Here is a 144,179-nt window from a genome sequence, read left to right on the forward strand (position 1 = left end):
CCCCCCCTTTCCCCTCCCCCCTTCCCCCCCCTTTCCCCTCCCCCTTTCCCCTCCCCCCTCCCCCCTCCCCCCCTTTCCCCTCCCCCCTCCCCCCCTTTCCCCTCCCCCCTTCCCCCCCCCCTTTCCCCTTCCCCCCCCCCTTTCCCCTTCCCCCCCCCCTTTCCCCTTCCCCCCCCCCTTTCCCCCCTTCCCCCCCTTCCCCTCCCCCCTTCCCCCCTTCCCCCCCCCTCCCCCCTCCCCCCTCCCCCTCCCCCCCCCCTTCCCCCCCTTTCCCCTCCCCCCCCTTTCCCCTCCCCCCTTCCCCCCCTTTCCCCTCCCCCCTTCCCCCCTTTCCCCCTCCCCCCTCCCCCCTTCCCCCCCTTTCCCCTCCCCCCTTCCCCCCCTTTCCCCTCCCCCCTCCCCCCTTCCCCCCCTTCCCCTCCCCCCTTCCCCCCCTTTCCCCTCCCCCCTTCCCCCCCTTTCCCCTCCCCCCCCCTTCCCCTCCCCCCCTTTCCCCTCCCCCCTTCCCCCCCTTTCCCCTCCCCCCTTCCCCCCCTTTCCCCTCCCCCCTTCCCCCTCCCCCCTTCCCCCTCCCCCCTTCCCCCCCTTCCCCCCCTTCCCCCCCTTTCCCCTTCTCCCCCCCTTTCCCCTTCTCCCCCCTTTCCCCCTCCCCTCCCCCTTTCCCCCTCCCCTCCCCCTTTCCCCTCCCCCTTTCCCCCTCCCCTCCCCCTTTCCCCCTCCCCTCCCCCTTTCCCCCTCCCCTCCCCCTTTCCCCCTCCCCCTTTCCCCTCCCCCTTTCCCCCTCCCCTCCCCCTTTCCCCCTCCCCTCCCCCTTTCCCCCTCCCCTCCCCCTTTCCCCCTCCCTCCCCCTTTCCCTTTCCCCCTCCCCTCCCCCTTTCCCTTTCCCCCTCCCCTCCCCCTTTCCCCCTCCCCTCCCCCTTTCCCCCTCCCCTCCCCCTTTCCCCCTCCCCTCCCCCTTTCCCTTTCCCCCTCCCCCTCCCCCTTTCCCCCTCCCCTCCCTCCCCTTTCCCTTTCCCCCTCCCCTCCCCCTTTCCCTTTCCCCCTCCCCTCCCCCTTTCCCTTTCCCCCTCCCCTCCCCCTTTCCCTTTCCCCTTCCCCCTCCCCTCCCCTCCCCCTTTCCCCCTCCCCTCCCCTCCCCTCCCCTCCCCCTTTCCCCCTTTCCCCCTTCCCCTCCCCTTTTTTACATCTTTATTTCCCTCTCCCTTCTGTGTGTCTCTGTGTGTGTAAGTGCAGGTTTGGAACTTGTCATCCAGGTGGATACACATGAAGTGCCCTCGCCCCGCCCCCTTGGTCGCCCAGCGGGAAATCTCGCGAGATGTGCGTGTGCGGGCCCAGAGTAGGAAGCCGCCATTTTCTGAATCCTCTCGCCAAGAGGGAGAAATGTTAGAGTTAGACCGGGCCTGGCCGCTCAAATACTCCTGACGTTTTCCACTTTGTGGTGGGAAAGGATTTTTTTTTAAAGTCTCAAATTCCTAACGCTCTTGGCGTGTTGTGCAAGTCTTTACTTTTTTAAAAAAAGATATATTTTTAAATATTGTTTGCAGGCCCCGGGTGTGTGTGTGGACACGTTGAGCGTCCGGAGCCCGCAGCTGCTGTTTGTAGATTTTTGTTTTCGGTGGTAGAGGGGGATCAAGAGCCTTTCGTTTCGATGTTCGGTCTCTGATTCCCCCAACCCCTTCTCCCTGCAAAGGGGGAAGACGAAACAACTCCAGCTCCTTTAACTCAGAGAGCCCCCTCCTTCCTCCCTCCCTCCTGATCTTTCTTAGCCACCTCCCCCGCCCCCCCCCAACAACAAATTGTTTAGTGTTTGACAAGAGCTGATCGGCCTCTGCTATTTCCCTCCCCCCCCCAATAAACCTTTTTCCTTTTCCTCTCCCATTGATCACAATGATGATAGAAAACCTCGATGCCCTCAAGTCGTGGCTCACCAAGACCCTGGAACCCATGTAAGTACAAGAGTTTGGACCAGCTCAGTGCATATCCGGGTAGTTCAAAGAAACAGATTCCACGGGGTTACTGCAGAGTATTGTAGTTCATTTGAGGAGGGGTGGGATGGTGGTGGTGAAGAGATGGAAATCGATGACCCTGAAAAGAGAACTCGCTCAGCTTCAGAGTTCAGAATCCCACCTGCTGTACTTCAAACTTGTTTTGGCTCCTTACCATTCTTGTCGATCATTTTCAAGTTTTCTTCTAAAGGTTGGTGCGTTATATTGCTACTTTTTAAGCAGTGCTGGCACATGGTGAGTTTTTCTTTTGGCGGATGTGTAATAAGCATCCATTCTTGGTTGCACAGTTTTGAATACACTTTACCAGATGCTCACAGATACTTGTACGGTACTTAGTTTTTTTTAAAGTTGCGTTTCTGCAGCGAACACCGAGGATTGGACGCCAAGGGAGGCTTGTCCTACGATGTAGTCCAGTTAAATAGTATCCATTCTTGCATGATCTTGAGCTTTACAAGGTCTTTATCTTAACTTGTGCGGCAAGTGATAAGTTTTGTCCTTAACAGTGTAATTGCATTTCTTAAGTTACTGCTCTAATTTGCACTTCATAACGTTTAAGGCCTATCCACTGGCCCTGTTGTTGATGCACCATGAATACCATTCCTTGTTATCTAAAATCTTGATCAAATATCCCCATTTGTTGCCATTAATCCAAGTTCTTCAAATTTATTTAAATTAACCTGTTAGGACATATTTGATACATATCGGGGACAGGTGGGACTTTTTTTTGAACCTACGTCTTTGGCTCAGAGTTAAGGACACGACCACTGTGCTACAAAAGGGGCCTCAATTTCTTCATACATCTGTCGCCCTGTAGTGACACTGCTTGAAAATAACTGGTAAATACCTAACAAGATCATTTGCATGATAATGCCTTCACCTTTCAATTCTTTCAACCTTAACAGTTATTTTAAGAAGTCGACAATGTGGTGCTGGAAAAGTGCAGCCAGTCAGGTAGCATCTGAGGAGAAGGAAAGTCGACATTCTTGATGAAGGGCTTATGCCCAAAACGTCGACTCTCCTGCTCCTTGGATGCTGCCTGACCTGCTGTGCTTTTCTAGTGCCACACTTTTGGATTATGATCTCCAGCATCTGTTTTGCATGATGTTCTACACATCTAGACAATCAACTGAAAATATGGATCTCTGTTTTTTTTGCTCATGTCAGTAGGACCTGGGTACTTCCAATGGACAGATCTTAACAATGGGAGCACAAAATTGTAAAACTAGAGGCTGAATACACTGGGGCTATTTTACCTGGAGCGTCGGAGGCTGAGGTTTATATAATCGTGAAGGACATGGATAGGCTAAATCAACAAGGTATTTTCACTGGGGTGGGGGGAGTCCAAATCTCAATGGAATAGGTTTAAAGTGAGAGAGGAAAAATTTAAAAGGGATCTAAGGGGCAACTTTTTCATACGGAGGATGGTGCTTGTCTGGAATGAACTGCCAGATGCAGTGGTGGAGGCAGGTACAGTTACAATATTTGAAAGACATCTGGATGGCTATATAAGTAGCAAGGGCTTAGAGGGTTTTAGGCTAAATGCTGACAAATGGTGTTAGTTTTATTTAGGACATTTGGTCAGCATAGACGTGTTGGACTGAAGGGGATGTTTCTGTGCTGGATATCTCCAAGATTCTTACTCTTTTTTGCTTTTAGTGGCCATGATGCACAAACAGTATCGAAAAGTGTGGTGCTAGAAAAGCACAGCAAGTCAGGCAGAATCTGAGAAGCAGGAGAGTTGAATGTCTGATGAAGAGCTTATGCCCAAAACATTGAGTCTCCTACTCCTCAGATGCTACCTGACCTGCTGTGCTTTTCCACCACCACACTTTTCGATCTGATTCTCCAGCATTTGCAGTCCTCAGTTTCTCTTATGATGCAGAAGCAGTCAATCCAGTGACCATCCACAGGACTTAAAAAAAACATGGGTCGCTGCTGCAGTAATGATCAGATTATTTATGTTTGTGAGTCGGCTGATATTGGCAGAACCAATTGTCAACTTAAATTCCTCAAATTAGGACGAAATCATATAGTCCTCCACAATTAGACAGCTTTTAAATGCATTTTCTCATGACAGATAACTAAAATTGACCTGCAAGTGCTTGCTTAAGTAAGACTGTTAATACCCATGGTTGATCTTCCATGGTATTGTATATGATAAATTATAGATTACAATCTCTTTATTATCCCTGCTAGCTTTGTTTGTTTTTCTATTTTGCCTTTTCTCTTTCTTATATGTCATCTTTCCTCCCCTTTTCTGCTTTCTTTCGAGGTAGAGAATAGGGCTTAAAACTTGCATTTTTTAGGTCCAAAATATTATTGTGGGTAGGTGAAAATGTGGGCTCTGTGGATATTTGTATATGCTGTCTTGGAGAAAGGTCTTGGTATTGGCACTGTGGGAGTTGTGGGAAAATATGGCTTCCGTTTGCTTCCCATTTCCCGCAAGACAACATTGATCGCTGATGAACTGTGATGTGTGCTGTAGCAGCTCATTATGGTTATTTTGACAGTACCTACTATCCTGTGATATCAATTATTAAGAAGCACAAAGGCAACAACGTTGTGCAAAGGTCATTGCCTCCCAAGTTCCTCTTCAAGCCACACACCATCCTGATGAGGATGTCGATTACTATTCCATGGTCATTGTCGGAATTCTGTACCAATGTGTGCTTTTCCAACTTCACGTCCATTGACTCTGGCTTCCAGCACCTGCAGTCATCACTTTCTGCAAGTCTCTACCAAAGTCCGTTGTTGAAGAACCATCACTATATGAACTAGAACTGATCAAGGAGAAGGCTGACCAGTACCTCTGCAGGCCAACTAGAAAAAGGGCAGTAAATTCACCTTGCCTATTTCATGTACACGCCAAGAACAAACTTGAAAGAAAGTACTTTTAAGCCAGCATTTCCTTCCATCACATGCCTCAAATTCATAATTTTCCTGAGATAATCATTACTTTATGCGATCCAATCGTCTCTTCCTTTGATCTAGCTGCTGAACACCTGTAACTTAGTCTACAGTTATCTGGTCATTCTCACTCACTTGCTCCTTCCTTAGGTGAGTGGAAATCAACAAGAGGATTGCTCACTTGACTGGTTTCCCTTGTGCTTGTCGTTTCTATTTGTTTTCCTGGGAAGCCTTTTATATTTTCTTATTTTTAGAGTGCAATTTGGAATTTTAATTGGATCACTTCAGATGCTATTGCTATATTAACTGCCATCGATTGCTAGAGCCATTTTCTTGAGATTAATGTCAACAGAATTAAAGTCATCTCTTGGTTATTGATAATTGAAATATTAGTTATTTTTTTCCTAGTCATCAGCATTTGGGATTTCTTTGTTCTGTAAGACCTTGATTACTTAATTACACTTATCCAATATCCATCTTTTAGAAAAGAAATATGATATTGAAAACTTGAGTGTACTTAGTCAAACGTGTAACTTTCTTGCTGCAGTCTTGAGATATTTTGCATGCTATTTTGTTCCTTTCTTTTGTAGCGTATAACATGAGATTATAATTTAAATGACACTTACAACTCAGCTCATAAATAATGCTAAAATTGAGCTTTTTCCTTTGCTTTTGAGGAGTAAGACTTTGTTTTATAATTGTTGGAGGCACTTAGTGTATCGTACAGTATGCATTTAATTTTACTCATAATTTATGCCTAGGAAATTAAAGTGCACTACTATGTTTAACTGATTTTACTTTCCCACTGATATTTATGTTTCTCTTGGCCTGCTATTGCTTCTGACTTTTTGTCCAAACCTTTACTTGCAACTTATTGCTGATACAGCTATCTTATTTGCTTCTCTGTTAAGTTTCTCCCATCTCCTCTTATCATTTTCTGTTCTTAAAGAAGTATTTATATTATTCATGTATGTTTGTCATTTTTGTTTCTGTTACTGACAAGTAGGGCAACTGCGCCAATTATTTTGGTAAAACAGTCTTTCATTTGACTGAGGGGCAAAGATTTTATCAGTTTGTCACATTCAATTTTATTAAACAATAGGAAAAGTGATGAAAGAATAAATTGGGACACTACATCTGCAGTTGGAATTAAACCTGGGATGCTTCCCTCTCTTGGCCTTGGGAGTATTGTCAAACAAAGAGATCTTGGGGTATAGGTTCATAATTCAGAACATAGGAGGCTGAGGGGTGAACTTAGAGAAGTTTAAAAAGCCATGAGCATGGATGGGATGAATAACCAAGGTCTTTTCTTCAGGGTAACGGATTCCAAAACTAGAGGACATAATTTTAAGGTGAGAATGGAAAGATTTTAAAAAAAGACTTGAGGGTATGTGAATGGAATGAGCTGCCAGAGGAAGTGGTGCAGGCTGATGAAATTATAACATTTAAAAGGCGTCTGGATAGGTACATGAATAGGAAGGTTTTAGGGGCATATGGGCCAAATATTAATAAATGGGACTAGATTAGTTTCGGATAACTGGTAGGCATGGACGAGTTGGATGAAAGGGTCAGTTTCCGTGCTGTACAATTCCATGACAATGTCTTTACTGAATTAAGTTGTTAACTCTTATTCCATTTGCTCTGCTTTGTGGATGCTCCTTACTATCCTAATTTGGCATGAGAAGGTTATCCCAATACCTTTTAGATCATGTGATTATGTAAAAACATTGGGTCACCTGTCATGGCCGCAGTAATCGTGAGTTGAATAATGATAGCAGTTATTTATTCAAAAATGAGTCACCATTCAGCAAGGGGTATCTGAGATTATATGCAAATATAGAGAGAACCTGGGTAGCGAATGAATTCCATTACTGAGAGCGTTCTCAAGTCCATCTGTACTCAATTCGGACGACTTTGCAGGACAATATAAAGCAGCCTACTGTATCTGAGTCTTACCATCTGAGTTGCATGCTTTGCTCTTGGCTTCACAGGAAGGGCATTTTGGTGTCTCCCTCAACAATTGTATGAGGTTGTAATATTTACAACCTATTTGGATATGTGATAACACTTTTGCGGCAGCTAGTACTTGAACCTGCATCTTCTAGCCCCGAGGTAGTGACACATTTGTATGACAAGACACTTTTAAACCCTACAGTTCCCAGGTGAACACTTGTCCAAATACTAACCAGATCAAAACAAGATGCAAATTGCTGTGGTTGTGAGCAATGTACTTGTAATCAATCTGTTCAGACATGACAGAATGTATCTCTTTTTATAAGCTGGGCTTTATCCTGTATCTTCTGGCTCAGAGGTATGGACTCTATCAATGTTCCTTACATGATGGATATGAACTAAACCTGTTACTGATGTTTAGGTCTGGTAATTACAAGTAAAAACTCTTAAGATGTGACATGTGATGACTACTACATAAAGGTGACTGAAAGTAATTGGAGTAAATGATTGTGTCTTGTTCAAACTGTTTTTAAGACTAAATATCTTCTCTTTTCAATTTTCTTCCTAAACCAATCTTTGCCTTCTTTGATTTTACAGTATTTATTCCATTTATCTTTTGATTTCAACAGCTTTAATTCACTTTCTCTTCAGGTGTTTTGCTGTTAAGGAAAATGTTCATTTGTACCTCTCTTTCCCTCACTGCAATATTACTCACTCGCGCTTTCAATAACTTAGTGGACAAATTGTTGTAAGCTCAAGTGTTCAGGGCTAAGTCTCTAACCAATGCAGCTGCACTGAATAACCTGCTACAGCAGTATGAAATCCAGTGTTGATTTTAGTTTCCTCTGTTGTCAGTAGAAACTGTCCATGATGTATATAAATATTACATACACCCTCACAAATTATTTAAATTTACATTATTTGTACTGTTGAATTTGAGCTTTGCCTTTTATTTTTATCTTTGGTCTAACATTTACTTCTAGAAGTCAAATAAATACCTACTTGCTTAATCATAGAAGATTTTAACAGGCCAAGAAATGGGTTTTAGTTTTAATAATCATCTGTTATTTCTCCATTTTGCAAAGAGCAACTTAAGGTGGTATCCTTACCACAAAATCTGACATCAGTTTCATGGACACCTGTGAAACGCTGTGTATAAATAGCTTTCATAGATCTGAAAAATTTAATATATCTAACTTTATTAGGTATTCCTTCATTTATGTTAATCAAAATTACATTTGAAACTTGTTTATTGTTATTTTTGTTCTTTTGTGTTTCATTTTTAATTTGCTTTATAATTTACAACCTTAATCACCAGGAAAAAGTGAGGACTGCAGATGTTGGAGATCAGAGTCAGGCAGCAAGCATGAGAGTCAACGTTTCGAGCATAAGCTCCTCTTAATCACCAGTTTGTTAGCTAACATTTTCTACGTGTTGAAATTCATTATGTTTTAGACCTCCATTCATTCTTCAGGATTCAATATTATAACTTCTCATTACCAAGATCCTCAAAGTCAGGGTAATGGATAGATGGATCAGAATTTTTGTCAAGCTTTACATTAGGCTGAACTTTTGGGAAAATGCTTGTGATGCAGCAGAGAATTTTACTGAAGCTGGTATTCACTAGTCATAGGCAAAATAATAAGAAAGCATATTTAACCATATAGTCCCAATGGATTTCTCTTGGTCTGGGGTACTCTCTACAATGGCTAACAAATCAGGTTGTTGAGTGAAAGACTAGCATATTGCAATAGCTTCACACCAGATGTTGTCCCATTTTCACTCTAATTAACTTTATATCCTGAAACAGAATCAACAGAGCTGATGCTTTCAGGTGCCCTTATTTGAGTAGTATTTGCAGATGGACAGCAAGCAACTGAAGACAATTCCTGCTGAACATTGCCATACTGGCTACTTCTGAGTAAACATTCATTGTCAGCTTTATCCATTACGGCCAACATCCTCGTGTGGTAGTGGATGCACCTTAATCAGTAGTGACAATCACTAAGGGCCTTATCACTGTACTTGCTCCCACCAAAGTCAAGTTAGCGCGTATGTGGTTTGATATCATTAAGCATCTATGAACCGACAGTGAGTCGAAGTTTGAGGTTCTGAGGCTATGTCTCCCTGTTCATTCAACAGCTATAAGTGGTTTTCAGACTGAATTTGAGCAGACATGTGGAACACTACCACATGCAAGTCTCCCTCCAAACCACTCGCCATTCTGACTTGTCATTCTGACATGTCATTCCTTTGCTGTCACTGGGTCGAAATCCTGAAAATCTGTCCCTAATAGCATTGTGGATCTAACCACAGCGTGTGGACTGCAGTGGTTCAAGCAGGCAGCTTGACCACCCTAGGCAGCTAGGGACCTGCAATAAGTGCTGTTCAGCCAGCAGTGCCCAAGTCCTATGAGAGAATTAAAATTGTGGAATCTACAGCACAGGAGTGGGCCATTTGTTCCAATTGGTGAATTGTATTTAAGGTATAAGGTACTTCCCATTTTGTGTTCCTTTCCTTCCATTTAATTTTCTGTGCATATACATTAAGGTTTCCTTGAAGTCAGTGTGTGCTACCTGCTTCAGTCACTCCACATGGTCACACTTCCCACATTTTTATCACTTTCTGTAAAAAGATTTCTCCAAAATGATTTGTTTGATCTTTGTTTCATTGGCTCTCCTACATTTATTTCTTCTGGTCTAGATTTGCATACAAGTTGAGGACATTTCACCATGTTTGCCCTTTACAAACTTTTTATAATGGCGAAGACCTCTACCAGTTTGCTTTAAGTTTATCTTTTGGATTGTTTCTGCTCTCATTTCTGTACTACTTCAAATTTTCAGTCTCATCTTGAATATTCCAGAAGTGTTTTGCCTAAATTTGTATGCATCCAGAATAAGGCTGGCACCCAAAGGTTAGTGTCTGTGATTGACTGTGCGCTTCTTAAGCGTGTCTTCTGATGAGGTCGTTTTTCCAGACATAAATAGAAATTGATCAAGTTAACAAAAATGTCCACATGTGCTATTAATCTCACAATAGAGGTCTCTTTAAAAATTAGACCTTGTTGAATGAGATTTAGCTGTCTTTGTCATGGCAAGCTAACTTCACAATTGGTGTTGAACATCATCACTGGCCCTGAAATCCTGTATTTCTGTTCGTTTTTATACTTGTCTTTGTTTGGCCACATCATAATCTTTAGCATCTCAGTGTTTAAAAAGAAACAGGAAAATTATTGAGTGCTTTTAATTTGCTGGCTTGTTCACTGTGAATAGTTCAATAAACTGCTTACCTGTTTGATCATATCGATACTGTTGAGCTCATGATGTTGGCACCAGATTTAAACTATCTTCAGGAAAAGTATAAACCTTACCACAGATGGGTGGCATGGTGGCACAGTGGTTAGCACTGCCACCTCACAGCGCCAGAGACCCAGGTTCAATTCCCATCTCAGGCAACTGTCTGTGTGGAGTTTGCACATTCTCCCCGTGTCTGCGTGGGTTTCCTCCAGGTGCTCCGGTTTCCTCACACAGTCCAAAAATGTGCAGGTTAGGTGAATTGGCCACGCTAAAAATTGCCCGTAGTGTTAGGTGAAGGGGTAAATGTTGGGGAATGGGTCTGGGTGGGTTGCTCTTCGGAGGGTTGGTGTGGACTTGTTGGGCCGAAGGGCCTGTTTCCACACTAAGTAATCTAATCTAGTCTTTGTGAGCAACCTTCCCTGAGGTCAGTTGTCTAAGAAATTAGTAGCTTCGTTGTCTGAACAAAGTACATCATTCCGCATTTCCCAATAATTGTACATCATTTGCCCTTTAACTGTCTACTCTGCAATCTGTCTGTTTTCTTGAATTCTGATGCATTCTTGTATTGTTAATAATATCCCTGCATTATGATATCATTTGCAAGTTTTGCCACTTCCCACCTACTGCTGATCTGAAGAATTTCCCTCTATTTTCTGCTCTGGAACCATCTATCAATACATTCCCCTGTCTGATCTTGACTCAATGTACACCAGAGTTTGTCAAGAGCAATTTTTTTCATAGTGCTATGAGGAAAAGATAGGGGAGAATTGAGCAGTGAACCAAATGGATATGATGGACTGTGCTCCTGTGGCCTTCTATAGTATTACTACTCTAGGATTCCATGTTTCTGCCAATTCATAATGTATCATGTCAACCAATATTGTGACACTGCATGTTGTACCTTCATATAGATATTTTTAATCAAAATGCTCAGACCAGTCATGATGCATGGCTGAGGCAGGTGGGACTTGAACACTGACTTTGTGGCTGTGAATGGAAGAGGGAAAGCTGGCAATCTGAGACTTTTGTGAAAGGTGATCATTTCAAAATTGGAAGTTTTGTAGTAATTTGTAAAGTGAGTCATTTCCAACCTCTTAAAGCAAAAATATACACAACAAATTTAAGCACATTTTTTTGTTAACAGCATAATGGAATTTAAATATTATAGCTTTAAGTATTTTTCTGTTTTTATTCTGTTGCAGATGTGATGCAGATCCATCCGCACTTGCTAAATATGTTGTTGCTTTGGTAAAAAAGGATAAAAGTGAGAAGGAGTTGAAGGCACTGTGTGTTGACCAATTAGATGTCTTCCTGCAGAAAGGTATAGTAAAAAAAAGTGTTAGTTTTCTATCTTTTGGTGCCGTGAATGATATCCAGAGATGTTTCATACTTTTGTGTCTGCATATTTAAAAATGTGTAAAAGCAAAATCATTGAGATGCAGAAAATCCAAAATATCAAGATATCGGGAATACGCTGGTCTGGTTGCATTGGTGTAAGTGTCAGAATGATGATCTTTCAGCAGAGCTAAAAGTGCTTTGAGATGTGCTTGTTTATTAGCAAGAATGGGAGAAGAAAGGATGGATCTGTGATGGGTTGAATGATAGGATGAATTAAATAACAAAAAAGAAGATGGTACAAGGCATAAGCAGTAGGCAATGGAAGAAGGGAAGAAACCAAAGATTAATGTCGTGGATGTATGAATGAAAATAACAAAGTAATATAGGTGGCACAATGGCTCAGTGATTAGCACTGCTGCCTCACAGTGCCAGGGACCTGGGTTTGATTCCAGGCTTGGGCAACTGTCTGTGTGAAGTTTGCACATTCTTCCCGTGTGTGCATGGGTTTCCTCCAGTTGTTCCGGTTTCGTCCCACAGTCCAAAGATGTGCAGGCTAGGTGAATTGACCATAGTGTTCAGGGATGTGTAGGTCCATTGTGGAGTGATAGGGATAGGTCTGGGTGGGATACTCTTCAGAGGGTCGGTGTGGACTTGTTGGGCCAAAAGGCCTGTTTCCATACTGTAGGAATTCTATGAATCAGCAAGAGCTGTTGGCCAAAAAAATGCAATCAGTGTGGGAATGAATTAAGATTTATTGTCAGCTAAGTTTTCATACAGTGCTTGATGGTTTGGTTTGTATTCATCCAGCTGCTTTATCCCATCAGTTCTGATGAAACAGTCTTCTGTATCAACACTTACTTTGTGCCTTTTGTGTTTCAACTTAGGATTTCCCTTCATTGTGGTTGAAAACCATGTCTATTCCCTCCTTTCTGTTCCACACACATGATTATAACTGTCCTTAGTGTTTGTTGCTCTGGCCTCCTTGTTTGATTTCCAGCCCAAATACATCTACTCCAGAGTTTATCCTTTTAGCATTCTTGAGTTTGCTGGGATGAGTTTCCCTCCATGACACTTGAGTGCAGTCTTATATCCTGACCAAGGCATCTTCCCATGCAAGTGGAGAAATAGGAGCCTCCCATTCACAAAATACCCTGAGGTCTTACTTGTTACTTCACTTGCACTTTCAGTGTAGTGTTTTGTATTGTCCACTTATGGTGAAATTTCTTCTACATCGGGGAGATCAAATACAAGTTAGCTGATGGTTTTGTTTTGTAAACGCCTTGTATTGTTTCACAAAAAATAGCCTTGACGTTAGCATCAGTTCTGGTTTCCTTTCTATTGGAAGGATGTTCTGGAACTTGAAAAGATTCAGAAAATATTTGAAGAATGTTGCCAGTGTTGGAGGATTTGAACTATAGGGAGAGGTTGAATAGGCTGGGGCTGTTTTCCTTGGAGCGTCGGAGGCTGAGGGGTGACCGTAGAGTTTTATAAAATCATGAGGGGCATGGATAGGATAAATAGACAAGGTCTTTTCCTTTGGGGTGGGGGAGTTCAGAATGAGAGGGCATAGGTTTGGGGTGAGAGGGGAAAGATATAAGGGACCGAAGGGGCAACCTTTTCATGCAGAGAGTGGTACATATATGGAATGAGCTGCCAGAGGAAGTGGTGGAGGCTAGTACAATTACAACATTTAAAAGACATCTGGAAGGGTATATGAATAGGAAAGGTTTGGAGGGTGATGGGCCGAGTGCTGGCAGGTGGGACTAGATTGTGTTGGAATATCTGGTCGGCATGGATGAGTTGGACTGAGGCAACTGTTTTGTGCTGTAAACTCTATGACTGTATGACTCTATCACTATGAAACAGACGGGGTAATTATGAAGTGTGCTTTAATTGCTGATGGAGGTTGGGAGAAGTATTAAATAGGCTGGAATTAGGGTGCAGCAGGGATTATTGCAAAGCTGGCCCGGGGGTATGAAATGTGCTGGGAATGCTGAAGTGAGAGAAGATAAAAATAAACTGTCATCATATGAAGATCATGAGTTGCTTGGCTAGTAGGTAGTTTAGCCTTGTTTCTTTTTCTATAAAGTCAGGAAGTTGGTCGAAGGAGCTTTAAATTAAAAGCTTTGTTTTGCTTTTTATTAAAAATAAGTTTATGGGCAACTTGATCCATTTCCAGTTAATAGACCAGAGGTATCAGTCTGGTCTGTCTGTTGAGTATTTGTGTGTACTTCAATTAAGGCAGTGTATTTTAGTGGAATAGAAGGAGTTTAATTCCAGTTTCTCTCTCGCTTTATCTAGAATGTTCTTGAGGTTGAGTGTCTAAAGCTATTTGAGTGCATTTATCTTAACCTTGTGCAATCATACATACTATAAAGGTTGCTACTCTACTCTTTTTTTTATGTAGTTACTTTAAATTCAGGTTTTGTTTTAATCATGATATCTGCAGTCTAGGTCCACTATATATATGCATCACCTAAATTGAGGTTGCTTTCTTTTCATTATGATGCTCCATTTACCTGTGCAGCTCTCCCAATAGACTTGTTCCTTATGATAATGACTTCAACGTATTTTCATATTCTGCGTATTATAGCTTCGCTGTTTTGCATTCAAGTTATGTGTGACCATAAAGGTGTAATTTCGCTGCTTCCCTACTTCGTTTCCTTCTCATCCATGTGGAGCTGCATCTTTTGTTTAAAATGTAATGCAAATGATCTTGTTCAGCTTTTCAAACTCCATTCCCAAGTGGATCTTAATTTCACTATTGAAGAGGCTTTTAAAATGATGGATATACATATATAGTCAGGTTTGTCGAAATTGAGATGAGGTGAACAGTTATACATACAGGATAAACAGGCAAAAAGTTATGAGGGATGTCTTGAAGTATTTTCTTCACTGTCAGTTGCCTTTTGAATTTGAACATAAAGTTGGTGGGAATTTTATGCAACACTTTGCAAAGAGGCTTGTCAGATTCCTGAGTGAATAGGATAGTAACTGTTACAGAAGGTGAAATTGGCAATTGTTAGATTTTGAGTGTTTATGTAGATTCAGTCTCCCGTAGCTTCTTTTAAAATTGCCTTGAGAACCGAGGAAGGAATTACCCAGTGACAGTTCTGAGTTTGCACGATTTTTGCTTTGGGTAATCCAGGTAATTTTACAGCTGGGTGGGGTTAGTTGTATTTTTACTGCCTGGGCAGTGGGCTTCAGGAACCTAATGGTCTTTTCTTGCACTTAGATAGATTCACAAGAGTAAATGAATCTGTCAGCAGCTTGTAATCTCTGGTCTTTGGTTGCTATGCAGGTACTAGCTACGACCAGGCAGATGCGTTAGACCTGACAGCAGGTGTGTGTTGATAAGCTAAGTAATTTGCTGCAACCTAACTTCTAATGTAAAAATAAGTTTAATGTGGTCGTTAGAATTGCTTGCATTATATTTTCAGATGATTTTTAATATTTTATACTGTTGCACCTCGTGGCTGTAGTAATATGTGAGGTGATGCATTTTACAACCGTTCGTCCAGCCTATAAAATGTTGACTTGATTTCTGCTTGAATCACAAACACTGGTATTACGTTCATGATTTGGAGGTACCAGTGTTGGACGGGTTGTACAAAGTTAAAAGTCACACAACACCAGATTATAGTCCAACAGGTTTATTGGGAAGCACTAGCTTTTTGACTGCTGCTCCATCATCCACAACCACCTTATGAAGGAGCAGTGCTCCAAAATCTAGTGCTGCCAAATAAACCTATTGGATGATAACCTGATGTTGAGCGATTTTTAACTTGGTATGATATTCTATGGCTTATGTGCAGATCCAGCTTTCTACTCAATTTGGGTAAATTGGCCAACCAGTTGGAAAGTTAAGATGTTTTAAACGCTTCAGCCAAAAAAAAGTTAATTTCAGGATTTTTGCAACTTTCATATGGTGGTTAAAAATTAATTTTCTCTAAACTGGGCTTTACCCATGACATTGGTCAGCAGTTGGTAATGCAAGTTTCTGCTGAAGTGCTGATAAGCAAAGGTTTGTGTGCTTTCTTTCTCTTTTTAATGTGTAGGGGTTGGTCAATTTTAAAAGCTTTTATTAAAAAAATCATTGAACAGTAAAAAGGGTAGCATTGAACTTGAGAAGAACGTAGGTTAGTGGAGTGGACAGATAAGTGAAATTTAGCATCCCAGAAATAAGTTTGAATCAGAAGTTTAAAAAGGAATGAGAAATTTATAATAATCACCAGATAAAGGATACTGACGAAATTATTAGAACTAAAATATGACGAATACCCTGGCCCTGATGGATTTCACCCTTGGATGTTAAAAGAAGTGGCTACTGAAATAGTAAATACTAGGATTGTAGTGTTTAAAATTCCTGAAGTTATGGCAAGGTCCAATCAGACTGGAAAACAGCAAATGTAATTCCTCTTGTCAGGAAAAGGAGACCTGCGAGCACAAAATTTGTCATAGAGAAAATGCTGTAATCAGTTATTAAAAAGGTAACAGTAGAGCATTTAGAAACCTTAGAAATAGGCACAATTGGCATGGTATTCTGCAAGGGAAACTGTTTGTCCATTTTGTTGGAGTTCTAGGAGGAAGTATTAACTACATAGATACAGGAAAACTAGCAGATGTACTGTATATGATTTCCAGAAGACATTTGACAGGTGCCGCATCAAAGTTTATGATCCACAGTAAGAGCTCATGTTGTTGAAATCTTATATTGCCACGGATAGAGGATTGCTTCACTAATACGAAGCAGAGGGTGAATTAACTGTACTGGTTCTGAGGATTCATCAAACCAAAAACGTTAGCTCCATTTTCTTTCCTACAGATGCTGCGAGACCTGCTGAGTTTTTTGAGCAATTTCTGTTTTTATCTTTTTTGGGTTGGCAATATGTGTCAAATGGTGCGCCACAGGAATCATTGCTGGCTGTCAATTATTTACAATTTGTCTCAGTGTTTTGAGTGAAAGGATCAAAGATATGGCTGCTAAATTTGCTTATGATGCCAAGATAAGAGGCAAGCATGTTGTACAGACTCCTTCTGTCCCCTCCACAGGGAATTACGTAGACATGACTGAGTGAGCAAACAATGTAGCAGATGGAGCATAGTGGAGAAAATTTGAACTTGTCCACTTTGATAAGAATAGGAAATCATAGAATCACTACAGTGTGGAATCAGACCGTTTGGCCAGTTGAGTCCACACTGACTCTCCAGACCCAGCCCCTATTCCTGTAACCCTGCATTTCCCATGGCCAATTCAATTAGCCTGCACATCTTTGGACTATGGGAGGAAACCAGAGCACCCAGTGGAAATACGGACAATGTGCAAACTCGGGTGACTGCTTGAGGGTGGAATTGAACCTGGGTCCCCAACGCTTTGAGGCAACAGTGCTAACTACTGGACTACTGAACAAAGTAATGTTTAAATGTAGAGAAGTGAAAGAACTGAGTTTTAGGGAATTATGTGTCCGAGAACATGCAAGTTAACTTTCAGGCACAAATGATTATGAAGGCAAATGAAATGTCATTTATTGTAAGTGGAATGGAATATAAAAATAAAGGCCTTGTGCTACAGTAGTATAGTGCTTTGGCAAGGCCATACATAGATGACTGCATAGTTCTGATATTTGAAAAAGAGTGTAAACGTTTTTGAGGCAGTTTGTAGAAGTTTCACTCAACTGATACTTAGGAATGAAGATAATGTTGTGAGGAAAGGTTGACAGGTTCAGCTTGTATCCATTAGAGGTTAGAAGAATGAGAGGTAATCATATGAAAACAAGATCTTGAGGGGACTGGATCAGGTGGATTATTTGAGGATATTTCCTCTTAAGTGGGAGAGACTTGAACCAGGTGTTTGTGTGGAATTCTCTTTCTTCGAAGGTAGTGGATGTTAAATCTTTATATTTATTCAAGGCTCGTTTAGATTTTAGTGATAAGGAAGTTAAGATTGAGGTGTAGATAGGAAGCAGGTGCTGAAACCACAAGCAGATCAGATCTTACTGAATGGTGGAACAGAATTGAATACTTAAATAATCTACTCCTGTTCCTGAATTCTGAGGTGTGCATGCTTTTGACTGACCCAAGCATTTGAGCTGTGTATCCGTTGATACTGTGTTTTATCCTTTCATGGTTTGGTAGATGAAGCAATTGAAATTGAAGATACTTTTACTTCGGTTTTGAAATTTTACACTTAGCTATGGATATGAAAACTATAGAAGGCATTCTAACACTTTAAGAATTTGAATAGAACCACTCTGGCTTCATGCATTTTGTCTGTTGTGCGAAATAATCAATTTAAAAATGAAAAATAAACTGTTACCTTCATCGTTTATTTATCCTGCATTTTAAATTGTGGTAAAATATTGTCAGATATGCAGAATTTTATGTCTTTGTAGTGCATTGCAGCATTGCTATTATTCCTTTCAGACACCCATACATTTGTAGAAAAGCTTTTTGAAGCTATAACTGCAAAGAGTTACCTACCTCAATCTGAGCAATTGCCATCCGTGAATGTAAAATCTGAGCCTGCACAACGGCAAGAAAGAGAAGATAGAAAAGAAGAGGTATGTTTAACAGGATTTTGATGATCTATTAAAATTGTCACATAATTTAAAAAAAATCTATTGCTCAGCTTCAATGTTGGTTCATTTCAATAGGGAAGCAAAGATGAAGATGATCGAGAAAAAAAATTTACAAGGAGGTTGAATCACAGCCCACTGCAGTCAGGATCACGACACAGAGAAAACCGGTAATTGCTGTTTTAAAGTTTGCAATTTTTAAAAAAAGTCCTTGGGAAGCTATTAGCAATTTTTTTTTAGTGTTGTCCTTGAAGACTACTTTTGTCAACAATTGGACTCAAAAGATTTATCCATTCAAATTTGATTTCCTCTTAAGATGCTGTTCTGCTCAAGGATTTTAAGTGACAGTATTTATTTTTTTACGTTAATCATTTTCCACTTACTCTGAGGGACTTATCCTTTTTAAACATTTTCACTATATGGTTACTCCTATTTGATCCAAAGCTTTAAGAGATCACTGCAAAGCCTGTCACTCCATTTCAAAATTGATCACTGTATGCATTTGACATAAACTTCGATATGAATGAAGTTCAGAAATTTGTTTGAGAAATAGCTAAGGTATGAATCAATTTGTTAAGGGAAGCAATGACATTGCTACAACTTGAAAAATGAAGCATGCCAAGAAATTCAGGCAAAGAAAAAACTGTGTATTTATCTTTGGTGTCAAGGTCTTAAAAACCCGCCACTTTATAGTGAATTGTTTTTGTGAAGATGATTTATTTGCTGTACACATTAGCTGGTATAATGGATTATATTGAACACCTGCAAGTCGATAGAAATTTTCCTTTCTTTGGCTAAGTGACGATTCTTCCCAATTGAAAGAGTAGTTTTTGAAAATCTTTTTTGTATTAAATATACAAATTGACAAAATGCTGTTTATGTAAGAATTTTTATTCAATATTCAAAATTTAGTTGGAAAATCAATTCAAGACTTGTTTCCTTTCTCAAGAGTAGTGGTGTCCTTCTTGTAATTAGAAGATATGCATAAGGATCTCAGCCATCTCTCTGGATAGCAAGGAGTAGATTTTCAATGATCTATAATTTGAAAGCTGCAAATATGGCCTGCTGGTGTGATATTTTCCTGCTATTTTTAGCTCAGAGAAACAATCCCATTTAATTTTTGTGCTACTGGTGTTTCATGATCTTGCTCAAGTATGTAGAAGTATAAGAAATGTAAGAAATAGAAGCAAGAGTAGGCCATGCAATCTGTGGATTCCACTCTGTCTTGCAGGTCCACTACATTCGGATTTATAACATCCCCATTTTCCAGCGTTATCCCTATATTCCATAATGCTTTCAACATGTAGAAGTTACCACTCTGTTTATACTCAACAGCCCTCTTAATCATAAAATCTTAGGATCTCTACAGTGTGGAAAGAGACCATTTGGCCTGTTGAGTTTGCATCCCACCCTGACCCAGCACCATGTAACACTATCCATGTAACACTGCACTTAACACAGCCTATCCACCTAGCCTGTACGTATTTGGACTGGAGGAAGAAACCGGAGCACCTGGCAGAAACCCATGCAGACACAGAGAATGTGCAAACTCCACACGGAGAAGCAACCAAGGCAAGAATGAACTCCAGGTCCCTGGCACTGTGAAGTCAGCAGTGCTTTAAGGGAATTCCAAGGATTTACCAACCTGTAAAGAAATTTCTCCTGTTTACTAAATCCTTATCCTGAGACTCTGCCCCTGGTCTAGACAACCCCTCAGGAGAAACATCCTTCCTGTAGCTACCCTGTTGATCGTGAAAAGCATTTTATATGTTTGAAAGAGATCACCTCTCATTTTTCTAAACCCTCAAGAATCAAGGTCCAGTCTATTATTTCCTGATAAGACAATCTCAGTTTTATGAATGAATTTGGTGAAGATTTATTACAATCCTCATTGCAAGTATATTTTCCTAGAAGTGTGGAGACCTGAATTGTGCTAAGTACTCCAGGTGTGATCCACCATGGCTCTATGTAATTGCAGTAAGATCTTTTTATTTCTGTACTCAAATCCTGATGTCATTGCTTTATGCTTGGATGTTAACTTTCAGTGACTTAAACAAGGGCACCCAAATCCCTCTGAAGTTTAACACTTCTTAGTCTCTTAACATTTACAAAACACTCTATTTCTGTTTTTCCAACCAAACTGAATTAAAACACATTTCTCGCAATTGTATTCCATGTACCAAATTTTTGTCCACTCATGTAGTCGTGCCAAATTCCCTTGAAGCATCTTTGTATCCACATTTCAACTCTATTTATACCTAGATTTGTGAATTCTGCAAATATAACATTTAGTCCACATGCTTCAACTCTGTGGTTCTTCATTGTATTTTGCTGTCATTTTTTTCAAATTTGGTTGCATTTGCCGATGTTCAATGTGCAGGCTACATTCGACTATATTTTTTGAAAGGTGACGACTAGTACTATCTCGGCAGCTACTTTTTTCCATCACTCGGATGTAGGTCATCAGGTCTAGAAGATTGGTCTATTAATCCCTGTTACTTTCTTTGGAACTTTGGAAAAAAAAGTAACTAATCAAATCTCTGCAAGTAATTGTCTCTGAATTCTTATTACTTTTGAGAGGTTTGTAGTATTTTCATCTATAAAGATACCGTAAAGTATGTTCTCTTTCTTTGTCATTTCCTTATTCCTAAAATATTGTACTCCGGTTTTATTTTTGTTGATCATTTTCTTTTTATGTGTGTAGTCTAAGTTCATTAATCACAAGTGCAATAATAATCCTTTGTTCAAAAGATAACTTGTTCCTTTGTCAGTACCCAACATCCACGTATGCCATATCAAAACTATGTGCTTATAATGGCAAGGACTTCAGAAAGGTTATGGCTGAGTTCATTTTCACTTAATTGAAATTTAGGACATTTTTATTTCTCAATTGCTAACTTATTAATCTGCTTTCTTCACCCCTTCCTGTAATGTACTGACTTATTGGAATCATTTCATGCGTCTCAATTGTGTTGCAAGCTCCTTGTTTCTAGACAGGATGTCTGTCCAAATTTGTTTTTTATGCAAATGAAATGCTTCAAATTGTATGAAGTGCTTAAATTATCTGAACTAATCTTTAAATATATATAAAAAAAGTTCTTGCCCAAGCCCAGGAATAGAACAGAAGGTATTGGAACTACACAGCAATGTGTCTCAACTCCAGATGACTGTACGTCTCGCTATTGTTCATGTACAAATTAAAGTGTCAAACCTAAACTAAACCTAAAATCCAAGAATAATGGCATCCATGGTACTATCCAAAGAAGTGAATCCCAAGTTGGGATAGGGCTCCCTGTCTTTTATTCCCAGTGTTATTCCCTTTTCCTCACCCATGCCTGCAAAAACCTAATCACATTTAGTCCAGTTATGGTGTTGCTACCTTGGCTAAACTTCCTGCTGCCTTTGACTCAGCACACATTGTACATTTACCTTAGAATTGAATTGGTCAATCTAACGGAAATTAAAATGTTACCATTCTATGAAATCTTGGATGCTGAAAATCAAGGATGATTAACTGTGAGAACACTATGTTTTATTGATTAGGTGTATCATATAATAAATTAACCTTGGAACAGCCTATCAGAGCATTGTTCTGAAACCTACATGAAGTTTCTATTCAGCAGGAAGAATGTCAGTCTAGCTGGATTAGAAAAGTGCATAATCGGCTAGATTTGAATAGTTGCCTAATGAGTGCATAGCTTTCAGTTGAGGCCAGGGGAGCAGTCAGATTATTATTCAGTAATGTTACAGTTTCTGTTAACTTTTAGAAACCGCGATGACAGAAAAAACGATCGTTCTCGTAAAAGGGAGTACGACCGATATCCATCAAGGAGAGATTCATACAGGGACAGATACAACAGAAGAAGAGGAAGAAGCCGAAGCTACAGTAGAAGTCGGAGTCGCAGTTGGAGTAAGGAAAGAAACAGGGACAGGAGCAGAAGCAGGAGTAGAAGCAGAGGTAGTTATATTCAGATGTAAATAAGTCTTGAGCTTTCTATTTAAAAATAACTTGGGTCAGTATTTTATGCTAACTTGTGGTCCTGAATACTGTGATTGATTAAGCTTGTGAACACTTAAAGGAATTCTGTAGGGTAGTCTTTGGCTTTTATGTATTCAATTGAAATGAAAACTAAATCTGATGAGATTTGGCATATTGAATAGGCATACTATGCTTTTAATTAGATAAGTATATTCTCTTTGGCTACATAGGGTCTCTTTTCAAAGAAAGTGAGAAGCCTCAATGGTCTGTTTGTAACATGAGTTGAGCAGCAAGAAGTAGGTTTCCATGCATATGTATACAAAACATTTTGCTTTTATTGAAACTTGCCCATAATTTGTAGCTTTCTTTTTGTGAAACTGTTTGCTTTCTTAGCTTGAAGCTTTTATTCAATAGCTTGGCTGCATTGTGCATTTATGGAAAGGTAGAATGTAAGATTGTTCTTTCTACCCTTAATAGTGTGTATTCCAGGTCAGTTGATGAGGTACTTATAGTGGAGAAAAATAAGCAAGCAAGCATGTTTCCAGCAAGGTTACTGCAGGCAGGCATTGCTGATAACCTGGAATGTTGAGAGTTCATTTTAGACTGCTATAATGTGCTGTTCTGGAAAAGTTATAATTCAAATTCATTTAATTACTTACTGTAGCAAGATCCAAAGTTTTAATTTAAACGTATTGCACAAAAGGTTTTATAGTTTTGAGTACCATTATCACGTCTTTATGATATTTTGATGTATGGTGCAAAATTATTCCACAAGCTGCTGAAATATCTTAGTGATTGTGTAATTTCTTCTCAATGTGTCATTATGTCAATGTGCTTTCAGTTTAGGAGGGACTTGTGGTGCACCATAAACTTGCACTTCAAAAAGCTGTTAAAATTAACCAACTGACATCAAATTTGATTCCACCTGTGCTCACTGACCTGCACTGGCCTCAGTTTCCCAGTTTTCATCCTTCTATTCAGATCCCTCCATTACCTTTCCCTATCTTATTCCTAATTGTCTCCAACCCAGCAAATCTCCAAGATCTCTACAATTTACTAATTGTTGTACATCCTTAAATTGTTGCTGCATCTTCGGTGACCATGCCTTTCAGCTACCAAGGTCTTAAGGTCTTCTGTTTCCTCTTGAGAACTCTGTTTAAAGCAAGCGTCTTTACCAAACATTTAGTCATGTGTTCTTATAGTTTGTTGTCACACTTTGTCCAGTAATGCTCTCTCTTGAGGTATCTTGCAAACTTTTTTCTAGTACATTGAAGATGCAATTTTACATGCAGAGGGTCCTAACTGTGTTGTGTACAGATTTGTTGCCATCCCACTGAATCTTCCACGGTGTATTTGTACAAATGCATAGAACTGCAGCTGGTGCATTTCTTCCTAACTTAACACATGCTCTCTTTTGCTATCTAAATTATTTTGTTGTACATGAATTGAAAATTACGTATTGAAAAGATGGCCTTTTGAGTTTACAAATTGACGTGTATCAAGGACTAATGTTTTCTGTTGTGACATTTACTTGATGTGAGTGCCTGATCTGGCAACAAATCTTAAGGTTAAAGGGATGTCGTTCCATGTAGATTCAAAGAATGGTAGAGCTCAGATGGAGACCTTGTGGTCATAATGCCTGTGTTGACTCTCTGAAAGATCTAATCACAGTCTTAACTGAACAATAAAGAGATGCATGACAGAACCGAGTTGAAGACCTTTAACCAGCTGAGAGAAACAAATTTTGAGAATTGTTTTCTATAAATTCTTTTACTAAAGAAGCTCGTAAAAAATTGTTTGGTTGCATGCTGTTTCATATTATAATGTTGAATAGAAAAAATTCAGTTCCTGTTTAATCTTGTTTTCTGTTCTTTATTTTAATTTATCAACTTGCTTTGTCTGACTGGCATTCAGTAGTTAATATTCAGCAATTAGTTCTGTAGATTGATTTTTCAAAAGAGGCATGTTGGTGAAGCCTTGCATCTTAGATTCATTAGAGCAAATGCAGGAATGCCAAATTTCAGAAGGTGACAAAAATTTATGCCAGAGGAAACAGTTTTCTGATTGGTTGGCAAGTGAGCTGCGTTCATTTGGAGGAATCCATTCTCTGCAAACAAAAGACTATGTTGAAGCCTTGCATGTTCTTTGAATTACTAGGAAGCGTCAGAAGTGCATATTTTATGTATATTTCTCTATGACGGCAACTTATCCGTAGAGTTAACTTGCCAATCAACTCCTTTTGTTTTGTGATTGTTTAAAATTTGACATCCTTGCATTTGTCCTGTAGAGTGCAAGGTGAAAAGTTTTGACAAATTTTTTTTTAATCAATATGCGAAGTCCTGCTGCCAAGTGACTTGTTACTATCCAACTCTGTTCACATTAGAACTTTTTTATTATTGCGTAATGAGTTTAATGTCCTTAGTGCGAATGGCACCTCACAGAAGTTCATTAAAACTGTCAAATTTATGAAAAATGCTTGCTTTTGTATATCATGTTGGATAAGGGCAGCACAGTGACTCAGTAGTTAGTACTGCTGCCTCGCAACACCAGGGACCCAGGCTGAATTCCACCCCTATGTGACTGTCTGTATGGAGTTTGCACATTCTTCTTGTGTTTGCGTGGGACACCTCTGGTTTCCTCCCACAGTCCAAAGATGTGCAGGTTAGGTGGATTGGCCATGCTAAATTGCCCATAGTGTCCAGGGATGTGTCAGCTCATTGGGTTAGCCATGGGAGGTTTATGTTTGCAGGGATAGCATGGAATGCTATTTAGACAGTTGGTGCGGGCCTGTTTCCACACTGTAGGGATTCTATGATTCTATAGTTAAATATTTTTATTTTTGAGAAACATAAATGTAACTATTTTTAGGTTTAAAATCTAATATATAAAGTCTCAATTATGAACATTTCTATTACTTTGGCTTTTAGTAATTTGTAAAAACAAACTATTGTGAAGGAGTTACAACTTTAATATTGAATCCCTTGTTCTTTCAGAGCGGGATTCAGGGAAGTCCAAGTATGACCTTGACCGGACAGAATCATCAGAAAGTGGCTACACTCCCAATACTGTGGCAAACTTGACATCTGGTCATTATCCCGTTCCCACTCTGAGTAGTGCCATTACAGTCATCGCACCAGCTCACCATGGTAACACTACTACAGAGAGTTGGTCAGAGTACCATGAAGACCAGATGGATCATAGCTCGTATGGAAGGGGGCCACTTCCAAAGAAACGCTGTCGAGACTATGATGGTAATGTAGAATCGTCACAGTGTTAGAAAGATTGTCGCTCCACTTAAATACCAAATTTAAATGCTGTACTTGTATTGCTTACTGAATTTGATGTCAGTGAGATTGAAGCAAGAATAAGTTTGTGGAGGAAATGGAAATTATAGCAGTCTTGAAATACAATATATACAAGTTAATGACGTTATCCAGTGAAATGCTGCATTTGACATAGCTATCAATTCATTCCCTCCACTTTGCTGTGTTTGCTTAACAAGAATGGCTGGATAAAGGAAATGTTTTGCTCACAACAGGGGTGTCCCGTTCAGAGGCTGCTACAGTATTGTGGTGTTAAAATAAATATGTATTCCAGATTAGTGTGGACATTTATTTTAATATGTTGGAAATCATTTTGACTATATGTGCTTTATGCTGCCTTACTTTGCATTTTTCAGAAAAGGGCTTCTGTATGAGAGGTGACATGTGTCCATTTGACCACGGAAGTGATCCAGTAGTGGTAGAGGATGTGAATCTTCCAGGCATGCTGCCTTTCCCCTCACAGTCTTCAGTTGTTGAGGGACCAAATCCTCCTCCCCTGCCTCCTCCACCACCCATTCTGGCTCCTCCACCCGTTAATCTAAGGCCTCCAGTCCCTCCACCTGGACCATTACCACCCAATCTGCCTCCTGTTGCAGGTAAGGTATGAGCTTTCTGTTCGTGCTTGTGCTTTGAGAAACAGAAAACTAAGTACAGAACACTTAATCAACATATATTGTATGTTATTAAGCTATTGTCCAACATGTGCTAGAGATGATCTTGTGTGCAAGAATAATCATATTGGCATATTTCAGCATGTACCAACCTTTTGAATCATTGAATGAACATCAGAAGATTACAGTTTCACAATTTTCAAACTATTTCCTTTCTATATTCAAATTTACTTGAGCTTCTTTATCCTATCTGTATCATGTTACTTGCAAATATTTTAGACATTAGCATTTCTTTTGAGGGACAATAATCTGACGCAGTTTACACCAAAATCAACCTCAGAATCCTTGAGGGTAGGAGCAGAAAAATAACCTAACAGTTCACATTAATTTCCTGTCCCATGATTACTTTTCTAACTGTACATGTAAATGACAGTTGAGACATTATCAGGCACAGTTTTAAAACACTTCTCATTTACTAACCCATTCAACATTTTGTCCACACTTCCAAAAAATAATGGCCACTTGGACACAGTAGAAGGAAATTACAGGCCTTCACCATCATCATGCATTAAAAGATTTTTGACTGTGGGAATGGGATTGTTAGAAAACAGAATACAAAAAATGAATTATTTCACAAGTTGCAATGGTTAAGAGTAGGAGTGTTATCTAGTGAAGAAAACAATTATGTCTCCCACTGAGATCACCGTCCTTTCACTTCTTTAAGAAAAGTGATCCTCAGTTGCTTCCATGCTTATAAGGCATGACCATATTCTCGGTAAAGGCATCACTCCTTTGGATGATTTGTGACTTCAGTTTATTTCCCTGTTTCAAAAAAGGACCCACATTAGGCCAAGAACTATTTGTTTGGTCTTGAAGATACTGAATTTCAACCAAAATTTGTTTTTTCAAGTCTTGAACCTGTATAACTGCTTAAGAGATACTACTGCTTCTGTATTTCAACCTTGACTCAGTGGTATCCCTATTGTAACTGAGTCTTAATGTTGTAAATTCAAGTCCCACTCCTGAACGAGAGCATAACCTTAACTAAAATACTGTGAGGGAATGCTTTCCTGTTGGCACTACCCATCAAGAGAGATGTTCAACTTGAGGCTTTTTTATTGCTTGCTCAAGCATGGATAAAAGATTTGTGAATTTTTCTGATGTCAAGTGTCATCAGTTACTATGAATAAATATCGCAAACAACAAATTATCTCGTTAATTCGATTAGGTAGTTCTTCAAATAGCAATGAGATTATGTTGTATGAAACTTGGTTGCTCTGTTTGCCTTCAACACTGATCACATCACTGGCCATGAAGCATTTGAGCAACAATATAAAATTGTAAGGGTGTTAAAATACAGGTTTGTTTTTCTTTTGAAATTTGATGAGAATTGGGTTTGATCTCGTTGTTTTGCAGTGTTTTGTTTTTAAAAACCTGCTTATTTACAATCTTGAAGAGCAGTTGGCATTTAAAATTTGTCACTTTGCTTTTAGTAGGTCCACCACCACCTTTACCACCACTTCAACCTCCTGGTTTGGATGCACCTCCAAGCTCAATTACAAGTTCAGTACCTCCTGTTGTCACATCTGTAATTCATCACCAGCCTCCTGCACCACAGCCTCCACCATATACAGCAGGTAGAGTAATTATCTGTCAAGTTTTTTTTAGGCCAATTAAGACATTCTGTTCCTTTCGTTTATTTTTCAAATTATGCATTTGAGGATGCTGACCTGGATTCAAGTTTGAGGAAGCTTATTTCAATTGCCTTGAGAACTCAAGAATATTCTATGACATATTGTATATACATGGACTAAAAATTAAGAAACTCCTTAATGTCCTAGTCATGGAGGTGGACTAGTGACTAGCCAAAGGGACAGCAATCTAAATGTAGGAGAGTAGCTATTGGTGATTGACCAGTGATCATAATTGGACCTCAGAAAATGCACCAGAAATTTGTGGGCATGAAGAGATATGTCGGCATATGCACTTGTAGTGCGTGATGTACAAAAATAGTTATGAGTAGAATGTGGAATTCTTATCAGATCACTCGATGCTCTCCAACTAGGAAGGTAATCAAGTTTGGGAAAATTACGCCATTGTTTGTTACCATCCAAATCCAATATGTGACATTTGGAATAGGGGATGGTTGAATATACTTTGTAAACGGCTCACTGCTGTGGCATAGGATGCAATTTTGTATTCTGTCTATGCAAGATATAAAAAAAGGAAGAAGGGCTATTACAATTACGTTGTTATTAGAATTCATTCTGCAAAATTGAATATTTTGCTTCTTGTTAGACTTATCACTATCACAAATGTGACCATAGCCTGTCAGATGACTTTGTTTTCTTGTATTTGGAAATTTGCAGTATCTCAATGCTATGATGATGGCTAGGATGATTAATGTCTTGTGATGTTTATTTGAACTGACTTGTGTTATACATAGATGTCATGCTTAAAACTTAGTCAATTGCATGTTGACTGTAAGCTTGACTTTTCAAGGCATATTAAGTTGAAATAAGATCTAACTGAAGGAGGCCAGTAATGCCAGAATTTTGTGACATTAGATCCTGAGAGTGCAACATTATTGTCCAATGTTAAAAATGAAAAACGAAGAAAGATATTAGAATATCTAAGGTGGCAAATCATCGCTGTATCGGTGTGTGCAGTTTGACGTGGCGGGAGGGGGATGGATGTTGCTGGTGTGCTGTTCCAAAGAAAAGTGCTGTATGTTTATTTATTTGGAAGCATTGATTGGTAAATCATGCAGAAAAGCAGTGGCTAATGCTATCCTTGCCTACAGGTTGCCAAAAGACTGTCTGGCCTTTATCCTGTTTAGTAGTACCTGTGGAAGAATTTGTACTTTTCCTAAAAATACACTTCTTCAAGAAAACATGAACGCCAACTTTAAATTTAGATATTTTACACCTACCTTACTAAAGTGTGTGCTCATTACATAAACATAAGCACACACTCTGTTAATACCATGTTTTTGCTTTGTGTCATCACATAATGTTAGAAGAATACAGTCATTCATCTGAGTCTCATTCAGGTGCATGCTGTGAGAGAGACTTACAACTGACATAAGTTTGGGTCTGACTTGAAGGTGTGCTGATTCATTGACACATACCTGCTATCAATAATTAGGATAATTTATAATGAGATTACTTTTGTGTCAAGTGTTCTTGCTAATTGTAACAGATTACCTTTCCCTTGTGAGCATCATATTCTGGTTTCTAGCTTGGTGTCTTGCCTCGTATCCGTACTTCTGTAATTTATAAGCTTAATTTCACTGTCATTTTAAATGTATCATCTTCAGAGTCTATTTCTGTATGTCTCAACCTCAGCATTTGTGCAATTAACTGCCCCAGCCTAATTTGGAACTTTTTCCTGTCCACTTATCGTTCCTTCTCACTTGTGTCTACGTATTTTTGATTATTTCTCCTAACATGCACACAGCTCAACACTCGTTTCTTATCTTAATTTATTCTTACATTTTTGTAAAACACATTACATAAATGAGTTTTGAGAAGATTTGTAGCTCTGGTTGAGTTTTTGGATATAGGTTTGCTCGCTGAGTAGCAAGGTTCATTTCCAGACGTTTCATTACCGTACTAGGTAACATCTTCAGTGGGCCTCAGGCGAAGCAATGCTGAAAATTTCTGCTTTCTATTTATATGTTTGGGTTGGTGATGTCATTTCCTGTGGTGATAGAAGAGGATGAAATGATGGTCTCCTTTGATGTAACAGCCCTGTTTACTTCAATCAACATTAACCCGGCCAAGGAAACACTGACTACACTATTAGAACACCCAAAGACACATACACTAAACACCACTAACTTCTTCAACAAGGAGAATATCAAGCTAGTGGGCCTATGCCTTACCACTCACTTTACCTTCAACAACAAAACCTACAGACAAACCAATGGAACACCCATGGAATCTCTGATATCAGGGTTCTTAGCAGAGGCAGTAATGCAGAGATTTGAGCAAACAGCTCTGCCAACCATCGAATGCAAACTCTGGGTCCGCTACATGGATGACACCTTTGTCATCACTAAACCTTCAAGACCATCAATAATATTCTTACTGGCATAAAACTCACTAAAGAGGAAGAAAACAATAACAAACTGCCATTCCTAGATGTCACAGTAGAGCGAACAGCTAATGGGGAACTTCACACCGCGTCTACAGAAAAATAACACATACAGACCAAATATTGAACTACAGAAGCAATCATCCTAATACCCACAAACAAAGCTGCATCAGAACATTATTTCAATGAGCCAACATCCATTGCAGCTCAGAGGAACTACGCAAAGCAGAGAAAAATCACCTATACCATGTATTCAAAAAGAATGGGTACCTAATGAGCGCAGTCTGCCGATTTCTCAGCAAGAAACCCAAACAAACAGACAAAGCATGTCCAGAAACCCTAGCCAGTCTCCTCTACATCAGAGGCATCTCTGAAATGACTGCCAGACTACTCTGACCCCTTGGCATCATGGAAGCCACCAACACACTAAAACAGCAGCTAATGAACTTGAAAGACCCTATACAGACAATGAGCAAAACTAACGTCATTTACAAAATACCATGGAAGGACTGTAACAAACACTACATTGGACAAACAGGCAGAAAACTAGCCACCAGGATACATGAACACCAACTAGCCACAAAAAGACATGACCCTCTCACTAGTATCCTCACATACGGTTGAGGAAGGACATCTCTTTGACTGGGCCAAAGGACATCCGTCCTAGGACAAGCCAAACAAAGACATGCATGAGAATTCCGAGAAGCATGGCATTCCAAACAGAACTCTGTCAACAAACGCATCGAGTTAGACCCCATCTATCACCCCCTGAGAAAAGGAACCGGAAGTGACTTCACCGCAGGAAATGGCATCACCACAGGAAATGACATCACTGACCCAAAGAAACCCAAACATATTAATAGAAAGCAGAAAGTTTCAGCATTGCTTCACCTGAGGCCCACTGAAGAAAGTCAAAACAACAGCAGTTTCAAAAGGGAGAAGAACAGACAGACAAAGGAAGCACATGGTGAGGTCATTGCAGGAAAGAGAGAGAGAACCTGCACAGTTACCACCTTTGCTGTTTGAATTCATGTATCGTTGGACATCGGAGTGCATCTGGGAAAAGTAACAAACAGTGAAATTCACAACTGATCTTGGAGGAACTGTTGGGCGAAGTTCATAGTACAGAATCAGTTAAGTTAATTGTTGTTTTAAGTGTGGCCTACAGAGAATCTGCAGTAGTGAGTAGAGTGGATTCTTTCTTAATTATAAGTTTTTTGAGATATACTTGACTAAACTTAAAATATAAGCCATAATTATTAATTTAACCTGGGGCAGTGGTTTGGAGAGGAACAAGATGGTGTTATTTTCTGGGTCTTTGGATTGTTAAGGAGCAAAAATGGCCTTTAATAGAGTGATATCTACTTTTTGTCAGGTGTGAGAGTTTAAACAGAGTTTGAGAGTTACTGCGGATTATATCTGTCATAAATACTGTAGCTGCAAATCTTAACAGATCAGTTGGAGAGACAGTTAGAAGCAATGAGGAATTTGCAACAGCAACAGTGTGTGACGGATGGCAGTTATAGGAAGGGGGAAAGTCTCAAATGCAGTCATATAGATGGGTTAACTCTAGGAAAGGTAAGAGAGGGAGGCAACTAGTGCAGAAGTCTTTTGTTGGTATATCCATTTCAAACAGGTATGCTGTTTTGGAAAATGTAGGGGGTGATGGATTCTCAGGGGAACGTAGCATGAACAGCCAAGTTTCTGGTATTGAGACTGGCTCTAATACAACGAGGGGTACATCTGGTTCCAAGAGATCAGTTGTGTTAGGGGATTCTGTAGTCCGAGGTACAGATAGCCGTTTCTGTGGCCAGCAGTGAAAAAGCAGAATGGTGTGTTGCTTCTCTGGTGCCAGGATCAAGGATGCCTCAGAGAGGGTGTAGAATGTTCTCACGGGGGAGAGGGGCCAGCAGGAGGTCATTGTCCACATTGGAACCAACGACATAGAAAGGGAAAATGTTGAGATTCTGAAGGGAGATTACAGAGAGTTAGGCAGAAATTTAAAAAGGAGGTCCTTGAGAGGAGTAATATCTGGATTACTCCCAGTGCTACGAGCTAGTGAGGGCAGGAATAGGATAAAGCAAATGAATGCATGGCTGAGGAGCTAGTGTATGCAGAAGAAATCACATTTTTGGATCGTTAGAATCTCTTTTGGGGTAGACGTGACCTGTACAAGAAGGACGGGTTGTACCTAGATTGGAAGGGAACTATATACTGGCAGGGAAATTTGCTAGAGCTGCTCTGGAGGATTCAAACTAGTAAGGTGGGGGGGAGGGGTGGGATGGGACACAGGGAGATAGTGAAGAAAGAGATCAATCCAAGACTCGTACAATTGAGAACAAAAGCGAGTCAAACAGTTAGGGCAAGCAGGGACAAGATAGGACTAACAAATTAAACTGCATTTATTTTATTTATTTCAACTGAGGAATAAGAAAGGGATGATAACCTTATTGGGATTGTATTATAGACCCCCTAATAGTCAGAGGGAAATTGAGAAACTAACTTGTAAGGAGATCTCAGCTATCTGTAAGAATAATAGGGTGGTTATGGAAGGGGATTTTAACTTTCCAAACATCGACTGGGACTGCCATAGTGTTAAGGGTTTAGATGGAGAGGAATTTGTTAAGTGTGTACAAGACAATCTTCTGATTCAGTGTGTGGATGTCCCTACTAGAGCAGGCGCAAAACCTGACCTACCCTTGGGAAATAAGGCAGGGTAGGTGACTGAGGTGTCAATGGGAGAGCACTTTGGGGCCGGCGACCATAATTCTATTAGATTTAAAATAATGAGGGAAAAGGATAGACCAGATCTAAAAGTTGAAGTTCTAAATTGGAGAAAGGCCAATTTTGATGAGATTAGGCACGAACTTTCGAAAGCTGATTTGGGGCAGATGTTCGCAGGTAAAGGGACGGCTGGAAAATGGGACGCCTTCAGAAATTAGGTAACAAGAAACCAGAGAAAGTATATTCCTGTTAGGGTGAAAGGAAAGGCTGGTAGGTATAGGGAATGCTGGGTGACTAAAAAAATTGAGGGCTTTGTTAAGATAAAGAAGGAAGCATATGTAAGGTATAGACAGGATAGATCGAGTGAATCCTTAGAGTGTAAAGGAAGTAGGAGTACACGAATGAGGGAAATCGTGAGGGCAAAACGGGAACATGAGATAGCTTTGGCAAATAGAATTAAGGAGAATCCAAAGGGTTTTTACAAATACATTAAGGACAAAAGGGTAACTAGGGGGAGAATAGGACCCCTCAAAGATCAGCAAGGTGGCCTTTGTGTGGAGCCGCAGAAAATGGGGGAGATACTAAATGAGTATTTTGCATCTGTATTTACTGTGGAAAAGGATATGGCAGATATAGACTGTTGGGAAATAGATGGTGACATCTTGCAAAATGTCCATATTACAGAGGAGGAAGTGCTGGATGTCTTGAAACAGGTAAAGGTGGATAAATCTCCAGGACCTAATCAGGTGTGCCCTCGAACTCTGTGGGAAGCTGGAGAAGCGATTGCTGGGCCTCTTGCCTCTTGCTGAGATATTTGTGTCATCGATAGTCATAGGTGAGGTGCCAGAAGACTAGAGGTTGGCAAGCGTGGTGCCACTGTTTTAGAAGGGTGGTAAGGGCAAGCCAGTTAACCTGACTCAGTGGTGGGCAAGTTGTTGGAGGGAATCCTGAGGGACAGAATGTACATTTATTTGGAAAGGCAAGGACTGATTAGGGATAAGGTAAAAACAATGACTGCAGATGCTGAAAACCAAATACTAGATTAGATGTGCTGGAAGAGCACAGCAGTTCAGGCAGCATCCAACGAGCAGCGATTAGGCATAGTCAACTTGACTTTGCCCTCATCAATTCCTTTGTTACTTCCCATGCACAGAGTGCTAGATGTGATCTATGTGGACTTCAGTAAGGTGTTCGACATGGTTCCCCATGGGAGACTGGTTAGCACGGTTAGATCTCATGGAATACAGGGAGAACTCGCCATTTGGATACAGAACTGGCTCAAAGGTAGAAGACACAGGGTGGTGGTGAAGGGTTGTTTTTCAGACTGGAAGCCTGTGACCAGTGGAGTGCCACAATGATTGGTGCTGAGTCCTCTACTTTTTGTTATTTGCATAAATGATTTGGATGTGAGCATGAGAGGTACAGTTAATAAGTTTGCAGGTGACACCAAAATTGGAGGTGTAGTGGACAGCGAAGAGGGTTACCTCAGATTACAATAGGATCTTGGCCAGATGGGCCAATGGGCTGAGAAGTGGCAGATAGAGTTTAATTAAGATAAATGCAAGGTGCTGCATTTTGGGAATGCAAATCTTAGCAGGACTTAGACACTTAATGGTAAGGTCCTAGGGAGTGTTGCTGAACAAAGAGACCTTGGAGTGCAGGTTCATAGCTCCTTGAAAGTGGAGTTGCAGCTAGATAGGATAGTGAAGAAGGCATTTGGTATGCTTTCCTTTATTGGTCAGAGTATTGAGTACAGGAGTTGGGAGGTTACGTTGCGGCTGTAAAGGACATTGGTTAGGCCATTGTTGGAATATTGCGTGCAATTCTGGTCTCCTTCCTATCGGAAAGATGTTATGAAACTTGAAAGGGTTCAGAAAAGGTTTACAAGGATGTTGCCAGGGTTGGAGGATTTGAGCTATAGAGAGAGGCTGAACAGGCTGGGGCTGTTTTCCATGGAGCGTCGGAGGCTAAGGAGTGACCTTACAGAAGTTTCCAAAACTATGAGGAGCATGGATAGGGTAAATATGCAAAGTCTTTTCCCTGGAGTGGGGCAGTGCAGAACTAGAGGGCAAGGGGGGAAAGATATAAAAGGGACCTACAGGGCAACTTTTTCACGCAGAGAATGGTACGTGTATGGAATGAGCTGACCGAGAAAGTGGTAGAGGCTGGTACAATTACAATATTTAATAGGCATTTGGATGGGTATATGAATAGGAAGGGTTTGGAGGGATATGGGCCGGGTGCTGGCAGGTGGAATTAGATTGGGTTGGGATATCTGGTCGGCATGGACGTGTTGGACTGAAGGGTCTGTTTCCATGCTGTACATTTCTATGACTCTAGTAAGGTAACGAAACGTCTGGAAATGAACCTAGCTGCTTAGCGAACAAACCTACATCCACATTACATCAACGTAGTTTTGCTTGCAACTGAATATCACTAGTGATAATGAGGATTGGTCTCCAGTTCACTCTTGTTTGTTTTTGACTGTAGAAACCTATGAAACTGATGGATATAATCCTGAAGCACCAAGTATAACCAGTACTTCAAGACCTGTTTACAGACACAGGGTACACAGCCAAAGACCTAACTTAATTGGACTTACATCTGGGGATATGGATCTACCACCACGAGGTAATGTAGAAGTTAGTTCTAAAAATCTGCTCTCTTTAGGTAGAATCATAGAAATCATATCCTCCTACAAAACTTGTATTTTAGCTCACTTAACCGAATGTATTTTAGTAGTTTGACCTTGTATGTGGTAACAACCATCCTGTCTGGTTACATGTACTACCTGTTCTTCTCGAGCTTCTACAGTGTGGTTTGATCAATATCAAATTATACCTTATTGTCTTTCTTCTATTTCTTTGGTATTTTCTCCTCCTCCTGTACCTTGCCTTGTTCCATGCACCAGCTTGACTCTGATTTAAAATCATTGTTCTATACTAAACTCCCTTACCCAGAACCAGAGTTTCTCACTGTATTATGATTGCTCCCTCTCTCCTTTGTTGTCTCAGCCTCTGCATAAAACAAATCATTTTCTTTTTGTGATGGCATCAAATCTGCCTTTACCCCACCATTTCTGGCTTTGGTCCCAGTTTTGGAGATTTATTTTTAAGCTTCTCCATTCTATTATCTCTCTCCTTTTTAAGTTGCTTATGACAGCCTACTTTTCCGATCCTTCCTCACTCCTCCTTCAGTTCAGTGTCTGTACCTGATTAGGTTCTTTTCACCCCCTGTACTTAAAGATGATATGTAAACATAAGTTACCAGATTGTAAGTTTGCTCGCTGAGCTGGCAGGTTTATTCTTAGACATTATCAGTGAGCCTCTGGTGAAACGCTGGTGTTCTGAACTGCTTTTTATTTATGTCTTGGTCTGTTAAGGTACGTGATATCATTTCCGGTTCTCTTTCTCAGAGGTTGGTAGATGGGGTCCAAATCGATGTGTTACTGGTGGAGTTCAGTTTGAATGCCAGGCCTCAAAAGAACTGCTGTGCATGTCTCTGTTTAGCCTGTCCTCGGATAGATATGTTGTCCCAATTGAAGTGGTGTCCTCCTTTGTGTGTAAGGATACCAGTGATACTTGGTCATGTCTTTTGGTGGCTCGTTGGTGCTCGTGTATCCTAGTGATGAGTTTTCTGCCCGTGTGTCCATTGTAGTGTGTGTAGTCCTTGCAGAATGTTTTGTGTATGACATTTGTTTTGCTGGCTGTTGGTATCGGATCCTTGAGGTTCCCCAGTAGCTGTTTGTGCATTGGTAGGTTTGTGGGCTACCATGATGCCAAAGGGTTGGAGTAGTCTGGTCGTTATCTCCAAGATGTCTTTGATATATGGCAGTGTGGCTAGAGTCTCTGGGCGTGTTGTGACTTGTTTGTCTAGCGGACTGTGTTTATCAGGTACCTGTTGTTCTTGAATCTGTTGTGTAGGTATTTTTTTTCTGCTGCTTGTATTTCCTGTGTGCTGCAGTGTGTTGTGGCCCATTTAAGTAATGTCCTGATGCAGCTTCATTTGTGGGTGTTGGGATGATTACTCCTGCAGTTGAGAATCTGGTGTGTGTGTGTGTGTGTGTGTGTGTGTGTGTTGCTTTCCTGTAGATGCTGGTCTCCAAAACGAATGTCATACACAAAATACCCTGCAAGAACTACAACAAAAAGTACATCAAACAGGCAGGCAGGAAACTAGCCACCAGGATACACAAGCACCAACTAGCTACCAAAGGACATGACCAATTATCACTGGTATCCTTACATACTGACGAAGAAGGACACCACTTTGACTGGGACAGCGCATCCATCCTAGGACAGGCTAAACAAAGATGCGCTCGGGAATTCCTAGAAGCCTCGTATTCAAACCATAAACACATTGATTTGGACCCCATTTAGAGAAAAAGAAAAAGAACCGGAAATGATATCATACCCCCCCCCCCCCCCCCCACCTTAATAGACCAAGACACTCAAATAGAACGCAGGACAGAACACCAGCGTTTCACTGGTGATGTTACCTAGCATGGTGACAAAACGTTTAAGAACAAGCCTACTAGCTCAGCGAGCAAACTTACAACCTGAACCTGAGCTACAAATCTTCTCAAAAATCACAAAGAAGTTACATCTTTAATTACTGCTTCCCATGCACCTAAAATATTTCTATCTAAATCATGAAAAAGACTTGATGGCAGGGTAAGATATCAGTGAAGTATGTTCTGGTCTTGAAACTTACTTCTACCTGTTCACATTCTAGCTGTAAATATTACTGTGAAAACAGAAAAACCTGTTAATAACAACAACAACATGAGAATAGTGGTGGATTCTGAGTCCAGGAAACGTACAATTGGGGCTTCTGCTGAAGGAGTCCCTGTGAAGAAATCCTGGTTTGACAAGTAAAGTTTGATTTTCAATTTTTCTTGCATATTGTTACTTTAAACAGTTTTCTTGGTATTACAAATGCACATTGTAAACTTACTGTTACTGACCTTTTCAAAAAGTTGGGGTAACGAGGTGTAAACTTTTCATGGGCTTCCCCTAGTGAAATGCGTGGTTGTGCATTTAAAATTTAACACTGTATCATATCCATTTTACTTTATGTAATAAACTTACTTTGAGCCTCACTCTAAGTTATTACCTTAAATTATTGAGAACAGTTCACATCTTTAGGTACAGCATGTTTTAAAAGAAGGTGTAGAAGTCATTAACCTGTTTGTACATTTCAGTTGTAACATCTCATTTACTGTTGATTCCAATGTTGTGTTTTGCATAAACTTAGATGTCATGACAATTTTCCATCATATTCTTGAATTTCAGTTACACAGCTGAGATTTCTTTTCACTTCAAAAATAAAAGGAAATTCGCCTATTTTCTCCTGATTGTCTAGCCATTTCACGCAACACGGCACGGTGACACAGTGGTTAGCACTACTGCCTCACAGCGCCAGAGACCCGGGTTCAATTCCCGCCTCAGGCGACTGACTGTGTGGAGTTTGCACGTTCTCCCCGTGTATGCGTGGGTTTCCTACGGGTGCTCCGGTTTCCTCCCACAGTCCAAAGATGTGCAGGTCAGGTGAATTGGCCATGCTAAATTGCCCCGTAGTGTTAGGTAAGGGGTAAATGTAGGGGTATGGGTGGGTTACGCTTCGGTGGGTCGGTGTGGACTTGTTGGGCCGAAGGGCCTGTTTCCACACTGTAATGTAATCTAATCTAATCTAATCTAACTTAAGCCACATGGATCTACAACTCCTATGTTTAGTCTTTGATTTCATTTGAATTAGTTAGTCAGATTCAATTATACTGTGTGGTATATTGATGTTGTAGTTCTTCAACCGTCATGATATGTGGTGGGGAAATATTAGCAAAGATAATAGAATTACGCATTGCCCGCTGACCATTCCCTGCTGGAAATGTGCAAATGGGGATTGAGCACCATGGCTTGATTTCCCCATCCAAAAGCAATAACCTGAAGTGTTGGGTTATCTGGTTGGCATGGATGAGTTGTTTCCGTGCTGTACCCCTCTATGACTGGAGAATTTGCAGGCTAAACTAAAACAACACTGTTCCTTCTTTCCTTTTCAGCCATCTTTTTCTATCATTTGAAAGAGTAAATTTTCCTACATTAAATGAAGATATTACAGGGTTTTATAATCCTACAAGAGGGAGGATAAAGTGAACTTGTAACTGTAGATTCTGTAACGTACCAAAAGTTGTCTCTCTGTGTCTTAACTATAGTCAATGGTGGAACATCCCGCATTGTTCTGGGATAGAAAATTCCAAAGATTCAAGACCCTTTTGAGCTAAGAAACTTCTCATCTCAGTCTTAAATAATTATCCATTATACTAAGATTATAATACAGATCTCTAAGTTTCCCGCCAAGCAGAAGGAACCCTGCTAAGCCCTTGTTAAATCAGTGTGAAGAGACATGTGGTATCATATGGTCAGTAAAGCATTGAGATACAAAGATAAATTAAGTTGGGACATTGGTACCCACAGATTTTAAAATCCTTTTATTTATAGAAATAAAAGGAAATTAAGAGCATGGTTTTTTCAGTTTTGAGATTTGCCAAAAACTATTTGGGACCCATTATTCAATGAGTCTTCACTTCTTCACCATGTTGACTTCAGTTTTGGACTAACAGAAACTCTCAAGAGTATAAACACCAAATGTACCAATGTGTTACTTATTCCACGTTTAGTATGGTTTCAGTGAAACTCCCATAACCTGCAATCAGTCATTTATCATCAGACTTGTTTAATAAAATGTGGTCCTTAGAAACACCAGTGAATTTACATTGGGAGTAGTAATTGTCTAAATCATTTGATGGAATATTGTGGTTGGTCTTATTTCTTTAGATTTTCAGTTCTTTCCAAGGCATAATGTGTTTTCCAGTGAAATCTTGTGCGGTGTGATTCTTGCTTTTGTAAGGTTTATGACAATCTGTAAAATACATCAATAAGTTAAAAGAATTTTCAATCCATTATGAGCTGAGACTGATTATCAAATTGAAGGCTTTATTGAATTGATTTCCTTATTGTGTGTTATCAGTGGAATTCCTTTCAACAATTTTTCAGAATTAATTATTTATAAGTTAAAATCAGGCCACTACTGCTGTACAAAAGGAATGCTCTATCGATACAGCTGTTTTGAAGAATCAGTTTGAATATGGTAGACCTAGTAATTCACTACTTTCAATGGGTTTGGAGATCTTAGCAAGCAAAATACCTAGCTGCCAAAAATATTTGAGCCTTAAACAAATTTTAACACATATTTTGACTGAGTCATGATGTGTATTTTGCAGTTAATTTTTAATAAAGATTTAGGTTAACATGATCTGCCTATTTGTATCAACAGGTCGAATTTCAACAAGGCCAACAACCAAGGATTTCAAAAGAAACCACAATATGGGGTTGAAAACACCAAGCTTGAACTTCGGAGGGTTCCACAGGAGTTAAATAACATCAGCAAACTTAATGAACACTTCAGCAAATTTGGCACAATTGTAAATTTACAGGTGGGAATGCAAAGAAAATTCTAAAGGGCTTCATTGCCTGTCTAGTCCTGCTTTCACCCTCTGTCTCTGTACACTTTGTTCCGAGCCATATGGCCTCCTTAAAACAAGGAATACTAAATCCAAATGAATCGTCAGTTGCTGATCTGCTGAGATTTCCTAACTCAGCAAATTCCTAGAGTGAACTCTGAGACCTCATTGATCTGTATAGATTATTAATTTTCTCAGCATTTGATGAAGTTCTTGAAATGATGCCAGTTTTAGAAAGTGTTCTTTTCATTGAGTTGCACCTGTAGATGGTGCTATGAGTATATTTATGATATGATAACTGTGATTCTGTATTTGATGTTGCCATGCATTTTGAGATCAATCCCAAACTGAGAATTTAATCCTTGTGTATCTCTTTCTTTGCATAAATCTATTTGCAGTTGTGGTTGCCTTTAAATTTGAAAATCTGAACTTATCAGTGAGGGACATTGGTACCCACAGTTAAAATTAAATATTAACCGTAACCTTTTCCCATTTTTCTCGAACCAATTTTAAACTTGATTTGCCAACCTGTCCCCCATTTCTAAATACATATTTTTCTCTGGCAATCTCTTGTGTTGTATTTTTCCAGGAGACTTCCCTAAAGTCCATTTACAATATATCCATTGCAATTTTTCCATTGTTCCTGAAAGAAACCTGAAATTTATTGTAACACCATTGCCCATTTTGAAATAAATGCTGGCTATTTATCTATTATCTTTTTGTCTCCACACATTTGTAAGTTTTTGTTAAAGATCCTTGAATTCTTTCCTACCATAGATATGTATGATAACCGGGCTGAAATTACTTGGATTATCTCTCTTCATAAACAGCAGTAGTATATTAGTTTTACAATACTAATTTTGTTAGTCACCTTGCTGCTAGCAATGAATTGTCCAACCCTGTTAAACAATCCTTGTGTCCTAGCTTATGAAAGAATTCATGTGGACTGAGATTTTCTGCAAACATTCTTGATTTTGTACTTTTTAGTATCAGTTTATAATATCCTTAATGAATTTAGTGTTAAAAATTTGGAGCCATATGACTTAAATGCTCTGTGCATTGACCAAGTCAAATGGGTCGATATAACAAAGGTATTTGGGGTCATTACAACTTCTTTCAGGAAAGGAATCCAAAGCTTTTGCATGGCACGTCAAGTTTTATGAGTTTAATGTCTTGGCATAGCTGTTTATTCACTCTTTTCTCATTCAGAATGAAATTTGCTTTTTCTATTTATGCATTATTTATCATGATAAAGTTAGCTTTTTGAAAAAGAGCTCTCTATCAGTATTGTCATTCAATTTATAACAGGGTCCTGCCCAAAGTTTTATCTCTAACAACGACTGCTTATTGCAAAAATCTACACAGACCAGAATGCAGCCTCTCAAGTGTTTTCTGGTAACATCAGGGTACGGTGGCTTAGTGGTTAGCACTACTGCCTCTCAGCTCCAAAGACCCAATGTCCATCCCAGCTCGGGCGACTGTGTCAAGTCTGCACACTCTCCCTGTGCCTATGTAGGCTTCCGCTGGGTGTTCTGGTGACTTTGTAGAAAATATGTTTCTTTCCTTTCATTGAATGTGGAAAATAAGGTATGTCTGTTGAAGCTGTTTGTGATGAGAATGCATTTTACATCACAATATTGTTCAAAGAATATTTTATGTTTTGTCATCATTTACATGGAAATAACTTTTAAAGTTGCTTTCCTCAAAAAAAAATTGATTCAAAATAAGTTGTATAGAGCAAAACAGAGGTGGAGTGAAAAAATGTTTCAAAAATCTTTTAAAAGAGTCCAAAGTATTTTGCATAGTACTTCTCGCATATATGAAATTGTGCATGCGTTGCATGTTAAATGAACCATTTGGATGAATGAGTCATTTAATGCTGCCAGAAGGTGCTACTATAACATTGTATTGTCATTGTTACTAAAGGCAGTCTCCTCCATGTGCCAACTTTTAATATAGCATACAGTATTCAACAAATTAGCTTATATAGTAGATTATTTGTGATAACTAATGAGATGTTTGAGGTTTGTATATTTGATACTTTAATCATTAAAAATGTTTTTTTTGTTAAACTGGGGAAAACCATTTGTTCAAGTGCCAGAAGGAGGAGCATTGCAATAACCAACTCAACAGTAGTTCAGCACCCTATTTTAGAGTTGTTTTAGTGATATTTAGTGACTTTCCATCCAGGTTATGATAGTTGGAACAATTATGCCCATCTTAAAAAGAGAACACTTGCACTAATGAATCTCTCAAAATAATGAAGATTGTTGGTCTGTAGGGATATTATAATAGAATCTTAAACATTAATAAGGAATTACCATTCAGTTAGTTTTTGGTGGCATTAATTATAAGTCAATTAGCCAGGTCTGTGACCTTTTAATACCTGTTTCAATTGGCAAAGTTGGCTGTGGCTTACCATGTTAGTTCCATCTTGCAAGTCTCCCAGTCTTTTATTTTGCTCTCCTTCAATCTCTTTTTAGACTCCTTTTGAAATGGGAAAGCATAGCAGCATAGACAGCCTGCTAATTGTGACAAAATCAAGAATCTTTGCAAACAGGAGCAGTGGAAAAGGAAGGGACTTATCCATTAAGAGGGCAGCATCCAAATCTAGCATTCTAATCAGAAAAGGGATTAATGGATGCACCCTAGGTAGTCAAGTAGCATACTTTAGTGCTTAAATTAAGCAAGGTTCTGCTGATTTTTGAATACTGGAAAAACTGACTTCTGATCACTATAGTGTGATTTGTAAGGAAGCAAATTAATTTTACATGTATTGATTGACTTGTTTAAGGTTGCTTATCAAGGTGATCTCGAGGGTGCCCTTATTCAGTTTGCTGTTCATGAAGAAGCAAAGAGGGCAATCTCAAGTACAGAAGCAGTACTTAACAACCGATTCATCAAGGTATACTGGCATCGAGATTGCAATTCTCAGCAAAAGACGACTGTAAATCAAAAGGTACAGACTATGTTTTTCTCTCCTATTTAGTTTAGTTGTAGTATTAGAATATCAATGCAAATCTAATGTTAGACTTGAAATTTTTGTAATGTGTCCTGTTGCTCACTTCAGCTCCAACCCCACACGTGATTCTGACCTGTCTTATTGGTTTTGATGATAATCCTTTGACCTAAAATAAGAGAGAGTCTTCCATATCGGACATTGATGGTTTCTGCTTTGGCCTTCAGACTTTTACTATCATCTACTGTGTTTCAGAGGCCCTACTCTGGCATGGCCGTCTCTCCTGAACTTGCTGGACATGAAGACAGTGGCTGAGAATATGTGGACTTGGTCAACCAGCCAACTTTTCTGATTCTCCCTTTTCCTTCTGATGCCCTTTTAAAAAACTCTGCTTCCAGCAATTCTTGCCTTCACTGACAGTCTGCCATTTGTCTGTATCAGTGCTCACCATATTTTGCTTGATGATCTCCTCGTGGCAGTTATGGACATCCAGCAGGCTATGACCTGTAGCCTGTGATAACACTCTTTCCCTCTCTTTATAACACTAAAATGAAAAAAATTTGAATTGATTAATCCAATAACATAATAACTAGAACCCAGAGTAGGAAATTCTCCACTGTTCAGCCACTGTCCTTCCATTTAGTCTTTCTGCTCAGTCCACTTTGAGTCAAATCTGTTCTCATCCCTAAGTAATTTGCCTGCTCCCCAGTTGGTTCCCCGTATTGCTGCAAGAAAGAAAATCTCTCGTACACTTAGGAACTCTCCCTCAAGGTCACCCTTGCCAGTTTGATTAATCCAGTTGACATACAATGTAAAATCACTCGAGTTTATTGTGTACCCATGTTACAAGCTCCCAGTTTGTCCTGGTTTATACTCTGTCCTACTATGGATCTAATGTTGAGGTTCTGTTGATTGCGCTCAGCACGTCTTACGTCTTGATCTCCAGTGCCAAAATCATTTCTCAGTACTGGATTAATTTCACCCTTTACTAATAAAGCTGCAACACCATCACAGTTTTTCCTTTCTGTTTATCCTTTCGAAACACTGGAGTAGGACGGTTAGATGTTCAATTCCCAATAACCATGTCTCAGTAACTGGCACTTAATAATATCCATTTGTCTCTATTTGTGCTGTTAACTCATTAATTCCTTTGCTACGCGCATTCAGATACAAAGCCTTTAAGCTTATCCTGTTATCAATATTCTGTACTCTTGTTTAATTCCTTGGAGCAGCGCAGTGTTTACATGCTCTGTCTCTTCCTTTCATTATCTGGAAACAATCAGCTTCATCATTAACCTGCTGTCCTACATTCTCCTCAGAGTTGGTTTTGCAACTGAATCCTCTACCCAGTTTTTAATTTAAAGTCCTGTTTATAGCCTTAGTTATGCGATTTGCCAGGAATCTAGTTTCAACATAAATGAAGTCAGTCTGTCCTGGTGTAACAGCTCCCTTTCCCTCCAGTATTGGTGCCAGTGTCCCATGAATCTGAACCTGTCTCTTCTGTGCCAATGTTTAAGTCATGGGGTTACCTTGTTAACCTTCATGATCTTGTGCCGATGAGCTTGAGGCTAAGTAGTAAGCCTTTTTTTTAAACCTTTGTCTCTACATTTTAATTTAATTCCTAGCTGCTTGAATTCCCTCAGTAGAATCTCTTTCCTCATTCTCCCGATATGGTTGGTACCTGTTGTACATGGACCAAGACAACTGATTCTCTCCACTCCCACTCTAAGTTGTTATGCAGGACAAATGAGAGATCTTTACCCCTAGCAACAGCAGGATGTAGGATGTGGCTACAGAGATCAGTGTCTACTCCTGTAGCTGTAATATCCCTGATTATAAGTGCGTTTCATCTTTGCCACTGCCGATTTAATTTTTGGTGCTGTGATGCTCATCAGTTTGCTCATCCTACCTACAGTCTGTTTTCTTGTCCCCACAAGTGCAAACCTTCGATGTGTGGACAAGGACAATGGCTGAGGCTTCTGCAGTGCTCCTTCCTGGATCCCCTCCCCAACCTCAGTCATAATCACATCCTCATGGTCTGTCCAATGACTAATTTCCAGGTGGTTAATCTAAGGAGAATGACTGACTATGTGCTGAAATGTTATGTCAAAGTAATTCTTCCATTCCCTGATGTATTACAGTTTCTGAAGCTAACGTTCTAGCCCAAGTTGCTTGAGCAAAGGACACTTGCTGCAGATGTGAACACTATGAATCTCAGTGGGGATCCTGCAGTTCTTAACACATTGCCTGACTTAGCATCTGTTTTATTTTATTAGATTTTCAATTTGCTTTTTTAGTTTACTGCTGATCTTTCAGTTTTCTGTCTGTAAATATTTCTCTTAGCTTTTAATTTGTGAACAAGGTAGAAGAGAAAAATACTCATTTCTCAATCACTTATTGGTGATATCACACTGGCATATCTTCCACATCTCACGCATTGGTCTGCTCCTGTCCATACTGATTTGAGGACACAGTTTGGAAAGCGAAACCCAGCAACACCTCCCTACTTCACTGATCTCCCACCTTCACAAAGCTCCCACATTCCACTCTATGCAGCTTGCATACTTATGATTGCTTCTTATGCTGTTAACTTAAAATGATTCTTTGGAAAGAAATCTGCAACCTTTTGGAGAAATGAGGCAGTGTTGGGTGCATTTGGCTTTATAAATTGTCCTTTAAATCCAGGCATTTTGACCCCATTGCGTTTTTAGTAACCTGTTGGTTTGTCCTGTTTATGATTTGAACAGTGCTGATTTTATTGCTTTGTTGTCAAATTTCGAAAGTAATTTCAAAATCATAACATCAGATTGAATCATTAAGCAGGGAAACAGACCCTTTGAGTAGCTTACGCAGTATGAAAATGCTTTTAAAATTTATATCAGCCCTTGAGGAATTATAATTTGCAATGTGAAAAGACCATGTTAACAAGGCTACTGGAAATTTTAGCTGAAGGAAATAGTAGTTGTTTCTGTCCTCTCCTCTTTGGCAGAATAGCAACATTGTTCACATACCGTCGTCCAAATATGTATTTCAGTCATTGACACCTTTCTCAAGGAAAGTACTCCGTCTGCTTGCTAATGACCAACATTGTGATTTTGTGATCAAGACAAAGACATGGATGTTAAAAAAAAATCTGAAATGTTGCATTTGTAATATTTCAGTCTGTGCATCGAGTATTCTTGAGGTCAGGTTCTGTACATTCGGCTGCAGAGTGAAACTCCCTGTTATGTCCTTGAGCAAGTTTTCAAATAGCTGATAATGTCATTTGATGGTGACCTTAAATGCTGGACCAGCATCCACTAGGAGCCAAGTTATGGTTATCTAACATAGCAAGACCCTAACATGTAGCAGATCAATTGATTTTTCTGTCCATTAGGATTTAGATACAGAATCTTATTGGAGAATCTGACCTCTCGTGGCTTTTCACTTTGTTTTCTAAAGTATCCTTTTTGCACAATTTTATTTTCCATCTCTGATTACTTTCTTAAATCCCATAGCATCAACATCCCCTTTCACGCCACAACCTTACCTTCTCCTGTATATATCCATAGCAAAAGCTTTCCCCAATTTATTTACTGTATACACTAACTCCAGTTAACTTGTCTTTGGCCCTCCATTCAATATATCATTTTTGCTGCTCTTGATTTACTGAACCATGTCCTCAACCTTGACCTCTGATGTCTGGGTACTCAGAAAAACAACAGCGCTCTTAACTTATCCATTCCCTTGGTAAAGGTTTCATCCCTATTCACTTAAGTCCAAGGGAAGTAGATTTGAAAGGTTGTGGCACACAACCATCATTTAAGTCTGGCTGGACCACCTAAAATGCTCTTGTGTCCTATTGTAGTTTACTAAAACTGCTCATTATTCTAATATCTTTCAGGATTGCAATGATAACACCCTGGTTTTCTTCATGGCAAATCATCTTCTTAAACCCTTATGCCTGTCACCGCTTCCAACAAGTAGAAGGGACTTCAGGAGTTTTCACTAAAATTGAGAAAATCCAATCACTTTCCTCTTTGCTTCTGTCCTTTCCAAAGCCTGCCTTGCTGAACTTTGTCAAATGAATCTCCCTGCCCTAGTCTTGAACGATTTCTCAGGTTTTTTTTCCAACTCCTTCATGACCTTTTTGACCTCATCTTGCATTAAAAGTGTGAATGTATTTACAGATTTGAATTTGCAGATGCATTTTGTTTTGTTCAAAAAACGCACAGTTAAAAGGCAGTCAGTCCATATGACATTTTATCAATTCCTACTTTGGAAGTAGGACCAGTCTGACCCAAGGTTGGGATACAGACAGACTCCTACCTCTCACCTATCATGCACTGTCTGAGTTGAGATGTCATCTTTTTTTATAAAACCTTAAGTTATCTCGAGAATGTGACGAAAGAAGTTCTGTAGTTTCCATATTAATGAATCAAAACCTGCAACCTCATTCTAAGTGATTAAAGATTGAACAGCAATCTAGGTTTGTTCAAAACTTTGCATCAGTTGTATGACACTTTCACCTTATGTTATAAATTCTGTGTCCTATGATCATGCCCACTAGCTCCGAAAGCTTGTACTTCCAAATAAACCTGTTGGACTGCTAACTGATGCTGTCATTTCTAACTTTGTCTACCCCAGTCCAACACTGGCACCTCCACATCAAAGCTAGAAGAAGACTCTGAAAGTTCTAACATAACTTTATTGAACACTTTATCTTAGTCTTGAAATAATCTCTCCAACTCGATTAATTGCTTTTCAGGACTTTCAATTATTCAGTGTCAGCAAATATTTCTATATTAAAACAATCAGTCTATGTTAGATAATGATTATGGAATGTAATATTTAAATGTGCGTCATTTGGAGTTATGTGTAGAAGGATGTTTGTTTTCTTGACATTTTTTCACTTACCCTTTTTTTCTTAAGATGGCTTGTGGATTACAGTAAATCTTCTTTCAGTCTTAAATATGTCCTAGCTATCTACTTCTATTACTTTTTTTTGACAATTCCCTACACCCTTTCCGCAGGCCTATACCACTGTATTTGAATTGTTTATCTGAAAAGACTGATGATATCAATTCAGTCAGGCTGGGACAGGCTGTACCTTGTCTTTGACAGTTGGCTGATGTTTCAGGATCTCCAGGTGTCAATTTTGGGCTTTTCCTTTTGGCTCAGGCTGATTTTGCTTTTCAGGTCGTCTCACCAAGGCGCTCTCTTAGGAGATGCTGTTGAAAAAAGTGCAAAAAGCAGAGAAATGGGGCTCCCTTTTATTCCTTTTTTTTATTATTCCTTTCTTTGCGCCCTTCTCCTACTGGGTTGGGTGCCACCTAATCTGTGTTGTCTTCTTCTGACAAAGCAGGTTGTTATGACCAGATCAACCCACTCAAAATATATTGAGAAGATGGTATATACCCGAATGTTTTTCTTATTTTAAAGATAAATGTAAGGTGTTGCAAACCAGGCACAATTTGACTGATCGAACTACCAGATTTGAAGTAAATCACACTTTCTTCATACACTAAAGTTGAAATACAACAAAGGAAGAAAGTAATTGCAATAACATTACTCTATTAGGAAAATTTAACAGCATAGTAGATTATTTAACTACTAAACAGTAACTATTCCAATATAGTGACATAAACACACACTTAACAAAGGCAAATTCAGAAAAAAACAGATTCTCACATGCAGTTCTAGCAGCAGGAAGAGAACCGCAGCTTTCAGCTGGAACAGAGAGAGGAATAAAAGCTTCCACATCAGCTTTGAGATCCCAGCAGCTACTGAAAGCTGAAACTAAAACTTCTAGTTCAATAGGAAATTGACCATAACCATTTAAACTGCTTCTGTTGTTCTAATTTTGAAAAAGAACCCCAAGGCCCCTCAAGCTGTTCATGAGTTTTCAATAGACAGCTCTACCTCTGCCATTAAACCTCTCTTCAAAATCAGAAAAGACCAACTTCATCTCTTAATCTTGTAGTATCGTCACATGGTTCACTGGAGGTGTAAACAATGGTTTGTTCTCAAACAATGACCATTAGCACTTGAACAGGCAATTCCAGGTTTGTCTAGTTTTGACAGGAAGTTGATTGTCCTGGCTGCAATAACATTCTGTTTCAGCTCTGTACTGAAAAGCCCAGCTAGGTTTAAACCTGGCTTCCACATTTGGTGTTTATAATTCAGTGCTTATGTGAAAACTATTCATATCTTTAACAGTCCTGGAGGTCACAGGTCACCTGACCAGCATTCTTTGCATTGGGGAGAACTTGCCAAAGGAAAGGGAACATTTATTAATTACCAATTTATTGCAACCCAGCTATGCAGCTGCAGTTGTTGACTGGAACCTGATAATCTGGCATAAGGTTAATTAACAGACTTGTTAACTTTCAATTATTCAATGTCAGCAATATTTCTATGTTAAAACAATTAGTTTATGTTAGATAATAATTATGGGATGTAATATTTAAACGTGAGTCATTTGGAGTTAATGTATAGAAGGATCTTTATTTTCTCAGCATTTTTTCACTTACCCTTTTTTTTAAGGTGGCTTGTGGACTACAGCAGCCAGTTACACAATCTTCCTTCACAGCTGTCAAACAGTCTGTGAAAGATAGACTGGGGCCCCTACCACAGGGAAATGTCGAACCCACGCAAACTCAGGCCGGTCCTGTAACCAACATTCAGGTACGTACACAAAAATCCATGACCAACCTTTTCCTAATTCATTTTGCAAGTATTTTTTCTCATCGAGTTGACTAGTTCTGATGTATAGTCTTCATTCAGTCCCCGTAGACCATATAGTATTATCCATATTTCTCTCTGAATCAATGGTTATCTCAATTTTGAAATTATGTTTTGGTCACCACTCCATTAATTGTAATTATCACACAATGAGGCATGCCTTTGTTTATTTCTTCGCATGAGGATATGCTCTCAGCTACTGTCTTCATTGAGAATACTTTTGCCAACTAGTTATTCAGTCAGAAGTTGCGACACAACTTGGACTTGTTTCTTTCTCGCTCCCACAAATGTCTTCATACTTTGAAGTTACATGTTCCTTTTTTATTTTGTCACTAAAAGTCCAATTTAATCTGACATGGTGGTAACATGTTGACATCGCGTTAGTGTTGACTGTTCCAACTGAATTCTGTCTGTTTTCTCAGTTTCTACCAACTCCTGGCTCCTGATCAAGCAACAATTTGATTTTTAAGATTTTCAAACCTTTCAAATCCCTTAATCATGTGGATCCTCTCCATCTCTCTCTGCTTCTCCAATTTCCTAAACTTATGACGCATATGCGGTCACATGGTTCTGACCTTCTGAAGTATCCCCAATTTTAGTTGTTGCACCGTTACTGACCTTTCCCAGTAGCCGAGGTAAGACTGAATTTCTAAATTCCTTCGAGAATTTCACTTCCTTGGCTCTTTACTTTGGTTAATTTAAAACACTCCTTAAAACGTATCTCTGACTTTTGATAATCTGATCTGGTATCTCCTGAAGGACGACATGAAAAGAAGTTGCCATGCTAATAATCTTTATTCGAACAATAATTTTTGTCTAAGTGATTTGTTCAAGAAATGAATGATGGTGTTCAAGCAGCCTGAAGACTGATGATCTGTAGTGAAATTAAAGAATGTGTGTTGGTTAAGGTACAATAATAATTGATGATAGTAATTGCCATTACAAAATGCTGTAAGCATTCAGAAGGTTGGGCAACTTCTGTGGAAAGAAACAGAGTTACCATGTGATGCAAATTATACTTCTTTTCTGATGCCAATTTTCCACTGACCCTTTGTTTGCCCAACTCTTCTTTTCCGTAGTACATTTCTATGAACTTAACTAAATTAGCCCTGTTAATACAGTAATGGGAATTTCTGCAGCATGTAACTTGCCTCCTGACTCCCCAGAGCCTGTCCACTGTCTGCAGGCACAAATCAGAAATGTAATAGAGTATTCCCTGCTTGCAAGGATAGGTGTTGCTGCAACAACAATTCAGAAGCTGACACCATCTAGGACAAAAGAACCTACATGATTTTTGCAACCCATCCATCTACTTCAATTTTCACTTCCTTTGCCACCAGTGTACCGCAGTGTGTGCCATCTCCAAGGTACACTGCAACAAGTCAATGTAGTCCCTTCAATGTCACCCTGCAAATGTGAAACTCTACCACCCAGAAAAACAAGGTAGGCAAGTGATTGGAACCACCACCACAAATTCCCCTAGAAGGCACGCACACTTTTGCTGGGTCAAAATCCTGGATTTCTCCTCATCAGCAGCACTGTGTGGGTGTCTTCACAAGACATGGACTACAGTGGTTCAAGAAGGTGTCTCACTCCCACCTTCTTCTGAAGTTCAGATAGGAATGAGCAACAATTGTTGCCTTAGTCAGTAATACCACATTCTGTGAAGGAATAAATATTTAAAAGAGAAGAATGAGCATTATCTGGTATTTTAACCAAATATCTATAATGCATTTCTGTTTGAAGAAGTTTGGGGACCAAAATCATGGTCGAATTCAGTCCTCTTTAAACACATGGTCCATCTTTGTGAATCCATTTGATGAGTCATCAGAAGAATCAGTGTTAGTAGATTATCCAAAGAAGTGCATATGACAAGCAAACTAAATGATGGTTGAGCATCTTTTGAAAATGTCCTTGGTAATGTTTAATTTTCTTTACCCATCAGAATTCGAGTAAATTGTCAGTTAGAGATCGACTTGGCTTTGTGACTAAGCGCACAGAACCTGTTCCAACTGAAAAGGTAGAGTTTAATTTATAGTACTTGTGAAACCATTTGCATCCATAAAATAACACATTTTCATTCTTTTTGAACATTGTGCTAATGTGATGCATGATTAGTTCCCACTGTTATTTCTTGTTCTTTTTGCAAGAACAAAATTGATGTCCATTGCCAATTTTAACCAATTTATGAAAGTATAGTTGCAAATATCATGGAGTAGTTGTCCTGATAGTTAACTTTCTAAAATATTTGTCAGTAGAGTGTCACTTTATATGATCTTGGCTACAATAATTTGCTGTACTTGTAAAACGACATTTTAATTTTCACCCTGTTTCCTTTTTTTGGTGGAAAATCATTATATTTGTGCTGCAGGTGTTATCAACTACAACAGGCCTTACAAAAACAGTCTACAATCCAGCTGCGCTAAAGGCAGCGCAAAAGACATTAGGTTCTGTTTCATCAGATTCTACAGAGGCACCCAAAAAAAAACAGGTATGTTGGGATTGTGACATTTGCATGCTTTAAATTTATTGACATACTATCGAGCAAGTTTGTAACAATATGACTAGTCAGTGTTTCAGGATAGGAAATTGATATTATTGCCAAAAATGAAGAAGAATTTGCATTTTTGAATAGCCAGCAGCTCCTCATGTAAATTTTTTGCATAAAATCGACATAATTTGAAGCCCATTCATTTATTACCAATATCCTATTCTTTAACAGTTTAACCAGTTGCAGGTCAGCAAATTAAATACTGTAGATTGTGGTGTACAAGTCAAACTGTGAAGCTTCCAAAAATGAGGCATCGTCATTTAACAGCTGAGTATAAACGTGGACCACTAATTGGGATGTGGGTGGGCGCCATTCTGAAATGTGGAGGGAAGTGTTCTGGTGTTTTGATCATTTCTGTTCCACAGTTTAGCTGCTGTTGGCTGTATCGACATGCATCGACAGAATTTCGTCCATGTTGCCAGTGTGACTCAATGGATAGTCATGATTTTGGCATCGTAAAGAATAGTTGGAAACATGTGATTTTAGCATTGAAGTCTTGTGGTAGTCTGAATAATCTTGGTCTTCTGCGACCACACTCAACTGTTTGGTTCCTTCAAGCAACGACACCAATCAGCTGGTGAAATCTCTGGGAGACTGAGTTGGCCCACTTAAGTATATATACGATCATTGGTGATGACATCACATTCTGTTCACTTTTCATGCATGCTTCTCAAGATCAGACCAGTAGCTGGGTCAAGTTCTTATTTCGCATTTGGTCTAAGACATTTTCTTCAGCGTTGACTCCCCCTCCTTCCAGCAGTAACTTTTCAGTATCACAAATTTCCTCTGAGCACAATTAGTTGATAAATTAATGAATATTGCAGTTTTCAACTTGAAATACCACTTTGTACTTCATTCCTTTCATTGGCAGCCCCATTTATGTGTGTGTGTGGGTGTGTTCCTCATACCACAGCTCACTTTGTGATCCGTGCACCAACCTACTTTGGAAGATGAATTAAAAAAATCAATTTCTGAGATGCAAATTTGAAATATGACTGTTTGTGTTTTTTTTTTAGCTGAAAAGGGGATTTGACTTGTACTCAAGTAAATGCAAAACTATCACTTTTGTCATTGGAAACATAGGGTTGCCTTGTGTATCATGTTGACTCATATACCATGATCTATGGTATCCTATCCCTTATTATTCTCTATGTTGAACAATGTGAATTGAAGTGTTTCCAAGGGAATCATTTGTATTTTTGGCTGATGCCAGTGTGATATTTGACAAGTGAGTGCTGATGTTTAGATATGATTTCCATTCTAGTGGCTCAGAAAGTAGATGTTTCCTTTGGAAAGGGAACACATTGAGAAATGGCATAGTCTGCTTTACACTTCGATCTTGTTGGTACATTACCAACTTGAACAGTTGAGTATTATTTCTTATGATGACTTAGACTACTGAGTAATGTTATAAAACTAAGTAGAACCTGAGGCCCACATTTTACCTAATAACCTACTTCTAAAGAGAACTTAGTAAATGCTTAAAAGCTTCTTGTAAAATAGTGTTCACTCTCTGTCTCTTGCACTATCCCCCTCCACCCCACCCACAAAAAAAAGGCTCCACCTTATTCTTATTTAACTCAGTTTGGAGTTTTGTTTTTGTCCATGCTTGTGTTTCAGTCCTTTACAGTTTTAAACCTAGTATATCATTTTACAGGATACACTTCGACTTCAGCAGGATGTGAGGAAAAAGAAACGAGAAATTTTAGAAAAGCACATTGAGACACAAAAGGTATCTAGTCTTGCATTTATTTTTAGTTTTCTGAGATCAATCTGTTGAAATACTGCTCTCTGATGTGCAGCTGATCATACTTTTAAACACTGAGATACTTTGGTTTATACAATAGGACAAACTTTCACAAGGGAATATAATTTGTGAACTACATGCAGTCCCTTTCACCTCTACATCAAAAAATTTGCACAATGTGTTTTCATTGATTTATGTCTACTTCCTGACATCAGTGTCCTGGTGAACTGGCTGCTGAGTAAATAGTGGCATATTAAGCATTTGCAACCTGGCTGTGATGGGCCAGTCAGCGTATGCAAAGTAGTAGGCTTTCAGGACAAATGAATTCCCATATAGGTACATAATTTGCTGAAGTTGCGTGGATGTATAAAAATGCTGGATGGATGAGACCAATTGGTCCATGGTGCAATATGCTTCATATCAACACAATCCCTCCATGCTTACAGGAAATACACTCGTGTATAAAAGGGATGGAAACCCAAATCAAAAATTACAGTGCTCTGTGTGGTTGTGTTAAGGTAGCTAGGGTGTATGGAAAGTCTCTGTCCTATCCCTCCTGCAAATCAAAATTAGTCTAGCATAGCACATTAACCTCATTTCTTCTTACTTTTGGACCTCATGTTTGACGCATTCTTTGCATTGTGCAGGAAATTCTTGACACCCTAAATTATATAGTGACACAGTCCTATTTCCCAAGCTAATAATGTGTTCCAACGCTTACTAATCGCCAGGAAAAAATAACTACTTTAAGGGATCTAAGGGGCAACTTTTTTACACAAAGGGTGGTGCATGTATGAAACGAGCTGCCAGAGGCAGTGCTGGAGACTGGTACATTACAACATTTGAAAGGCATCTGGATAGGTACATGAAGAGGAAGGGTTTCAAGGGATGTGGGCCAAATTCTGGGAAATCAGACTAGATTTATTTAGGATATCTGGTTGGCATGGACGAGTTGGACCAAAGGGTCTGTTTTAATCCTGTATATCTCTGTGACGCTAAGTCAACTGTTTCTTAAGCATTCATTTACATTCAACATTCTAGACCTTCCACAAACTAATTGTGTTTAGGTTAAATAAATATAATCAAGTTAGTCTCTTCACATTTTAACGGACCATAATCAAATTGCTTGAGTCTGTGTGTTTCTGAAGTATTTAGACTGTGCCCTTTAATCCTATCTGGACAATAAAAGGAATCAGAATTGCAAATGATGTTAAATCTCAGTCATTTTGAAAGGACCATTTTATTTTGTACTGTAAGAAGTACCCAATTTCTTTACCTAGAAATTGATTGTAAATCTAATCCCATGATTTTTTTTTAAATTAGCCATGTTCTTCAGCATACAATAATGTGTAATATCAGTCCTGCTGACAAGGATAACATTGCTAAAAATCACACAACACCAGGTTGTAGTCCAACAGATTTATTTGCAAGCACTAACTTTCAGAGCGCTGCTCCTTCATCAGTTGGTTGTGGAGAATAAGACAAAATTGCATACAAGGTTTAAATGTACATAATGGGGCCCAGGACCTTCAAAGCTCTGTAAAGGATTTGAATTACCAGACTGCATTTCTCCAAGATGATGTAATTAAGTCAGTATTTAGGTGACAGTCAAACCTAAATGATGTTGAAGTGATGTATCTCAACAGTAGTTAGATATAGTGGTTACATTAGCTGAATAGTTTGTGTGGTGCAGTGGTAATGTCTCTGCCTTTGAACCAGGAAGACTCTCTTTGCAGAGATGTTCCAAAATTGCATCTTATTCTCCACAACCACTGATGAAGGAGCAGTGCTCAGAAAGCTAGTGCTTCCAAATAAACCAGTTGGACTATAACCTGGTGTTGTGATTTTTAACTTTGTACACCCCAGTCCAACACTGCCGTCTCCAAATCAAGAATAACATTGCACTCTTAGAACATAAATTCCGTTACCAAATCTTTACACCATCTCCCAGCATACCATGATTTGCTTCCAGTTATTTGGTTTCTTCTGCTGTCATTAGATGGACAAAAGTCATTATATCAACTTGAACTAGGAAATCATCTGCATCCAGACCATTAACATATATAGTAAAGAACGAAATCCTGAATAACGTTTGGCGACTCTACTAGTCACTCATGTTTTAAATAGGTCACAGGCTTTATATGACAGCTTTGTCATTGCGAAGCTTCTTGCTTTGCCATTACAATAATTTCTCGAGGTGGTTAGAGATTCTAGTGAGGTGAGGTTCTGTGTTGACCAATCTGTGGGAAAGCTACTATGTCAGGCAGGCCCAACTGAGATACATAGGGTTTTTATAATGTCCAGTAAAATAAAATTTTACTTTGACTGACTTTCTGGCACCCAAAGTTCAGACATAAAAGCTATTGTGTAAGTAGCAAGAGTGAATTCTAAGATATACCAGGATAATGTAAATTCCATTTCCTCCAAGGGCATCAGGCGCAAGAGGAAAACAGGTTGAAATTCAATTGAAGACTTTGTTGTTTAAGTATCTTTGATTTCTTGTACTACTATGTGAATCAGATTGGGATAAGAATCCATTGTTGATTTTTAAAAATAAATCTGAAGACTTGCTTCCTTTGCCCTGTTAGAACAATACAATGTTTAAATACATGAGCATTTCACTCCAGTTGAGTGCAATTTTGTCAAAACTGATCACTTCTGTCGGTAATTGTGAGGTCCCTTCTCACCTGTTTTGTTCGTTCTGCTAATACAACCTGATAAGAAATGTTATCGAACGTCTCTGGAAAGATAGCCTCCTGGTTCACAGGCAAGACATTACCACTGCACCATACAAACCATTCAGCTAACGTATATCTAACCACTGTTGAGTTGCATCACCTAAACGTCATTTTGGTTTGATTCTCTCCACAATACTGACTTAATTACATCATCTTGGAAAAATGCAGTCTGGGCCCCATTTACTTACTTTTAAACCTTCCAATTTTAGGAGTAACTCAAGATGCAGAATCTAATGAGCAGATTCATCTAAGTTACAGATCCAATCCTTTATTTTCTCAACCTTGGTTCACCAAACTCTGATGTAAAGATACGATAATGAAATTAATCCCATCCAAACTGCTTACTCAATGTACTACTCCATTATTGCCAACTAAGTAAAATTATACAGTGGCTTCTTAAAATTTCAAGTAAGCAGAATATGCAGACATCTGCTCAATCAGGAAACCATGATTAATCTAATCAATTGAAGTCCACAGGCAGCCTCTGCCTTTCGCATGGGTTCCATTCTCGAAACTATTAGCAAGTTGATTTGTACCGAAGTCAAAACACAATGCAGGACAATATAACATAGGCATTTATAAGTACAGGGAACATTTGTACATCAGATCTTTAAAATTACAACCTGTATAGGATCGTATTCCATGAATTGAGAAGGTATAGGAGCAGAACTAGGTCATTCTGCCCATAGAGTCTGCTCCACCATTCAATCAGGATCGATTAATTTCTCAACCCCATTCTCTTGCCTTTTACTCGTAACTCTTGATACCCTTACTGATCAAGAACCTATCTATCTCTGTCTTAAATATACTCAATGACCCAGTCTTCATAGCCCTCTGTGGTAATGAGTTTCACAGATAACCACCTTCTGGCAGAAGTAATACGTCCTCATTTCAGTTCTAAAGGGGCGTCCCTTCATTCTGAGGCTGTGCCCCGTGTCCTAGATTCACCTACTAGTGGAAATACCTTCTCTACGTCTGTTCCATTCCGGCCTCTCTGAGTTGTGTAAGTTTAAATGACATCTCTTCTCATTCTTTTAATTCACATCTAAACTTCTAAACTCCAGAGTCCTCAACTGCTTCTCAAATGATAAGCTCTTCATCCCCAGGGTCATTCTTATAAACCACCTCCGGATCCATCCATCACCACATTCTTCCTTAAGTATGGGGCCCAAAACTGCTTGCAATATGCTGAATGCAGTATGACCAGAGCCGTACACATCCTCAGCAGTACGTCCTTGCTTTTAATATCTAGCCCTCTTGAAATGAGTGCTAACATTGCATTTGCCTTCTTAACTTCCAACTGAACTTGCACATTAATCTGAAGAGATCCTGAAGCAGGACTCCCAAGGCCCTTTTTGCTTCAGATTTCTGAAGGTGTTGCCCATTTAGAAGAGGCCTTTGCCTCTATTCTTCCAACCAAAGTGCATAACCTCTCACACTGCCTCACATTGTATTCCATCTGCCACTTCTTTGCTCTGTCTCCTAGCCTGTTCAAGTCTTTCTGCAGCCGCCGCCTCCTTCCCCCAACACTGCCTGTCCCTCCAATTATCTTTGTTTCATCTGCAAACTTGGCAACAGTGCCCTCTATTCCTTCGTCTAGATCATGAATGCAGTACTTGAATCGTTGTGGTCCCAGTATGAAACCTTGCGGAACTCCACTCATCACTGGCTGCCATCCTGAAAAAGGCCTATTTAATCCTTATTCTGTCTTCTGCTGGTCAGCCAGTTCTCTATCCATGCCAGTACCTTGCTCCATGGGCATCTTTTGCAGCCTCCTCTGCTGTATCTTGTCAGAGGTAGTTTCTGGAAATCCAAATAGATCATGTCCATTGGTCTAAAAGCAGAAAGAACTGTGAATGTTGTAAATCAGAAACAAAGACAGACATTGCTGGAAAAGTTCAAGTCTGGCAGCATCTGTGAAGAGAAATCAAAGCTAACGTTTTGGGTCCAGTGATCCTTCCTCAATTCCAGACCTGAAATGTTAACGTCCATTGATTTCCTTTGTCTAACTTAGTTATTATTTCCTCAAATAACTCCAACAGCTTTGTCAGGCGTTACCTCCCCGTGATGAAACTGTGCTGACTCTGCCTGTTTTACTCTGCAATCTCATCCTAAATAACAGACTCTAAAATTTGACCAATGACCAAGATTAGTCTAACTGGCCTAGTTTCTAGTCTTGTACCTTCATCGCTTATTAAATGGGTGGTACATTAGCCATTTTCGAGTCTTCTGGGATCTTCCTTACTCCAATGATTCCTGGAAGATGATCACCACTGCCTCCACAGTCTTCTCAGCTATCTCCTTCCGAACCCGTTGTGTAGTTCAACTGGTCCATGTGATTTATCTACCTTGGCCCTTTCAACTGTCCTCGCACCTTCTCCTTCGTGATGGTCACTACACTGACCGCTACCTCCTGATTCTCTTGAAGTGCTATAATGCTGCTAGTGTCTTCCACTTCCACAAAATTGATGCAAGGGGCTGATACCCAATTTCTTCATCCCCCAATATTATGTCTCCAGGCTCAGTTTCCAGTAGTCCAATGCCCGTTCTTGGCTCTCTCTCACCTTTTTAGATATCTAAAAACAAAACTCTTGCATTCTTCTGTCATATTACCAACTAGCTTATTCTAATATTTCATCTTCTCCCTATTATTGCTTTTTGAAAGATTTGAAGATTCCAGTATTGGACTCGGCTGGACAAAGTCAAAAATCACACCACACCATGTTATAGTCCATCAGGTTATTTGAAACCACAAGCTTTTAGAGCCCCTGCTCCTTCCTCAGGCAGCTACTTCCTGAATGGTCCTGAATACCATTCATAAATAGAATGTGTATTCTTAGATATTTATATCCCAGCTATGATCACCTTGTATCTGTGATGTCCCCAATATCTGCACTGTGAACGAACTTACCATGTTTAATGCATTTAATACAACACCCTCAGCCTTGCATTCACCGCCCCTCTTCTCAAAGTTGTTCCTTATCTGCTGTGCCTGAAGTGAGGTTCCTGACCCTTTCCATACTCTTTGTCCTGTTACTTGATCTGGAAACTTTAATAACCTCTGCTGAGCCCTCCTGTTTAACTAGTTCTATAATTTTCCATGCAATTAAACCTACCTCCAACAGCTTGAGTTACGCAATTTGACAGGATGTGATTCACGTGGAGTCTATTCATTAGAGTGATCATAACTCTGGAAACTTCTGCAGCTTTGTTTCGAAAAAGTGTTTTGTTTGAGAAAGTTGGATCCAGGGTATTTGGTGGTCATAACTATTTGATCAATATTTAGATTTTGATATCAAAGCTGGAGAAAAACAAAAAGATGAAATCGGAAGACAAAACGGAAATTATGAAAACACTGCAAGCCTTAACCAAGAGTATAACCAAACTACAAGATGAACTTAAAATAAGTGGAACGGGCTCTCCAGCTCCAAAAACTGTGAAAACCAAAGCACAGGTATTGTGTTTAATTTATGGCTTTCTTAATGTCCTGTCTTTAGATAGCAAATTTTGATTTCCAAAAATGAAATATCAACAGTTTACAAAGTTTAATGAGCTCTTTCTGATGTGTAAGGAGTTTAAAATTTTATTTAAAGTATAACAGTGTAATTGCAGGAGTGGGCCATTTGGCCTTTCCAGCCTACTGTTAGATTCAATAGAGTGAAGGCTGATCTCTGTGATGTCAGCTCCCTTTTCCTGTCTGCAGATCATAACCCTTGATTCTCTTGTCAATTAAAAAATATTTAACTCTGCCTTGAGTACATTTTATTTAGCCTTTGCTATTTTCTGGGCAAGAGATTTTTTTTAAGGTAATTCTGAAGGAAAAAAAAACCTCATCTGAGTGTTAAGAAGGAGATGTCCTATTGATTAAATATGTTTTCTGGTTTAGTCTCCCCACAGGGGAAATATATTCCTGGTATCCACCCTACCCAGCCCCCTCAAGATCTTGTATGTTTCAAGAAGATTATCTCTCATTCTTCTGAACTCAATGGATACAGACTTAATCTGTGAACTTATGTCACATAGTGAGTTGAATGAACTGTTTCAAGAGCTGTTGCATCCTTTCTTTAATATGGGGGTCAAAACTGTGACAAAGCATTCCAGGTCTGGTTTCACAAGCCCTGTACAAATGCAGTCAAACTTCCCTACCTTTATACCTATTTTCCTGACAGGAAATGACAGCATTACATTTGTCTTATTAATTATTTTTTCTACCTATGTACTAACTTTGTGTTTTATGCACCACCAATGGCCATCTTGCTTCATTTAAATAATATATTGATTTTCCACCCTTTCTGCCGCAACGTGCAGGTTCACATTTGCTCACAATTAAAACAGAAGAAAAAGGTGAAACAAGGACTGAAGTTTTGTTTTTACTATACTTTGGTTATTTTATTTGTAGGCATTTTGGTGAGAAAAGATGGTTCAGTATTGGGCAGAACTACACAATGTTTTCTAGTGCCAACTGCATCTGCCAACAATCTGCTCAATCATTTAACCTGTCTATATCTGTTTGTGCATTGTTTTGCAATTTATCGTCAACTTAATTTCCTGTCTATCTTGGTGTTGTTGGTAAATTTAGTTGCTGTATATTCTTACCTCAGCCTCCTGTCCCCACAATCCAAACAATGACGACTCAATATTCACTCCTTGTACACTTTCTCAGAAACCTGTAGAAAACACACTAGAAAACATTGTGTAGTTCTGTCCAATACTGAACCATCTTTTCTCACCAAAATGCCTACAAATAAAATAACCAAAGTATAGTAAAAACAAAACTTCAGTCCTTGTTTCACCTTTTTCTTCTGTTTTAATTCATTTGATACTTTATTTTGAATTCTGCATGCATTAACAAGTGAGTTATAGTTTTGCAGTTATATAGTTACTTGGATTGAAGCAAATTCTGAATATTACTGCTACTAGATGCAAAGGGAACTACTTGACACAGAGTTGGACTTGTATAAGAAAGTACAGGCTGGAGAAGATATCACTGGACTTCGGAAAAAGTACAATGAGCTTCAGCTAGAGGTAAAAATAAAAATAATAATTCAAAGGTATTAAGAAATTGCATGCATTTCTGTTCATGTACAGTATGTTCCCAACCAATTATACAGTTCAGAAACTTTATTAATTTGGATTGGAGTTGGAATTTCTCAGTCTGATTGTGATTCTTAAAAAATTAACCTTTAGGTTTTCTTTGAATAACCCAATCATGCTTCCAGGTCGAGCTCATTTGCTTACTATTGATTGACATTTTGGGTAAATGTTCTTATGTATTTGGCAAAATGTCTGGTCAAAGGAATACTGTGAAAATTTACGTAGTTCTATATACACTTAATATTTTTATTACATGAAATAAGTATATGAAAGTTACAAGCCTCTGAAGCCAAGTTAAGTTAGCTAAGATGAGGCTTCACAATGTTGTGCTTAACATTTATCTACAAGCTCTGCTTGCTTTGCTTGTACAAAGTTGTTTGTTGCTGATGTCCCTATCACCGTCTCAGCACTATGAATCTGTATAAAAGTAAAAACTGAGGAAACTTGTGGCAATAACAGACATTTACAGGAGATGGCAGCATTGTCTGCCAGTTTGAAATGATCATTAGAAAACCTTGAAATACTTGATTTCTTTTTTCCTCTCTGGACTTGCTACAACGTGTAAACAGATGTAGTATGATTATGCCAAACTGATCGTGTTCTGAAATTTAATATCTGAACAGAATTTGGAAGTGTATGTGTCTCATTAGTGATGCATAGACACAATCGAACTGCCTCCTTTAACTGTCCAAATCTATTATTTGGAATTGATGTAGGTTGGACTGTTAATACAGCATTTAATTTTGCTACAAGTAATCTGAACAAATTGCTTTCTTCTGATTTGTCTATTTGTGCATGACTGTTGATAAACATTTCATTGAAATGTCAGGAAAGTGTCTTCCTCCCACAAAATGGTTGGCAAGATATTTTTTCTAATTACCCACTTTGTGCAAAACTTGAGGCAACATGGATATTAAATTATGTTGCAAAACATGGGATCTTGATCAGTTGGGCCAATGGGCTGAGAAGTGGCAGATGGAGTTTAATTTAGATAAGCATGAGGTGCTGCATTTTGGGAAACCAAATCTTAGTAGGGCTTGTACACTTAATGGTAAGGTCCTAGGGAGTGTGGCTGAACCGAGAGATCTTGGAGTGCAGGTTCATAGCTTCCTGAAAGTGGAGTCACAGGTAGATAGGATTGTGAAGAAGGTGTTAGGGATGCATTCCTTTATTGGTCAAAGTTTTGAGAACCGGAGTTGAGAAGTCATGTTGCAGCTGTGCTGGACATTGGTTAGGCCATTTTTGGAATATTACGTGCAGTTCTGATCTCCTTCCTATCTGAAGGATGTTGTGAATGTTGAAAGGGTTCAGAAAAGATTTACAAGGATGTTGCCAGGGTTGGAGGATTTGAGCTAGAGGGCAGGGTTGAATAGGCAGGGGCTGTTTTCCCGAGAGCGTCGGAGACTGAGGGGTGACCTTATAGAGGTTTATTAAATCATGAAGAGCATGGATAGGATAAATAGACAAAGTCTTTTCCCTGGGGTGGGGAAGTCCAGGACTAGAGGGCATAGGTTTAGGGTGAAAGGAGGAAGATATAAAAGAGACCTGCGGGGCAACTTTTTCACGCAGAGGGTGGAATGAGCTGCCAGAAGAAGTGGTGGAGGTTAGTATAATTGCAACATTTAAAAAGCATCTGGATGAGTATATGAATAGGAAGAGTTTGGAGGGTTATGGGCCAGGTGCTGGCAGATGGAACTAGATTGTTTTGGGATATCTGGTCAGCATGGACAGGTTGGACTGAAGGGTCTGCTTCTGTGCTGTACGTCTCTCTGACTCTACGTCAAATTTTGTGCATGCACCACTAAGTTCAGAGAAATAATGTAAGGACAACGTTTCATTTTGTTGATATGAAAGATGAATGTTTTTCTGACACACTAGCTCAATAAATAGTAAGATTTTCTTGCAGCTCCAGGAAACCCCAGTTCTGAAGCAAGAAATAAAATTGCAGGTGAAACTCCAGTTCTGTTGAATCACCAAACTTGAAACATTAACTCTCCCTTCTCCCCAAAGATGCTTCAGGACTGGCTGAGTTTCACCAGCAATTTGTGTTTTGGTTTCAGATTTCCAGCATCTGCAGTTCTTTGTTTAATTTTACCCTGTGTTCTGTTGAACTCTTAATAGTTCTGACGTCTTTGAAGAGGTCTCTTGTTTACAAAACAGGATCTGAGTTTTTCCTACTGCACTTTGGTTTTCATAAACAACATTAAACTTGTTACATCTGTCTTATTGTGTTATGTGTTCACATTCTGTTGCAGGCTGCCAAACGTGGGATCCTTTCCACAGTTCGTGGAAGAGGCCACCACTCCAGAGGACGAGGTGGACATCGAGGTCGCGGCAGAGGACATCGTGGACGAGGCCGCGGTGTACCTTTTCATTCAGTAGTGGACCATCGTCCAAAATCGTTGAATATATCTGGATTTTCAGAAAGTGACCAGGATGAAGTTCTGCCACATTTTGCAGTATGTACTTTTGGCATATCTGAAATTGGGCATGCAAAGTTCTTTGAGTCTCAGCAGTTGATTTTTTTTCTAGCAACTCACTTGAAAAGTGAAGTGTAACGCAGTTAAAATGACAAGTGGCGTTTAGCCTTTTGGCCTTAATTGCAAGGGGTTTCGAGGACAGGAATAGAGCAACAGTCTTGCTACAGTTATAGAGAGCTATGGTGAGACTGCACCTGGAATATTGTGTGTAGTTCTGATCTCTCAATATTTGAGGAATGATATACTTAGATTGGAGTTGGTAGAGCAAAGGTTCACTAAATTGATCACTGGGATCAGGGAGGCTGTCCCATGTTGAGAGACCGAGTAAGTACGGGCGGCACGGTGGCACAGTGGTTAGCACTGCTGCCTCACAGTGCCAGAGATCCGGGTTCAATTCCCGCCTCAGGCGACTAACTGTGTGGAGTTTGCACGTTCTCCCCGTGTCTGCGTGGGATTCCTCCGGGTGCTCCGGTTTCCTCCCACAGTGCAAAGATGTGCAGGTCAGGTGAATTGGCCATGCTAAATTGCCCGTAGTGTTAGGTAAGGGGTAAATGTAGGGGTATGGGTGGGTTGCGCTTCAGTGGGACGGTGTGGACTTGTTGGGCCGAAGGGCCTGTTTCCACACTGTAAGTAACCTAATCTAATCTAAAGTAATCTAATCTAATCTACTCTAGTTTAGAAAAATCCAAGATTCTGATGGGCTTGGTAGGATAGACACTGAGAGATTTGTTTCTGCTAGTTAGGAAATCTAAAAAATGGGTGCAGTGCCAGGGTAAGGGGTCGATCATTTTGGACTGTGGTTGGGAAACTACTCAGATGTCAATCTTTTGGAATTCTCCACCCTGGATGCTTCATTATTGAATACATTTAATGCTGGGTTAATGCATTTTTTGTGCTTGAGTGAATCAAGGGATGTGTCGGAATTGGTGGGGAAATTGAGTTGAAACTCAAGATACCCATGATTTCGTTGAATGACATCAAGCTTGTGGGTTGTAGGGTTTATTCATGCTCTTGCCACTCAGGGTAGTGCCTTAGATTTATGCCTGCCATCGGGTGTTGTCTCACGAGATGTTAATGTTGTATTAATGCCTTCTTCTACTCCCTTGGAGTAAAAAAATGCATCTGGTGTATTCAAATCTCTTTGCTAGTTTGAAAACAACTATTCGTATCAAGTACCAGGAAACATGTTAAAATAGATAGGTTGCTAAAGCTGTATGTTTTTTTTCAAACAACTCTTCTGAAAGGATCAAGACCTAAAGGGCATAGATTTAAAGTGATTTGGAAAATAAGCAAATGCAATGGAGAAAGTATTTTCTTTGAGTAGTTAGGTTCTGGAATATGCCGCCTGGATATTTGACGGAGGCAAGTTCAGTCAATGTATTCAACAAGGCATTTGATTTTTGTGAATTGCAATGAAAAGACAGGAGAATGGCACCAAGTTGGTATTCATTCAGACTACCAATGTGGTCACAATGAATGGAATGGCCTCTTCCTCACTTGAACAATTCTGGTTCAAGAAGGTAGCTCACCACCACCTTAAGGGCAGCTAGGGGTTGGCAATGACTGCTGTTCCAGCCACCGGCACCCTCATCCCATTAAATTTTGCAAAAAGAATGTGGGTCCCAGAGGAGTACATCTGACTTTCCCCCATGTTTGATTCACAGGATGCCTAATTTTCATCTCCAATTGCGAGATCAATAAATGAAGCCACAATGCTCTTTTGGGCAGTCTCTTTAGTTGATATTAGTGCTGTCGCACATAGTAAAAGTCACGGAGTGAGAGATCAGACAAACCTGTAAAGCAGAAGAAGCTGCATCGTCATAAAGATGGAAGAGAAAAATGGAATTGATTTTTATTTTGATCGAGTGGAGGGAGTTGATATGATAGATGAGTGGCCTGCAATGCATTAAATTTGTTGGGTCCGATTGAAAGCAGTCAAAAGGAACCCTTCCTTGTGTGATTTTGCTCTCAGTTGCCTGGCCCCATGTTCTAGAATTCATTTCTTCAATCTCATAGTTTTTTTTTCCTGGCCTTGCTTTAAACCTGTCCTTTAAAATCTACCACTTGGACTAAGATTTTATTCCATCTGTCCTAACATATCCTTCTGTGATTCACTGTCAAATTTTGCTTGATATTGCTCTTTTGAAGTACCTTGGAGCTTTAGACTATTTTCAAGTGCTATATAAATTTATCTGTCATCGTGGGAGCCTTCTGTGTCACTTTGACAATTTAAACATTTATGAGAAGCTGCTGTCTGTTAAGATTTTCTTTTCAGAATTTCTACTGAATTTTGCATCCTCCAGTCAACTGCATTGCTGCCCCCCCCCCCTTTCTGGTGGGTGATTTCTGTAGTCTAGAAGCCAGTGCTTACCAAAAAGTCCAGTGTAGAGAAATTTGTGTGTGTCTCTTATATATGTCTGCACTGAAACATGTCACTATTGCATAGTGTGTACTAATTAGAGTTATGTTTCCTTTTTTTAAAAGTTGTTACTTTAAAATCTTATTCAAGTGCAATATTAAACTGCATGTTGGTATTATTTCTCAGCGAATATGTTTTCTTATTTTGTTACCTTGAAAAAACAGGCTGAAAATGTGACTATAAAATCCAGTGTTTTAATTTTTAATAGTTAAAAGACTTTATTTTATTCCTCTTTTAAGCAATTTGGTGAAATTGAGGATTGTCAGATTGATGACTGCACTCGCCATGCAGTTATTACTTACAAGACAAGGGCAGAAGCAGAAGCTGTAAGTAAATGATATTTCATAACGTAAATATAAGATTACTTAGAGTATGGAAGTGAACTCCAAAATTTTAAATGGATCACTCATTATGAATGAGATCTCAGACAGTGAAGGCACTTCCATGACAATTTAGTGAACTTATTCAGTTTCAGTGTTACTTAACCTCCCGAGCATTGTGTAGTTTATCATTTGTGATCGTTTATAGCCATGAAACTTGTGTACAGTAGTAAAGTATCATTTTAGTTTAGAAAAGATGGTGGAAGTTATCAATTTGATGTGTTCACTGAGGTTCTTCAGAATCTATTGAATGGCTGATGTGTGTATATGTGAACATTTTTATCAGTAAGGTATGAATGTTTCTCTGGTATAGCGGAGAGTGACTTTTTATTTTTGGCATAACTCAGATTAGTATATGGGTGATTTCTTGAGTTTTTGCATATCAATCATTTACTACTCCATATGTAGGGCTTTATTGTTCAGTTGTGTTGTGATAGAGATATGCCAGCTTTGCTGAACAAAGTTCATTTATAATCTACTCTGTGTGATCTGAAGAATGCACAGCTGGACCTCATCAAATTTATTCCAAACTTAAATTTGAAAATTCAAAATTTGTACCTGGGGAGTGTGATATTGCACCATGTCATGTAAAAATGTCATTAAAGATGTACATGTTTCTACATTTCTCACATTAGTCTTTATTGCATGATAAATCATGTGACTATACTAGCAGTGCTGTATGCTGCTAATGTGTTAACACTTGTTTGTTTTGCTTTTGTTTTAACTTAAGGTTTTGTTTTTCACTCTAGTTCAAATTAATATTTTTACTCAAAATTTTTAACGTTTATTTATAGCTCTTTTCTAGTTGCAGTAAAATACCTCAAAAATATAGTTTCAGGGTTATGTGAACTGATCTTGTAAATGTAGTCAGTATTCAGCTTCCTTATTGGATGAAGGAAGCACCAGTTTATTTTACAAGATGCAAGCATAACTCAGGTGGCATTCAACTTATTCACTAAATTTTGTGCATTAGCTTAATTTGATATGTGGTCTTTTGCAAATTGGTTAAGTTTTTATTCTGATGTATCAATCTGCGAGGAGAGTGGAGGGCTAGCTTTTTAAAAATTCCTCTGTTTGATTAATTCAGTTTGTTCTCCATATTAGTGTCACTTATTCAGAAAATGTGTTCATAACAGACACTCACCTGCATTTAAAAAAAGTAATGTAATTTTTCAGTGAATTAAACCACATTTCTGGTACCATCTTCAATGGCTTTAAAATTTTCTCCAGCTGGAAACTGGGAAAATTGAAAGCGTTATTTCCAGCTCTTGCTGTGAAGTAAATTTATGACTGAATCCATTGATCCATCCGCCCACACACTGATTACATTGGACTGTGCAGAGCCTTGGCAACCTGTATGCATATAGCTGATTCTCCGTTTTGTACACTATACTCTACAAAGCTGAACTGTACTAGTGATATTAATGCTGTGGCTACAAGAGCAGACGGACACTCTGAAGGCTGTAGTAAGTAACTCCTTTGCTCGCCCCAAAGCCTGTCCGCTATCTACAAGGCACAATCAAGTGTATGATGGAATACTCCCCACTTGTCTGGACTCGCAACTCCAACAACACGCAAGAAGTTTGATACCATCCTGGACAAAGCTGTCAACTTGATTGGCACCACATTGTCCAATATTCGGTCCTACCACTGCTGATGTTCAGTCGCAGCAGTATATGGCACCTACAAGTAAATGTTTAGTTCAGAAGGCTGTGAAATATTGACTGCAAAGAAAAAAGGCATTCATGTTATCAGTAAGGTTACAACATCAGCCTTACCAGCACAAAAATATTTCATCCCCACTTCTGAAGCAGGACATCTAATCTGTTTGCTTCCTATTTAGTTACCCTGGTGAAATTTCATGAAACATATGTGCTTGTAACCTTCAAGAAGAGAATGAAATCATTTTTTTTTAAGGAGTGGACACGTTCTTTTCAAAAGCTTTCCCAAAATTAAGCCTGTTTTAATTCTGTTTTAATTTAATTTTAAAACTGCTGAAAAAATCTAATAAAACTATTAATTAAATTATTCTATTCACATGTTTCAACCATTTTAATTTTTTTGTGTTGAATCCATTTTTACCAGAATTAAATCTTCAGCAGTTCACACTCAAATGTGTCAAGAAAAATATTCTGCCATAAAATGCATAATGAAAATGTTAGCAGAATATACTAGTTCATGGAAGATTTTACTTTTTTGGTGAAATGCAAATTAAATCTAACTGGTACAGCAAACTTTTGTTTTAATTGGCACTCTTGATAAACTAGCAAAAATTATATACCTGAAATACCGGAAACTTATTCCTGTCTCTATGATGTCCGAGTAATCAGTTGAGGATGCAAAGGCTCTCTGCTAAGTTTTATTTAAGGCCAAGTTGCATTATTATTGAAACGATTTATGCTGTAAATAAACAGTGATGTGCATATCCCCTGCATTACTTAGTGTATGTTTTAAATTGATTATGAGGACGACTTGATCAACCAGAATATTTGATCAACTGGAACACTCCTTTCCCAGAGGTGCCAGTTAATAAAAAGCTTGCTTTGCGTGCACAAATGCATTAAATTCACGATAAAAGCTTAAATTTGTACCCGAACAAGTGTTTGCATCTGATGTGAAAACTCTACCCTGAAGTATCCATCTTTGAACTTGTGCTAAGCTGCGACTGCAGTGGACAAATGACCAAGAGGTTGAAGTGGGGCAAATGCTTATAACAATTGACTGGAACATTATCCTAAACTCAAGAACAGCACTTCACCTTGCTAAAAGACACTTAATGTTCATGTTTATCAACTTCAGACATTGGTCACACTTCCCATTTTGTTTCAGACAGCCGGTATTGGTAATATAGGATGAGTGCACTACTGTTTTCAGCATTTGAGGGAAGATTGGTATAGGATTTTCCCCTGATACAGTTGTGGGTAGGGTTTTCTTCTTAGTGGATTTTCATGCCTTGGATTATCTTTTCAATTCTCCCTCCCCCCTGCTTCAGAAGATAATTCTTTTCCTGGCTGCACGACTTGTTTTGTATTGTAACTACTTGCACATCCTCTGCATCTTGAATAATAATTTAGTACTCTAATTTCTCTTTTATCAGGCCATTATCACTTCTGCCATTAATCATCTCCTGTTCTGTACTTAATCACAGACTGTTTTTTTCCTCCTACTTCTTTTTCCCAGTATCTATTCCTCCTTGCAAGTTATTCATCAGTAACATTTTGCAGATCAAAGGAGCAATCTCTGTCCTGAAACAATAAAATTACCTTTCTTCCTCCATAATGGTTGCATTTTGCATTTTTTCCTCTTCTTTTTCTCTGCTCGCCTTACAAATTTTGATTTGTACTTAGATACCCTTACAAGTTTTAGTCTTCAAATAGCAAGCAAGAATAAAGTCATGATTTTAAAGAAATATTTTACCTATCTGTATATTGTTTTACCACATCAATAAATTGTTAAGTATGATTTCTTGAACTGGTTCCTTTGTACTAGTTTTAAAGTATAGTTTTACTTCCAGCAGGTGTAGATATTTTTTCGTAAATCTATTCAGGGATGTTATTACACATCTCTAAAACAGATCAGAGTTGAACCTGGGTCTCCCACCTCAGAGGTAGGGACATTACCACAGTGTCACAAGAGCCCTCAATATCCAATATATTTGACTTTAATTTGTATATGTTCGTATTTGAGTCCAGGTAGAGAGAACACGCAAGGCTAAGAAAATAACTTCTGGAATCTGAAGAACTCTCAGCATCACGATACTGAGTTATGTTTAGATAAACTTTTCGAATTTCCTGCGTGCCGGTCTCCTCTAGTTGAATTAATGCATGGATCTCAGTCTCTGCTCAGAACTAGTTTCTTATCCCTGATGAATACACACAATGTTCCCTGTTTGGTTTTGACACTATAGGGCAAGTAGGGATGGTAATAAATGCTTGTTCAGCCGGTGACACCATATCCCATGAGTGAATTTTAAAAAACAAAAAATTTTACAGCTACATAATACTAGCTGTTGACTAACAAATGTGCGATCGCTTTTTAATTCTGAATGGTTTTGTTGCTGTTCTACCTGGGACATTCTTTAAAATTCATTCTTGGGATGTGGGTATCGTTGGCTAGGCTTGCATTTGCCGCTCATCACTAATTGCCCAGAGACAAGTTAAGAGCCAATCATATTGCTGTGGGTCTGGAGTCACATCTAGGCGAGATGAGATAAGGATGGCAGTTTCCTCCCTGAAAGGACATTAGCAAAAACATGGGTTTTTCAACAATCAACAACTACTTTCGTGGTAATCATTCAGTTCTTCATTCCAGATGTTTATTGATTTCAATTCGAATCAACTGCGGTAGCAGGATTTGAACCCTGGTCCCTGTAATGTTACTTGGGTCTCTACATGAACAGTTTAGCAATAATACCACTGGACCATTGCACCCTCCCCCCAAAAATATAAGTGGATAAACTACAACTTCTAGCCAAATATTACTGAACAGAATTGCAAATTTACCAGAATTAAATATGTTGATTACCATAAAGATAGGATGTTTCCAACTTTTGGATAATCTTTCTGCTTTCTGTTATAAACACTTCAATATTTTTGTTTCCTTCAGTGGATCCCTCTCTGTATCTGCGTAACTCACTGGATGAAGGAAGTGCACTTTTTGTCTGTCCGAAATTTCTCATTCATGTAAAACGCTTTGGTTAAAAAAAACCTAGATGTCCTTTGTAAATGTTAAAGTGAGTTTCCAAAAAACCAAATAGAATGTCTTTGCGTGCTTCGTATAGCATTTAACTTGTCAACTGCTTTGTCTGAGAACCTTTTGTCAGCATGGAGTTTTAGTGGCAAGCTAATTATACTTGCATCCTAATACTCCAGATGGTTTGAGTTTTAAACAATTTATTATAATTTTGTATTATATAGTATGCTTTACATACCATTTAGTAAGGCTGAAAAGTAAGAGGCTGGAAAAACATAGCAAGCCAGACAGCATCAGGAGGTGGAGAAGTCAATGTTTTGGGTGTAACCTTTCTTTAGGACTGGGGGTGAGTGTAAGGGGAGCTGCAGATAAGTTGGGTGGTGGGGAGGAGGCGTAGTGGAGAGGTACAGCCTGGTTGGTCAGTGGGAGGATTGAATCCAGTTGGTAGATGGAAGGAAGAGTCGATCAGAGGAGGAGGAGGGGCTCAGAAGTGAGCAGGGGGATGAGAAGTGAGGTTATTTGAAATTGGAGAACTCTTTGTTGAATCTGTAAGCTGCCCAGGCAGAAGATATGAGGTGTTGTTCCTTCAATTTGTGGTCTGATTCTCTGTGGCAATGGAGGGGGCTGAGGATGGATATGTCAGGAAGGGGCATCGCCTGGAAAACTCGACGTTGAGTTCTGCAGTCTCAAATAATCTCCCTTCCTATCCCCCAATTCCCCCCTCCCACATTTCTGCAGCTCCCCTTACACCCACCTCCAGTCCTGAATAAGGGTTACATCTGAAACGCTGACATCTCCACCTCCTGATGCTGCCTGGCTTGCTGTGTTCTTCCAGCCTCTTGCTTGCCTACTTTGGATTCCAGCATCTGCATTTTTTTTCTCTCTAATTTAGTAAGGCTGTCCTCATTTTTGATATTTTGGAGACCCTGATTAATTGATTATTCCATGAATTTGTTATGTGAGTTGTGTAATTGAAATTATTCATCTTGTTTTGTTAAGTAAGTAGTTTTTGTTGAGGGTATCATTTTTCTCTGTTCAATGTGGATTTTAGGCTGCTTTACATGGAATTCGCTTCAAAGGGCAGGACCTTCAACTTGCTTGGTTTAAGCCTGGAGCTGCCACTGCAACTGCTGAACCTGAGGATGCGGAGGCAGAGGAAGAGGAGGTACATCTTGTATTAGAATAATTCACATTTGGAGACAATGTTATGAATTTGCTGTTGATTACCTTTAGTGAGGATCAACTGCAAATAGAATTCTGGATAGCTCCAAATGACAGTCTTTCCACATCAGCCCATTTTTACAAAAGAAGCGAGTTCTTCATTTCTGAGGGGAGATTCTGCTTAGAGCCATATTCCATTCTGATGGTTCATTCATAGCGCATTGGACCTGATCCTTGGAAGTGAAGTAGGCTAAGTGGATCAAGTGTCATTGGGGAAACATTTAGAAGACAGTGATCATTGTATCACAAAGGTCAGGGTGGAATTGGGAAATTTACATGAAGAGTACTCCAGTCTATTTTGGTGTAATTGACGTCCCTCGTTATAACTACTCTATGATGTTGGCATTTCAATTTAATTTTCCTGCAAATTTGTCCTTCTGCATCCTTTCCACTGATAGGTAATCTATAGTCTACATGGAGAAATGTATTTGCACCCTTTTTATTCCAAATTGATTGTGTCCTTAAGCCTCTGAGACATTTTACTTGGGCTGAAAATGGCAAGTAAAATTTGTGTCTCACAAATAACCATCACCGCTAAGACACAATCTAACCACTACCCCATGGCATTCAGTGACATTAGCATCATTGAATCTGCCACTGTGAACGTCCTGGGTGGGGTTAGCATTGACCAGAAACCAAACTGCACTTGCCATCTGACTGCAGTGGCTGTATGAGCAGGTCAGAGGCTAAGAATGCTGCAATGAGTAACTGAAGGAGCAGCGCTTTGAAAGCTAGTGCTTTCAAATAAACCTGTCTGACTATAACTTGATGTTGTGATTTTGAACTTTGTCCACCCCCAGCCAACACTGGCTCCTCCACATCATAAATGCTTTGTGACAGCCATCATCTTGGTATAAGGCCTAGGTGCAGAAGTGGATCTTTTAAGCCCATTGAGTCTGCTTCACCACTCAGTTAAATCATGGCTGATTTCCAAGTTCTGAAATCCACTTTACTCCAAGATTCCTTTACTGGTTAAAAACCTGTCTCTCTCAGCCTTGAATATATTTAATGATCTAACGTGAACAACCTTCTCGAGTTCTAAAACAAATTTCCACAAAGTCCCCCTTCACTGAATATCTCTACATCCACTAGAACTTAAACTTCATGTTATTTTTCAATATGTCACCACTTGCGTTCTGTCTTCCTTAAGTAATGATCTCAATGCTCAGGTTTTACATCTGCATCCTTCAACGTTTTATTCATTTTGTCCTCTAATCTGTCAAGCTTTCAGTCATCTTTCCCAAGGCATCGTCACAGTTCAATGTCTGCTATTTGTTTTCCCTCTCTGCCACTACATCAGGATTTTGTTTTTACCTGCTTCACTATTCAAGTATTTACCATGTGCTGGCACAACTGTTTTGTTTAATTTTTTCCACCCCTCCCACCTTTTGTCGCATATGTGCATGACCCTTTGCTGTCATCTGCTGATGAGTGAATAAGGGGCAAGACAGGTTGAAAGACAATCACGGTAGGGAAATACAGTCTACGGAGAAACTTGGCAAAAGAGTGACAAACAAGAGCTCAGCAGTTGCTTTCATTTATACTGGCCCTTTCAAATGCAGCAAATCTCTAGCACAGTAAAATTTATAAGCATGTTTGAACAGGACTACTATCAATAAAAAAAAATTGCCTTTCAGAAGGAGATATTAGAGCAGCCAAACAAACGTTTGATTGGAGAGCCAGGAGTTAAAGAGCACCATAACCAAGGACAGAAGGCATAGATATGAAAGGTTCAAAATATTCGAAGCATTCGAAAGGCGGATAAAAGGGAAGACAGAAGTCTAGTGAGGCAGGCAAAGGACCAATTTGAGATTGCATTTGTATTTTGGACTGAGTGTTGCAATTCCTGGCTGCCCTGCAGAGTGACGTCAGCATTGTGGGTTTAATTTCCATGCAGGCTGAGGTTACCATGAAGGGCTCTCCTTCTCAACCACTTTCCTTGCATGAGGCATGAAGAGCCTCCGGTTAAGCCGCTACCAGTCCTCTCTCTTTAATAAGAGGGCATTGCTGTGGTCCAGGCGGACTTTGGTGACTTTTATTATTTGTCCATGAGTTTTCTACAGCCTTTAATGTATTTGGCTATGTCACATCTTGTAGTGTTTGTACTCCATTTTCTGTCTCAGTGGAGCTACCCTCACTTGGTTCCACTCTTAACTTGTCTGACAATCTGCAGACTGTCGAGATCAATTTTATTTTTCTACTGTCATTATTGGAAGGTTCATGCTTGCCACCTCGCTATTCCCCGTCGCACATTGTCCCTAGGCAGTATCATCTATAGATGTGGAATCAATTTCCACATGCCTCAATGACATTCACTTGTGTTCTCCTTCATTTCTCAATCAGTACATTGTTGTGAAACTGTTGTCATGTTTGACTCTGACCTCGAGGGAGTTTTCCTTTTGAATCACCAATTAGCTCAGGTTTTGCTAGTGTCATGTGGCATTGATTGTTACCTTTATGCTGCTAGCTGTTGTCAGTTTAACAATATGCCACCTTTTAGATTGTGTCCTCTTGTTTTAATTCATACGGCTCATAAGGATCCAAGAATGCAATTCATGTATTTTCATTAACTAACATTTAACATTAAATCAAATTAGCTAAAAACCTTTTTCCACCAAAAATGGGGTTTTGTCATTTAACAATTTTAATTTCAGGAAGAACAAAAGCAATTTTTAGAGACGGTTTTGCTGATAGCTTTTAAATTAAATTAGCAATCACATTATGATCTTTGCAAAGAAAATCTATTGCATCAAGTAGACTGAGCAGGTTTCAGACTTCCAACAAATTCTATATTAACAAACCACTTGTTTTTTGCAGGATCTAATTGAAATGTCAACCATCTGTCAGATGGTTCAATATTTGGCCATATTCCTTTTAAATGAAGCGAGCATAACCTTTGCAAAACACAGTACTGTTGCACAAGATAATGAATTATTTAAAAAATCTTTGAATCAGAGTGCAGACAATTACTTCAATTTCGTATGAGCTTGTGTGTTTAATGTAGTTGTGTGCCTGGCATAAGAACTGTTCGACATTTTCCTAATTCACTCACAGAATGTGGTCATCTCTGGGTAGGCCAGCACTTGTTACCCATCCCTAATTAGCCAGAGGGCAATTAAGAGTCAACCACATTTGCATTGTTTTGTGAACCATAACTCCTGTTCGGTAATAAAGGCAACAAGTTGGCAAACTGTGGTATTTGATTTTCATGTGCAGGTCGGTTTTCATTGCCTTTGTTGCTTTGAAAATGAAATGCCACCAATATCTCATTTGGTGAAGCACCAATGCCTCAAAGATTTTTTTAGTTATCAGGTGGGAATTCATACACTTGTGGAGTTCAAGATTTTGACCCAGGAGCAACTACTTGTATCAAGTCAGCATGGTTTGATATTTTGAGGGAAACTTTGAAGAGATTATAAATAAAAGATTCTCTGCATACTCGTGGCATGTGTTCCTCGTTGGAGAACTGAACAAAGTCATAATGTAAATGAATTATATCACACATTTCAGTTATTGTCAAAGTTCATTGGTATGTACTGCTTCTAAGTGAGTTCACTTTATTTTAATGGAAGAATTTCTGCTTAGTTTCAGGAAGACTCTTTGATTGATGACTTATTGCTCCAAGATGATGATGACGAAGAGGATGACAATGAACCACGTTCATGGCGAAGATGATCAAAGAACGACCAATGTTTACTTACAAAAAGCTATGCTGTCTGCATTCTAAATCATAATGTGATTTTTTAAAGAAGAAAAACTAATGTACTAAAGATTGTAGTGAATTACCTGTAATAGTTCAGAAGCACTGTATGGAGTAGAGCGTTAGCAACTCATTACAGAGCTACTGTACCCATTTGGAAGAAGTGAAATGAAATTACAGCTTTAGTTGCAGCAGAAAGCATGTATGTAATTCATTTTTAAAATTCATTTTGTGAAACTTGGTATACAAACGTTCATTGAACTTGGCCTAACAGAGATACCAAGACTTTAAGTGTAATTTACTGATTTGGTCATATGATCTGACCAAACTAAGAACATTTCAATGTAACTATTATAATTGGTTCCATGTTGTTATGGAATGAAAGTTGACATTGAATCTCTACGGATGTTTTGAAAAACTGAGACATTCAAAGCTTTGTGATAAAGCAGAGAATTTGGGAAGTACTGAAAAGTGCTCTTGTTTGTTAAAAGTTATGTATACCTTTATTTTGCATAGTTTGTTTTAGGCTTTACTATGTATTAGCCTTGGTTTTCTTCTGTTGGATTTGTGTATGTATTTTACTTGAGGGTTGATTTTAAACATTCATTGTACAACAGCTCTGTCAAAAGTCATTTTGACTTCTGACACATGTTTAAAAAAAAAATAAAGAAGTGGAATGGTCTAATATATATAAAAAAGAAAAAAAAGTATGTAATATAAAAGAGAATTGGTTACATGTAAAAACACAGGCAGACCATTCCAAATCCCCACCAAAATCAGTCACAAAAGAGCTTTAACCAAGTCTGCATTTCCATTAACTTAAAAGTTTCCTTTGCAGCAAAGGGGCAATGGTAAGTACAATTCTACTCCACTATGCACATTGTTTTTGATGTTTTGTGGAGCTTTTAAGTGTTACAGGATTTGGCTAACTTTGCTATTCAGTCAGCGGCTGAATTTTTGACGTTTATGCCACTTGAGTAGCAATGAGTGTCAATTATTCAGGTTAATAAACCTAATGGGAGAGTCCTGCTGTAATATCTCAATAAAATTATCACCTTTTTTTAATATTGGGGCAACTTTTGGATTTCTTAATTGCAATTTATAAGTTGTTTCACTAGGTTTACTGTGTAGCTACCTGCTACAGTGAATGGGTTTTCACTTAGTGTGATGGCACTCATGTCTTGTCTCTGTAAATATTTCCAAGAAAGAGAATCATTGAATCTCTACAATACGCAAAGAGGCCATTTGACCCATTGAGTTTGCACTGAACCTCTAAAGAGCATCCCAACCCCCTGTTCCTATCCCCATTAACCCCGCATGGGATTTTTACCATTGCTAAACTGCACATCCATGGACAATTTTTAAGCATGGCTGATCCACCTAACTTGTATGCATTTGGACTATGGGAGGAAACTGGAGCATCTGGTGGAAACGGAGCATGTGCAAACTCCACACAGTCGCCTAGGGCTGGAATTGAACCCAGGTCCCTGGCATTGTGAGGCTGTAGTGCTTACCACTGTGCCACAGACATTAAGCTTGCATTTTTAAAGTTCCTATTTAAGAGATGCTGATCTAGGAAGCAAATACACAGAAGTATAAAATATTGAAAATACCCAGCAGATTTTGACAGATACTGGTTTTTAAAAGTATTATATCAGGCCTGTTCAAGGGGAAGAATGCTGTCTACTGGTCATCCTGCCATAAATATGGATAGAAACACAAAAAAAGTATCATTAGTTATTTTGTATATTATTGTAGTCTTGTCACTGTTACTGTTTAGGAGACCCTGATTATGTATGCACTTTGTGACGAAAGGATGCATCCAATTGGCTAGCTTGGGGAAATTATAACCTATTTCCAATAACCATGCTTTATTTCATTGACTTCCCACTCTGCGTGTTTTATTGATGACTGCTTTGTTCTGCCGCTCGAACTTCACAACCATTATTTGTCTATATCCATTGGATAATTCTTGTCTATATCCAGAAGTGTTGGGACCTACTTCTTACTGAGGACCCTTTATACTTAGGTATTTGTTACATTTGACCACAATGAGCTGCATTCAAAATCAAGTGTTACATGAAGAGGTTATCTGCACCTTGAAATAACCGATTTACTGTACATGGACAGTAATTGCAATAGATCTTTAAATGGATTTTGAGACAGTAAACTGTCTCAGTTGTTACTTGGTATATTGCATTGGTCTGACTTTTCCAATCTGCAAAAATTGTTTTGCTGATCTAACCAGTGTAGCTGAGCAAAGATTAAAAAAGTCATACAGTTGTGATCAAAAAAAGTGGATGCTTGAAACCACAAATGATTATACTTGCTACTAACTTGCAGTCAATTGCATGGTGGCCTACAAACATTTTTGAGTAAATGAAAGGTGCTCAGGAACTAGGGAAGAGCAACAACTAATTTCTCAGAATGTGAACATTGCAAGCAAGGCCTCAATTTTATTGCTGATCCATAGTTGCATTTGAGCAGGTGCTGGTGAACTTCTTTGGATAACTGACCTTTCAAAGAGTAGTTAAGAGTGAATCATGTCAATATGCTTCTGGTGTTGCATGTAGGCTAGAGTAGGTAAGGGCAGCAGGAGCAAGGACAGCTTTCATTCTGATGCTGTCTGTGCGGTTTCTCTTTGCCGTTTATGTTTCATTATAAGAGTACTAAAATTGTCTGCTCTTGGGTATTTTCTTATTTGAAAATAGTTGAATAAAGATGTGTGAAGCTATACAACTACAGGAGGAAACCTTTTGCTATATTTTTATTAAGCGCAGTGGGAAACTGAGAATAGAAAGAGTTGTTATGGTTTAAACTGACTTGGCCATTTTTAGAGGGTGAAGCATCATAAAGGTTTGGAAAGCGGCAAGTGGTGACATGAATTTATTCAATGCACAGTTGATAGCCATGAACCAACAATATTCTAATATAGGTCTACAGTCTGTGCTGCAGAGTTGAGTTTTGTAAGTTCTATCACTTTTCTTGAGAGAAAAAAATCAGTTTGACATTTCAGTTCTTAGTATCCAGTGATTGCTGTCAGAAATGGTGAGAAAATGTTTGTGAATTTCAGGGAAGTAATTGGAGTTAAAACATTGGTCTGTCCTGGCATATAGATACTTATGCGATGATGCTTGATCCAATGAGGACTTGTGTAAAATAATGTTATTTTGGTCTCTGTGCAATGAGTTGTGTATTGTTTCAGCAATGAGTCCAAGATTTAGTGTACTGTAAAGTTGCTAGAAATTAAGGAAAGTGACCAGTTAGCATAAGTAGGCTGCCACTGGATATTAGAAGAGATCACTTTTCCCTTTTTGTGCCCATTCTATTGTTTGTTGTTTATCTCAGACTCTTTTTGATTTTGTTACTAAGAATCTTCTGTCTTTTCTTAATTTAGGCATCAATTCTTGTCCTTCCCCTCTGCTACTTCCCTCCAATCCTGAATCCAAACGCGCCTCCAATAATTCCACAGCAGTCAGTTTGAAGATACTCGTATTTCTTTTGCACAAGGAGAACTAAGGTAGTTTTTCTTTTACAGAATGTGTCAACTATTGATTCTTTTTTGTGCCTTGTCCCCATTCAGAAGAGTATGTACAAACATGAGTTGTGTCTGTTTTTCTTTATTTTTGCAGATATATTTCATGCTTCAAGAAATTTAGATGTAGTGTTCAGATGGTGACAGAAACCTGAAACTGAACACCAAGGCTAACTTCTCTCAAGGATAGGTAAGATTTACATGTACTAAAATTAATAAAATTATTTGGTTTTCTTCGTGAGTTAGTATGATTGAAACAGTTTCTCCTCCATGGATGTTTATTCTTTGTTCTAATTGGAATTAGTTTAATACTTAATGCACAATAGCATTGTCCAAATTTATGATGATAGAGTTCTTTAAGAACTTGACTAATATGGATGATGTCAAGGTTGCTTTCGAATTTTGATCTCAGTTAAGTCACTATCATCGGACCCCTACATGCACTTAGCCTTCGCCTGAGTTTTCTGCATTGTGGTCTTGCTTGTCTTCAAAGATAGGTATAGTATCCCCAATCCTCATATATATATTTTTGTCCTTTAGAAATGTGGAATACAAAGTGGTATATAATTGATGTAGTTGAAGTAGGGTTGAAAAGTGTAGTGCTGGAAAAGCATTAAGTCAGGCAGCATCCAAGGAGCAGGAGAGTTGATTTTTTGGCCATAAACTCTTCTTCATTCCTGATAAAGGACTTGTGCCCGAAATGTCGACTCTCCTGCTCCTTGGATGCTGTCTGACCTGGTGTATTTGTCCAGCATCACACTTTTTGACTTTGACTCTCCAACATCTGCAGTCCTCACTTTCTCATAGTTGAAGTAGGGTCATGTACCTACAAATGTGTTCTGTCAACTAATTCTCATAAACTGATGCTCAAGCTTTGCCATTTTGCAATTCTATGGCACAGTATTTAAGAATGTTAAACTTTTTGTCTCTTTGGTCAGCCCAAGTTTAAAAACAGAACAAACATCTCAAGTGATTGTTTTGCTAAATGCTATTTGTATTCCCTCTGAAAATTAGAATTTATCAGACTTAGTTACTTCTCAAGGCAGTCTGTTCCACACAAACCTGCTAAACCTAATTTGTCCTTACCCTTAGGTTTGAACTTGATCCCATATCATCTCAGTTTCTTTGGCTAATTATTTATCTATTGAAGCACTGGGAGAGCTGTTTGTTGAAATAAGGTGATCTCTCCAGGCACCAGTACCCATGTATGATCAAACTCTGCTCAGCTATCTGCTGCTAGATATCAGAAAGATACAGCACCTCAAGGTGGTGGAGCAGAGGATAAAAATGAAGGAATAAAATGAGAGTAAGAATGATGAACTTGTCGAAATTGAGAGCTGGCATGTATGAAGTGCAATCAGAACCACTTTGTGAGAAAGAAGAGGCACTAATTATTCTTGACTAATATATTTGTTGATTTTAAAAAGCATAGCCTGACCTCCTTTACAAATTGCATTGGTAGTTCAGACTCTCCATTCCCACCCGTAAAATTTGATGGGGTACTTGTCACTCAAATCTAGACCAGATTGTAGCTTCTCCTTTTGTTAACGCATTCTCTATCAAACCATGTGGCGTCAGGCCTAGTCTGCACCTGAAGTGTACAGAGGCCTAAATGAACAAAAATTAAGATGCTAAAAAGAATTCCGATACTTGGTACAGTTGCCTTCCTTTTGTAAATTTGCTGATCAGTTGAGTCAAATGCCATGTCAGTTCGATGTAATTCTAAAGCTTTGCTTCTGTGGAACAGTTTCCTCAATTTCAAAAGCAGGCATCAAGGAAAAGCCACAGAAACCAGGCAGTCTGAATCAACAAAACTCACTCAAAGGCAAATATGCTTTCTTGGTACAAGCATTGCAGAGTATGAGCATTATACAAAATTACTTTGGAAAAACATCAATGAACAGATTTTCCCAGCATCTAGTTTAAAATCACACAAGCAAAGGGTTTATGATTTTATGAATGGTATAATACATTTTGTGCATCTATAAAAGATACTGGACAAATTTAGATGTACAAAGGAGAAGGAATCAGAGTGGGAACATAAAAACGGGAGAATATTTTGTGGAGAGTGTATGTATCAGCATAAATTAAGTTTTCTCTTTCCATGCATTTTATGTAAATTTATGACTATGTACAATTCCTGTTAGTTAGATGTTGGTCATGCTCTAATAGTGCCACTTCCAGACAATGTTTTCTTGTTGTGGGACACATACTGGCCCAGTCAGCATTCCCACAACGTCTAAAAACCGCGACAGCTAAAGATAATTCATACCTTTGTGCTGTTCTTCTTTCAATCGGAGTGGTCAGTTTAGATCATAAATGGTAGATAGTTTCTACAGCTGTCACTGATATGTTGTCTCATACATTTGAATTTGAATTTGACTTGCCCTTGCATAAGTGCTATTTGTTGTAGTGTTGTCATATCATATTCTTGTTTTTTTTTCTCCCTCCCTCAAATGATTGATCACAAAGTTACAAAGTCATATAGCACATTAACAGGCCCTTCGGTCCAACTTGTCTATGCTGGTCAGGTTTCCTAAACTGAATTAGCCCCATTTTCCTGTGTTTGGCCCATATTTCTATAAACTTTTGCTATCCATATACCTGTCCAAATGTCTTAAATGTTGTCATTGTATCCACCTCTTACGCTGAATTACTCTGGTGTACTTGCATTTGGAGACTTTATTTTTCTCAAGTGAAGGCTACAATGTTTCACAAAAGCCCATTGCAGTCCATGTTTAATACAACCTCATTACTTTTTATTCAGTTCTATACTTAGTTTGCAGTGTCTTTTACTTTATATTCCATAGGGAGTAAATTTAGAAACTCCTACCTCGTGATAATTTTCAGTTTGTATGTTAATGCCAGATCCTCCAGGTATTTCGACAATGACTAAGTGTCACTTTTCCACTGTTTAGAGTTAGCTTTGATAGAGGTAATGTTAATTGGATTGTTGCACTCCTCCCTTGGATTTTTGGAAATCTCTTTATGAGCTCTTCACCATTGCTCAAGTCATTTATCCATCAGTATTCACTCCATTTAATCCGTGACTCTGGCTGCAAGACTGCAGCCCCTGTTGTGTACGATATGTTTGGTTGAGTGCTCCCAGCATCTCCTGTCACATCACATTTGCATAAAAGAGGACAGATAACCACATTTGAGCAAAGAAATGAAAATGCTCAGCACCAAACCTGTCAGCTTTGTTCGTAAGTTAATTGTAAAAAATTTGATTTGCTTTGTTTTCATTCTTTATTATGACAATCCCGTTTTACATTTGCTTCGGTTTGTGCTCTCTTGCATGTAGCTTTTGAAGAGAAGACAGCTATTTTACCCCAATACCCACTCCAGGGATTGCTTACTTCACTCTAACTAATCTTTAGTCCTAGTTCATCTCTAGCTAAATTGGGTATAGTTGGTAGACTCATTCACAATTAAAATTTGCAAAAATTGGCACAGTTGCACTCCAATGTTTGGGTTACTCATTGCTTAGGATGCTATATATATTAATCAAAGCATTTAGTGGTTAATAATCACAATCTTTTAATTGGTTTTGTAAAACAGTCATTTGAAAATAGCGGGACTGTGCTTGACAGTTAGGAACATGAGTAGTATTTACATGACTGAAATAGACTTCTCACATTGGAGTGTCAACTGTAAATTTATAAGGAGCAAATGTTAATTTCTTTGTTTTGACACATTCTATGCAGTTCCGCATTCAGTTTTAATGGCAGTCATTTATTAGTAAAATTGGATTAAATGATCTGCAGTTAAATTCATAGATCAAGATATTTAAGATATTTTTGTTATTTCTGATTGAACTATAAATATCATTGTTCATTTAATTGCAGATAGGTGAATTATAACTTTTAACTTTGACATGAATTCACAAGCAGTAAAAGGAAAATGCATATGTGAAAATTTGCAAGATTTATAATTGCAACAAAATGTTGCAATATGCTACATATCCATTTCCGTTTTCTTTTACTTGCTGTCCAGTATTATTCTGCACTTTGTGTAACATTTGTTGCATTAACTTGGTTAGCAATAGTAAGCAGATTATAGAAGGTGGTTTTCATAGGGTCACTGGGTTATAAGTGTTGGACTTGGGCCTCCAGCCTCTTGAAAATATGAATACTTCTCTTGCTTTCAGTTACTCATACAGGAATGTATAAACATTTTCACAAATTTTGAGATTATCTGGCTAGAGTTTTGCCCTGGTAGGTAGTGATAGGTGGTGTATAATCAACTTTTATTATTTAATGTAGCAAACCTGCTTTAAATCATGGTAATCATCTAATTACTTATGGACCAGAGATTTGGAGGGCAGAAATTTGTTTGTCTTCAAATTGCTTTCTTCAGAAGTGTCTCTTTCTCCCACTTGCGTGTGTGATGGTTAGTGGTTGCCATGATAATATGATAGGTGAGCGTCAGCAATGTGATCCTCTAACATTTTATGACTAAAATTGTGATTTTGTCATATACTTTGATTACTGACACAAAATACTGGATTAATGCTTAGGTTTCTGGGAGCCCATACCTAAGAAAACCCACAAAGCGAGGGAAATTGGCAAAACTCTTCTCAACATAAAAGTTGCACATATTCAATTTGTTCAGGACTACCTTCTATCTTCTATGTTCTGAAAAGGGGCTGTTTTCACTCATTTGCAAGGATCTTACTAATACTCAAATAAATGAGTGTAGTTTCATTGTGGTCATGTTACTGGATCACAATCCAGAGCTGAATCAATCCCATATGATAGGATTGGAATTTAAATTCTGTTAACTTAAATAAAAATGGCATTTAAAAACCCTGTGTCCATAATGGAAACCATGATACTACCATAAAATGCAGAAGTAGTTCAGTCATATCCTTTATGGAAGAAAAGCTGTCATCTTTCCTGCTCTGGCCCACGTGTGGCTTCCAAGCAATAGCATAGTTGTTTTTTAAATTATTTTCAAATCGGCCGGGCAAGTCACTTTGTTTTTTATTCACACAGTTCTGAGGATGGTAATCCATGTAGATTGTGGCAGTTGAACATGATGGCTCCCTATCACATTACTCAGAGCAGTTGGAGATGTGCTTTAAATATTGACATGTATCTTGCAGTCCATGATTCTGACATTTTCTGACATAAATCAGGGTTGTGGCTATTCGTGACACCCTAATTACAATAGTGGTGAAATTACTTTAGCATTGTCATCTCTAATCTCGTGCAGTAAAGCAGTAAATCTTGGACGGAAGGGGGAGAACACTGGCTGTTTCCAACCAGCTGAATTGGTCAAAAACTCAATTTGGATCCAAATGTTGGAATTTATGCTATTGGGCCAATCATATTAATGTAAGATCTGCTATTGTGACAGTGACTTACTGGGAAGAGTTAGCTGGGTTAGTTTGATCAATATTTTGCACTTTTATACTTCTGCAGAATTCCTTCCAACTCATGATGGTAAGATCTTAGATTCATGAGTTCTTCAAATTTGGATTCACTGAATAAGTTTTTCAATCCAAACCTTGAGTTGGATCATTGTTTCGAAGCTCCCGAAGGACAAATTCAGACCAGCAGAAATCCTGCCAAGACAGGTAGCTTGAGAAAAGAAATTGCAGCATAGTAAGAACGAAGAGCAGGAGTAGGCTGTTTGACTAATTGTCCTGTCTCTCATCACTCTCTTGCCCATCAAAAAGTTCATTCCCCACCTCTATCTGCATTCCGTAAAGACCATTTCTTCCATGACTCTCTTGTCAGGTCCACGCCCATCCTCCCCTCCTGGCACCTTCCCCTGCCACCACAATAATGGCAAAACCTACGCCCACACCTCCCCCCCCCCCCCCCCCCCCCCCCCCTCACCTCCATCCAAGGCCCCAGGGCAGCCTTTCACATCTGTCAGAGATTTACCTGCACTTCCACACACATCATTTACTGCATCCTAATGTCGAGGAGACCACATTGGGGAGACAGGAAGCCTACTTGTGAATCGCTTCAGAGAACATCTGGTCAGGCAGCATCTGAGGAGCAGGTGAATCGACATTTCAGGCATACGCCTCATTCTTGATGAAAGGCTTGTGGGCCAAGGGGGCTGAGAGATAAACATGAGGGGTTGGGGTTGGGGGTTTGGACAAGGTAGCTGAGAGTGTGATAGGTAGATGAAGGTGGGGGTGAAGGTGATGTATTGGAGAGGAGGGTGGAGTGGGCAGGTGGGAAGGAAGCTGGACAGGTAGGACAGGTCAAGATGGCGGTACCTAGTTGGACGGTTGGATCTGGGATAAAGTAGGGGGAAGGGAAATGAAGAAACTAGTGAAATCCCTATTGTGGATTATTTTCAAAACAAAAGCACTGGTTGTGCTTTTCTCGCATCATACTCTTGACTCTGATCTCCAGCATCTGCAGTCCTCACTTTCTCCATCAAAAATCTGTCTAACTCAACCTTGACTGTTTGACTCGACTTCACCAGTTGCCAGGGGAATAACTGAAGAAGAGGAAAATTCTCCTCATCTGTCTTAAATGGATAACCCCTTATTTTCAAACTCTGTTCACAGTTCTAGATATCTCCATGAGGAAAAATCTTCCTCAGAATTTTGTATATTTCAATAAGATCTCCTGTCTTTCGTCTAAACATTAGTAAGCATGGATTCAAACTCTTTCTTCATAAGACTACCTCTTCATCCCAGGACTCAGTCCAGCGAACCATTTCTGAACTGCTTCCTTCATGAATCACAAGACCAAATCTTTACACAGTACTCCAGGTCCAGTGACTCCAAAACCCAATTCAACTGTGGCAAAACCTCCTTACTTTTATACTCAGGCCAATAATCTATTTGCCTTCCTAATTTATGTACTTGCATGCTAACTTTTTGTGATTCATGTTACTGATGGATTGAAATAGTACAATTTTTTTGCCTTTATCCTTCTGCCTCTATTGTTAGCAACAAGGTGCATGTTTTTAAACCCATTTTGGGTGCTGTGTTTTCTCTTGTAATCAGAGAATCAAAATAGGCTTTCTAGTAAATTTAAATCAGAAGTAAAGAGAAATGTTTGCTTACGGTACACCCTGAAATATGGAACGCGACCGTAGAATATCCCTGTGAACTGTTTAAGTTAATAATAAAAAGGAGGTATTCTGTTATGTTGTTTGAAGTATAAGTTGCCTACAAAGATGTTGTTCAGCCAATTATGCATTTCCACTATTGATATAGTTAACAGCTTAATGCATGAAATCTTGATATGTCACTCTTTCAACTTTTAACTGAAAGTGCAAATCTATGAGATGATAACACATCCTTCCCCGTAAGGAGCGACTTTATTTTAGCTTCTCTTTTACTTTCTATAAGCTTGTGCAAACTTCAGTTTTCACTTCTCTTGCAAGTTCTCTCTCATACTCCATTTTTTATTTTAGTCATTCTTTGATTGGGAAAACTTTAGAAATCACCTTGGCTACCTGTCATTTTTGCAGCATTATAAATGGTGAAGAATTGTTGAAGTCAAAACAAAAGTAAAACAAGGAATTTGAGTAATAATTGGTCATTTGGACCAATGCCAAAAAAGAACATTCTTACTGTAAATTATGGACATGGCCATACATATTTGGGAGAAGACAAGGAGGAGTGATTTCACAAACGTCAGTTGCAAATTAGCCGCACTTGCTTTGCTTTTTTAAAAAAAACTATGCAGTGAAGTTTACTTTTGTTTAAAAATACAGTATTTTGTGCCTTGGCCCTTTTAGGTAATTGGTGCATGTTTAAATTTCTCTTTAAATGTTAAGTCTCAATGGAGACCATAACAGATGGAACATTCAAAGAAATTATGCTGCCATATTTTTAATATTGAGTATAAGCATAATGACAAATATTGAGTGTGGGACTATTTCTTTGTGGTTGAACATAAATTGTTTGGCATTTAATAGGATGGATTCATTCCACAGTTTAGTTCCTGCATTGACTTAAAGCACTTTTCCCCAAAGACAACATTTAAAAAGAAATGTGATTAGTTCACTTTCATCAATAACATGAAACAAGAAAGCACACACAGACAAGAGCAACTCTGTGGAGAGCACAGCGCAGTGTGCAGTAAAAATATATGACCTAATAAGTTTATGTTTAGAGGCTCATTTGTTAAAACTCTTGAATTGCTAATTTGTGTCTGCAAGATGAATGGATAAGATATCTGTAATGTGTGAGATTAATATTGATGGATGAGGAGTTTTTTTTGTTTACACCAATGTTTGTGGCTCTAAACCTTTGGAAGAAAGACACCCATCATGGGGGAGCATTGCGTTTTGAATGTATATAAGATATGCACCCCTCCTCTATTAAGTAATGCTAAGTAATGCATTGCTTATTGTTAGATTTGTTAATGTTTAACTTAGTCCATTCAAGTACTTTAGTTTAATGTGTTATTTTACAACAATTTGGAATGTTAGATGGACAGTAATTGTGAAAACTGTTTTTCAATGGATATAATAAAGGAATTGTTCGATTTCTCTGAAATATAATTGTGGGAACTTGAGCCCAGTGTGTATCTTTAATGGCTCCATGATCTGCATGAAACACCAAAACCAGTAACAAATGAGTGACATGGTATTGCACTGTTTTGGCATAGATTTTGTTTCAAAGATTGTAAGCTTTTAACGCACATTAACGCCCCCTCTTACCTAACCAGCTTGCTCCTATAAAGTTCTATCAGATATGATGATAAAATTGAGATACTCAGCGGTTTTAGTGGCAAGTGTGTGTAAGATTTAAGGCCGAGCAGTTCATTTCAATCCAGTGCATACATACTGTTTCTGTACAGAATACATTATCTTGTTTTCTCCATTAGTTCTTCTCTGTTTTAGTTGCTATAAATGTGACTATAGTAGTTATTGAGCAATTCCATTTTGTTGCTCTGATTTGGAGAATGCTAACTGATCTGTTATTTCCACTTTTCCTCCACCTTTCTCTTGCTTTCCTTGTCTCCTCCCATCTAATTTATACACCTAAAATCTGTGCTGACTTGATTACTCTAAATGTTGCATTTTTGGAGCTGTTAATCTACTACGTGGTGTTTCTGAGTTTTTCTTTGAAGTTGATGGCCAGCTTCTTTTATAAATAGGAGAAAAACACAATGGGGAACATTAAGTACCCCTGCTCTCTCCTTAGTTTGTCAACCTATTAAAGAGCAAATTAAAATGCAAAAATCGAAATAGATCGACAAAATTGAAATTAAATTTAATCAGATAATTGTTTATCTTTGCTTTGCTTTCATTTTTAAAGGTACTTTGAGGAGAAGTGAATGTCGCTGGGAAGGCCAACATTTAGTACTCATCCCTAATTGCCCTTAAGCAATGCCAAGCAATGAGTGATTTGTAAGTCATTTCAGTGAGTATTTAAATGTCAGTCACATTGCTGTGGATCTGAGTTTACATGTAGGCCAGATCAGACAAATATGACCAATTTCTTTCTCTGAACGATATCAGTGAATCAGAAGATTTTTCATGCCAATGAATAATAGTTTCTGTTTCAGTTTTGATGAATTGCAGTTATTAATTGACTTCAAATTCTAATATGTGCCATGGGTAGTTTTCAGAGTCTTGTCTTTGGGGGCATTAACCTTACCTCTGGATTGCTAGTCCAGTGTTGTTGCCACGACGCCATCAAGTTTGACTATCTTATTATAGTGAATCGAAAGCAAAATATTGTGCATGATGGATTCTGAACTAAAAGCACAAAATGCTGAAAACACATGTCAGGTCAAAGCGTTGGTGAAAGAAATTAAGTGTATGTTTCAGGTCAATGAAGGTCATGATGGAAGGCCATCCACCTCACTTATCATAGTTTTTATTTACTCCTGATCTATGCTTCAGACAGTATTTTGTAACAAAAAATAACGCACAAAGCTAATTAAAGTCATCATCTAAATCAAAGATCGATGGTCATACAAAACTCAAGTATTACTAATAAAAGATCTATTTTTCTGAAGCTTTTTTTCTTACACTCATCAGAATATTTGCAAGAATGCTAAGGTGAAGAATAATTTTTTCATACTGTGTGATTGGTGGTGGAGTTGCCATGACAATGCACCTTGGTCTGAAGAGCACAAATTTCTTTTGGTGCATTCTCCATGACAGCACTGCTACCAATCAGAATTACTTTGAATCATAAAAAGAAATTATTTCAGCGATTAATTTATTAAAAAGAACTTACATAACCATGAGGATTTCATCCTGCATTCTTTGAAGTTAGTTACCTTTCCCAAACACACAATAGTGACAGCAATAATCCCACCTTTTGCTGGCAAGTTGGCCTGGTAGATATTAATATGTATGTAGTGGTGCAGTATAGATGGATAGGTTTGACAGTGGTCACTTTGAGAGTAGCCAATTGTGTAGAAGTTTGTGGTCGTGATGATTCTCACAAGTAGTTTGAGTTCTGGATAAAGTTTGCAGTCGGACTGCAGAAGCCTGCAATGTTCTAGGACAACCTTCCTGAATCAAAATAAGTAGTGAAGGTAACACTTCTCAAAATCTTTCAACTAACTTTGGCATGGTTTGAGGTACAGACCTCTTGTATATTCTTGTCAAAAGTATCAACCTCCAACTCTGAGAAATTTCCCCCAAAATACTGAGTAGGATCTATAGCTTGTTTATGACTGGCTTTTCACACCAAGATGTATTATATCAGATGGTGATCTTTCCTAATATGGTTTCTAACTTGATAATTTTACAATTGAGTATGAAAAATTATTCCATTTTTGCCAGTATTATGCAACGATTTTTAAGCTGTGTTCAATATTTTGTTTTCTTCATTTGGAAAAACAAACCTTCATGGAAAAATGTAAGCTTGTAGATTGAGGTTATATCAATAAAGGATGGAGTGAAGTCAAAAGTAATATTCTTATTTCTGTCATCACGTGAGTAGTCTGGAGGTGATTGCAAGTCTTTAACGGTATTTATTTAAATATTGTTGCAGATGCTTAAAATACTGTACTATTGCTACTCTTGTATCGTGGAAACTTCATCTGTGAAAAAGACATAGATTTGTTTGACTGAGCTGGTCAATTTGCTTATTTAAATTAGACATTCAGAAGAAAAACACATTTACCTTGTATTGTTTTGAGAATGCAAGAAATAATATCATTGCAAATCAAACCTGGTTTACTCAAAGTAAATGATCCAATGTTGGGCTGACTATATTTTATCGATCTATAATTTCTTACCTATATATTGAACAGATTGGAGAATTAATTCTGATATAACAGTATCAGATTTATATTAATAACTTTTTCATTTTCAATCTTAAACTTTCCCAGCAACTTGCAGAAATGATTGTTTTCAATTTGTTTGGTTTGACAAAATAATTTTGCTACACAGTATTAATTCTGTTTTATTTGTGTAATTTGTTGATATTTTTGTCAATTTTACAGCTGTCAATATAGCCTGTGAAATGCAGTGGCTATAAACTGCATCATTAAAATTAATCAGTTTTACTTAATGTATAGTAAATGATTCAAGGTAATTCAAAATGTTTAGCATAATGCACCCAATATAGTCAGCTGCTGCTTTTAAAATTCATTCACATGATGTAAGTATAATTAATTGGGCCAATATTTATTGCCTGTCCCTAGTTGCCCTTGAGAAGATGTTGGTGAGCTGTTTTCTTGAACCTCTGAAATCCATGTGCTGTAAGCCGACCTATAATGTCACTTGGGAGACATTTTCTGGATTTTGACTCTCCAAATCTGAAGGAATGGTGATGTATTTCCAAATTGGTTAGCGCTGCTGCCTCACAGCACCAGGTACCTGGGTTTGATCCCATCCTCGAGTGACTATCTGTGTGGAGTTTGCACATTCTCCCCGTGTCTGTGTGGGTTTCCTCCCACAATCCAAAGATGTGCAGTTCAGGTGAATTGGCCATGTTAAATTGCCCACAGTGTTAGGTGCATTAGTCAGAGGGAAATGGGTCTGGGTGGGTTACTCTTCGGAGGGTCAGTGTGGTCTTGTTGGGTCAAAGGACCTGTTTCCACACTGTAGGGAATCTAATCTTTTTAAAAAGAACATCAGGATGATCTGTGTCTTGGAGGGAACGTGCAAGTGGTGATGTTCCCATATATCTGCTGCCCTTGTCCTTCTATCTGATAATGGTCATGTTTTTGGAAAGTGGCATCAAAGGAGCTTTGGTGAATTTCTGCAGGGCATCTTGAAATTGTAGACACTGCTGCTACTGAGCAGGCGGTGAATGTTTGTGGATGTGATGCTAATTAGGCACACCCCTTTGTCCTGACACTGCCAAGCTATTTGAGTAGTGTTAAACTACACTCATCTGAGCACGTGGGAATATCTGTTCGAAAGAAGGGTCAATGGATTCAAAACATTAACTCTGCTTTCTGTCCACAGATACTGCCAGACCTGATGAGATTTTCCAGCAGTTTCTGTTTTTGTTGCCGATTTCCAGAACTGCAGTTTTTTTGTGTGGAACGTTTTAATACATTCCTGACTTGCATTTTGTAGATGGTGGACAGGCTTTGGGAAGTCAAAGCACAACTTACTCACTGCAGGATTCCGAAGTTGTGATAAACACATTACAGGCATTGGCAACTGCATTAGCAAAGTTAGGTTATTTCAAACCTTTTATCATCTGTGCTCTTTTACAGTTTTTGTATTAAATATTCAATTCCGTGTGATTTTGATTTAAAAAATTTTTTTTTATCTAATCTTGTTGAATTATTTACGTAATTGTATTGTCGAATTCAGTCAAGAATAGAGAACCAGTACAAAACAGTCGACTCTAACCTTGAAAATTAACATGTTGACCCACAATATGCCTTGAATATAAGCATATGTTATATGAGAACTTATGAGAGGTTATCTGGTTGCCAAAATGCATATCTTTAAAATATTTTCTTCTCAGCATTTTAAAACAGAGTAATAGAATGAAAGCATTAAATATTTGAAGCAGTAGTCCAGTTGGGATTTTCTGTTTGGTGACACAAGTGATATTGACGTAAGCTAAGTTCTCTACTCAGTCTCTGTTACTTAACTTTTCACCTGCAAAACATTTGGCTGCCAGTGATTTTCCAGTCTTTGAGGTCACAGTAAGAGAAAATGCTATTGATCTTGAAAATAATTACACCAAGCAGGAATTATAATCACTTTTTAAAAAAAAATTAAGGTGTTACCAGGCAAGACTGTTCAAACCATAAATTTCATGATGAAATCAATCATAAATATTATTCCCACTTAGCAACACATGCAGCGGTTTACAGCAACATTCACTCTTTTGATGGGAATCACAATTAAAAGAAACACTGCACAATTTTCCTGCCAACAGGAGCAGTCGTAATGTTCCTTCATACCAAACATTTTACATCAAAAGCTAAGTGAAAATGATTTATACTTTACCAAATTGGTTGCATGACTGAGCAATTAAAAACTATGCATCATAGTTGCACAAAGTTGATCACAAATCAAAGGAGGCGGCATGATGCAAAGTATCTTCATGTTCATAGAGTTTGGGGGAAATGGTGAAGAGGTTCAGGGAGGGAATTCTGGACCCAAGGGAACTGAAGGCATGGATACCAATGCTGAAGCTAAAGGAGTGCAGGAGAGACCAGAATTGGAAGAAGTTTAACAATGGGTTATCGCCTTGGAGAAGCTTTCAGAGATGAAGAGGTGTGCAGCCATTGTGGGATTCAAGCATAAATTGCAAGTGCTCAAGATCAGGATCCAATGTATTGAGCAAGAATGTGAGAGTACAGAATTACATATGACCAGCTAAGTTGTGGCTGAGCTGGAAATTAGTGGACTTTAGAATTAAGCATGGGTTACTGGACAAAATATTGGAATATTCACTATTAGGATGACAAAAGGATGGATAATGGGTTCACCTGATAATGCTTAAGGAACATTGAAACAGGAGTAGACTATTCTGTCTTAGAGCCTGTTCCTCCATTTAATTAGATGTGACTGATCATGGCCTAACTCCATATGCCTGGCTTTGGCCCATATCCCTTAATGTCTTCGCTTAACAAAAGCTTATCTCAGATTTAAAATTAACAACTGATCCACCATCCACACCCATTTGCGAAGAGAATTCCAAACACCACCTACCGTTACATATGTAGAATGGCTTCACAGCATCTCTCTTGAACGGTCTAGCCCTAATGCTCAGACTGTGCCCTGTTGTCCTGGAATCCCCAACGAGTGGAGATAGTTTGTCCCTGTCTATCTTGTCTTTTTCTGTTAATATTTGAACACTTCAATCCAATCACGCTCAACCTTCTAAATTCTGGAGAAGATAGGACCAAGTTGAATAATCTGCCCTCAAACCTAACCCCGAAGTCCAGGTATCGTTGCTGGAAACCTACATCATACTCTCTTCAAGGCCAATATTTCCTTCTTATGGTGTGGAGCCCACATCTGTTCACAGTTGTCCACATGGAGTCGAACCAGGATTTTGTATAGTTGCAACATAACTTCTGCCTCATACGCTCCATGCCTTGAGATAGAAAGAGCAGCATTCCATTAGCTTTCTTGATTATTTTCAAAACTTGTTTGAGACATTTTTAAACATCCATGTGCACCTGAGTTCTCAAGTTTCTTTGGACATCCATTGTATTTAATTTCATACCATCTAGAAAGTACCATGATCGAATCTTTTCGGGTCCAAAATGGGTAACTTCATGCTTGCCTACATTGAATTCCATCTGCCACAACTTTGTCCATTCACTTCATTGTCCATTTGTAAATTTATGTAATGTCTACGCTGTCCACAATGCTGTCTAATGTTTTGTCATTAGCAAGTCTGGATGAATGACTTCCTACGTTCTATCCAAGTCATTAATAAATCACGTGAATAACGGGTCCTAAGACAGATCGTTATGGGACACCATTGGTCACATCCTAACAATTTAATTACCTACCTTTTTTTTTGTTGCATGCCATTGAACCTATTTCTCACCCAAGACAGTAATTTGCTGTCAGTTCCGTGGCCTTCTACCTGTAAAGTCTCTTTTATGTGAAATTTATCAAATGCTTTCTGGAAGCATATATAAAAAGTATCCGTAGACAATCCCCTGTGCACTACCTCAGACACCTCTTCTAAAAGTGCGATGAGTTTTGTCAGGTGTGACCTACCTGCCATAAGTCCATGCTAGCTCTCCCTGATGGACTGCCCCATCCTTGATTATCAATTTCTTAGGAATAGGGATTGGAAGCTCACATTCGGGGTCAAATGAGATGCTGAATTTGTGGATATGAATTGCATTGGTAAAGAGTGGAAGGTTAAATTTGCTGATGAAGTTTCTCACTGGCTGCAAATAATGGATCATAAACAATTAACTGGAGGAAAACAATTGCTTGTGCAAGAATGCATGAGAAATAAGTGATCAGACTACACAGTGAAAGATTGAGTTGAAAAGTGGAGTCCGAGAACTCTGTTTTGGCAGCACTTGATCGAAATGAACACCTTACGCTTGAAAAGCATCACCAATGGGCACATGTAGATAATAACAAAGAGGAAGCCATGGGTAGATTTTTCAAGAACAGCAGTAAGTAGTGTAGGGGTGCAGAAAATGATTAGCGGAGATGATCTGGTTCTGATTGGATAGCAAGATGTTTACTGGATACTATGGCATTGTGGCTTACCCAAGCTCTGCATCTCATCAAGCCCTTCCATGAAAATATCCATGAGCATGATCATCACCATAATATATAGAAAGATATCACTATATCTTGGGGGTCTGTGTTTGCAGATATTATGAAATCTATATTGTAAACATATGGTCTCCATTAAAGCTTGTTATATGCCTGTAAACTGTTAGTACAGGGTAATCTGTACAAATTGTGGACAAGTAGCACCATAAATAGCAAAGTCAAACTGAATCTCCTTCATGCTAATTGTTAATTTTGCTTACTTACTTGATGGGCAATTCGTGTAATCATGTCAAGTAAGACCCAAGAGCAGTTTTTGATATTTGGCTACCGCTTTTGTTGTCCTTTATATGCTTGTTGTTAATATGTGCAAATAAGTTCTATTCTATTATATGGAAATCATTTTCCAGAAGTTTATCCTTCAATTGTAAATAATCATGATGCCCTGAGCGCAGCACAAAATTTATGACTTTGTAAAATGTTTTAGAGTGATGATACAATAATATCACATCTTACTAGTGCTAGTAAAATATTTAGGACATTTAACAACGAACATCATATCAAAGTGTTTTACACCCTTTCTTGATTTCACACAAGATTACAAACATGGGCTAAATTTTTTTTTGTCACTTGCTCTCAACTTACTATTAGAGCTGCTTTCTTCATGGAAGCTATTTTACAGAAGAAACTATTTGATCAGCGCAGAGTTGTCCCTGTTAAAAGGCTTTTATTAGACCTGTGCTGATATTGTACCTCACTTTCAACCAGTACCATTACAGTGTTGATGCAAGTCATAATTAAAACTTGTGCATAAAGCTGCTTCTATTCTGACACCCTGTCTTTCAGCACAAAGTTGTCAGTTGGTTTAATTAGCTAGCTGCAATTAGAGGTCCTAACAAGGATGTCATGACTTAATTACCAGAAATTGGAAGTATGAAGTGCTAGTAGACATCAGTAGTGACTGTTCTGTCATTAACTCATAGATCACTTCTGTCTTGGATAATGAGCACATTTTTGCTGAGAGATTTACATCCCCATATATCTCCTTGTTAGAGCTAAGAGGATTTGTTTGTTTTAATGTGCACTCAAATAAAATCAAATTAATTAGATGTCTCCTCAGACATATCTAGCATCCCTTTTTATGGTGCCAACAGCATTACATATGTCAATGAAATTGAAAAATAAACATTACTGTAACTGTATAATGTTTGCTAGATGACCTTCTCTCTATCTGTAGTATTATCTGGAGAATTCCCATGTGCAGTTACAATTGCAAAGGATTCTAACCAGAGTTGGTGCCACGATCATTTGTAATAAGTACTGAAGCAATAATGTTCCATTTGTAAAACTGATAAAAGATTGATTTAGGATTAGAGGCTGTAGTTTGCATATTTGACATGAAACCTAATTTATTGTAGTCTACAGTTATTGTGATCATATACCAATTTATTAGAGTGCTTGTTTTCTATTATGTTAAATATATACATATATTGGCCTCTAATTGACTGGAACATGCCCAATTTTAATATCTTTTTCCTAACCTTTCACCTCAAATCCTTTGCACCACAAATTGCTGGAAGTGCAATCTGATGACAATATGACAAGGTCAACTGGACATCTGGGACCTTAGTGACTTATGGGGCCAATAGCTTATCTCCTTAACAGATACGATTTAAGGATAGCAAAAGAAATGGAAAAGGGACAGACAGAAAGAAAAATGATTGGTGTCAAATCAAATAGCGAAATAAAGAGATGATAAATTAGATTATGACTGATAAAGATAACAAAGATTTTTGAAATCTCAAGCAATCTATTGCCTGCATGCAAGACTTCACATATTTCAATTGTTCTCTTCTGGGCTGGAATTTGAGCGGAATAAATATGTCCTTTAAAATGTTCCTTGCCTTGAGTACTCATCCTAACTTTGGCCGAAGTTCAATTTTAAAATTACTGACTTTTTAAAAAAAAAATCAGTGAGTTGCTGTTTTCGTAAATATAATAATTTGTCCAGCGATTTGTGCCAAGGTGCAACCTGCAGAACCTGGGATGTGCATATTAACATTGTCGCTTTTTTCCCAGAAAATGCTGAACCTATGATTTTGTTTGTTGTAAAGTCTCCTGAGGGTCATCTAGCATTCTCCTGTTGGCATGTTGTCTGAAACCTATGGAAACTGCTATTGATTTGTACACAAGGGCAATCTGCGTGACTTGATTTCCCTCACTGGTTGTGATCCAGTGGTTGATTGCTCCATTAAAGTTTAACTAAACTCATCAGGCAGTGGATTATCATTTGTAAACTTCAGTATTAAACATCAGTGGCACAACTTCATGGTTGGCCTTTGAATGCCATACAAGCCAAACAAAATGGCATAGCACTCTTTTCCACCTAGTGATAAATTTGATTCAGGAAATAATGACTCTACTACTTTGATTTTGAAGGACAGCCTAATGCAAATATTTTTGTGCTGTTAACTATCATCATAGTTTTGTTTTGTCATTGTTGGTTTTTGGTTTATATTCAGTAATGTAAAGCTGTTTTGTTTCATTAATTGCATTTCTATAAAGTTTTCCAAGGCACAATTTAGGAATGTTATCAAATATAATTTGACACTAAGCCACTTAAGGAACCATCTTAAGCAGATGACCAAACAATTTGTACAAGAGGTAGCTTTTAAGAAGCAACTGGAAGGTCAACAACTTGGTAAAAAGGTGCAAGGGATTAGTGAGGGAATACCAGAACTTGGGGCTCTGACAGCTGAAGCAATGGTTGCCAATTGCAGAGTGATTAAAAATTGTGTACATGAAAAACCAGAACTGGAGGATTGCAGAGATATTTCAATGGATTGTCAGGTTATATTACCTTATAAGTGCAGAGGGATGAAATGATGGAGGGATTTGAAACCGAAAATTAGTATTTTAAAATTAAGGTGTTGCTCAACTAGGAACTAATGTAGGTGAGTGAGTGCAATGGTAATAGGTAAATGGAGCATGCTGAGAATTAGAACTAGAATAATAGAAAGCTTGATTTGATAGTATTGTTGTTGTTTTCTGTTCCGTAATAAAAAAATTTCTGATTTATTTGTAGTTTTTTTTAATATCTTAAAAATTTTTATCCATTCTAAAACTGAGGTTATGTTCTAAACGTTTAATTCATTTTTGCTATTTGACATCAATGTATCTTTGCTCCATCCCACAAAATGCTTGTTCTGATTATTTAAATCTGTTTCTGTTATTAAGCTCTATTTTCTGAGGTTCTATAACTGAAACATAAGCATGCCTCTTCGCTCTGCAAGTGCGAGCTGTTCTACCGTGTTCTTCTACAGTTTTCCACCTTTTGTTTTAGATCTCCAGTGTCTTTGATATTTTTCACTTGGATGGCGGAAATGATAGATTTGAGCATGTCAAGGCTGTGAGGGACTTCATTGTCTTCTGTGGGTCCTTTTATGGTTGAAGAGTTCAAATGCAAGAATTAGGAGTAGGGAAAGGCTACTTGATCCCTGAGCCTTGTCTGTCATTTATAATGATATGTCTAATATTATGGCTTGTCTTATTGTGACCCCAACTTCATTTTCCTAACTGTTCCCCACGGAGTCCCAAATTGCTCAAAAATCTAGCTCAACTTTGATCATGTCCAATGACCATCCTCCACTATTCCAGGATTTCACAGAAAATTCCACAGGCTAATGACTCTTTAAGAGAAAAATAGCTCGGTATCTTAGACTTAAATGGGCGACACCTAATTTTTAAACTCTCTCCCCAGTCTCGACTCTTTTCAATCACCCTCACTGCAGCCACCATCGAAGAATGCCATGCTTGCCCACAAAGCTGGCTGTTTGTTGTTGACATTGGCAGTTGGGCAGCTGCACCTGTGACCTTCCTTTTAACATGCCATTTCATTTTAGAAGGTCATCAAAGCAAGGCGAACCAAATTTCAGTACTTTCCTTCACATTGGTTGGCAACAGCGTTTTCCTAAAGTGGCCTGCAATGCAAAAACTTGTGAAGAGTGTTATCGAGCAAATAGACCTAGGGGTTCAGGTACATAGTTACTGCAAAATGGCGTCACAGGTAGACAGTTTGTGAAGAAGGTAAATGTCATATTTGCCTTCACTGGTCAGAGCATGGAGTACAGGAGTTGGGATGTCATGTTACACTTGTACAAAGCATTGGTCAGGCTGCATTTGGAACGCTGCGTAGAATTCTGGTCACCCTATAAAACTTGGTGATTACAGGGATGTTACAGAGACTGGTTTGAATTCTAAGGACAAGTTGTGAAGACTGGGACATTTTTCCCTGGAGCATAGGAAGTTGAGGGATGACATTCTAGCAGTTTATAAAATCATGAGGAGGTATAGATAAGGGGCATAGCTAAAGTATTTTCTCCTGTGTAGGGGAGTTCACACCTAGAGCATTTGTGTTTAAGGTGAGAGGGGAAGGATTTAAAAGGGATCTGAAGGGCAACTTTTTCACATAGCGTGTGTGCATGTATGGAATGAGCTGCCAGAGCAAGTGTTGAAAGTGGGTGCAATTAGAACATTTAAAAGACATTTGGGCACTTTAGGAAAGATTTAGAGGGATATAGGCCAAATGCAGGCAAATGGAACTAGTTCAGTTGAGGAAGCTGGGCTGAAGGGTCTCTTTCCAAATTGAATGTCTCGGAGTCTAAGTTACAAATCACTCAACACCCACTCCACCAGAATTGGCAATTGATTATCCTATTACCAAGCTGGTCATGCTGAATGATTTTATTTTGCTTTAAAGAGTTACAACCTGCTGTTAATTGAAACTGACTTTAAATTTTCACTTTTTATTAATAGGAAGAATCAGACTTGCTGTCATAAAAATGATTTTCAGTATTTGCTAAACTATGGAGAAATAGGCAAGTATGAGTGATGCTATCTTTATAAATAGCAGGTCACCAATTAAGGATATCTGGGAATGGACATGGATGGTGGCAACAAGTTGCCTTGTAAAGTGAGCGTTTCTTGTTTTTAAGAACCAAAATGAGCAAGTAAATTTTTATTTTGTTTGAATCCATTGTTAAATGTGTTTGAGATTCCAGCCAGAGAGTTAATAGAATATTGTATTTGCTTTCATCATCTGGATATATAATAAATGTAGAGCTTGTTTCCATGAAATTAAAAACCACAGTGCTTGATATTTTGAAGGAAAGTAATATCAGGGCTATCAATTTAAAAAAGCAATTTAGAAACAAATTGTTGGAGAAACACAGGCTAGAAACATTTGTGGAGAGAGAAACAGAGTTAATATTTCAAATCCAGTATGACACTATCTCAGAATTCTATTTCTGTCTCTGCAGATGCTGCCAGACCTGCTGAGTTTCTCTGACATTATCTGTTTTTATTTCCAGTGTCCTCAGTTCTTTGCTGTTTGTATTAGGTGGCATTACTCTCGTTTCCATTGGGCAAATCCAGCACTGAACATCCATGAATTAGTAACCTTCCAAGGCAGGTTTGGGAATGGTAAGATTCTTCTTAGTTTCAAAACGAATTGCATCTTTGTAATTGAGGCAAATCTACCTCATCCCAGATTCAACCCTCCAACTCGGTACTGCCCTCTTGAAATCCTTCCCACAGATAGAAACAGACCTGCTTAGAATTTTGAACATTTTCTGTTTTTATTACTGCCATACTAATGTCATTCACATTGCTGAAATAATCAAGACAAATTGGGAAATTTTAACTTTCCAAACATAGACTGGGACTGCCATAGTGTTAAGGGTTTAGCTGGAAAGGAATTTAAGTGTGTCGAAACAAATTTTCTGATTCAGTGTGTGGATGTACCTTCTAGTGAAGGTGCAAAACTTGACCTACTGTTGGGAAATAAGGCGGGGCAAGTGACTGAGGTGTCAGTGGGGGAGCACTTTGGGGCCAGCGACCATAATTCTATTAGTTTTAAAATAGTGATGGAAAAGGATAGACCAGATCTAAAAGTTTGAAATTGGAGAAAGACTTAATTTTGATGAAATGAGGCAAGAATTTTCAAAAGCTGATTGGGGGCAGATGGTCGCAGGTAAAGGGACGGTTGGAAAATGAGAAGCCTTCAGAAATGAAGTAACGAGAGTTGAGACAGTATATTCCTGTCAGGTGAAATGAAAGGCTGGTAGGTGTAGGCAATGCTGGGTGATTAGAGAAATTGAGGGTTTGGTAAGAAAGAGAAGGAAGCATATGCCAGGTTAGATCGCGTGAATCTTAAGAGTACAAAGGCAGCAGGAGTATACTTGAGGGAAATCAAAAAAGGACATGAAATAGCTTTGGCAAATAGGGTTGAGAAGAATCCAAAGGGTTTTTACAAAACATGAAGGACAAAAGGGTAACTAATGAGATACCCTCAAAGATCAGCAAAACGGCTTTTGTGTGGAGCCGCAGGAGATGGGGGAGATACTAGGTGAGTATTTTGCATCAGTGTTTACTGTGGAGAAGCACATGGAAGATATAGAAAGTAGCGAATTAGATGGTGACATCTTGAAAAATGTCCATATTACAGAGATGGAAGTGCTGGATATCTTGAAACACATAAAGGTGGATAAATCCTGAGGACTTGATCAGGTGTACCCTTGGGAAGTGATTGCTGGGCCCCTTGCTGGGATATTTTGTATCATCAATAGTCACAGATGAGGTGCCGGAAGACTGGCTACTGTGGTGCCACTATTTAAGAAAGATAGTAAGGACAAGCCAGGGAACTATAGACCAGTGAGCCTGACATCAGTGGTGGGCAATCCTGAAGGACAGGATTTACATTGGAAAGGCAAGCACTGATTAGGAATAATCAACATGGCGTTGTGCATGGGAAATCATGTCTCACAAACTTGATTGAGTGTTTGAAAAAATAACAAAGAGGATCGATGAGGGCAGAGCGATGGACGAGATCTATATGGACTTCAGTAAGGTGTTCGACAATGTTCCCTATGGGACACAGGTTCGCAAGATTAGATGTCATGGAATACAGGGAGAACTAGCCATTTGAATACAGAACTGGCTCGAAGGTAGAAGATAAAGGGTGGTGGTGGAGGGTTGTTTTTCAGACTGGAGGCCTGTTTCCAGTGGAGTGCCACAAGGATTGATGCTGGGCCCAATACTTTTCGTCATTTATATTAATTTAATTGGATATGATCTTGAGGGTGTAGTTAGTAAGCTTGCAGATGACACCCAAAATTGGAGGTGTAGTAGACAGCAAAGATACACAGAAGGTGGTGCGTGTGTGGAATGAGCTGCCGGAGGAAGTGATGGAGGCTAGTACAATTACAATATTTAAAAGGCATCTGGATGGGTATATGAATAAGAAGGATTTGGAGGGGTATGGGCTGGGTGCTGGCAGGTGGGACTAGATTAGCTTGGGATATCTGGTTGGTATGGACGGGTTGGACCGAAGGGTCTGTTTTCGCACTGTACATCTCTATGACTCTAAGATTACAGATCCCCTTAGAATGCATCAAAGCAACTGATTCCTAGTGAGGATTGTTGCTTCGACAGCCAGCCACTCAATGTGACTTTGAAGTATGTTAACTTGACTTGGGAGTAACAATGCCAACTTTCGAGTTGAAAAGTTGTGCTTGCAAAGTCAAGCTTCATCTCCAGGACTTGAGCTAGTTGTCTCAGCTGGCACTTCAATGGAAGTCTGGTTTGTTTAAAGAAACAATTAGACACAGGTTCCGGGACCTGTTTTATCTGGATGAAAGATGTTCCTCTATCTCCGCTTGCAGAATGGGAAGGTACCATTGCTGACATTCATTTCTCAACTAGCATCATTTATCTCAGTGTTGTTTAATTGGGGGAACCATTGATTTGTTGGCCTGCAGAACTATACTTCAAAAAGGATTCAATAGATTGTGAAGTTCTTTTAGGTGCCATGAATGTTTGAAATGTGCTAAATCGATGCAAATCTCTCTTTCTTATCCATTGGAATTAATTTTGAGGCTTCAAGGTGATGCCCTCCATCTGTGATAACTCAGTCCTATCAATAATAGTAAATTATAATTTTTTTGAAGAAATCATTTTTGTTAATATGCTAAGATTGGTTGAAATATTATGATTCTACTTTGCAGAAAATTATCCATTTAAACACCTCAATAACTGCTGTCATCAAGATCTCATTGTAAGAAGTAAGTAATGAATACCATGCTTCCAATGCTTCCATCCACTGCCCCTTTTCTGGATATGGAATGAATTGCTTCTCTTGGCTATTCCATTCTGCAAACTATCCAAAGCTTAAAGACTCACTTTCACCACTGCATTAACATGATGTGCCAGATCAGTTCATTAAAGTTGTGCATATGTGTCCAAGCAATATTGCATGTATATGTCGGAAAGCGTGCATGTTGACAGTTCGATTGTGCGAAAGTAATTGGTGCAATACCACCAAGGTTTTTGAACTAGAAGTGAATATAAAAAGGATACAGTATTGCTTTGAAACTGTTCCAATTCACTTAATTGTTGGCTAAATAAAGTAATGTCATGCAAGTTGTACAGTTTTAGAAAGAGTGCATTTCTTTAATAATTAAAAAAGAAATATCTCTGAATTGTTTTGAGTCGACATAAATATTTGGTTGGAGAATGTTTTCACATTCGAAAGGAATATCAACAAAGTATTTTGTGTTGCATTAGCAGTGCTCTCATCTGTTAACTAATTTTGTATTTTAAATTCTTGTTACAGTTATAGTTAAAATTACATTGTCGCTATTGAATAAATTCATGATTTCTTTTACTTTTCAAATTTATCAAGGGTGAAACTAATTAAAATCAAAACTCTGGAACATTTCATAGCAGGCAATTATTTAATTGAGCCCTTAATTACGGAACGTTTCAGAGAACACCTCTGGGACACCCGGACCAACCAACCCAACCATCCCGTGGCTCAACACTTAAACTCCCCCTCCCACTCCACCAAGGACATGCAGGTCCTTGGACTCCTCCATCGCCAGACCATAGCAACACGACGGTTGGAGGAAGAGCGCCTCATCTTCCGCCTAGGAACCCTCCAACCACAAGGGATGAACTCTGATTTCTCCAGTTTCCTCATTTCCCCTCCCCCCCCACCTTGTCTCAGTCAAATCCCTCGAACTCAGCACCGCCTTCCTAACCTGCAATCTTCTTTCTGACCTCTCCGCCCCCACCCCACTCCGGCCTATCACCCTCACCTTGATCTCCTTCCACCTATCTCATTTCCAATGCCCCTCCCCCAAGTCCCCCCTCCCTACCTTTTATTTTAGCCTGCTGGACACACTTTCCTCATTCCTGAAAAAGGGCTTATGCCCGAAATGTCGATTCTCCTGTTCCTTGGATGTTGCCTGACCTGCTGCGCTTTTCCAGCAACACATTTTCAGCCTTAATAGACCTGGCAATTTCAAGAATTATGTATTTTCTGGGTCAGCTATACTTTTTCAAAACCCCTCAGCTCATATACTACACAGCTTTAAACACCTATTCAGCATTACATAAATACTATGATGCAGTAGTTTTATTATAATCCAGTATTAAGAAAATAGCAGTTCATATCAAATTTGTTCAGTGTGTTGAAGGTTATAAATGTCTATATGTAGTTGGTTAAAAATCTCACAACACCAGGTTATAGTCCAACAGGTCTATTTGGAAACACTAGCTTTAGAGCGCTGCTCCTTCATCAGGTGGTTGTGGAGTATAAGATTGAAGGACACAGAATTTATAGCAAAAGTTATCCACTTCCCTAATGTCTAAGACTTTTATTTGAGCTCCCTCCCTCCCTCCCTCCCTCCCTCCCTCCCTCCCTCCCTCCCTCTCTCTCTCTCTCTCTCTCTCTCTCTCTCTCTCTCTCTCTCTCTCTCCTCCCTCCCTCCCTCCCTCCCTCCCTCCCTCCCTCCCTCCCTCCCTCTCTCTCTCCTCTCTCTCTCTCTCTCTCTCTCTCTCTCTCTCTCTCTCTCTCTCTCTCTCTCTCATGCTACTTATTGATTGTACTTAATTCTTGCCTGTCACTTTGTACAAAATCCTGCATACATGGAGAGATGGCAGGCAAATTGTATAAGATTGGAAGTGATTCTTTGAATTACATGGGACAACATATTTGGAAGCTAGATCAGTAAATGCATGTGAAAGAGAAACTAGAAATATTGGTTGTGTAATTGAAGGGTGGTGCTTCAGATGGAATGTTGACTGTGGGTAGAGATATAGTTTCTAGCCTTTGGTTCTTATCAGAATCTGGGAGCAGGATGGTTGGTTTATAGGGCTTCATCGCTTGATAGATTTGGAGCTTGTAAGTATTGAAAAGCCACCTTTTATTTATAAAGTACATTCTCAGAATATACCAGGTACACTGAAGAGTTCATTAATATATATTGAATTCTGGCATGTATCCTCCAACAAATAAAATACTGAATCTAGTTATTTTCTTCCTGTGAAAGGACAATTGCTAAATTTTGGACTTTCTTCATGTATTAAATTGTTTTGAAAATCATAACTAATTTCTTTGAAGATTTGGTTTAGCAAGGGTAATAAATGGACTCTTTGCTCCAACTATCCATAGATCAAGTTCCTAATTTGCAATCTTGGTTGATGTATGGCTTGAGGATGCAAAATGTCTAGCCAGGCCCGCAGAGGCAGACCTGATCTCCCAGTCACCACCCATTTTAATTCCCCTTTCCATTCCCTCTCCAACATGACCATCCTTGGCCTCCTATATTGCCACAGTGAATCAGACTGCAAATTGAAGGAACAATATCTCATCTTCTACCAGGGCAGCTGGCAGACTCAACATTGAGTTCTCCAATTTCAAATAACCTCCCTTCCCAGACCCTCCCCTCCCCTTCCATTCCTCTGTCTGACCCTTCCTCCCATTGACCAACTGGGTCGTACCCTCTACCTGTGTTCACCCATCCCAAGCTCACCATTCCAACTCCCCCCCCCCCCCCCCCCCCCCCCACATTTTTTTCTGCAGCTCCCCTTACACCCACCCCCAAACTACAAGTAGGTTTGCACTTGAAGCATTGACTTCTCTGCCTCCTGATGCTGCCTGGCTTGCTGAGTTCTACAATGTATGGATGAGGCTTTTTGTGGGATTAGGAAAGGAAGACCAAATTATTTGGCACCCCATGACTTTTGTGTGCAACTCCTTGAAGGTGATGACAGAAAAATTGGCAGTAGTCAGGATGCTTAATTCCTGCATGCTGCTTTGGCATAGGACTGGGTGTGGGGATGGGAGCAAGGGAGAAATAAAAGTAAAATATATGCTATGGAATAATTTGTAATTAAGCACAATTTCTGTGTCTAAATTGTCTTAAAAATAACAGAAGTACTTGCAATAGTTAATAAATCATCAGCATTAGGATAAACTCTTCAGCACACAAAATCTAGACATATGTTAATTTTGCATTTATACCAGAGGATTGTTTTAAATTATTGCTCACTGTGTCAGTATCTTTGAAGTGATGATGCACTCTAAAGAGGAATTTCGCGATGCCAGCTCATGATGCATGAACAGAAAAGAAAATCCACAAATAGAACAGGTGATAGCTGATAAACTTCAATTCAGATTCTGGATGGGCAGTTTCTTTCACTTAGTCATTTGGGCTGAAGTAATGTGTGTGTGCTCGAGATAATGATATATGCTATCTTTAACAGGGCATCGTGCTGTTTGTATTCATTCCTGTTTCCTTGTTAATTCCCAGTTCTTTGTAGATATGAGAAGCCAAGAATACTTTGCTCACTCAAACAGGTTTTGTAAGCTTTCTATGCTTTCGCCCCCAAAGTTGCCCTTGAATATTTTATGTGATCTTGAGTGTCTCAAAAAGAATAGAAGACTTAGACTAGAGCATGATTAATTTAACATTTCATATTTTCTTTCTGCACTTTAGTGAAATTCAGGGCATCTTCTTTCAGGACAACTTGCTGCTCCATCAACTCCATTGAAGTGAATTACTATTGGCCAAGTAAGGCATTCATGAATAAAATTCGGAAATAGCCCTCTGGAATTGGGAGCAAACATCTTTAGAGCGCTATTGTCTTAATTTTCCTCCATCTTTTAAAAGGTGCAATAAGGTTCATTCTAAATAATTGTTTATGCTTCATTGTTAAACCATTGTCAATGAATAATAAGATGAATGTTAGGAAGTAAACATGGAAACAGCTTGGCTCTTGGGATATAGCCAAATGGTTGTTAGTTATGCCCAGGTTGATTAAATGCAAGAGTTGAATGATATGTTTCAGAATTCAGCTTCATACATTTGGCTTTATGAAGAGATGTTTTCGTTCTACATTCCTTGGACCTTGTATGATTGTGCAACCGTATATTTCTATCTTGTTAAATAGGATTGCTAAGAAATGTTCTTCCTCTGATCAAGAATTCTTCAAAGTGCTTAGAAAATTAATGTCTATTTTCAAAAAGGAGCCTTTGGCAATATTTGTTTAATTCGAACTGTAGTTGAATTTAATTTTTTTTAAAGTCCAAAAATCTGATCTTCAATAGATATTATTAGTGGGCAAGTAATGACTGACCTCTGGACTGACAACGGTCAGTATGCTGAGCAATAAAATACTTAATGAAACCAGGGCAATTTCTGTTTCAATCACTATTGTATGTTTGTGTGTTGTGTATGGATCAGGAATCTATATATTAAAAATAAATGCTAATTGCTTGTTCAACTTGCATGTTATTGTTGTATTGGGATATGTGTACGTTTATTTGGTCTCTCACTGGAATCATTTTGCTAAAAGGCAGTACCGTCTTTGTCATTGTGTTTTGAACATTTCAACAAATGTTCAAGTATGTTTTGATTCAATACTATTCAAAATAAATAAGTTGCTAATTAACAAGCATTTTTTTCTGTGCAGAAATTTCTTTTACAATGATCCAAATTGTTTTGAAAATGTCTGCTTTAGGAAGATGTAAGAGTAAATTTTCATTCCGACAGCATGGATAATGATTTGGTAAAGCAGATTGCTTGCCTGTAATATAACCTGGTTGCTTTGGCTCCTGAAGGTGGGTCTTTAATTCTAGTTACTGTAAGGAACCCAGTGCAAAACCTTGGTGAAATGATATGAATTTTGGGATGATCAGGTATTGGACAGAGAGAGAGGTTTAACAATGCTGCTGTGGATAATTAGTGCTGCTCTGCTACATCTGTTGAGCAAATGAACAATGAACTTCTCTTTAGTCGAGAGATTTGCTTTTCCCTGAAGACACTCCTGGATGGGCATTTCACAGCTCCACAAGTCCGATGTGGATAGGGGGGAGAAAAAGGGCCAGAAGATCATATTTTTCACCTGGGAGGTAGGGGGATCAATTCAATTAGACACTATCAAATATGGAGACAGGGTAATAGAAGGTCTGTCTTGATGTACTTGGAGTGTGTTGAAATTGTTAAACAAAATACTGATGCAAAAAAAATGCCTTCCAACCTTTACCCCCTCTCATGCTCCCTATACCCCATTCATGTCAATCAATGCTCTCTACCTATCTGTTATGCTCTTTGACCCCCCCCGCCCATTTTTCTGCCTTCTACTGGACCATTCCTGTGTGTTTTATGCCACCTACACATAAGTACTTATGCCGATCTATGTTCTCCACCGTTTGCCCTCACCGTCTCTGTGTCAACTCACTTTGAATCCACAATGGGTCAGAACCAGGCTGACAGAAAAGGGCATACCAAGGACTGCAGCAATCCCAGAAAGGAACTCACCACTATTGGTGTGGGGGTGGGGGTGTGGAGATTGGGGAGTGTGGGGAGGATGGTGTTGGACAGGGTTGGGAGGGCGGAAACAGGCTGGGGGTAGGGTTAGAAGGGGTTTTGGGGGGGTGGGCAAGGCTGGATGGGGTTGGGGGGGGTGGTGGGTGGTGGGTGAGGGCTCACGCACACTGTGCTGCAGTCTCCTGAACGGGGAGCAGACTTAATAGAAAACCCCGAGCCCCAGAGGGAAAGGCACTGAATTAATTAACTGAATAATCAATTATCTGAACGAAATAGTGCCCACCCATCTCGTTCGGATAATCGAGGTTTCCTCTGTAAACATCTGGTTAAATGGTCACCTGGTTCTAATGGAGGTCATTACTGGCACAGGGTGTTTTGGTGAACCAGTCTTCAACAAAATTCACTCTGGACTCCAACCCTTAAGTTTGCACAGCTAGACCGAGAATCTATACCGGGAAACCATCACTGATTAAGGGTACAGTTTTGGTTCCAGTCTCTTATGAGAAGCAGCTGGTTCAGTTACCACTGTAGTAAAAGACCTAGGCCCAAGCTTGAAAGGGTGAAATTTATTGAGAAAGATTCACCTAGATTGGCTCAACATTTTTCAATTCAGAAAATATCTGCCTGAATGTAGTCTTATTTAAATACCCAGACATTTTTCAGGAAGGTCCCATTTCCTGTTCAATTATAGGACATTAACATAAAGCATTGTGAATGCTAAAGGCTGATTCTACATAATATATTTGAATTGCTTTTCTTCCTAAAGAACACAGTGAAATGAATTTCACATACAGATTAAACATTTCTGGTTGCATAGGTTATTAGATAAATCCCTGGACTAAAAGTAGGATATGGTTACATAATAGTAAATATTTAAACTAATTTAAGTACCACTTGTTAAAGTTACATTTTGTGGCTAATACTTTACATTGCGATTGGTTTTTTGACTATCAATTGAAGTGTTTAAAATAATTAAAATTCTAAAACAATGGAAGTAAATACATAAAGGGGGAAATATTGGTAATCTTTGTATTTACTCATTCGTATCCCATCTTGCAAAACTCCTGTATCCCCTTCTTTCTTCCTACTCTCTTTCCCTCCCATTGCCCCTCTCTCTGCTCCCTTCGCCCCCATGCTTGTGCTTTCTCTCCTCTCTCCCTCTCCCATTCCCTTCCCACCTCCACCTCTTAACTCCCTTCCATCTTCAGCACCACGTCATTCTCCCCCCCCCCCCCCCCACTTCCCTCTTTCTAACTGCCTCCCTCTCTATCCCCCATTACCAATCTCTGTACTCTGATCCTCCACCTCTCTCTTTGTTTTACTCTCCCTTCCCACCTCCCTCACTCTCTCACCCTTTCTGTCATTCACTATCTCTCACTGTCCATTTACAAAAGAAAATGAATAACGGAAGCTTTTTGTTAAAATGTGTAAAGTGTGTTGCTGTCCATAGTCTCATGAAGTATAACCCCTTGCTTAAGGCCTCTCCATTAATTGCTGCAGCACTTTTAAAGATTTTTGCTGCAGCAGAGCATTTAGCAGAATCTGCCATTAACAAGACTTGTTCACACACGCTTCACAATATTTTTTCTGTTAGATTGTTACAGCAAAAAACCAGGAGTTATGTATAATGAGATATATCATTTTCTTTTCACTGTCTCTTTTCTCTTTTACTTACGAAACTTGTTCTGAGCTTGGCCAGTGGTGACAGTGACAGCCCAGCACGTGGACCTCAGTCAATCCCAGCGAGGACCAGAGTTGGCTCAGCATATACCTCAAGTGAACCCCTACTTTCATGGAACAAGTACAGAATCTGAAATTGGCAGCAACGACATCAGCAAGGTAGGTCTAGCAGAATGGTTTGCCTAAGGATCAATGATTTTGTAGGTTGGGTCCAGCGCTGGTGAACTGATGGTGGTAGAGCATCATGGCAATGTTGATGGGATGGGTCCAGTGGCAAGAAATGTGACTCTGACATTGGTTGGCGGTGCAGGCGGCTATGAGGCAGTGACCGAGGAGTATTGGGTCAGCGGCAAAGATGGCACCTGAGAATTGGTGACTTCAAAGTTGGTTGGATCCGGTGTAGACAGCAGCGTAATGGTTGTGGAGGGATGATGGCACAGGTTTTGATGATGGTGATGAGCTGGCTCAGGACTGGTGGCTGCTCTTCAAGTTGTAACTTTTTTTTCCTCTTATTATTCAAAATGGTTCCAGTTTGTGGCAACAAATGAAAGCATTTAACTGTTTATTGTATACTTACTGTAAAATACACATGACAATGAAATCAAAATCTTTTATCAAAAAGTTTGTCCAAACCTTTCCTGCTTGGAAAGGGAGACTGGAAAGAATTCCAACTAATGGGAATATAGTTTGAAGAATACAGACAGTAAATTGCAACAAAATGAAATTACAATTTAAACCAATTTAGGAACGCTAAGTTATCATATAAACTAAGGTGAAACAAAAATATTTAGTATCTAAAGCAATATATTAATGGCTACACTAACACAGAGCTGTATTCACAACATGTTAATGGCTGGAGTATGTTAATAGTGCAGTAATAACTACATTAATGGCTGCTTTTATAAATGCAGCAGGTTTTAAACTGAAGTCAATAACCTTTACTCCTGAATGCTTTCGAGTCAATTTAATTTATTTCTGATCTCTACAATTTTAATCCTAAATAGTTGTATTTGTCCTTCTTGCATGGCAGTATTATTTTGTAAAACAAAATGCAGAGTTTGGGGAACAGTGATTTTTGTGTCATTTCTTCAAAATAATCATTTCCTCTTGTCTAACAAAAACAGAATAAGTTGGAGAAACTCACTAAGTCTAACAGCATCTGTGGTAGAAGAAATTGGATTGGTGTTAGAGGTTTGTGCCCTTCTATCAGCATTGGAGATGGTTAACTAGCTAATAGATTTGAGCAAGTTAAAGGAGCTTCAATGGACAGAAGAACTAAAGGAAGAGTCTTTGGTATGGTTGTGGGCAGAGGAGGTTAAACTGCTGAAGACCAAAGGGAATGGTAGTGTATAAAGTGCCACTACCTCATTCATACTTCTGCTTGTTCTGTTGATTCTTTCGCACAAATTCATTTTGCAGGTTGAAGGAGAGCAAGGAATTGAGAACATGATTTATCCATTTTTCCAAATGAATGGAGCTTCTTTATATCCCGTAAAGCATCTCCAGTTTGAGCACAATCCAGCTGGATTATTCACTACGCCTTTGTTATGATACTGGCATGTATTTTCAGTTACAGCCTTGAGGTTATGCGATGAGCTATGAATTGAGCATCTTAATTGTGCATGTTACCACAGCAATGTTCTTTGCACCTTATTTATACTATTTTTCCATTTTGGTCAGGTATCAAGCAGCAAAATGAACAATAAACTGATTTGTACCTGTGTCGCCCATATAGAATTGAAAAACTAAATCCGTATTTAATCAGGTGTAAAAATGCAGTCTCCAAGCTCCAGACATTTCAAATGTGGGAGCACGTTATGCTCCCAAGATGTTTGTTTTTTAAGGTTTTACAGTACAATATTAGTATCTTAAATTCATTATTCTCTTTCCTCCGTATAATCCAGTCCAATATGATTTAGGCACTTCCCCTGTAAATGTTAGATGGCAAAACAGTTTCAGTTTATGCAAAGTGCTGGATTGAAGGAAGTAGTGTTCATTCTGGGGTATTAATCTTTGGTTTTGACGTGAATTGTAGAGAGAAACATTGTTCAATTTTGTAACAATAATGGAAACAATTGGCAAGTACAATTGATCATCTATACACTATGCTATGCAATACATATGTATTTAAAAATAATTTGTTCATCACTGAATACAAAGGAGTCCAGTTCATTGTTAGTTCTACCGAAATCAAATATGATTATCACAAATCATGGCTGCAAAACATCTTTCTGTACCTCAGATGAAAATTAAGTAGGACTTAATTATAAATGGTGGTACCTTCATTAATCCTTTCGCTGGCATAAACTAAATAATGGGTTTGAACAAAATGCCTGCAGGATAGCATAAACCTGGATAAGCACTTTCTGCTATCCTCTTTTAATATGCAACCAGCTACATTTCACAGCTGCTCACCACTTCATCAACGGCTAGCTCAAGTAACCCCAAAAGCTGGATTACTACAAAGTCAGGCTTTGTATAAATTCTCAAAGTAAATTCAATTTTGATGGCTGTAAAAGAGCAATTGTGCAAAGTTTTGTTTTCACAGTTTGGCTCAGAGAAGTCATTTCTTTAGCTAAAATCTAACAATAAAGCAGATCCTTTTCTCTGTAAACTGCAAGCATGTCCGAGTGGCAAATATGCTTACAAAAATCTGATCATTTGATGGGAAAATGCACAGAGAGAGAGAGATACACAAATCATACAGACCAGGAGCTTTCATAGTCTCTGATCTTTGATCTGGACTGAGTTAGTTGGTCTTTATGCCTATGGATCTAAAGCACAACCTAAATTACGTTTTCCACCATCTGTAGTTAATCGAAAGGGGCAGGGGAAAATTGAGACAAAAAATTAGAATCTGGAAATGAATTTATTTTCGACATTTATGTTCAATGTGCAAAGCCAATTGGTGGCCGATAACAAGATGTACAGCATATTAATCATTTGACTGCACAAGTTATTTTTGTGTTTTTTTTTCTCATTTCTGAAATAGTAGCTGTTATTGGTACCTTTGATCACAGGGAAGTGTTTGTAGAGAAGCCCCAAATGCATGGGTAATGAATTTCTTAAAATCTCCAGCTAGATTGTTTATTTGAAGTTACCATGGGGAACTAAAGAACCCCACCACCTCTCCAGTCCAACCCTCCACCCCACAACCCCCCCCCCCCCCCACACCAAAAAAAACTACAAGTTCATCTGGGCAGAATTCAGACCCTTTAACTTCGATTGAAGAATCAATGCATGAGGGTACCATATAGAAAACTCCAGACATTATATGTGTGACATTACAGACTTCGAGCAAAGCAAAAGTTCTCTTAATTTGGGGCTTAACTTGCAGCTCTATTACAGAAGCTTTACTGCCTATTTTGTCTGATAATGTTGTCATTACTTGATATTTTTAATGGCAAATATTCAGAAAGGAAAGAATAACCTGCAAGAAATAAAAGATTCTGATGTCATTGTAATACACTGGAGAGAGTTATAAATATGAAATGGTTCACAGTTCTACTGCTTGATGTTGCTCGCCATCATATGTTTTATGATAGTGATCTCAGTAAAACAATATTGAGTTAAATATTACACTTTCATAAAATGGAGTGATTTTATTGTGCAGTATAAAAACAAATGGGAGTTTTGAGAAGATTTGTAGTTCAGGTTAAGGTTCTGGATGTAAGTTTTCTCGCTGAGCTGGAAGGTTCGGTTTCAGATGTTTCGTCACCATACCAGGTAACAACATCAGTGAGCCTCCACGTGAAGCTTCATCCAGATGCTCACTGATTGTTGCCTAGTATGGTGATGAAACATCTGAAACTGACCTTCCAGCTCAGCGAGCAAACCTACATCAGGGCTTACCTAAGTCAGGTAATTATAGTGAAAGATAAGCATTCTCTTATTTCATTTTAAGAAGACATTTATTCTTTTAAAAACTTACTGTACTACTTCAAAAAGTGTTGTACATATAGTTAATAGGCACACTTGTTTAACTGGAGTATTTTGTGAGAGTTTTTCCAGAATGTTTTTATGATGGAGTGGAAATAGTGATACTCTTTTAATGCCTCGCCAGGTTTGATTTTGCCGTCAGCATCCCTATGCCAAAACGATGTGGAATAAAAATCCCTTCCTAAGCAATCACCTCTGCTGGAAGTGTGACGGTCAGCCAAAAATGGCACCATGCCAAGCTGCTATGTCACCAAAAGGTCAAATGACCCACTTGCACTTGGTGACCAGGCTCACATGCTGAACAGCCGAGACACCAGAGGGCACTCACCATCTATACAATTATAAGTCAGCAAGAGAGGAGGGCAGAAAATTAGAGAGCAAAGGTCCTCTTTTAACTCTGGGTTTTATATCACAATACTCTAATTTGGTAGACTTTTACCTTTTCGTTTTGTTACTCCTGGTGACCTTTCTGCCCTCATGATTAATGTAACACAGTTGTATAAACACACCACAACCCATGACAAAGTACACAGTTTTTAACATACTTATTATTGACAGAGGTGCTGATTGCCCGGGTTCCTCTGAAGTTTACAGTTCTAGGTAATTCATACAATTGCTCTCAGCTGTACAACAAATCCCATGTATACATGTGGCCAAACAAAATTAGAACCATAAATCAGATTAGCCGTTTGCTTATTTCTTCTCAATTTGATACGTTCAATAAATCATTGTTTGTGGCCTTGCCATTACTCTCGCTGCTTTCCAGCACACTGCAGGAGGTTACTGCCTGGCAGACTGAAAGCACTGTGCGAATAAAGTGCTCAGCACTGAGTAACATTTACAAACCAATGGCCAAGCACCGTCCCACCTCCTCTCCCCCACTGACCTACCCACCTCAAACAAAACACACACAATAAAATTGGCTAATCATTTTTAATGCTAATTTGAGGTGACCAATTTATAAAGCAGTGTCTGAACTAGGAAATCACAGAACCTTTATGTCGAAGCTTGTGTAATTATCCGGGCTAATGATATCCAGCTCCTCCCCAACAGCATTAATAAATTTCAATAGTTTGCATATTAAGAACATGGGGAAATGTGCCATTCTTTACAATTTTGCATTTTTAAAGTAATATTCAGGTTTCAAAAGGGTAGTGTTCAAATTGCTTCTGAATTAAATTGCACAATTTACTAATGCTAAATTAGCACCTTGCTGTTTGTTTTCTCAATTTCTTGGGGTATTTGGCGAATGCAGCATTGCAACGCAAAGGATCACTTCCTTTCTGACAGGTTTTGCACGTTAAAAAGAATTGCTCCTTTTCTCTGAAGTCATCAGCTACATTTAATCAGCAGCAAACTCCCTTGGTCTCTGTACGGAATAATAATCTCCTACAATGGAGGAGTGTCACATTAGCATAAGGAAAATTTTCAGGAAATGTCCAATTTCTTACAAACACAGAAGAACTTGTAGGACAGAAATTCATACGTTCTGGTAGGATGCCAGTTACTGATATTTTAGGGATTGCTGAGCAGCCTACTCTAGAACAAAATTATTCTCAAATAAGTGAGATGGAATTTATTCCAAATATTCTTTCTGTTTCAGTGGTGTGCTCTGACACCCCATACATCAGCCATGTTCAAATATAATTACATTTGATTCCTAGTATATGACTGCTGGGAAGTAATACAATTGTTTTATAATGCATTTTACAAAAACTTGTATTTACATAGAGCCTTTCATGACCTGTTATCCCAAAGTGTGTTACATTAAAGTATAAAGTAGGAAATACAGTACTTAATCTGTACACTGGAAGTTCCAACAAACCCAGTAATCTAATAATGATGGTTAGATCATTTGTTAAGGGGTGTTGATAAATATTGGCCTGGGTCATGGGATAGATTCTCTGCCTTTCTTAAAAGAAGTGCTACACAATCACTTACATTCACTCACTAAGGATTGTGATGAACATTTTATCTGAAAGGCAGCACCTCTGACAGAGCAGCACTGGAGTGTCAGCAACAATTTATTGTGTGCAATCCTGGATTCAGTTCCACGGCCTTCTGGTCAGGAGTTAGAATGCTACCACCTGGAGTCATAGCTGAGGCATACGCATCCATCTATGTTCTGAAAATGATCTCTTATCTCCCGGAGCTTGCTTCTTTTGGTACTTCCAGACAACAGTGTCATATGTGGCTCAACAAATGAATGCTGTACAGGAAGAGAATATGCAACAAGAAGGAAATGGGCGATGCTTGTTAATCCCATTCTCTGTCCCACTGAAAGTTCCCTGATTTTGGCCAATGGGCTACGAGCAATCAAGGAGACTTGCCCACAAAGTGTTGGCCATGAGAAGGAGTCTGTATGTATTTCCAAAATCCATTGTGTGTTTTGATTCAGATTTGTTTGTAAATAGTTTTACTATTTTGTCCACTTTGTTTTCCCATTATACCACTGTTTGTGGACATTATCCTTCTTGGATCAAGGTACAGTTTTCCTATTCTCCTCTTGCACCATATCTTAAAACACTTCACTAAAGTTGAGAGCAGTAAAGAGCTGCTCAGTTTCATGGATGTGGTGAGGATTCATTAAGCTTACTTTCTGATGGGAAATCTGAGTGCAAAGCAGCAGCCCATGTTAATGACATACTTCACTAATTAGACAACCTATTACAAGATGTCTCAACAGTTTTTTTTAAAAAAAGGATGAACAATGAGTCCCAGGAACTGGTTGCTCAATATACTTCTAACAGATTGGGGAAGGTATTTTCAAAATATCTGATTTTCTTTGACAGTACTTTACTCGATGAATCAGTTGGTTTTGCTGGGTGAGCCTCCATTTCTGAATTCATTTCCAGTAAAACTTCACTTTGATATTCTTTGTTATTGCTGACACTTAAATTGCACTATAGGGGGTACTGAGGATGATTATTTCTTTGTGAGAAGCCAAAGTGCACACATTTCTGCAAGGGAACCACGTATACTGTACTGGGAGGGAGGGGGTTGGCTGGAATGCAGGAAATGAAACCGTTTGGGTTAGAATCAGCACAGCATTCTTACGCCATCTAAAAAAAATAATTAACTTAAAATTATTTCCTATTTATCATTTAGGCATGTGACAATTTTAGCCAGATATCAGAGTAATTGAAAATCCAATGTGGGGCACAGAGATTTATGGAGAATTATATGAATTAGGAGCAAGAGTAGAACATTCATCCTCTCTAGCATGCTCCTTCATTTAATAAACATCATGGCTGATCTGATTATGGCCTCAACTACTCTTTCCCACCTACTCCCCTTATCCTTTTGGCTCATTGGTTAGTCAAGAATCTATCCCCTTCTATCTCAAAAATATCTGTTGACCCCGTGACCATTGGTCTCCAGAACAGAGAGTTCCAAAACATTGTGACGCTCTGAGAGAGAACAAGCTCTCAGTCGTAAATGAGAAACTCCTGATTTTTCAACTCTGCCCCAGAGTCTCTCCTGCAATGGGAGGCATTATTTTGGTATCCCTGCTGTTCAGTCCCTTAGGACTCTGTGTCTCAATAAGCTCACCTCTCATTCTCCTAAATACCAGAGGATACAAGCCTTGCCTCCAGGTTTTCTTCAGAGGCTAAACCTCTCATCCCAGATATCAGTTGCGAGAATCCTCTTCAGAGCTCACCCAAAAATACCCAGGTGAGATAAGAGTTTAAGCGAGCAGCATGGTGGCTCAGTGGTTAGCACTGTTGCCTCAGCACTAGGTACCCAGATTCAATTCCAACCTCGGGCGACTAGCTATGTGAAGTTTGCCCATTCTCTCTGTGTATGCATAGGTTTCCTTCATGTGCTCTAGCTTCCTCTCTTAGTCCAAAGTTGTGCGGGTGGATTGGCCATGCTAAAATTGCCCTAAGTGTCTGAGAATGTGTGGGTTAGGTGGGCTAGCCATGGTAGGTGCAAGGTTGCAGGGATTGGATAGGATAAGGGAGTGAGTGTAGGTGGGATGCTCTTTAGAAAGTTGGTGGCTGAACGGCCTGTATCCACATTGTAGGGATTCTATGGATAAATTACTGGTGGTGACATACATAAGGTAGGATATCTGACAGGTCACATCAAGATAAATTTAAAAACAATAGGAATGAAGTAAACATCCATAGTTTTTCAAACTGAGTTTAGAAGCACCCAGAGGCATTAATAGAGAGAAAAGCTACTGAAGGAAAAGACAAAGAAGTTGTCCACATGTGGAAAAGAAACATATTGAATTTGGAGACTAGCAACAGGGCACACTGCAATAATGCAGGACATTGGAAGATACTAAACATTGAGATCCCAAAATCATGTCCATTGTGGGAAGTGGGCTTGTAAGAGAGGGTAAAGCTCTTTTAGCCCATAATTCTGTGAGAATAACAGTTTAAATTGAACTCCATCCTGCTGTGATTGGGTGAGAAGCATCAAATGGCCTTGCTCTCAGTTTTTAAAAGGATGTGTTTGGTGTTTAATTGCTTGCAGACTTTGACTATAAAAGACAGAAAGATCTCCTCAAGTGTTTAAACTAGAAGTGAATAGTTTTTATTGTGGGCAGGTGACCCATGACTTCCAGGATTGTTTTAGAAATGTTGTGGTTCTGTTCGCCGAGCTGGGAATTTGTGTTGCAGACGTTTTGTCCCCTGCCTAGGTGACATCCTCAGTGCTTGGGAGCCTCCTGTGAAGTGCTTCTGTGATCTTTCCTCTGCCATTTGTAGTGGTTTGAATCTAACCACTACAAATGGCAGAGGAAACATCACAGAAGCGCTTCACAGGAGGTTCCCAAGCACTGAGGATGTCACCTAGACAGGGGGACGAAACGTCTGCAACACAAATTCCCAGCTCGGTGAACAGAACCACAACAACAAGTACCCGAGCTACAAATCTTCTCACAAACTTTGTTTTAGAAATATAAAGCATGGTTAAAAACTCAAAATGTGAAAGCCAAGTTTAAAGCTAACCAAACTCTGCAATTTACACACTGCATAGCTGGAGTAGACAGTATCCATGCAACCAGGCTTTGGGCAATCAACAGTTGTAGGGACCTGGGGCCATGATATAGTGAATCCTTGGAAGCATAGGCAGCTCGGTGGCTCAGTGGTTAGCACTGCTGTCTCACAGTACCCGGGACTCAGGTTCAGTTCTAGCCTCAGGCAACTGTCTGTGTGGAGTTTGTGTATTTTCCATGTGTCTGCGTTGGTTTCCTCCAGGTGCTCCGGTTTCCTCCCACAGTCTAAAGGGGTGCAGGTTTGATGGATTCGCAATGTTAACTTGTTTGTATTCTCCAGGGATATGCAGGCTAGATAGATTAGCCCTGGGAAAAGCAGGGTTACAAAGGTTGGGTGGGATGTTCTTCAGAGGGGCGGTGTTGACTTGATGGGCTGAATGGCTGTTCTGCACTGTAGGGATTCTATGATGCATGTGTCAGAAGTAGATAGCTAGGGGAGATTTGAGACTGTTTACTGTGAAGAGATTCTTAGAGTTCAAAGTACAATAGTAGAATCAGATAAATGTTTCTCCTTGATGAAGTGTTCAATAAAGTTGTGTTAGACCTTTCCCGATTCTTGTCCCCTTTGACCATCTCACCATGTAATGTGTCTGAGTTAAAAAGGGTTATTGTAAACTGGTCAACGTTAGTCAGGGTATGTTTAGCCACCTTTCACTAAGAACAAAAAATCTCCAATCCACAAACACGCCAATAAATTAGATTATTTGATGTTTTAAAATCTTGTATTGATCCTATTCCTAGAATAATTTAAATCAATCCAAGCTGGTCGGAGGGATGTACAGTGCAGAGTGGGAGGTGTGACACTGATCTGTCAATCATTACTCTGACAATGCCATTAGCTCAGAGAATGCAGGCAAGCTTTTATCGATCCCTCTTTTTAAGTGATAAAATTACAGAGAAAACCATTTGGAAATTCCGGCCACCTCCCAGCTCACTTCATTTCATTCCACTGGTAGTTTGATGGATCTTGGGCTAATTCCCACCTTGCAGGTTTTGTTCCTTTAACGCATTAACTCCTCTTAAACATGGACCCATATCTGGGTGGATGAATGGTGAATCTCTGGATATTGCAAGATAATCTGGATTATAGTGTATTTGGTCCAGGCTAATTTACAGGCCAACTCACTTTGTTAGTTCTTTGAATTGCTAGTACAGCTCCATAAGTGGAAGAGAGAAGCCAGCATTGAAGTCAGATATCACCAATGATTCGATTAGATTCCCTACAATGTGGAAACAGACCCTACACCCCAACAAGTCCACACTGACCCTCCAAAGAGCAACCCACCCACACCCACTCCCCGAACGAATCCACCTAACACTACCAGCAATTTAGTATGGCCAATTCACCTAACCTGCTCATCTTTGGACTGTGGGAGGAAACCCACGCAGACATGGGGAGAATGTGCATGTTCCACACAGACAGTTGCCCGAGGCGGGAATTGAACCCAGGTCCCTTGTGCTGTGAAGCAGCAGTGCTAACCACTGAGCCACCATGCTGCTCCTTAGCCATTGTGCAGCCCCTTAGATTAGATTCCCTCAGTGTGGAAATAGGCCCTTCAGCCCAATAAGTTCACACTGACCCTCCGAAGTGTAACCCACCCAGACTCCTTCCCCTAACTTATGTACCAATTCACCTGACCTGCACATCTTTGGATTGTGGGAGGAAACCGGAGCACCCGGAGAAAACCCACGCTGACACGGGGAGAACGTGCAAACTCCACACAGATAGTCACCCGAGGCAGGAATCGGCCCTAGGTCCCTGGTGCTGTGAGGTAGCAGTGCCAACCACTGTGCCGCAAAGTTCTTCATTTATTTGTTCAAGAAATGTGCAGGGTTGCTAGTTATATGAGCATTTATTTACTTTCCATCCCTAACTGCCCTTGAGAATGTGGTGAGTGTAGTTAGCAGTAAAGTTTTCTTTTGCATCAATCCAGTTCTATGAAGTTTGAAATTTAAAATATTCTTTTATTACAGCTTGTAATTTAGTATGCAGGTTTAAGAAACTGCTCCGGGTTTCTCATTGATCTGTCAGGAAATAAATCATGCAGCTACTTAAGCAACAATTGCATGCAATCTACGATCCAGGTTTTTGGACTAACTCTGACATACTCAGATGAATGAGCACTTTGTGACTTCAGAAGTATCTGTGTTATGAAAACCCAAAGAGTGGGCATATGAAGCCTGCTCACCAACTAAATGGAGGGAACCCAGCATGCTAAGCTTCCAGACCTCATTGGCTAGAAACATTCCATTGAACAAGAGCCAGTGGGATGACATCCAAAGGTCTTAGGTTCTTTATTTATTTGTTCAAGAAATGTGCAGGGTTGCTAGTTATGTGAGCATTTGTTTACTTTTCATCCCTAACTGCCCTTGAGAATGTGGTGCATGGCCTTCTCGAACGTTGCAGTGCATTGATGTAGATAGATCCATGTTCCCAATTATATGCTGCTATTGTCCATCTAGATTGACATTGGTTTTGAAAGGTGCTGCCAAAAACAAATTTGCTCAATTTCTGCATTACGTATTGTAACTTGAACACTGCTGCACACTGTGTTGATAATGAAGGGAGTAAATGCAGTTGTAGAGCCAATCAAGTAGACTGCATTGTCCCCAGATGTACTCATCCAGAGAAGTGAGGAGTATTCCATTACACTCCTGTGCTTTGCAGATAATGGACAAGATTTAAGTAGTTAGGAAGTGAGTTGGTCACAGCAGGATTTCTAAGATTGGACTTGCTCTTGTATCTACAGTGCTTGTACAGCTAGTCCAGTTCAATTTCTGATCAATAGTCATTATAGTAAGGCAGGTCTTATTCATGTAATCTAAATAGTTGCAGTAATGCAATAAACTGCACGTTGTTTAAAATATCGGTCTCTTCTAATTAAACTAGATGGGTAGCTATCCTCACCCATATTGGCCCAGTTTGGGCTTGAAGGAACCCAGACATGCAACAATGAGATTGTTAAATATTCAATAAGACAAACTTGCTATAACATTCAAGGAGAGCAATGAATATTGTCAGCTTTGCTTCTCGTATTTTGACAAATCAGGCTATGTATTACAACAAAAAACATTTCCGTTCTTTTTGAATAACTTTTCTAAAGCATAATTATGATTGGCCTTTTGCTTTTTGAAAGTCAGTCAAGGAAATCATATATTGTTGTATACCCTGGATTATGAGACTAAATACTTTGATATCTGTGGTAGCCAAGCCAGGAATTAAAATGATGCTGTAATGTGTTAGCAAGTAGCTGTTTAAATTGGTCACATGATGTAGGTATTATTAACTAAGCCATTTGTTTGTTACCTATTCTTAATTGCCCTTAAGAAGGTGGCAATGAACTGCTGCAGTCCTTGAGATGCAGAAACATCAATGCCGTTCCCTCATTCATAACGTTAAAAGTGGGGTTATCCATTGTTGGTTACATAATGTTCAGCACCATGCATGACTCCTCAAATATTGAAGCAGTCCATGTCCAAATTCAGCAAGATCTGGACAGCACCTCGGCTTGAGGATACCCACTGTGCTGTTAGGAACTGAATTTCAGGATTCTGGCCCAGCAACAGTGAAGAAATGGTGTTATGTTTCTAAGTCAGGATGGTGTGTCAATTGTCAGGGAACTTGCAGGAGGTGGGTTTTTCTAAGCATCTGCTGCCTTTGTTGTCCTAGATGGTAGTGATCGTGGCTTTGAAAGATACTGTCTAAGTAGCTTTGTTCATTTACTGCAGTATATCTTTCAGGTGACATATATTGCTGCCGCTATGTGTTGGTGGTGAAGGGAGATAATGTTGACGGTAATGGATAGGATGTCGCACAAGTGGGCTACTCTTGTCATAAATGGCGTGAAGCTTCTTAAGTGTTATTGAAGAAGCATCCATCCAAGCAAGGGTGGATCAGGCAAGTCTGATATTCCATCAGACTCCCAACTTACACTTTGTAGATAGTGTGCTGAGCTTGGGGAGACAGAAAGTGTGTCGCTCACTGCAGAATTCCCAGCTTCTGGCCTGCCCTTGCAGCTAAAGTATGGCCAGTTCAGTTATAGAGTCATAGAGATGTATAGCATGGAAACAGACCGTTCGGTCCAACCCGTCCATGCCGACCAGATATCCCAACCCAATCTAGTCCCACCTGCCAGCACCCGGCCCATATACCCCCAAACCCATCCAGATGCCTCTTAAATGTTGCAATTGTACCAGCCTCCACCACTTCCTCTGGCAGCTCATTCCATACACGTACCACTCTCTGTGTGAAAAAGTTGCCCCTTAGGTTTCTTTTATATCTTTTCCCTCTCACCCTAAACCTATGCCCTCTAGTTTTGGACTCCCCGATCCCAGGGAAAAGAGTTTGTCTATTTATCCTATCTATGCCCCTCATAATTTTGTAAACCTCTATAAAATTAGATTAGATTACTGACAGTGTGGAAACAGGCCCTTCGGCCCAACAAGTCCACACCGACCCGCCGAAGCGCAACCCACCCATACCCCTACATTTACCCCTTACCTAACACTACGGGCAATTTAGCATGGCCAATTCACCTGACCTGCCCATTTTTGGACTGTGGGAGGAAACCGGAGCACCCGGAGGAAACCCACGCAGACACGGGGAGAATGTGCAAACTCCACATAGACAGTCGCCTGAGGCGGGAATTGAACGCAGGTCTCTGGCGCTGTGAGGCAGCAGTGCTAACCACTGTGCCACCGTGCCGCCCTAAAGTCACCCCTCAGCCTCTGACGCTCCAGGAAAAACAGCCCCAGCCTGTTCAACCTCTCCCTGTAGCTCATCCTGGTCAATGGTAAGCTACAGAATGTTGATAGTAATGGATTCCGGAAAACTTTTGTCAGACAAATAGGCTCATATTTTCTGAGTTTATCTCTCTTACAGCTCTCTTACCCTTCTCTTATTTTTTAAAAAAATATTTCAACTAGTAGTACTGGTAGGACATTTAGAAAGGCAGGTGGACTACATTTCCCTGAGTTTACGGTCATGTCTTATTAACACAGCATCCACTGTCGTGACTATTTTCAACTTCTTTATTGCTACAACCTGGCAAGAATGTGACCACACTGAAGATGTTCTGCTGTTAATCATTTAGCCATCCTCACATGCTAGCTGCAGGTCCTTCCCACTCGCCACCCACATGGCAAGTGGTGTGAACATGTTCAATTACAGCTCCTTTTAAAGAAAGCAGTTGCAGTGTGAAAATCAAAAAAAAAAATCTGGCTAACTATTTATTCCGAATCATTTACATCAGAATCCACAAAATGGTTGCTGTTTCACTATTAATTCCTTCACTCCTTAAACCCTCTACCCCGTCTGGCTGTGCATATACATTCAGGAAAAGGATATGAGTAAGGTACAATTTACCAGGGGGCATTTCTATATTGCTTAAATCAGATTTACAATCAGTGGTGACTGATTTGTAAGTGGATATTCCAGTGTAGTGCTGTGACATGCCGGATGATCGTTTTCCTCACAGCAGCTGAAGCTAACTCCCATTTCCTCTGATTAATTCATCCTTTTTTGCATTTACCCGTACTCGAAAACTATGCTCTTAATTGCATACACAACAATAAACAATTGGCAGGCTACTCCTTTTGTCCCTCGGCATCATCAGAATGAAGTGACACCAGACCAAACCTCGGAACCTGATTCCTGGAAAGAACCACCACTAATGACTGATCAGTTGCAACAACAAAATCAGCTTGAAAAGGGCACACAGGTTTTTTTTTGTTGTGCTTTGTTCTGCTGCAGCACATTCAAAGACATTTATCATTTCTCAGCCCAGTAAATCCACAGTAATTAATCACTTTTTCTAATTATCCAATTACAGGCTGCTCTGCACACAAGGCACAGTGCTCTGTAGGGTAAGGCGAGCATAGCGTTGTATTGGTCTCTTCTGTTCTGACACTGTGATTAAATGAAAATGGACAGCACAGCAAGTCACCTGTCCTATTTGCTAACTTCATTAATAAATCTAAATCGCAAGTTGGTGCTGAGAATTTATAGATATGTCTATAGTTTGTAGTTAATTGGGGAATGCAATGTGCAATTATGCAGGTTGGCAGGTCCAAGGTTAATCTTCAGATCATTCTTATAAAATGATTCTCCCAATAGACTTGCAAAGAACACATTTATTGTGCAATCTTCCTTCCTCAAATAATCAAACGTTTTGCATGATTTCTTTATTTCTAGTTATATTACATTCAGCTATATTAACATTTACTTAACTATACAAAGGTTTATAATTTTCTGCAAAAATATATAAATCTAAATTATCAACCTCATACTATTTGAAACTTGCCATCAATTTACACAGCAGTTTTACACATCACATCAACAATAAATTGCACATCCCCAGTTTGGATCATAAAAAGTCTCAATCACAATTTCCCCCTTCTTTATAATTGCAACACAAAGCATTTTGATTCAGCTTCCATTGCCTTTTGTTTAAATGGAGCTTGCTGATGACGCCAATGGTGGGAATGGCTGGAAGAAGCATGATGTACAATGCTGAGTGAGAGCTGAATTAAAAGTCATTCTGGTGCATTTTTCTGCCGCATTCTGTCAGGTCTAATCATTCTTCTGAACCAGTTAGTTGAATTTGTAAAAGTTTCACTAAATAAAAATAATTTGTCAAGCATTTGAGGACCATGTTCTATTCGTCTCAGGTTTTATTGCATTAGTGGTTATTTTAGTATATGGAAAAAGATCACAAATTGATTGCCATTAAATGAATATAACTAATACTTTGATAAGCTATGCATGATACTGCAACAGTCTGACATTCATGAAAGAAGTCCCAATGCTATTGGTATTCATTACTTTGAGTAACAATGCCATAAATATTCTGTCAATATTTAATGGTTCATCATGGTGCAATTCACATCAGCAAGACCGTACAAAGTGCTTTACAACCTATGGAAGACTTTTTGAAGTGAGTTCTCCCAATTTGTAATTATGATTTCTGCAGAAACCCGTTGGAAACAATATCTGTATAAATAAATAAGGTTATGGCAGGAGAACCGAAGAACCCCTGCAGAAATTCCACCTGAAGGTTTCACTGTTCTTTCTGATAATTGTTAATGAAATTATTCACACCTCATAGCTCTATTTTCAATACCTTTTCAGCAATACATCCAGTACTTTGAATTGTACAACCTAGATAGCATTGCAAAATGGTATTTTAGCACAAAAATCAATTATTTATTAGCTCATTTGATTGAGACTTTGAACTAAGAGCAGGCCGTGTTTAAACATTTTCACAAAGTCAGTTTTATGCAAGCACAAAGCATATTTCTGACTTTTGAACAGTACATACAGAGATGCTAGAAAGAGTTTTTTTGGTATTGAACTACTTTGCAAGTATCAGGGAGTTCCAAACCAACAAGTTCCCTGTTTCTTATTGAAGATGCAAGAACACATTTTCAATAACAAAACCATAAATTCTAATGAGACAATTTCAGTCAAAGAGAAATGGATTTTGAGAATAGATCAACGTACAAATGATTATCTTTCTACCTAGAAGGTTCATATTTCAATACTTGACATTTCAGCTGACTATCCAACTCTTATATGGATCAGATCTATAGATCAACAACCTAAGAAAATCATAAGAGCATAAGACTATAAGACATAGGAGTGGAAGCAAGGCCACTTGGCCCATTGAGTCCACTCCGCCACTTAAACATGGCTGATGGGCATTACAATTCTACTTACCCGCACTCTCCCCGTGGCCCTTAATTCCTTGCGAGATCAAGAATTTATCAATCTCTGCCTTGAAGACACTCAACGTCCCGGTAATGAGTTCCACAGAAATCTTTCAAGAACTGATCATAATGGTTTCTATAATATGTAAGCTAATTATGACAGTTTACTTTAACGTAAGTGTCTCTGTGAGATGTGCCTCATTATGTTGCTCTTCACATTTACACGCTTGGGCTTCTTAATTTTAACTGAGCCATCTTAGTACAGAAATAAAACTGGTTGACAAGGGGCTACTTTCCTGCATGTCCCAAATATTATTGCTGATAAGCCACATAAATGGTAGGACAGTATCAATGCCAAGACTGAAAGCATTCTAAGAAATGTTATTGAGTCTGTTTTGGTTCTCCATCTACAGGTTGCCACACCTAACTGCCCCTTTAACTATTCTAAAGCTTTCACCTCCACTATTCTTTCCAGAAGCTAGTTTCAGGCAATCATCTCTTTCTATGTAAAGAAAAATTTCTTAATTAGTCATAGTAATGTTGTTTACAATTTTGAACCTATTGGCCTTGTGTTCCATACACGGCTTAATGTGGCACTTGTGAATAATTGTTTCTGTAGAATTTACAATCTTCGTATCTCTTTACTACCGGCATTCAGTTATTCCTTTGCAAAGCTAAGAAGACATATATCCCTAACTTTTCCTCATAATGCAAACTTCTAATACCATAATCAATAGTTTCTGCATTGCTTCGAGCACTTGAATGTCAAACCTTGCTTGGTTGTGCCTAGAATTGTGTTGGAACAGTACAATTCAAGCAAAATTTACTCTGATTTGTATTTCACAGTTTTATGTAGACCAACATTCAACTGGCTTTGTTTTAAGATGTTGAAATTTAAATTCACTAAAATTCACAGCTATCAATACCAATTTCTTGCATATTTCAGACAATGCACGTTGGCTTGGATATTTCACATAATATCTGACATGATACCAGAATATGCATATTGATTGATATGACTTCATTCATTTGAGATCAGGGAGGGTATCTCAGGAAATTCTTCCCTCAAAGATCAGAATGAGCAAAATAAAAGGGAAAAGCCAATTTCAACATTATCCAGCTCTTTCACCGGAGAAAAGTAAGGCACTGCAAAAGCAGGTTTTGTGAATAAGATCTGACCTATAGATTGACATTACTCGCTCTATTCAATGGCCTGAATTAATAGTGACACCACTTTTCTGGGCCATACATGTGCTATCTCCTATAATTCTTCATCCAAGCAAATAGATTTATTCCAATTCTATGCATGCTCATGTTTGTTAACAGTCTATTACATAGAATCTTGTTGAATTCCTTCTGCAGATCCATTTAAGTGATATCTATAGACACTCCTTCATTTTATGTTAAATACCACAAAAAACTAGCATCATTGGACATTACTTAGCCTATACAAATTCATGCTGACCTTTTCTGGTCAGCTCATATTTGTCCAAATATATTGTTGCAACTTCTCTAATAATAGATCCTTGTAACTCACCAATAATTGATGTCAAAGCTGTATGCATGTAATTTCCATGTTTATCTCTCTTAAACTTCCTAATGTTTTTATTTCAACTGTTTGACATTCAGAAAGATAGATGGAGTGAATTGCTCAGTAATGTCTGCTACTACTAATCTGATCCTGCTGTTAAGAAATGCACAATTGTAGCTTCCCAACTGATTTTGCTAAGTACAACACAGGTATAGAATTACTGTATACAATTGCAAAAGCAAGTTGCACTGCTTTTAAACTAGGCCTTGATATATTTTAGTTCATATATAATGCTTGATCATACAGAGGCACTTCCGTCAACAAAAGATGCACAATTGAAATCAATAGACTGAAAGAAAGACTTACAGAAAAGATTATACTGAGCTGGAGGAACTGGCTAGAGCTGGATGGTGTGCCCAATCTCTTCAAAGTATTTCCTGACCTTCAGTGCAATTGGATCTGAAATCAACACAGTATGGTTCTTGTTTTTTTAATTCTTCTGTTTTATGGGCAGGGACTGGACCCTAAAGCACAGCTGCATACTTGGGAGTTTAGTTGACTTAATTGAAAGTCAAAGGGAATCCTGTACTTATGAATCAAGCATAAAGAAGTTTGAGAAAAGATCAAGAGTTTTAAGAGAAATCTCTAAAGAAATGGAAGTGAATCTGGCATGGAGCCAGAAGGAAGTCAGAAAACATAAAGGATAGTTCTGTGGAATTACTAGTTCATTTTCAACATAGACTCAAGAGCTCATCTTGCCAAATAACCTAGTCATAGAGTCATAGAGATGTACAGCATGGAATCAGACCCTTCGGTCCAACCCGTCCATGCCGACCAGATATCCCAATTAAATCTAGTCCCACCTGCCAGCACCCGGCCCATATCCCTCCAAACCCTTCCTATTCGTATACCCATCCAAAAGCCTCTTAAATGTTGCAATTGTACCAGCCTCCTCCACTTCCTCTGGCAGCTCATTCCATACACGTACCACCCTCTGTGTGAAAAAGCTGCCCCGGAGGTCTCGTTTATATCTTTCTCCCTCACCCTGAAACTATGCCCTCTAGTTCTTGACTCCCCAACCCCAGAGAAAAGACTTTGCCTTATTATCCTATCCATGCCCCTCATAATTTTGTAAACCTCTATAGGATCACCCCTCAGCCTCCGACGCTCCAGGGAAAACAGCCCTAGCCTGCTCAGCCTCTCCCTATAGCTCAAATCCTCCAACCCTGGCAACATGTTGTAGTCAATGACTACATGCTTTTATTTACTGTAATTCTGTTTGAGTTGTATTTATTTGCTATAAAATTCATAAAAAACTTAAATAAAATATTTATACTGTGCTTTGAAATGAATGTCAATGAAGCATCAATTTTAAAGTATGCACCATTTATCTAATTTCCTGAACTTTACGTTTTTATATTCCAACATGTAGTAAATATAAATTATTCTAAATCTTTAGAGTAAATTTAAATGACATATTTTTTTCACCTATGAGAGAAAAGATCATTTTTCCCATTGAATCTATTTCTTCTAAGGGATTCATAGATCCAGGCTACAAAATTAACAACAACTGCATTTGGACTTGTTCATTCTTTCAAAGGCACAAAGCAAACAATACTGTGGAGGTCCATTGAGTAGATGGCAGTCCACCCAGCCATGTCACATGCAGTGTAAATAAAACTAGTAGGAAAATGAAAAGAGACAGCAAGAGAAGTGAGAGCAATGATGTAACTATTGATTTTCCAACTAGTGTTCTAATAACAGTCACGGCTGAAGAACGGGTATCTTTTTTGCAGTCCATCATGAACCACTTTAACTAACTACAGGAACTTGTCATTTAAAAGACCATGGCCATGAGGCTCCTCTGCTGTGCTTCAAATACAATTTATACAGCACTAGTAGCAGAATGTTGCCTAGCAAGTACTTAACATATTTCTGCTGGTGTTTATTGACGCGACTATTTCTGTAGCCATTTTGTGTTTTGTGGATAGGAATGTAGAGAGCATCAATTTTAAAATATGTACCATGTACCTAATTTCCTGAACTTTACATTTCTTTATTCCAATGTGTAGCAAATGTAAGTACTTCGGTATCTTTAGAGTAAGTTTAAATGAAATATCTTTCATGTATGAAAGGCTAAATGATATTTTCTATCAAATTTATTTCTTCCAAGAGCTTTCTATTTTATTAGCTAATTTCGCCAAGTTCAATCGCAATTGATAACAGGCCCTGCAGCCCAACAAATCCACACTGACCCTCCACAAAGTATCCCATCCAAACCTATTCCTCTACATTTACCCCTAACTAATGCATCTAACCTACACATCCCTGAATACTACGGACAATTTAGCATCACCTAACTTGCATATCTTTGGACTACGGGAGGAAACCTACGCAGACATGGGGAGAATGTACAAACTCTACACAGACAGTCACCCAAGCCTAGAATCAAACCCAGGTTCCTGGCACTATGAGGCAGCAGTACTAACCATTTGAGCCACTGTGTCTGCTCAAAGTAGAGGAAGTTGCAGGCAGGTGAGACACCATCTGTGATTGCATGGGGAGGTACTGTGTGGGACTGTGAAGACATGTTGGGAATGGAGGATGAATGGATCGAAGTGTCCCAGAGGGAACGGTCTCTGCAGAATGCTGACAGGGGAGGAGAGGGGGATGTGAGTCTGGCATTGGCATTCCAGCTGGAGGTGGTGCAAATGGTGGCCAATGATCCTTTGTGTGTGGCTGTTGGTGAGATAGTAGATGAGGTCAAAGGGGACCTTATCGTTGTTGTGGGGGGTAAGGCATGGGATAAGGCCAAAAAATGTGAGATAGGTTGATTACGACTGAGGGCACTGTCAATAACAGTGCTGGGGAATCCTCAGTTGAGGAAAAAGGTGGGTGTTTTAGGAGTTGGCATAATTGAAACATAATGTTGAAGTTGGGATGATTGAAACAGATGCGACGGAGATGAAGGAAATGGGAGAATGGGATGGAGTCATTTCAGGAAGCAGGGTGTGAGAATGTATAGTGAAGGTAACAGTGGGAGTCAGTGAATTTGTAGGTCCCCTCCACATCTTTGATAAAGGGCTTATGCCTGATATGTCAACACTCCTTTGAAAACCAAATTTGCAGTCAGCCTATCCTCAGAAATGTCAAAGGAGAGAATCGAGGAGTCAGAGATGGATCAGGTGAAGGTGAGAATGGGGTGGAAATCGGAAGTAAAATGGGTAAACTTTTCCAATTCTGGACAAGAGAAAGAAGCAGCACTGATGATGTCACCAATATACTGAAGAAAAAGTATTCTGGTGTGGGCCAGAATAGGACTGGATCAGGGAATGTTCTATGTACCTCACAAGGAGACAGGCATGACTGGGGCCCATGCAGGTATCCATGGCCAGCCTCCTGACTTGGAGGCAGTGGGAGGAGTTAAAGGAGAAGTTGTTCAATGTGAGAATGAGCTCAGCCAGGTGGAGGAGGGTGGTGGTGGATAGGGACAATGAAGAGGTCCTTGTTAGACCTCATTAGCAGCTAATTATTCTCCCAGACCAATATTTACTCTGTGTTTGCGTGGGTTTCCTCCAGGTGCTCCAATTTCCTCCCATTGATGTGTCAGTTAGGTGGATTAGATTAGATTAGATTAGATTAGATTCCCTGCAGTGTGGAAACAGGCCCTTCGGCCCAACCAGTCCACACCGACCCTCCGAAGAGTAACCCACCCAAACCCATTTCCCTCTGACTAATGCACCTAACACTATGGGCAATTTGGAATGGCCAATTCACCTGACCTGCACATCTTTGGACTGTGGGAGGAAACCAGAGCACCCTGGGGAAACCCACGCAGACATAGATAGTCGCCCAAGGTGGATTGGCTATGCTAAATTGCCCATGGTGTCCAAGGATGTGCAGGCTAGGTGGATTAGCCATGGGAAATACAGGGTTATGGGGTGGGTTTGGGTGGGCTGTTCTTCAGAGGGTCAGTGTCAACTTGATGGGCCACATTCTACCCTGTAGGGATTCTATGATCTATGTTTGAATGAACTGTACTAGTTATTATGTTACTTTGTTACTAAAAAAAACATACAGCAGGAGTAATATATCCAATGTTACAACAATATGCCATCTACTATTTACCTCAGGTAATGCAGGTTTCTTCATAATGCAAGTTAATATCCAGCAACATTGCCCTAAACATCTTTGAATATGCATCAAAAACAGAATTTTACCATTTCAAAGCTAAAAGATTTAAAAGAATATTTGATTTTGTAGTCATCAGTGTAATTAAGCATTAACCTATGACTACCTCCAATTAGATGGACAAGGTCAGAAGATACATGGGAACACCACCACCTGCATGTTTCTCTCCAAACCTCCTTACTTAGAAATATATCATAATTTCTTTAGTGTTACTGGTCAAAATCTTGGAATTCCCTCCGTAATAGCATTGTGGAGCCAGCAATGCCCACGTCTCATGAATGAATACAAAAAGAAATTCAAAGTTATACACATCCTGAAAACTAACGGTTACATTGGAACTGGAAATTTATGCAGGTGACACTCACTGCTGCCCTGTCCAAATTGTACGTGGAGTCAGCACCAATGGCGTACCATGGCAGGATGCTGAGCCACCATGGTTGCGTCCTTGGTACCCACCTGTCCTAAGCTTTTGAGAAATCTGACAGCTGCTGCAGAATCTGGGGGAAAGAAAACCCAAAGGGAAATTCATCTCCATGTCCAAATCGCCATTAAAAGGAGCTGGCAGATACTGGTAAACTTATTCTACTCTTTGACCCTGGGCTGACATCTTGGCTGAGGCCTCAGGTTGGCATCTGTTTGACCATTTAGCAGCTTGATTGCCTGTTCTTAACAGGCATACCATTCCCAAGGATACAGTGGCTTGTTATGAGGAGACGTCCTTATTGTCAGCAACATTTTCTCCTTTGATGTTGATGGTTGACGGATTCTCTTCTTTAAGGCACACAGGAACTTTGATGTTTGGATGGAAGCTTGTGAAGCTGTGTCACTACATTTCTTGCCTTTTCAGCAGACTCCAGCAGGAACAAGCACAATAAAAGTTCATCAAAGAGTTTTTGGCCTCATTGAGATCGTATTGATACCAGGAATTCTTATGTCAATCATTTAGTTACACTAATTTTGCAAGGCATGCAATGTCTAATTTGAAAAACGTTATTGAACTTTCTACATGTAAACGCAAAAAACAAATCAGAACATGCTATGTTCAGCATGATGGTTCCTCCTACAATGGGACACCACATTGTGCAAATGGATTAACTGTTACATTTTTATTTAGGTTTAAAACAAAATGACATATTAACACAATACATGATGCCATTGAATATTGGATGCATCTGACAGCAAAGGAGATCAAGTTGAACCCTCTATTTGTCGTGAAATTGAAGGATGCTAAAACCATCAATGATTCCTACAAAAAAAAAATCTGTGATACATCCTTGGTGTTTCCTCAGAGAATTCAGTGAAATACATCACCATAAAATACAGTGTGAACCATAATTACATTGAGTTTAGCCTATGTGCACTCCAGAAAATGTGCTATTTTTCACTGTCAGCTCTTTGTTTCTATTCATTCCATGGGGATAAAGTAAAGCTGGTTTTAAAGAACTGAAAACGGGAATTGGATAAGACAGGTATAATGTGTTTTGGTGAGTTTCATCAAAGTGATGGGTGTCAGTCGTATGAGATGGAATATATTTCATTTTATTGGCAGCTAGTGATAACATTCTATGGTTTTAGGTCACAAACAGCATGGTTAGATTCAACATTAAAATCTTTTACCCTAACAATGTGAGAACATTTCTTATGTGTGCTACATGCAATAAAATCATATGGTCTTTTTTTAAAAAAAAACAAGTTTACATGGTGAGCAGAGGCAGTTTTCCCCCAGCATGCCTTAACTTCAAGCTTAAAGGAACAATGCTAACTGCACCAATGGGTATCTTCATTTCTGGCACTGATCCTCTTCTATTTTTGCAGCGTGAAAGGCAGCAAAAATTATTGTTAGTTTTAGATAGTTCTGAAAAGATTGTTTTCAAAAGGAACCATGTAAAAATTCCTTAAACTGAATTAAAACCTTTTGAGGGTGCTGAGAATTATCAGGTAATTATGTCTGAATTGTATTCAGTTCTTCAAAGAAGTGGACAAGAGATTGACAATCTTTTTTAAAAAATGTATGTCTTTTGTTCATTTGTCATTTGAGATCTGACTGCCTCCATTATCAAGCAGGCAATAAAGTAGGCCCCCTGTTTTCCTGCCCAAAACAATGTCATTAAGGCACTTAAGTCAAAATTTACTTTTCAGAGACCCCAGTGCAACAGTCTTCATCCAATGGGGGCCGAACACAATTTTCACAATGGAACTGAATGCAGATTTCTTTTGAGGATGTTGCAGGAATGGCCGTGGCAGACACCCATGACGGAGACCCCAGAGCCCATTTCAGAGACTCCGACCAATGCCAAGCAACAACTGGAGGAACAGTGGAAGAGGAACAAGAAGAAAAGAGCAAGATGAACGCTATTGCAGTAAAACCTTTCATTATATTCACTGTTTCAAAATGGCACCAGAGCATGGCAACACCTTTCAGATAACACATGATAAAACACTTTTCACTACATTTTTATATACATGTGTCAATAAATCTAAATCTAATAAAGTACCACACAAAAGGTCAGTATGCAAGAGAAAATCTCATGAAGTTGAGTGTAATATGTTAAAGTGGAAGGAGGGTTAATTAACAGACAGAGGCAGAGGCTAGGGGTTAATGGGGCATTTTCAATTTGGAGGGTGTTTTCAAGTGGAATGCCACAAAGATCAGTGCTTGGGTTTCACATACTGATGATTAAGCAAAGAGACCAGGAGTAATGCATCTATGTTTACTGATACAAAGTTGGATGGGAATGTAAACTGTGATAGGAAGATTAAATGGCTGCTAAGTAATGTAGACTTGTTAATTGAGTTGACAATGGAATATAATGTAGACAGTGTGAAGTTATTCACTTTAAAAATAGAAAAGTACGTTATTTTTGAAAAAACAAGAAACCTAGAATCATAGAATCCCTACCAGGTAGAAGGAGGCCCTGGGGCCTTTCAAGTCTGCACCGACCCTCTGAAGAACATCCTAACCGAATCAAGACCCCTCTTCACCCCATCCCTGTAACTCCTCATTGGGTTTTTTATCGTGGTTAAACCACCTAACCTGCACCTATCCCTGGAAACGGTGGTGCAACTTTTCACATATCCAATCCATCTAACCTGCACAGCTTTAGACTGAGAGATACTCCACCACTAAGTTAACTTAAGGCTGAAAGAGGAAGACAGATGCAGCTGAAATTTTCTCACCCTGAATGATATGGGCAATAATGAGTCAGTCAGGAAAATATGGTGAGACCAGTAAAATGAAATTCTTGACACTGAGTAGAAAAGGTCTCATTTTATGCTAGAAATGGCAATGGTGGCTCAATGGTTAGCACTGCTGCCTCACACTGCTAGGGACCCAGTTTGATTCCAGCATTGGGCGATTGCACATTCTTCCCGTGTCTGTGTGAGTTTCCTCTGGGTGCTCTGGTTTCTTCCCACAATCCAAAGAGGTGCAGGTTAGGTGAATTGGCCATGCTAAATTGACCATAGTGTTCAGGGATGTGTAGGTTAGATGTATGAGTCAAGGGTAAATATAGGATAATAGGGGAGAGGAATGAGTCTGAGTGGGTTACCTTTGGAGAGTTGACGTGAACTTGTTGGGCTGAAGGGCCTTTTTCCACACTGTGGGAATTCTATGATTTTGATGACAAGATATGAATCTTATTATTGAATGGCAAGAGGTCAATTTGCATGCATTTACACCTCGTTAGTACCTAATCTCACCATCCTTATATGCAATGTCTTCTTCTCCCACACACTGGAGAGAAATTAGTTGATGATAATTCCTAGAAGTTGGGTACCCGCCGACTCCAGTTTGCTGTTTGCTCCTGCAGGCCTTCACCTTGGCTACCAATCCCCAATGTCTCAGGTTATGATCTTGGGCAGTGACTTCGTCCACACCCTCTTCCCCCCCCCATCCATGGTCTTCACATTAGACATGCACCAACCTCACCATATCACCATGTCACATCTCTGGCACTTACAATATTGTTCTCCACTTACATTGCTGTACTTCAGACTGCACTAACATCTTTTAGTGTTAAATGTTGCTCAGTCATTTTGTGCATAAAGATTGGCACCTAACTCATGCATGACAGAAGTCTGCACTTCAGGGCTGCTTGCTGTCTTCCTGCTCAGTCATTTTTCACCTACTGGGATGCTTACAGCTTCTCTGCCTTGTCCTATCTTTTCCCACTTTGCCACCTCATTCAAAACTTAAAGGCTGACAAAACCCTTTGTCTAGTCTTGATGCTTAGTGCAAACACAAAGCCAGGCAGCTAGTCATAGTTGTCAGCAGTCAGCAGTCAAGGGGGTGGACATATTGCAGTATGGCACTTGCCAGTCTTACACCTACAGCATGTGGCAGCAGTTCACACAGGAAAAAGACTGCGTGTTTTTCAACCAAATGGCCTTGTCACAAACTCTAGGGAAAGTAGTCTCCATTCAAATCAAAAGAAATATTGGCATCCGGTTCCTATCCGATATGAACTTGGTGCAATGATCATTCAATAACTGCAACTTTATTGTTGCTCAATAGGCAAGCAGCCCCTATTTCCTCCTGGAAGCAAATACAGATGTTTTTGTTTGGTTTTTCTTTGCTGTTGCAGCTATTTAAGAAACGTTATAAAGTTTTCAACTATTTTCCAGTATGTGATGGTCCCACATTAAACAATGAGAAGTTTTGGGTTATCCATTATGGAAACAGAAGCACTCCCTTATACAGGGTTCTAACAAGGTATGGCACTAAGTGCCACAAAGAATAAGGACACTTGATTCTTGTAGCTGTAGTTCCAATGATGATCAATTACCCAGGTGATGATATGAAATAACAACATGTTTACAAATATAGCTTATATTCGCAATAAAGTGTCACACAGGGATACCCTCCACAGCAATTCCTGACATTGGCATGTAGCAGAAACATTGGGCTGAATCTTCCTCTGGCCAGCCAGTCAGTATTCCAGCGTAAATGGGAAATACGCATGGGGACCCTGTAGAATCCCATTTGTAGCACACTCCAAAGGAGTTTTCCAGGAATTTAATGCATGAATATGAAGTATTGTAGTGCCCTCTGTGCTTAACATAGTGCTCATTAAAGGTACACTAAATACTTTTACATTTCAATTATTACTTCAATGAATCTTTATATTTCAGTTATATATCCCATGCATGTGCATGTAAAAGCTTTTATTTCACTTCTCTCCCACTGTGAAGGTCTTTTCATGGCTTGCAGTGATTGGCATAGTGAAGAGCTGTGCTTTAAATATGGCACAAGTGCTGTAAATCATGGAGGCCCAGGCAGTGGCAAATATATCTGCTGGTGATGAGAGTACAACAGCATTACCTGGCTTCATAGAGGAATAGTGCATCCATTATGTGGTGAGATATAATCACATAAAAAACATGCTAGGGCACATGGAGGGATACCTTCCACGACACCCCCTGACATTGGCATGGAGCAGAAACATTGGGCTGAATTTTGCTCTGGCAGCCAGTAAGTATTCCAGCGTAGATGGGAAATATGCATGGGGACCCTGTAGAATCTCAGTTGTAGCACACTCCAAAGGAGTTGTCCAGGAATTTGTATTTTCCGCTATGTTGGAACACTCTGAAAGTCTCAGGTTAAATCAAAAATGTTGGAGGATTTCAATCAAGTTAAGAGCATAGTCTTAGTCCTGAGCATCTGTTACATTGACGCCATACTTAATTCACACTTTTCCCACCACCAGACCACTCACACCCTAAAAACCCTCAACATCCACAGGGGTGCTTGTGACCCAAACCCTCTTGGACTCAATTGGGGTCATATCCAGGTGGAACATGACACCCCCTCACCCTGCCAGATCCAATCTGGCACTCATGCTGCTGCCAGACCCTGCCCTCCCCTCCCCAATCCCAACCCCAAATCTTCTAGGCCTCATACCCACCCTCCCTACTGGACCTGATTCCTTCCAGCCAACACTTCTAGTTGAAACACTGCATCATTTATCCTATCACCTTGTAGCCTACAACCTTACCCTTTTGGCATTCTACTTAACCTACCTCTTGTTTAATATGCCACAAATCAACAGTGTACGATCAGGAGTTCTCATCAATTCAATTGATTTCCATTGGAGTTGAAATGAGGATTTCCTCATGGTTGTCTTTTTTGGAAAACATGGGCAGCCTCTTCTGGTTTCCCAGGATAATTTACACATGTGTGGATTCCCATTGTTAATGGTGAACAACACCAAATGCTGAGAGCTTCATGGTCTTTCTATTAAAGAAACCTGTCCTATTGGCATATTAGCTTCCTCCCACAAGCAAAATCTTTTGGATAATCCATGCCAAATGCTAATTTTGCATTTTTGAATGTTATAGGTACCGTGACACACCTCTGGAGTGGGTGGGACTTGAACCCAGATCTTCTAGCCCAGAGGTAGAGACATGACCATTGAGCCACAAGAGTACTTATAAAAATGTAGTACCACCTTTTGGCAATGGAAGTTATCTCATTGCAATCACAAGTTGCATAAAAGGGAAAGGAAGCAAAGAATTATTGCTCTGCAACAGTTATCTGATGTTATAACTGAAATGTAAAAATTCATTGAAGTAATAATTGAAATGTAAGGATATTTAATGTACCTTTAATGAGCACTGTGGTAAGCACAGAGGGCACTACAATACTTCATATTCGTGCATTTAAGATGTAGGTCGCCTTTGTTAGGGATATTAGGCAGCAGTCTTGCAACTCCAACAAATGACCATTATCAATTGTATCAAGACAAAACAGAACTTATTTCCTCGCATATATCAATGCAGATGAAGAAAATGTAAATTTTATAATGTAAATTCAAAAGTCTAAAAAGAAAGTTTTTTAAACAATAAATAATGCCAGGTTTGACTATAATTTTATAGTAAAATTAGATACAATGTTGGTTTCAAAGTCCAAATTCAAAAACAAACCATGATGGATGCTGGAATAATGAAATAAAATTGAAAATGTTAGATATTTTCAGCAGATCAGACAGTATTCATCAAAATAAAGTTTATGTTTTCAATCTATTATCTTTTATCAGAATACATTACGTTAATAGTGCACTGGAAAATAAATCTAAAAGAGTTGTATTATAGCTGTATTAGTTTGCATCCAGAGAACATACATAGTACAATAATATAAAACAAAGAACTTCAAATGCTGGAAATCTGAGAAAAAATAGAAATTGCTGGAGAAACTCAGCAGGTCTAGCAGCATCTGTGGAGGGACAACAGAGTTAGCGCCTCCAGAAAGAGGAGTTGATGTGAAGGTGATGGCCTAGCAGTATTATCACAGGGTTTGGGACCTGGGGTTCTAATCTTGCCATAGCAGATGGTGGAATTTGAATTCAATAAAAGGTCTGGAATTAAATATCTAACAATGACCATGAATCCATCATTGATTGTTGTGGAAAAGCCCATCTGGTTCACTTCCTTTAGGTAGTAAACTGCCATCTTTACCTGGTCTAGATTACGTGTGACTCCAGACCCACAGCAATGTGGTTAACTTTTAACTGCTCTCTTGGATGGACGACAAATGCCAGCCTAGCCAGTGATGGCCTCGTTGTGTAAGTAAATAAAAATAGAATTAATTGAAGATTCTTACCTTCGCTAGGGAATTAATTTAGACAAATTATTCATCAAGATTACAGATTCAAATTCTACAACTACAATTTGAAAAAAATGGCATGTTTAAACAAAAAGTTCCAGATGGAGAATATCCTCCAGAAATTCCACCACTCCAGCAATGTCACTGTGTTCTCTTCAATGCTTCTTGTACTTATTGAGTAGCTGGCACTGCTGTTGGTGATTGGGGGACGTTTCTAAGAGAAAGCGAGGACTGCAGATGCTGGAGATCAGAGCTGAAAAATGTGTTGCTGGAAAAGCGCAGCAGGTCAGGCAGCATCCAAGGAGCAGAAGAATCGACGTTTCGGGCATAAGCCCTTCTTCAGGAATTCAGGATGTTTCTAAAGCAGCCAATTGGCTGTGACTTTTCGTAAGGTCCTATGGATAGTAAGGGTGTTATATAAATACCTGTTTTTTTTTGTTGATAGGAGAGTAAAATGCTCTGGAGCATCATGGAGATGCTTTATATCAATGTTTCATTTTTAACTTTATTGGCTGGATTCACATATTGGATTTTTAAAAAAGGGTGGTTTCAACTTGACAAAATGGAATTTTACTGAAACAAAGGGGCATATATTAAAATGGCTGCCAATTTGCACAGAGACAAACTCCATACTGTGGCGGTGGAGATTTCAGCAGAGGGAATACCCCCTTGAGAAATGTGAAAGAATCTAATTTTAATATTATTAACAAAGGATCAAAATAAGCAACTGGAGTTCAACAGTGAGGATACATTAAAAAAATGAATCTCCTTAGCTATAAAACACAATGGCTAAAAATAGGCTGCAGACATGAGCTAACATGAACATACAACTGACATGAGAGAGGGCATATAATTGCACATTTTGCACGAATGCTGAGTTTGGAATTTAGGCAGATATTAATGCAATAACTAGCTGTACTCTTCTCTTTCCCCATCCCTTCATCTCTATCTAAGACATCACCCTGTCTGCTAAGTTTGATTGAGTCTATATTCCTGAAAACAGACAGAGAACCTCAAAAGGAAGACATGAGGACCACAGCAGCATTTCCTGAAGAAAGTGAAGATATCAGTTATAACCTTAGACTGCCAACTGAGGACTAATGCCTTTTGACAACCAGTCAGAACACTCAGTGAAGTCTTGTGTGAAAGCAAATTATTGTTGATACTGAAAGTGCTAGAGAAACCCATCTGTGGAGAGAGAAACAGTTAATATTTTGAGTCTAGAATAACTCAAGAGTATACTGGACTCAAAACATGAACTCTACTTCTCTCACCACAAATGCTGCCAGACCTGCTGGGTTTATCGAACACTTTGTATTTTTAACTCCTACATAACTTTCTTTTCTTTCTGAATTTTATCTTGACAAGGCTAACCGCCTCAGCTCTATATACGGTCAGTTTTACCCGTGTCTACTCATGCAAGTCGAAGATGTCAGTCTGTATTTTTACTTTTTTAGTACTTTTAAAATAATTTGACCTGCTTGGGTTTTTATCCTATTAAAGCTAATATCTTACATGTTAAACTCAAGGAAACCTGTCTATCTAGTTCTTTATATATCACACATAAGCAAATAGGTATACATGGAATTGGCAAAAGTAAATCCAACTGTTAAATTTAAATGCCAATTCCAATCGAATGGTGGGTGGGAAAAGGGGAAAGCCATTGTAAACTTTTTCACCTTGTTTTCACAGTAGCTTCAAATGGAGTGTTAAAACTTCCAATTGCCTTTGATAGATGTTTTGTACTTTATTATCCAAAGATTTGACTTTATATTGCCCATCTTCTCCTGGAAGTCCTGGCTCACATTGGCTTAGTTTGATGTGTCCTCCTGTCTTTTGTAGGTGGTCAGTCTTCATTCATAAGCCCAACAGTGAGTGTCAGGAGTGTAATTTCCCATAAAAGGGGGCACTGCTGCTACGCCAATCCACCTCCACATATAGAAATTTTCAGCACAGGGCAATAATGGAATGATTACTCACCATTGAAGCCAGTGTCCCTCCTGTGATTAGTAAACTGGCTCAGCCTAGGGGCCATCTTTTTCTGTGCTTCTCAGTTACACACTGGGCTGTGCATCCACTCCTTCCCTCATCGACTGGCCATCAGGTATACTTTTATTACAATGAATGTATCTCACAAGTTGCTCCTAAAACCCTGCTATTCAGTTGCCTGAAGCAGTTCTCAGTCCGGCCCTTATTAAAGCAATGAGTGTGCAGCCAGGCTGGCTACAAGAAGCAATACCACCGATTAGTGAGGTTAAGATACAAATTAAAACAGGAATGTATTGTGAACAAAAAAAACCCAATAAATATTAAATGACAGGAAAGAAGAAGATTAGTCAATTTCAAGGTTCAAATGCATTCAGAAATCCCTCAAGCCTTGTATTTATAGTTTAAATGATCTGGTAGGATCAAAGCCTTTAACCCTCACATAGGTGTGATCATTTTTAGTAACTGTTAATGCAGCAAAAATCAATTAATTGTAGGCAAGCTTTTTTACTAATGCTCCTGAGTGTTTTTGAATCTGCTGCTTGGGAAAGGAATGAAGTCTGTTTAGATACTTGCAAAAGGCAGTGGACTGCAAGGAAGCTGAAGCATTGCTGTTGTCTACTTGCTAAAAATTCTAATAAACCTATTCAAACATGTGAAAATAGACTACTTCAT

The 144,179-nt window shown here is 39.0% G+C and overlaps 1 protein-coding gene across 5 annotated transcripts; it reads left to right on the forward strand.

The window, feature by feature from the left end:
* Positions 1-1,348: 1,348 nt before the first annotated feature.
* rbm26 (RNA binding motif protein 26) lies at positions 1,349-78,100 on the forward strand. Of its 5 annotated transcripts, none has more exons than XM_072577913.1 (23): positions 1,349-1,946; positions 11,365-11,483; positions 14,802-14,843; positions 17,924-18,060; positions 18,154-18,245; positions 21,843-22,033; positions 25,048-25,305; positions 25,734-25,973; positions 27,482-27,625; positions 35,301-35,441; positions 37,545-37,683; positions 40,143-40,302; positions 43,124-43,288; positions 49,814-49,954; positions 51,957-52,031; positions 52,383-52,502; positions 54,220-54,294; positions 60,334-60,501; positions 61,968-62,072; positions 64,397-64,600; positions 67,280-67,366; positions 73,164-73,277; positions 76,919-78,100. In XM_072577913.1, exons 1-23 carry the CDS (start codon positions 1,888-1,890, stop codon positions 77,006-77,008), a joined length of 3,066 nt encoding a protein of 1,021 aa, XP_072434014.1. In that variant the 5' UTR covers positions 1,349-1,887; the 3' UTR covers positions 77,009-78,100. The 5 variants fall into 5 exon arrangements, with proteins under 5 accessions (XP_072434014.1, XP_072434015.1, XP_072434017.1 ...); XM_072577914.1 differs by having other exon boundaries at positions 27,485-27,625; XM_072577916.1 differs by lacking the exon at positions 14,802-14,843 and having other exon boundaries at positions 27,485-27,625.
* Positions 78,101-144,179: the final 66,079 nt, after the last annotated feature.

Source organism: Chiloscyllium punctatum, chromosome 9 (assembly GCF_047496795.1).
Source record: "Chiloscyllium punctatum isolate Juve2018m chromosome 9, sChiPun1.3, whole genome shotgun sequence".
Lineage (NCBI taxonomy): Eukaryota > Metazoa > Chordata > Chondrichthyes > Orectolobiformes > Hemiscylliidae > Chiloscyllium > Chiloscyllium punctatum.

Bases quoted from the DNA above. Each gene is read 5' to 3' on its own strand.
- rbm26 (XM_072577913.1), top strand. From the start codon at position 1,888: ATGATGATAGAAAACCTCGATGCCCTCAAGTCGTGGCTCACCAAGACC. The intron at 25,974-27,481 runs GTAAGGTATGAG...CTTTGCTTTTAG, and splicing joins CAATCTGCCTCCTGTTGCAG to TAGGTCCACCACCACCTTTA. The intron at 40,303-43,123 runs GTGGGAATGCAA...GACTTGTTTAAG, and splicing joins GCACAATTGTAAATTTACAG to GTTGCTTATCAAGGTGATCT.